This window comes from Saccopteryx bilineata, chromosome 2 (assembly GCF_036850765.1).
Source record: "Saccopteryx bilineata isolate mSacBil1 chromosome 2, mSacBil1_pri_phased_curated, whole genome shotgun sequence".
Classification (NCBI taxonomy): domain Eukaryota; kingdom Metazoa; phylum Chordata; class Mammalia; order Chiroptera; family Emballonuridae; genus Saccopteryx; species Saccopteryx bilineata.
The window spans coordinates 374,354,675-374,463,680 of record NC_089491.1 but is presented as its reverse complement, the minus strand read 5'-3'; the positions used below and the strand labels follow the sequence as shown (position 1 = coordinate 374,463,680).

Genomic DNA, 109,006 nt, shown 5'->3' with positions numbered 1-109,006 from the left:
TTTGTTCACTGTCTTGTCTCCAGTACTTAGAACAGTTCCTGGCATATAGTAGATGCTCAATAAATATTTGTCGGGTGGATGAATGAATGAAGTGGGGCAGGAGGTTACAGAGGGTGCAGATCCTTTTTGCCTCAAGATGATGAGAGCTCTGGTGGGTCCCGTGCCTCAGTTGCTTATTCTGGTGTCCTCAGGAGCGTGGGACCACTGAAGTGGCCAGTTTGGTCTGAGATCAGTAGTCAGAATATCTGGTCTTGGCTAGAAGTTAAAACTCCAAATGGATTTAACGGTAAGGTTCTCCTGCCTGCAGCTCAGCCTGACTGTGGAAGGTGAGGGGGTGAGAGGCTGTGGGGTGCTTGGTTCTTCAGTTACTTCTCCTAATCCTCTGCAGCCTCTCCCTCTCCCAGCTGCACAGCTTCTGACCCTGCAAACCCTCTAGATTGACCACCGACTGCTCACTGGTCACCCTTCCTCCTCACACTTCTCCCCTGGCCTTAACTGAGACAGGCTTGGCAGTCAGGCCTCACCTCCTCCCTTGGCTCTATTTAAGATTAGGTTCAGCTGTAGCAGCAAAACTACTAAACAAAAGATGCAAGGACATTTTTTGCTTCTAAAAGTCTCGGGAAGCTAACACGTGACCGACCTGCTTGCACGTCTTTGGTCTGCATGCCTTCCACAAGGGAGGCTGGGAAATGTAGTCTTTATTCTAGGAGGCCTTCACCCAAGAAAGGAAAGTGTAGCCCTTATTGTCACAAATCTGCTCTGGTATTGGCCCTCCGTGCTGACTAGGGGAGTCAGAGAGACACAGTCCGCCCCAAAGTCTGCCCCCAGCAGCTACTCCTGGGCAGTTTCTCCCTAAGGAAGAAGGAAGCCTTCCCAATCTTGACTGTCATCTTGTGCCCAGGCCCTTCCAAACCACTACCCCTCCAGGCCTTCCTTCCTGTGTCTCTGCCAAGTCCTGTCCCCTCTTTCTTGTTCTGGAGCTGAGAAGTCATTACTGCCAACTGGAGGCCCCCACCTCGTCTCTTTTCCCCATTTCCCCCATTTCTAGGTTGTACATGTAGCAACTTTGCTCAGAAAGGACAGGAACTGTGTGCCCTGGCCAGATAGCTCAGTTAGAGCGTTGTCTTGAAGCTAGAGGTTGCTGGTTGGGTCTCTCTCTAAAATCAACAAACAAAACAAAGTCCCTTTCACCTCCATGCAGTGCTCAATGGCCCGTCTGGAAGTGCTAGGCTGTATGAGCAGCCACTATCATGTCCTGCAGCCTTGGCTCCTTGACCTCTCAACCTTCTCTCCATCACCCCAGGGGCAGAAGCGGGATCAGATTAACCCAAGATCAACTGATGAGCACACCACGGTAACTCCTTCAAAGTAACTCTCCCTGAAAGTAATGCTCCCGGGTCCTAAGGACTGCCCTTGGCCAGGCCCTGGAAAGTTAGGTAAAGGTACTAGAGGCAAAAGACAGTCACCCTAAACCTGTGGATTGGGCTTCCTTTCTCTTACTGGTACGTCTTTCTGCACTCCTCAGGATGTACTGGGTCACCTTGAGGCCAAGGAAGATGCTGTTTTACTCAAAAGAAAGAAAACAGCAGTGAAGATGGTTCAGTGGATAGAGCATCTTCCCGGGGTCACAGATTCAATCCCCGGGCAGAGCACATACGAGAAGCAACCAATGGGTGCACAACTAAATGGAAGTTAAATAGAATGAGTTGATGCTTCTCTCTCCCCCCCCCTTTTTTTCCCTCTCTCTCAATTCAATGGAAAAATAAACAAAAAAATAATTAAAAAAAAGAAAAACAAATCTGATTCCAGAAAGTACTGAGGACAAATGTAAGGGGAATGTAAAATGATACAACTGCTTTAAAAAAGTCTGGCAGTTTCTTTTCTTTTTTTTTTTGTATTTTTCTGAAGCTGGAAACGGGAGGCAGTCAGACAGACTCCCGCATGCGCCCGACTGGGATCCACCCGGCACACCCACCAGGGGGCGATGCTCTGCCCATTCGGGGGGTTGCTCTGTCGAGACCAGAGCCACTCTAGCGCCTGGGGCAGAGGCCAAGGAGCCATTCCCAGCGCCAGGGCCATCTTTTGCTCCAATGGAGCCTTGGCAGCGGGAGGGGAAGAGAGAGACAGAGAGGAAGGAGAGGGGGAGGGGTGGAGAAGCAGATGGGCGCTTCTCCTGTGTGCCCTGACCGGGAATCGAACCCGGGACTTCCGCACGCCAGAACGACACTCTACCACTGAGCCAACCGGCCAGGGCCTGGCAGTTTCTTAAGAAGGTAAACATATACTTAACAAATAACCCAACAATTTCATGTTGAGGTATTTACCCAAGAGAAATGAGGAAATGTGTCTATGAAAACATTTCTCACTAATGTTCATAACAGCTTTGTTTATAATAGGCCCTAACTGGAAACAACCCAATGTCCATCAACAGGTGAAAAGATAAACAATTCCTGCAATGGAATAATATTCAGCAACTAAAAAAAGAGGGAACTGTTGATACACGCAATGACATGGGTGAATGTCAAAAACATAATGCCAAATGGAAGAAGCCAGACACAAAAGTATTGATATATATACTGTATAATTCCATTTATATAAAGTTCTAGAATAAGTAAAACTATAATCATATCAGTGTTTGCCTGGGGGTAGAGTTAAAGAGACATAAGAACTTTGGGGGGTGTTGGAAATATTATATTTTGTTCTGAATGTGGTGGTGGTTATGTAGGGATATATATTTGTTAAAAGTCATCAGTCTGAACCCTTAGAACGGGTACATTTTATGTAAGTTACACTTCAATCAAGTTGCTTTAAAAAGAAAAAGTAATGTTGAGCTGTACTGCAATTCTTTTGAGGAGGTAATGGAAGAGAGTAAGACTTTCTCTAAGTCATCATTATACACTTGTCTCTTTCTGCCCCCCTGGGCAAGTCTCTTTCCTTTTTTTCTTCCTTCACCGTCTTTGTTAGATAGGACAGAGGTCTCAAGGTCCGGGCCATTCTTACTGAATGCTATCCTTGCTAAATGTTCACATGTAAGCACACTATTTTGCAGACCAGCTGTAAACAGGATGAGCTTGGAAAGAAAAAGACAGGATGAGCTTGACAAGAGCTCAACCAATAAGTGTAGTCAACTGAAAAGAAGTCAACATGTGATGACTAGTGTTTTCAAGAACTTAACACCGGCTCTAGAGATGTCATCATCAGAAGTTACAACTGTCCAACTGTATGCAAATCAACAGGTGGGCTGACTTTAAATTAGCTGTGAATTTTTTTGTATCTGGAGCTGGTATATAAACAGAAAAGTTGACTATAGGGTTGGCCCTGGTTGGGTAGCTCAGTTGGTTAGTGTCGTCTTGATATGCTAGGGTTGTGGGTTCCATCCCCGGTCAAGGCACATTCAAGAGTCAACCAATGAATGCATAAATAAGTAGAATAAATCAATGTCTCTCTTCTTCTTTCTCAAAATCAGTCAAAAGATGCTTTAATAGAAATTATCATCTCTTTAGCCATTCTAATTGCACCCACTTTGATGTGGCTGACAAATATTAGGAAGGTGATTCTGGGTTGAACAGTAGCCACAGCTCAGCAATGGCAGTTTACTGGCAAACTGTTCCTATAGGTAAGTTGGCACTAATGAGAACACCTATCATAGGTCCGGTGGCAGCTGCATGAAAACTCTTTCTGCTGGTCCCCAGAAGGGGAATCGTGCTCACCAATTTTTCAGCATTTTTATTCCTTACAACTGAAGAGAAAGGCAAACTCAATAATTCCCTGCATTTATTATTTTTTATTGAATATTTTTGATGTTGTTGTAATACATCTACTTGTGGGAAGCACATCGTTGCATAAAGCTGTGCTGCAGTGCTGTCGTTTACTGCCAGGTTACTGTGTGCGCCTCTCTTCTCTAGAAGGCAGTGTAGGGATACCAATATTCCCTAGGTGTGAATGTATCTACAATCACTGGTTCACTCGTGAGCATTGCCTGAAATAGGAACCACACATTGCAAGAACCACCTTGTGACAAGGGAGTTCGATGTCTACAACTGCCAACACTATGCCAGTGAGGAACTGCTCTTTGTTCAAGTTTATCCTGGTCCAGGGCAGACACAGTGTATTAATATGACTGTGTTCTATTAGTATCTTTAGGACTAGATTGGAAAAGTTAGTTTTTCTAATGAAAGAGGATCAAGTGAATGATTCCTAAGAAAAAAGGAACTCCAAGTGAACTTATTTGCGGCATTCAGAATTGAGACTGGCATACCCACTATCCCAGGTGATCCTGGGTTCTTTACCAAAATGGACTTTGCTGTTTGTATTAGTTAGTGTTTGTCAGAAAAAGAGAACCAGTAGGACATACAGTAAGTCCTCACTTAACATTGACGATAGGTGGAGTAATTCAGCCCGAGTCTGAAGGACTGAAAACCAGGTCAGTGACATAAATCTGAGGCCCAAGGCTTTTTTTTTTTTTGGGGGGGGGGAGAGCACCGACATCCAAAGGCAGGAGATGTGTCAGCTTAGAGATAGCAAGTGCGCCTTTCCCCCACCTTTTTCTATTTAAGTCCTCAACAGAATGGCTGATGCCCACCCACCAGCATTGCCCACTTTATTTATTTATTTTAACAGACTGACTTTCTTTTTTTGCTTGTTTTTAATTTTTTTTATTTTTATTTATTCATTTTAGAGAGGAGAGGGAGGGAGAGAGAGAGAGAGAGAGAGAGAGAGAGAGAGGAGCTGGAAGCATCAACTCCCATATGTGCCTTGACCAGGCAAGCCCAGGGTTTCAAACCGGCGACCTCAGCATTTCCAGGTCGACGCTTTATCCACTGCGCCACCACAGGTCAGGCCTGCCCACTTTATTGATTCCAATGCTAATTTCTTCTGGAGACATTGTCAGACATACTTGGAAGTATTTAACCAGCTCTCGGGATGGACATCCCTTAGCCCAGTCAAGTTGACACACAGAATTAACCATCACAGAGCTTTTCAACAAGCAGGCAGACAGCCTGCTGATTTGCAGTGGTGCAGCAAACGAGTGGACGAGAAAGCACCCGAGACTGGTTCCTGGAGCTGCAGGAGGTTCAGCATTACATTAGAACAGAACCTGTGTGTTACTTCTATAACCAGAACAAAACTTATAAAATTATTTTCATTTTTAAAGAAAACATGTGCCATTTATTGTTTTGTAAACTATAGGAAAATACAAAGAAAACAAAAATCACTCAAATCTCATGACCCAGAGGGAAGCCAGGGACATTTTGCTGCAGTAAGGCCTTCCAATGCACAGCACCAGATCTTGTATTTCAGTGCGCATCAGGATTAACTGAGGTGCTTATTAAAATAAGTGCTCCTAAGAATAGTTCTGGGGTGGGCCCAATAATCTGAATTTCTACCAAGCTGTCGGGCCATGCTGACAGTGCTGGTCCAGGGCTCACATAGACACTGGGATGTAGTTTACACGTTTGCTATGGTGAGCAAGTGGCAGCAGCACTGACATCACCGAAGAACTCATTAGTAATGCTACAGTATCTGGCCCCGCCCCAGACACAATGAATCAGAATCTGCAGTTTGTGTGTGTGTGACAGAGACAGAGGGACAGACAGGAAGGAGATGAGAAGCATCAGTTCTTTGTTGCGGCATCTTAGTTGTTCACTGATTGCTTTCTCATATGTGCCTTGATTGGGGTGGGGTGGGGAGGCCTATAGCAGAGCAAGTGACCCCTTGCTCAAGCCAGTGACCTTAGGCTTCAAGCCAGCAACCTTTGGGCTCAAGTCTATGATCCTACACTCAATCCAGCGACCCTGCACTAAAGCTGATGACCTTGGGGTTTCAAATCTGGGTCCTCTGCATCCCAGTCTGATGTTCTATCCATTGCACCACCTCCTGGTCAGACAGAATCCAGTTTGACAAGATCCCTAAGGAATTTGTAAATACCAGTTTGAGGAAGCACTGGTTTATATTTGAATCTCATACTGTCTTAAAGATAGCTTTTCCTCCCTTACTTTATTATGATATAACTTACAATAAAATGCACAATTTTATAATATAATTTGAGTTTTGACAAATTATACAAGATAGCTTTGTACCCCCTGCCCCTTAACATGACTTTCCTGTGTTATTAAATGTTCTGGGAAAACATGACTTTTAAAACATGGTTAAGGATGTACTAGTTTAACCAATTTTTAAATTTTTATTTTTAAGTGAGAGGAGGTGAGAGAGAGACAGACTCCCACATGTGCCTCGACCAGGATCTACCTGGCAACCCCTATCTGGGGCTAATACTTGAATCAACCAAGCCATTCTCAGCGCCTGAGGCTAACATCCAGACCAACTGAACCATGGGCTGTGAGAGGGGAAAAGAGAGCAAGGGGAGAGGGAGAGAAGCAAATGGTCACTTTTCATGTGGGCCTTGACCAGGAATCAAACCTAGAACTTCTGCACGCTGGACTGACGCCCTATCCATTGTGCCAACTGGCCAGGGTCTAAAAAAATTTTTTAAATTAGATTTTTTTTTTTCATTTTTCTAAAGCTGGAAACAGGGAGAGATAGTCAGACAGACTCCTGCATGCGCCCGACCGGGATCCACCCGGCACTGGTGGGCGACGCTCTGCCCACCAGGGGGCGATGCTCTGCCCATCCTGGGCGTCGCCATGTTGCGACCAGAGCCACTCTAGTGCCTGAGGCAGAGGCCACAGAGCCATCCCCAGCGCCCGGGCCATCTTTGCTCCAATGGAGCCTTGGCTGCGGGAGGGGAAGAGAGAGACAGAGAGGAAAGCGTGGCGGAGGGGTGGAGAAGCAAATGGGCGCTTCTCCTGTGTGCCCTGGCCGGGAATCGAACCCGGGTCCTCTGCACGCTAGGCCGACGCTCTACCGCTGAGCCAACCCGCCAGGGCTTAAATTAGATTTTAGAGAAGAAGGGAGAGAGAGAGAAACATGAATTTGTTGTTCACTTATTTATGCATTTATTGGATGATTCTTGTATGTGCCCTGACCAGGGATGGAACTCACAACCTTGGCATGTGGGGACATCACTCTAGCATACTGAGCTACTACTGGGCCAAAGCTAGTTTAACTTTTTTGCGAAAAAAGAGAGAGAGCATCAACTCATAGTTGCATCACTTCAGTTGTTCACTGATTGATTCTGATGCGCCTTAACTGGGGGGCTCATGCTGAGCCAGTGACCTCAGAGTTTTGAACCTGGGACCTTAATGAGTACTTGGTATTCCTCATTGTACCATAACTTAAACCAATTATTTTACTAAATGTCTCCTGTTTTGAATATTTAAGTTACTTTCAATTTTATTATTCCAGAAATTTCAACAAACATGTTTATATATGGCTTTTTGGGAGATAATTATAGATTTACATATAGCTGTGAGAAATAATAGAGATCCCTTATATACTTTGTCCACTTTCCCCAATGGTAGTCTTTTGCGGAATTATAACTAAGAAATTGAGATTCTGAGTGTAGAGAAAAACTTGGTACTCATACATAAAATCCCTGAAAAAAACCTGCTCCGCCTCCATTAGATCATGGTGCCTATCTCTTAGACCCATCGCAGTGGTCGGGCTGTTGGGAGCATTAGAATCTGATCAGAATACTTCGCAAAAGGAAGTGAAGAAAAGAAAGTGTCTAACTCTTATAAAAAGAGGAAGTGAAGAGGGATATATTTTACAGTAAGAAAAAGGGTGTAGTACAGGAAGAAGGGACAATTAATTGGTTGCAATGTTTAGAATGTTTTATTGAAGTACAAAATCGTTGGAAATAAACTAAATAGAAAAACATAGTAAATATTTACAAAAACATTGATAACACCACTCAAGTCATAGACACATAAAATGCAGAAAGATGTTCAAAAAGTTTACAAGTTGGAAACTATGAAGATTTCTCCAAATAGATGTAATAGCTCACTTCTGGGTATGGCATCAATAAAATACATAAGATCTCTGAGTAAATGTCCCCACTTTTATGCAACAATGCTCCCTAGAAATTTGTCCTTTGGGAAATTCAGACTCAGAGGCAACAAGAGGAGAAAAGTCAAAAGTTGAGATAGTCACATATTTATGGTACAATTTCCTTCATCTTATTGACTGTGTTGAGGTGCTCAACAGCCAGGGTGTTTTTCTTTACCCTCTGCTGATATTCTAAAGGATATGAAGAATATGAGCAACTTCCCATTGCTTGAGAACAAAATTCAAAAATGGCTGAGTGAGGAATATATTTGTACTAGAACTATAATGTTCTATCTGATAAAAAATTAGCTATTCAATATTCAACTAAGAGAAAACAATTAATGCTGTATTTCATATTTATTAAAGTAGGAAAAAAGGTACAGTGGATACGACAATTTTATATCAAAGTACTCTAATTTTAGCTTAATGTATTATGGTCAATAAACTACATTATGATGAAGTGACCACACAACTATCTCTAGGATCCAGAAGAAATTAAACTCAAATTTTAAAGACAAAGAAAACAGACTGAAACACAGACAAGGCAGAGAAGAAAATGCCCACGAGATAGACCACCATTAGGTGGTATTTTAAAAAGATAAGGAACACTGGGGTCTACATACTTCACTTTGACATTTCTAGATTAAAACTATCTTCCCCAACTAAATTCAAAGGAAAGGAAATGAAGAGATTGAGGGAAGTATAAAACTAGTCTTGGGCTCAATAAGATCATTACTTAAAATAATCACCTCACATTTTAAAATAGATCATCTTCATCTGATTCTTCGAGGTACTTTATAGGTTTCTTTGCCCGTCCAGACTTTACCCGAGGAGCCACAGATGAGTCTAAGTCATCACTCTCCACCTTGAATTTCTAAACAAGAAAAGCCCAAATAATTTGCACATGTCAACCTGACAGCAGAATTCCAATGTAAAAAATATACCAGCAGACCTTCTAATATATATGTAGTAAGAAACAGATCTAAACTAACTCTCTCATTGACTTAAGTGGCATTACTAAATACAATAAAAGCTAATAAATTATGGGATTTAAATTTATTTTCTTAAAAAGGTGCCAAATTATAAAAGCAAAGCTTGGCTGTGTTTTAAAACACTTACAGCAAGGACTGGTTAGGATCAACACTCACCTTGCCTGTTACTGCTTTAGAAATCATTTCCTCAAAATTAGAATCAGAATCCTCAGAAGTGGATGGCTTCCTTTTACGGCGATTCTTGGTTTTGGGGGGATCAGGCTTTTGAGGGAGATCAGAATTTTTGGTTCCTTTTGGTGCAGCCCTTTTTTTGGCACCTGTAGTGGAGGTGGAAGACTGACCTGCAAGTCAACACAGGCATTCATCATGGTCACTCTTTTTTTTTTTTTTCATTTTTCTGAAGCTGGAAACAGGGAGAGACAGTCAGACAGACTCCCGCATGCGCCCGACCGGGATGCGCCCGACCGGGATCCACCCGGCACGCCCACCAGGGGCGGTGCTCTGCCCCCCAGGGGGCGATGCTCTGCCCATCCTGGGCGTCGCCATATTGCGACCAGAGCCACTCTAGCGCCTGAGGCAGAGGCCACAGAGCCATGCCCAGCGCCCGGGCCATCTTTGCTCCAATGGAGCCTTGGCTGCGGGAGGGGAAGAGAGAGACAGAGAGGAAAGCGCGGCGGAGGGGTGGAGAAGCAAATGGGCGCTTCTCCTATGTGCCCTGGCTGGGAATCGAACCTGGGTCCTCCGCACGCTAGGCCGTCGCTCTACCGCTGAGCCAACCGGCCAGGGCTCATCATGGTCACTCTTACATGAATTGTTCTCACTGTGAACTTTCTTTTGTGTGTGTGTGTGTATGACAGAGAGAGAGGGACAGACAGACAGACAGGAGGGGGAGAGATAGGAGAAGCATTAATTCTTTGTTGTGACACCTTAGTTGTTCATTGATTGCTTTCCCATAAGTGCCTTGACAGTGGGCCTTCAGCAGACTGAGTAACCCCTTGCTCAAGCCAGCGATCTTGGGTTCAAGCTGGTGAGCTTTGCTCAAACCAGATGAGCCCATGCTCAAGCTGGTGATATCAGGTTTTGAACCTGGGCCCTCTGAGTTCCAGTCTGACACTCTATCCATTGTGCCACCGCCTGGTCAGGCTCATTGTGAACTTTCTATAGCAACCTATTGTCTGGTTATATTTAACAAAGGAAAAGACAATCTAATGAAGCAGAAATGCATTAGAGAATCAGTGTTTTTAAGCATCCATTTTAAATATGAAATGAAATTGGTAGTCAGTTAATCCCAATATTATTAATCTATTTCAAAGACTTGGGCTCACTTTTTGCTGCTATCTTCTTCACTGTCACTTTCTTTTTAGAAGCAAGGTTTATAACATCGGTTTCAGCTGGGAAATCAGCAGCAGATGAGCTTGGAGGAAGTGGTACACTGTCTTTGGCACCATCAACATTGAGGTCTGTCACTTCAAATGAAAAGAAGGAAAATAGTACACATAGAGCAACACAGGAAAATCCACTTACTGCTTTAATACCAACTCTCTGACTTTTGGGGAATATTTCCAATGAAGTCTTATAACTGTGTCCTAATTTCTGGACTCTTCATTAGCAAAAACAGTTATTTTCTTTTTATGTCTAGCATCTAGCATAGCACCTAGGCAAGCACATGATACTTTTAGTATATTGAATGTAGGAGATATATATATATTCTAAACCAAACCTCACAAAAACAACATCAATGTAACGCTAATAAGAACCCACATTCATTTTCAAAGGCACGACTTGGCTACTGCAGTCTGGGTTAGGACCCAGGTGGACCCAAGCATCCCAGGAAAGCAGACGTCTCATTTTCACTATTTTCACGTATACAGACCTGATGTGGCACTCTTCTGTGGCTTCAGTTCTTTGTTTGTACGTCTAGAATAAAATTAAAAAATAATAATAATAAAAAAAATATCACATCCTGACAACCGATTCTAACTATGTCAAACAACTAAGAATATAGATAGCATCAGCTATTAAAAACAATTATGGGCCCTGGCCGGTGGCTCAGTGGTAGAGTGGCGGCCTGGCGTGCAGGAGTCCTGGGTTCGATTCTCGGCCAGGGCACACAGGAGAAGCGCCCATCTGCTTCTCCACCCCTCCCCCTCTCCTTCCTCTCTGTCTCTCTTTTCCCATCCCGCAGTCAAGGCTCCATTGGAGCAAAGTTGGCCCAGGTGCTGAGGATGGCTCCATGGCCTCTGCCTCAGGTGCTAGAATGGCTCTGGTTGCAACAGAGCATTGCCCCCTGGTGGGCGTGCTGGGTGGATCCCGGTTGGGCGCATGTGGGAGTCTGTCTGACTGCCTCCCCATTTCCAACTTCAGAAAAATACAAAAGGGAAAAGAAAGAAAAAAAAACAAAAAAACCAATTATGATAAAATCCATATTAGACAAGATACTTACTTTGGGGAAGTTTTGGTCTTAATTGGACTAGAATCTGATGGGACAAAATCTTCATCTTTACTTTTTTTATCAAAATCTGAGAAATCCTCATCTGAGTCCAAATCCATTGTGAATTTGGTTTTTGCTATTAAAAACATACAAAGAATCAAAGAGAGTAACAGAAGAAATATTTAATCTACAGATTGATATAACATTTCATAAAGATTTAAGCTTTAGTTTAATTTTAAAAAAGATGCTTTAGTTTTTAAAAAATTTAGCCCTGGCTGGATAGCTTGTTTGGTTAAAGCATCATCAGTTTGATCCCTGGTCAGGGTACATACAGATACAGAAACAGCTCGATGTTCCTGTCTCTCTTTCTATCTCCTTCCCTCCCTCTCTTGCTAAAATTAATAAAATAAATAAACAAATAAAAATTTAACATAAGTACTGCTCTAAGGTATAACAATTCTGGAGATTAAGTGCCCTGAAATATATTGGTCATTCAAATCTTTCAGCATATCTACATGTTCTTCAGTTTTTCTTACTTGCTGCCCTTCGTGGCTCTACTTCTCGTGGAGGGACATCAAAGTCACTTTCGTTACCGCTCATTTCTGATTCCGAATCAGACCAGGGGTTTCTCTTCCTTCCTTTTTTGATTGGTTTAAATGGCAAGGTACTTTGTTTCTTTGCCTTTGTACCTGGAAGGGAGATAGGAATTAACCACCTTTATAGATTCTTAGACTCACTTTTCTCCTGTCGTCCATCCTTCCTTCAAATACTTACTGAGTTCTGTGTGAGTGCTGGGAACAAAGACAATGGTGAACAGAAACAGATGTAGTCTCTCTTCTTGGGGAGCTTACAACTTGGTCAACCAATCCCATAAATAAATATGAAATGCTTATGTAGGGTATGTGGTATGTATGCTTAGGTGTATAAATATGAGGTGTCTCCAAGAAAGAGATGCTTGAGCTGAGACCTGAAGGTTACGTAAGAGTTTTAACTTGGTGAAGAGAGGTGGGTGATGATACATTCCAGTTCAGAAAATAGCCTGTGAGAAAACAGTATACATTTAGGGATCTGAAATAAATCCACGATAGCTGGAAAGTATAAGGGGGAGAGAGGATGATCTTGTTAAAGATTTTGCTTTAAACAAGAAAACAATATGACCAGATTTGCCTTGTAAATTTCTCCCAGGTTGAAGAATGGAGATCAGAGAGAAGCAAGAATGGGTACAACAGAAGGTTACTGCTGAAGTGAAGGCAAGGAGGACAATTCAAAAAGAAAAAGTAGGATGAAACCTTGAGCGGTGTTTAATGGCTGAGTGAGATGGTTTAATGTTACTAAGTCTTGTTAATTCTTTCCCCCAAATGTCTCTCATACCCATCCTTTGTTCTTTATTTTCCTCATCTTGGCCAACAAAGATTATTGTTCTGATATAGTCCATTCTTCATATTTTCATCAGTATCCTTACTGACTTTTTTTTTTACAGAGACAGAGAGTAAGTCAGAGAGAGGGATAGACAGGGACAGACAGACAGGAACAGAGAGAGATGAGAAGCATCAATCATTAGTTTTTCATTGCACATTGCAACACCTTAGTTGTTCATTGATTGCTTTCTCATATGTGCCTTGACCGTGGGCCTTCAGCAGACCGAGTAACCCCTTGCTGGAGCCAGCGACCTTGGGTTCAAGCTGGTGGGCTTTTGCTCAAACCAGATGAGCCCGCGCTCAAGCTGGTGAACTCAGGTCTCGATCCTGGGTCTTCCGCATCCCAGTCCGACGCTCTATCCACTGCACCACTGCCTGGTCAGGCCTTATTGACTTCTTATTTCCTTGTTGAATCTAATGTTATCCATCTTCCAACAATCTGGTTTTCTAGCTCTTCATTAGTGGTTTAACTACGCTCTATTTTTTCCCAATGTAACCTCCCACCTCGACTATGTTAAGGGGGTCTTATCATTGTTCCATGCACATTATATGCCTATTTTTCTTCTCCTAACCTAGAATGTCTATATTATACCTAATCTTTGAGAATCTAACCCAAGTTTTACCTCTTCCACAAAGCATCTATAATCTACATGTACCCACATAGATCTGATCTCACCTTTCTCTAAACCCCTACAATGGCTAGTATATACTGCTTTATCTTTTTTCTTGATAAAGCTCTCAAGGGTAAATGCCATGCTCTCCCACTTCTTGTGCCTGCACAACATCTGAGACAGTGATGGGAACATGAATGCTCAAAATACTTAACGGATTCATCAGTTTTATATGCTAAATGATTGCTAGTTGGGTTTAAAGTTAAATGTGTATGGCGGCATTATAAGGCCAATATATAATTCTGCACAGCACGGCACACACATTACTTTTATTACTTCTTTCTAATATTTAGATGTTTCTATTTGTTTTATTTATCTTTGCATTCCCCACAGAACTGAGCATATATTACCTATCAAAAGTAGACACTGAAGGATAGAGAGATCAACCAATGGAATAGAATTGAGAATCCATAAATAAACCTTAATAGTTTTGGTCAATTTGATTTTAGATAAGGGCAAAGACAGTTCAGTGGGGAAAGAAACTTTTTCAATGTATGGTGTTTGGACAACTAGATATCCACATGCAAAAGAATGAAGCTGGACTCCTTCCTTATACCTTACACAATAATTAATTCAAAATGGTTTAGAGAGCATTTAAAAGCTAAAACCAAAACTCTTGAAAGAAAACATAGGATCAACTTTCATGGCCTTGGATTTGGCAAAAGATTAGAAATGACACCAAAAGCACAAGCAACAGAAGAATAAAAAATAAATCAATTAGACTTTGTGAAAATAAAAAATTTGTACTTCAAAGGATACCATCAGGAATGGCAGAAAATATTTGACAATCATATATTTGAAAAGGGACAGGTACTTAGAATATAGAGAACTCATATAACTAGCTCAACCATAAAAAGACAACTCAAAAAATGGGCAAAGGATCTGACTAGACATTTCTCCAAAGAAATATAAATGGTCCATAAGCACAGGAAATGATGCTCAACATCATTAGCTAACAGGAATATGCAAACCCGAAACACAATACCACTTCATAGCCACTAGGATGGCTTGAATGAAAAAGACAATTAACTAGTGTTGGTGAGGATGTAGAGAAATTGGACCCTCACAAATTACTGGGAGGAATGTAAAATTGTGTGGTTGCTTTGAAAAACAGTGGCAGATCCTCAAAAGGATATCAAGGAAAAATCAAATGAACCAGCAATGCTACTCCTAGGTATCTACCCAAGAGAAATTAAAATATAAGTTCACACAAAAACTTACACACAAATGTTCATAGCAGCATTATTCACAATAGACAAAAGTTGAAACAACCCAAATACCTATCAACTGATGAGCAAATAACAAAATGTGGTTGGCATATCTCTACAATGAAATATTTGGCAATAAAAAATGAAGTATTGATACATGCTGCTGCATGGATGACCCTGGAAACCAATATGCTAAGTGAAAGAAGCCAGCCATAAAAGACCACATATTACATAATTTCTATTTATATGAAATGTCTAAAATAGGCAAATTTGGGACAGAAATAGATAAGTGGTTGCCTAGGGGGAGGAGTTGGGAAGAAATGGGGAGCAATCAGTAATGAATACAGTGTTTCTTTTGGGGAGCAAGAAATTGTTCTAAAACTTTTGCAAATACTAAAAGCACTGACTGATCCACTTTAAATAGGTGAATTTGGTATGTGAATATCTTTAAGAAATTAAAAGTAGATACTCAGGTAAAGACATAATGAATGGTTAATATGATTTACTGAGTATTAACTATATCCTAGGCATGATGTTAAATTCTAGGGATAATACAAACATCATTAAGATATGGTCATTGTTCTCAAGCTCTATCAATTGACATATTAGATGTTTTGGAACCTCATAACTGGCTAGAAAGTGAAATCTAATTAGCTAAATATGTTTTCTTTGGATCTCAACCAAGGAATTCAAGTTGCTAAATTTACAAAGTATTTCATTACAAAATGATCTCTACTTAGGTGAGGAAGGCCTACCTGTATCCTGGGTGAGAGTTTTTTGATGTTCTTTGGGGCTGGAGGAATCTTGAAACCATAAATCATCCATCTATGCTGAGATAATGCTCCCCCCCCAAAACCCTACAACTTCCCTAAAAATTGAATGCATTGTAGAATAGACCCATGGTGCCAAAGAGTCATGTTTGGTTAGAAGGCGATGTTCTACAAACTTTTACAGATTTCAGATACTATGGACCTATTCCATCTGAGGATGTGTCTTCTTTAAGATATGGCCTCTCGGGGGCATTTGGGGGGACACTAGAATCTATGTAAACACAATAAAAAAAAAAGAACCTATAGTTAATGAAGCACTACTTATATAAAACTATATTAATAATATCTAGACTTTCTAAAAATGATACCAAATATATATATATATATATATATATATATATATATGGCCTCGCAGTGATTTTGGATTTAAGTGATTGCCCTAAATGGCCACAGATTTTCTGATAATTAGCAAGCATTTATTCTTTTGATTTGATTATTGTCTTCTGTTCAAGTGACTTTATTATTGCCACTGAAACCATGTACTTACCAGTAAAATATTTGCTACAAACAAACAAAAAACACCCCCACACATAATATCTGTACTCAGATTAAATCCTAAGGACACTACTAGGGAGGTTCAAGAATACTTCAGACAGTTCTCCTTCATGTACACAGAGCTTATTGACTATCTATGTGGAATATACTAGGTAACAAACATAATTTTATCTCCACTCTATACCCTTTCCCTTAAAATGTTTTAATACCTGGTTCTCTTTTCTGTTTCTTCTCTAATCTTTGTTTTTGGCCTGGCTCCACACTGTCCTCTTGAGGGCTTCCTTCAGTATTTTCATTCTAAAAGATAGCAAGATGAAAATGGTCAAGTTCTGCCAACTTTTATTATTTGGAATTATAAGGTCAAACATAGAAATCTATATCTGCTTAAAGAGTGCTTTATTCTTTGGGTTCTGGTTAAGAGCTCTGAATAAAGATACAGCTGTGACTTTTTTTTTTGGTATTTTTCTGAAGTTAGAAGCTGGGAGGCAGTCAGACAGACTCCCACATTCGCCCGACCAGGATCCACCCAGCATGCCCACCAGGGGCTTTGCTCTGAACCAGAGCCATTCTAGCACCTGAGGTGGAGGCCATGGAGCCATTCTCAGCGCCTGGGCCAACCTTGCTCCAGTGGAGCCTTGGCTGCGGGAGGGGAAGAGAGAGACAGAGAGGAAGGAGAGGGGGAAGAGTGGAGAAGCAGATGAGCATTTCTCCTGTGTGCCCTGGCCGGCAATCGAACCTGGGATTTCCACACGCTGGGCTGATACTCTACCGCTGAGCCAACCAGCCAGGGCCAGCTATGACTTTTTTTAAAATTTTATTTATTTATTTATTTTTTACAGAGACAGAGAGAGAGTCAGAGAGAGGGATAGACAGGGACAGACAGACAGGAACGAAGAGAGATGAGAAGCATCAATCATTAGCTTTTCATTGAGCATTGCAACACCTTAGTTGTTCATTGATTGCTTTCTCACATGTGCCTTGACCGCGGGCCTTCAGCAGACCGAGCAACCCCTTGCTGGAACCAGCACCTTGGGTCCAAGCTGGTGAGCTTTTGCTCAAACCAGATGAGCCTGCACTCAAGCTGGCGACCTCAGGGTCTCGAACCTGGGTCCTTCTGCATCCCAGTCCGATGCTCTACCCACTGCACCACCACCTGGTCAGGCCAGCTATGACTTTTTAAAGATATTTAAACATTAAAAACAAATCAGATTCAATATAGATATAGGATAAATTCCCAACTATGGGAGTAGAAAACTTATAATTCTTTTAATTTTATGTAGAAATAAGTTTAAAGTATTTTACATATAATGTTTTCAAGAATATACCTTAATTTTCTTTTTAATTTTCTTCTCAGCCTCTGCTTTCATCTCTATGGTCACTCGGGGGATGACTCTTTTTCCACTGGGAGAGGGTAAAACTTCAGCCATTTTTGTTTTTTTACCCTTTGCTTTCCCCCCCTTTCCAGGAAGCCCTACTTGTTCATCTTGTTTTTCCTTGGCTTCAAGAGTCTAGGGATAGAAGAAAGCAAGTTTATAAGCTTACAGAAGCATTACAACACCTTTATTACATTATAGGGATAGCATAAAACTGATTTATTTGTTATATCTTAATATAAATTTGTGATAACCTGTTCTATAACTAAATATACCACAACAATGAAGATATAATTAAAATACACTTTGAACAATGTGGAGACAGAAGAATGGGTTCTACTCTTGATTTTACCAATTAATCTGAGGATAAAAAAAGCAAACTCAACTGATTGTAAGCTGGGCACCATACTGAAGCACAAAAGTATAAATCTGCATGTTATTCTTTTCAGCCTAATTTATCAAATGCTTTTTCTTATGTTATAATAATGTTGGAATACCAAATTAGTGAAATTAATAGAGAATCTTCTGAAACTACTGATCAGTTTGCCCTGAAGGTAAACTGTCTCTTTCCTTTTAGGTCGATCTGAAGGACTGGGCTAGGTGGGTCTTCTTTCACATTTCAATTCTTCTTATCTTCTTAGTCCCAATGGGTCAGAAATCATCTGCCCTTTCATCTTTGTCCAAAAACTTCGTTAGTATTTTTCCTGGCATCATTTACTTCACTCTAGTTTTAAACAATTTTTTCTTTTATGTATTATCTTGGAATATTTCCTTATGTGTCCCATATTCTTTCTATTGCCAATTGTGAAATTTCTTGATAAAGAGGTATATTGCTAGAATCTATTATATCATCAATAAAAATTGTAACATGGGCATTATAAACTACACACCTCCAGCTCTTCAATAAAAGCAGCCAAGTCTTCTTTCCACAAATCTGATGGACTTTTTCTCTTTAATGTTTCTAGCTCTTGTTCCTTAATAAGGTAGTCAAAAATTTGAGTTAATTTTTATGTGCATAAACAGCATTTTCATGACACACACATTAAGTTTTTACCTTTATGATTTAACTAAGCAACATGCACCATCCATCAACTTACTTTTTCATTTCTTAGTTTGCACAGCTCATCTTTCTTCTCTTTGGTTAGATACCAAAGTGGCATATCTAGAAGGTAGTTGAAAGTTGGTCCAGTTACAGAGTCACTCTTTTCAGTTTCCTTTTCATTATCACTCTCTTCATTTTCTTCTTCATCTTGAACCTACAGGAGGAATTAAAATGTAGTTTTAATAGAAAATGTGAAACATACACATTAGATTATACACAGTCATTAATATTATAGAAAAATGCTAACCAAGAAATTACCTTTTGCTGGGCTTCTTTCCAAGCTTTCACAGGATCTGAATCATATCCCCTCTGAATCAAAACTTTAATTAATTCTTTCTTAGGTTTATTTTCTATTAAAAAAATGTAAACAGAGGTAATGGTTGGTTTTAAGTAATAATTTAGAAAAGTAATAAGGTTTTACCATATTAATTCAAATTCAAGATTGACGCTTTATCCACTGCACCACCATAGGTCAGGCTCAATTCAAATTCAAAAAGACTAAAAGTGAAAATTAGTAAACTATCTTTGACTTGGATAAATTTGTACATCCTGGTATATTCTGTTGATCCTTGAACAATGCAGGGGGATTGGGGACCTGACCTCCTGAATAGTTAAAAATCTCCATGTAGGCCCTGGCCGGTTGGCTCAGCGGTAGAGCGTCGGCCTAGCGTGCAGAGGACCCGGGTTCGATTCCCGGCCAGGGCACATAGGAGAAGCGCCCATTTGCTTCTCCACCCCTCCGCCGCGCCTTCCTCTCTGTCTCTCTCTTCCCCTCCCGCAGCCAAGGCTCCATTGGAGCAAAGATGGCCCGGGCGCTGGGGATGGCTCTGTGGCCTCTGCCCCAGGCGCTAGAGTGGCTCGGGTCGCAACATGGCGACGCCCAGGATGGGCAGAGCGTCGCCCCCTGGTGGGCGTGCCGGGTGGATCCCGGTCGGGCACATGCGGGAGTCTGTCTGACTGTCTCTCCCTGTTTCCAGCTTCAGAAAAATGCAAAAAAAAAAAAAAGAAAAAAAAAAGAAAAAGAAAAAAAATCTCCATGTAATTTGACTACCCCAAGACTTAACTACTAATAACTTACTGTTGACTGGAAGCTTAAAAAATAACAAAATTGATTAATACATATTTTGTATATTACATCCATTATATACTATACTCTTACAATAAAGGTAAAGAAAATATTAAGAAAATCATAAGGTTTGCCTGCAAGTTTTTTCAAATTGTCACAAACCTCTGAAAATTTTTCTAAAGTATTTATTGAAAAAAACCTGTGTATAAATGGACATCCATAGTTCAAACCTGTGTTTTTAACAGACAGCTCTAATTAAATATTCTCCCCAAACCAGCAATTTTCAATCTTTTTCACCTCATGGCTCACATAAACTAATTACTAAAATTCTGAGGCACACCAAAAAATATTTTTTGCTGCTATGACAAATAAAAAAAAGGTATAATTTTGATTCATGCACACTGGATGGCTATGTTGTGTTTGCTGTTGTCATTTATTTATTTGACAGTCAAGGAAAAAGCAATCAGTGCCCCTGATTAAAATAAATTACCACAAGGGGGCAGTCAAATCATATGAGGCTATGATCTAATCATAACTCACCAAAATAAAATCCAAATCTTTATTTCTCGTGTCTACCTCAATTATATTCCCTGCTTTTTAAAAATGTTTGGTCAAGGTTTTAGTACCACCCAGACATTGATTTCTCCATGTTGCATTCATTTTTTTCTCTATAGAACCCTTCTTCTAATGTTTACAGTAGTCAATACAACCTTTACTTTTTGTTTTTGAGTCATAGCCATTACTTATTTTAGACTTGCCTTAAGTAATCATACATGTGAAATGTAGGGTTTGATATGCTAGTGTTGTTATATTTAAAAATACTCATGAAATTAAACATGTAACCGTTAAATTTAACATTTTTGTGTACCACCAGAAATTTTCCTGTGATCACCAGTAACTCATGTTGTTGAATTTTTGGGACTTGCCACTATAACTGAGTAATGAGTCAGTTGCCCAGCCTTCCTAGTTAGCCCTGGACAAAATGGAGCTCCTTTTAACCTTCCTTTTACCCCAAGCTTTAGTCAAAACAGTTTTCTTCTTGGTCACCTAAACCCTGACTTGGTTGCTTTCAAAGTCTTAAAAAATACCCTAAAACATGATTCCTTCAGGCTTAAGTACACAATTTACTTATAATAGAAGCCATTTATAATCTTACTTCCAGTCCTTTTTTTTTTCTATCAGACTTTTTTTTTTTTAATTTTATTTTTTTTAAAGACTTTATTTATTCATTTTAGAGAGGAGAGAAGGAGGGGAGAGAGAGAGAGAGAGAGAGAGGAAGGGAGGAGCAGGAAGCATCAACTCCCACATGTGCCTTGACCAGGTAATCCCAGGGTTTTTGAACCGGCGACCTCAGCATTCCAGGTCGACGCTTTAATCCACTGCGCCACCACAGGTCAGGCACCTATCAGACTTTTAATTAATCAGTTTACACAGGAACCTCTTCTAGTTCTCTGTTCTGTGTATCAACTATATCGTGACTTCTCACAATGCTTAATCTAGGAAAAGCTGTCTTTCAAACAATAAAACACCTCATTAAGTATTTCAAAGAAATGCTCATTTAAGTAGCCAGCTGAACTAAATGGGTTTTTCCTTCCCTCCCCATCATTACTCTCAACAGAAATGTTTAAAGGAAGTTTGGCATAATTATAATTTAGTACAGGCAGTTATTCCAAAAACATACCAATGATTATTTTGCCATCTATTTTCTCTAAGATAAAGCGTGCCTGATTGTTCAGTTTAGCAGATTCAGCACCAAGCATTCCTAGAAGCCATTCTTTTCTTAATCCATAATATTTAAGCCTGAGTTCATAGAAGTCTCTTAGGATATCCAGCACTGTGTCATATTTCTTCAAACAGCCTACGTGGTCAAAAAGCACCTGAAAAATAAAAACAAGAGTTGAGGCAAGAGTAGATAAATTGGCTAAGCTCTAATGGTTTTAGAGAAATGACTTTACTCTTTCAAATTATAAAAGTAGCTTATGATTCCCTTTTAATATTGATATTAATATAAATTGAAATATATGTATCTCATAAAACAAGACATACCATGGAGTTGCATGTGAGACTAGTCTGGAGTTTGAAGACTTTGTGTAGTCCAGCTCTCTCTGCCTCAGCCAGTTTCTCTTCAGTCATCTTCACAACAAACCTCACAGTAGTGTCTGTATGGTATTCCTTATAATCTGTTATGAGAGGCGGTGTCTTCTCAGTGCCATTCAGCATGGATTCTAGAACTTGTTCTTTGTATGTCTAAAGAAATAATACTTTTGTAAGTTTCTAAAACATAGGCTTCTGAATATTCAACAAGCATCAGTACAAAGTGTTTCTACTGATCACACACACATGAAACCCACAATTATATACCTGGGTCCATGTTCTGATGGGAAGTTCTGAGATTTCAATGGTTGTGGAATTAAGAATAGCCACTTCACCACTAATCACATATTGATTTGGAGCCAGCTCTTCAATAGTACCCTTGAAGTTCTTGTAACTTGGAAGCTAAATTGGTATTAAAAAAAAAAAAAAAGTTTTCTAAATGCGACACTAAAAACAGAAATCACAATAGCATTGAACAATAAATCTAACAATTAAGTGTGAAATAAATTGTATATTTATGTCCTCTTTAGCCATATAGTCTATTGAATTGAAACCAGAGGAAAACTAAGGTTCCTAATATATTCACAATAGTTACCATTGGCAAAGGTTCCTCTCCATCCATCAAACGCCTGATGTTATTCACAACTTCACGAATATCAAAGTTGGGGATTTTGCAGGACCAGCCAGTACCAATTCCTTCAGCGCCATTTATCAGCACCATCGGTATAATAGGAATGTACCATTCAGGCTCCACACGTTGGTTGTCATCATATAAGAACTTTAATGTGTGATCATCTTTTGGTGGAAATAACAACCGAGCCAAAGGACTAAAGAAAAGAATCAAAGAATGTTATTTTACAAAAATACTGGCTTTGATACTTTTTTTTAATTCAGTGAGAGGAGTAGAGCCAGAGACTCTCACATGCTCCCTGACTGGGATTCACCCAGCAAAACCACTAGAGGGCGATGCTCTGCCCATCTGGAGCACTGTTCCACTGCTCGGTAACCGAGCTCTTATTAGTGCCTGAGGTGGAGGCCATGGAGCCAATCTCAGTGCTCGGAGCCAACTCATTCCAATTGATCCATGGCTACAGGAGTGAGAGAAAGAGAGAGAGAGAGAGAGAGAGAGAGAGAGAGAGAAAAGCGAGAGGGGGAGGGGTGGAGAAGCAGATGGGCACCTCTCCTGTGTGCCCTGATCGGGAATCAAACCTGGGACATTCACATACTGGGCCGACACTCTACCACTGAGCCAACTGGCCAGGGCCTGGCTTTGATCCTTAACATTCATGAAAAGGACGTGTTTTCTCATACCTATACATGAAAATTGCATTGGCTTTATTTGCTAATGTTCACTTAATATTTATTGAGCACTTTCTATATGCCATGCATTGCAGACATAAAGTCTGAGCTTCCAAGGAGCTCACATCTAGTATAGGAAGCTAGACAACAAACTTACATTTTTCAGGTGGTGCAATAACTGCTAAGAAGAAAAATACAGTAGCTAAGAGCAATTGAAGACATGCTAAGGAATGGTATGGACTTCCTAATAGGATAATATTTAAGAGAAGTTGAGAGATTGAGCTCTGATGTTATCAGTGGAAAGAGTATTGCAAACAAGAGGGACCAGTAAGTAAAAGGCCCTGAAGAGGGAGTGTGCTTGGCATATACAGACAAAGTAACCAGGTGTGTTTGGAGCAGAAATGATATGAGATGGAATAAAAAGATATGAGTGGGCACACAGACCGTGTAAGGTCTGGTTAGCTAAACTAGAGCTTTAGATTTACTCTAAATAAAGCAGTTGGAAGGTTGTGAATAGGTGACCTATTTTTAAAAAATTAATTGGATTGCTTCTCGGCCTTTATGCTAAGATCAAGTATATATATAAAAAAAATTAATTGGCTGCCATGATAAAGAAGGATGGTAGACTAAATTATAATTGTTTAGCCTGACCAGGCGGTGGCGCAATAAATAGTGTTGGACTGGGACACAGATGACCCAGGTTCAAAACCCCAAGGTTGCTGGCTTGAGCATGGGCTCATCCGCTTGAGCATAGGGTCGCGGGCTTGAAACCCAAGGTCACTGGTTTGAGCAAGGGGTCATACACTCTGCTGTAGCCCCCTGGTCAAGGCATGTATGAGAAAGCAATCAATGAACAACTAAGGTATTCCAGCAAAGAATTGATGTTTCTCATCTTTCTCCCTTCCAGTCTGTGTGTCACTATCTGTCCAATCTCTCTCTCTGTCAAAAAAAAAAAAAATTGTTTTGATGAATGGTGTGGCTTAGTATTTTTCCACTGCCGAGCCCATAGGATTTGATGATAGAATGGATACAGGTGTGGAGAAAAGGAGTCAAAGGTGACTTCAAGGTTTTTATTCTGAAAATCAGAAGAATGGCATTCCATTTATTGAGACATGATTTTGTTTTGGATTTATGTTTGAAATACTTACTAGATATCCAAGTGGTAAATGTTAAGAGGATAGACATTTGAGTTTGGAGATCCAGGGCTGGAGTGAGGAGACTGAGTGGATGAGGTATCATCCATGGGTGGGAAGTGAGAGTAGCTAGTGGAAGTCCAGAGATCTGATGAAGGAACTTTGAGACAGGCCAATATTTAGAGGTTTGGAAGAACCCAGCAAAAAGGATAATAAGGAAGGGAACCAACAGTCTGGTGTCTTGGAGGCCAAATAAAGTTTCAGGGAGGATGGAGTGATTTCACTGTATCCAGTGCTGCTGAAAGGATAAGATGACAGGAAGAATCAAGCTCTTCTTTACTCTGACCCAAATCTTGCAGTAGGGTTTCTCAACTCGACACTATTGACATTTTGGGTCAGATAATTCTTTGTTGTGGAGGGCTGTCCTGTGCACTGCAGGGTGTTTAGTAGTATTCCTGGCCACTGCCCACTAGATGCCAGTATCATGGCTTCTCTAGTTATGACAAAAATGTCTCCAGACATTGCTACATATCATCTGGGGGGCAAAATTTATCCTGGTTTAGAACCACTCTCCCCATATAAAGAAAGAGAAGTGGTAAACACACAATACAATATACAGATGATTATAGAATTGTACACCAAAAAGCTATGTGATTTCATTAATCTATGTCATCCTAATAAACTGAGAAAAAAAGAAGGAAAATATAAGAATGGAAGTAAAAACATTTATAGTTTGGCAAGAAAAGAATACTTCTAAGGGATACAAAGGCTATGGCTATCAAACTGAAATAGAATTTTGTCTTTCCACTTATTGCAAACAGTAGTATAATTAAGCTTTAATGAGTTAGTTTATTTTTAATTAATAGTCTATGCATTTACACAAAAGTACATTGTAGAACTGATTTTATATTTTTTGTCAACTAAGTCTCACATTATTTCAAAATTGGAAATGGCAATTCAATAGAAATTGAAAGCATTACCCACCTGAGCATAGTAAAGATGTATCGAGGACTAGCAGAATCCTTACCACCATGCAGCCTAGTACCAAACTGACCAATGGGCTGCAAGAGGTTCAGATTATTGCTACCCACAAAATTCTGAGCCAAATTGATAATGGTCATCATTAGTGACATCTGGAGAAGGAAAGATTCATTCATTTGATCTGTAGACTTTTAATAATACATGCCCATTATTGTGACTAAGTCTTACTATAATCCTGTAAGGTTTTATGAGGTATAAATGCTTACTGAGTTTTCCCAGATAAACACATTGCAGAAATAGTGCTTTATTTTATTTTTTTTAAGTTTATTTATTTATTTATTCATTCATTTTAGAGAGGAGAGGGAGGGAGGGAGAGAGAGAGAGAGAGAGGAGAGACAGAGAGAGAGAGAGGAGAGACAGAGAGAGAGAAGTGGGGGAGGAGCTAGAAGCATCAACTCCCATATGTGCCTTGACCAGGCAAGCCCAGGGTTTTGAACCGGCAACCTCAGCATTTCCAGGTCGACGCTTTATCCACTGCGCCACCACAGGTCAGGCAGAAATAGTGCTTTAAACCAAGGCTTTGGGCTCCAAGTTCAAAGATCTTGCTTTCCAATAAATTTCAATCAAGTCCTTAAGGGCATAATTCCTTTCTTCATTCAAAGCAGAATGAAAGATGTTCTTTAAGTTATAACATTTTGCTCATTTTACACTAGCATATATAATTTTATTCTATAGTTATGTGTGTGTTGGCCTTCTTGATTAAACTGTGATTATATCTTGATGGTAAGAAACATATTTATCTTTGTATAACTGGTACATGGCAAGCATTCAACAAATTTTTGTTGTATGAACATTTACCAAGTGCTCATTATATTTTACTTCAAAACAAGCAAGACAATCATTACATTTAAAGTTGTAAAAACTTATAGGCAATCTAGTCCTTTAAAACATAATAAATGTGCCTGACCAGGCGCTGGCGCAGTGGATAAAGTGTTGGACTGGGATGCAGAGGACCCAGGTTTGAGACTCCGAGGTCTCCAGCTTGAGCGTGGTGGGCTCATCTGGTTTGAGCAAAAGCCCACCAGCTTGAACCCAAGGTCGCTGGCTCCAGCAAGGGGCTACTTGGTCTGCTGAAGGCCTGCCTGTGGTCAAGGCACATATGAGAAAGCAATCAATGAACAACTAAGGTGTTGCAACGCGCAATGAAAAACTAATGATTGATGCTTCTCATCTCTCTCCATTCCTGTCTGTCTGTCCCTGTCTATCCCTCTCATTGTAAAAAAATAAAATAAAAAAATAAAAAAAATTAAAACATAATGAATCCAAAAAAGCAATCAGATCACAAAATAAAAAAGTAATGTATGTTTGTGTAAAGTCAAACAATCCAGACATATATAAAAATTTGGAGCCCTGAGGAAAAAAAAAAAAATTGGAGCCTTGGTTAGAAAGCTCAGTTGGTTAGAGCATCATCCCAAAGTGCAGAGGTTATTGGTTTGATACCTGCTCAGGTACATACAGAAACAGATAGATGTTCCTGTCTCTCTCTCCCTCCCTTCCTCTTGCTAAAAATCATAAGTTAAAAAAAAAAAAAAAAGCGGGGGGAACACATCCTTTCAGATATTTTGCTTAAGTACTGTTCTGCCTGTTTTCCTCCATCTGACAAGAGAACACGGACATTCTTCAATGTTAGTACACAGATTTACTTCAGTTACATCACTGATTCCATGCATAGATATGTTATACATATAAATTTATAACAATTTTCCTATTTTTCATGTCTAAGTTAAAATGTCAAAATTAATAATAAACATCTTTCATCCTTGCAGATTTATGTGCATCTTTATAGAAATATTATTTTCAGAAATAGATTTGTTAGGTCATAGTGTAAGCACCTACCTAGTCTGATAGATTTCAGCATGTTGTTCTCTACTACACATGCACCAGCTTATAGTCTCACTAATGTTTGGAGAATGATTTTGCAGGTATTTCTGCAAACATTATAGGTTGTGTGTTTACCTCACCATGATGATAAGAGGACATCTCAGCCACTGACCCAGCTAATTGGGCAACCTTCACCTCTCGCTTGTCATTCCTTTTGAAACATGTAAACAAAACCTTTCTCTGACCTGGTTTCAAACCTTCAAAATGAAAGAAGCGCAAATATTAGTAACCTCAATTTAACCATTTATGGGCATTGATTTCCATGTTATGATAAAAACAGACTAAAAAATTGGAACTTACCATCCACCATAGATGGGATAGATCTCTCATTATCAGAATTTGAGAACAGGATAAGTTCCTTATTTATGAAGTCATTGTATGTCAGATATGTGGTAGTTTGTCCATACAAATAATCCTGAGGGACCAAAGAGATCATTATATGATCTAGTTTAAAATAATGCAACAAAGAAACCTCTTGGCACTTTTAGGATAGTTATTAAGTCCCTCAAAAATTCAGAAGTAGGCCCTGGCCGGTTGGCTCAGCGGTAGAGCATTGGCCTGGCGTGCAGGGGACCCGGGTTTGATTCCCGGCCAGGGCACATAGGAGAGGCGCCCATTTGCTTCCACCCCCCCCACCCACCCCCCGTCCTTCCTCTCTGTCTCTCTCTTCCCCTCCCGCAGCGAGGCTCCATTGGAGCAGGGATGGCCCGGGCGCTGGGGATGGCTCCTTGGCCTCTGCCCCAGGCGCTGGAGTGGCTCTGGTCGCGGCAGAGCGACACCCCAGAGGGGCAGAGCATCGCTCCTGGTGAGCAGAGCGTCACCCTTGGTGGGCGTGCCGGGTGGATCCCGGTCGGGCGCATGCGGGAGTCTGTCTGACTGTCTCTCCCCGTTTCCAGCTTCGGAAAAATACAAAAAAAAAAAAAAACAAAAAAAAAAAAACATAAGTATTTTGTTTTAAGGATAAAGCAATTTTAATTGCGGCACAATTAGAAAAATATAGTCTTTGTAATTTCATTTATGCCCAATATATTTATGCAGCAGTCTAAATAAGAGTAAGAATATTTATAAAGCTATTGATTATTACTTTTTATTGAAATAACCACTCGGTAACTTAAATTTATTGTATCAATACTAAAAGGTCAGTAAATAGTACATTTTGTGGAATATATTTAAAATTTTTACCTCAGGAAGGCCAAGTAACTTCCGTTGTCTCCTATCCTCCATGAAATGAGTTAACCATTCCTTTCGATCATCTACCTGTTTTTTGCTAAAGGCCTACAAATTAGAATATGAAGATGTCACTGGTACTAATAGATTCAAAAGTATCTCGTATAAAAACTAAAACAATAAAACCTCAGTTTTATAAAATAAAACCTGGTCCCATTCTTTGGGATATGCTTACTGAAAACATTCTTGTTTATAAAACATTCTATTGTATAAAATTTAAATGTTTCAAATGACTAGTTAAAGCAGTGATTTATAAAACCAGAATGTGTAGATGAAATACAATTTAAACTTACCAGGCTGATCGCAGCATCATCTTCAGGGCCAGAATATTTGAATTGAATACGATGTCTTTTCATATCTGCAAAGTATTCTTTAGCTTCCTTTGAGGTGCTGGTGCCCAAACCTACATGACCAAAAACACCAAGTTACTCAAGATAATCCTGTATACTGCTGTATTACAAAGTGAGAAGTCCTATGAGTTTCATTACAAACCTTTGTAATACTTGACTTTCCATTTTTTATGATTTGGTGTAGAACTCTTCCATTCTTCAAATTCAGGAAGACTATAGAATGCCATTTCTTGTTTGTTTTTAGACACCTGTGGTAAAGAACACATTTTTGTGGCTTTGCAAAGTTCTGGGTCTCCTACATACCACCATACTTCACTGGTGTTGTGTGTATATCAAGGTTTGAGAAGTAGAGCCTTATCATATCCGTTATGGTATCTTAGAAGTTACTATACCTTTACAATGGGAGTGATAAATTCCTCTAGAAAACAATGTCGCAGAAGAGAGGGCCAGTTGTGATGAATAAAATTAATCAGCAAGCCTTTAATATGGGAACCGTCTTGGTCCTAGAAATATTTGGAAGACCAAACACAGAAGAATTGTATAGAAACTAAAAAAATTATGATTGACACACCGATAATCTCTCAAAATTTTTTCTATGGGGATTAATAAAAAAAGGCTATTCAAAGATTATTCAGATACAGACTCTTAACCTATATAATGTACATGATATAAACATAATATTGAATTAGATATTGATGAGAGATAATGACTCAAGTTCCAAGTTAAGTAGTTTCCTTTCATGGCAGGAAAGCAATGTAACAATAATACATGAGTATTATGAAAAGCAAATCTGACCTGATCTGTCATAATCATTATCTTCCCATAACGAAGAGTTCTCAGTGAATCCTCATCTTCATAATTTTTCTTGTACTGAAGACCCACAATCTTTATGATATTGTTAATTTCAGAATTTTCCATTATCTGAAATGAACATATATTGCTTATAAACTTGAAAAGAGTAAATACAATGGTATATATGTTGTTTGGATTATTTTGTGCTCCTGTAATTTGAGTTATTATTAGCCTATACTTTAGTAAGTCAGAAAGATCTATTAAGACATGCTATTTATTATGTACCCAATTTCTTAAAATAACAATCTAAAAATATTTTTAAATGCCCAATGAGGGAGTGAAACACAAGCATGAAACCCTGCATTATCAAACCAGACAGAGATTTTAAAGATAATTTTATATTCTACCTGTTTATGAGAAGCTTCTCGAACATTGAGTATTTTTCCTTTAAGAGGGAAAACCCCATATTTATCTCTTCCAACCACACCAAGGCCTGAAACAGCCAAAGTTTTGGCTGAGTCTCCCTCAGTTAGAATAAGTGTACAGTCAGTAGAGTTTCGGCCCCCTAAAATAAAGATACACAAATTAATATTGGCACATTTAGTTTAATCTCAAATATTAACTTAGATATGCTGTTAATAGCTTCATAATAAAACCCAAATAATTTATAATTCATAGCAAGTTGGCTTAGCAATAAAATAGAGCTAATAAATATATATTTTAGCTAAAGTTCATATTAAATAAAAGCCTTAGTTTCTTAGGCTAATTTCTCATATTTATGCTACTGCTGAACATTCATTTGATTACACCCAGAGGAAAGGAACATTCTTGTCTTGCAGACTGAGGGACACTGAGAGAATCGGAATGAACTGGCCTGTCGAGTTTCCCCAGCTTCACTACACTTAGCTCACACTCTCTGGTTAGCATATCTTCCCATGACTTTCCACTCTTCATCAAACCTAAAAACACCTGGTTTAACTATTTCTTTGGGGCTTCATGGACTCCCATACCACATAAAATTTATATTAAATAAATCCGTATGCTTTTTCCTGTTAATCTGCCTTGGTCAGCTTAATTTTCAGACCCAGCCAGGAACCTAAGAGGGTCAGGGAAAATTTCCTCTTCTATGGATCATTATGTATACACTCTTGTACTATACCCCCCGCCCCAAATCATCTCAACATTATTTACAACAGTCAAAAACTGAAATGTCCTAAACGTTTAATAACAGGGAATCCATTAAATTTTTTTTTTTTTTTTTGTATTTTTCTGAACCTGGTAACGGGGAGAGACAGTCAGACAGACTCCCGCATGCGCCTGACCGGGATCCACCCGGCACGCCCACCAGGGGGCGACACTCTGCCCACCAGGGGGCGATGCTCTGCCCCTCCCGGGCGTTGCTCTGTTGCAACCAGAGCCACTCTAGCGCCTGGGGCAGAGGCCAAGGAGCCATCCCCAGCGCCCGGGCCATCTTTGCTCCAATGGAGCCTCGGCTGCGGGAGGGGAAGAGAAAGACAGAGAGGAAGGAGAGGGGGAGGGGTGGAGAAGCAGATGGGCACTCCTCCTGTGTGCCCTGGCCAGGAATCGAACCTGGGACTTCTGCACGCCAGGCCGACACTCCACCACTGAGCCAACCGGCCAGGGCCTCCATTAATTTTTAACAGAGTAAAATATCCTCTTGATGTTAACTGTCTAGAAAAATTCTCATGGTATGCTGTTAATGAATAAAACAAACAACAGCTATAAGATTTAAAGTTTTGGAAACATTAAATGTGTACCTGCATCATTGGCATCATCAAGTTTGGGAATTCCCTTGATTCTGTTATGTTTTACAGCTGAACACTTCTTGTTTAACTGGACTTGAGCCTTAAACTTCACCCAGTTTAGTATGCTTTCTACAATACCACAGCCAATTGCCTGAAAACGAGAAGGTTCATGTTAGGAAAGAAGAGTTCTGTCAGAAATCTTGGATACAAATAAGCTCTTATAAAAACAATTCAAAGATTGAAAAGAGATATCAATAGGATTTCTGAATAGAGGGTGGCAAACCTTCTGGTCTCAAGATATCACTAGTGAGACAGCTGGTTCCTTTGGGTTCATTCATTCAATAAATATTTACTGACTATATCCTTATATTGTGTCAGACACTAAGCTACATGTTGAAAATGTAGCAGTTAAAACAAATTTGACATGGTCCTTGTCCTCATGGAGTTTAATATACAGCAAAGAAGACAAGACAGAAATAAAATGAAAACTCACAAGTGTAAGGATAAATAAAAAATGTGCTACATACCATGGTGTATGTCCAGTGTTATACTAGAACAAACTTAATGGAGAAGGGTAGAAAACAAAGGATTTTTAATTTTTTTTTTGTATTTTTCCAAAGTTAGAAGGGGTGGGGCAGGCAGATAAGACTCCGCATGCACCTGACTGGGATCCACCTGGCATGAACACCAGGGGGCGATGCTCAGGCCGTTGCTCTGCTGCAATCAGAGCCATTCCAGTGCCTGAGGCAGAGGCCATGGAGCCATCCTCAGCGCCCGGGCCAACTTTGCTCCAATGGAGCCTTGGCTGCAAGAGGGGAAGAGAGAGGTAGAAAGAAAGGAAAGGGGGAAGGGTGGAGAAACAGATGGATGCTTCTCTGTGTGCCCTGGCCTGGAATTGAATCAGGGACTTCCACAGGCTGAGCCGACGCTCTACAGCTGAGCCCACTGGCCAGGGCAAAAGCAAAGGTTTTTTTGACATTGAAGACCTAAAGTACTTTCTCAGATTTAAAGCATTCCAGGGAGAGAGATTAGCAAGTGACAAAGTTTTAGGGATGGAAGAGTACTATGTTTATCAGTAATTTAAAAGCCAGTAGGACTGTAGATTAAATAGGAAAAGGTGGCCCTGAGATGAGGTAGGAGATGGCAGGATCTTGTAGATCAAATTAAGAAATTTGGATTTTTCCTAAGAGTGGGAAATCATTAAAAGACTTCCAAAAGAGTTTAGACAAAGTGTGTGCTTTAACACAAAAAGACTACTTAAGAGCATTACAAAGAAAGGACTGAAATTGTATGAATGTTAAGAACCTATTAAGAAAAGATAGATAATGGAAGGTTACTGAGATATCCAAGAGATGATTCTCACTAGATTAGAGAGAGGAGATAAAGAGAAGGCTCCTGCCTGACCAGGCAGTGGCACAGTGGATAGAGCGTTGGACTGGGATGCAGAAGACCCAGGTTCGAGACCCTGAGGTCACCAGCTTGAGCACGGTCTCATCTGGTTTGAGCAAAGCTCACCAGCTTGGACCCAAGGTCGCTGGCTTGAGCAAGGGGTTACTTGGTCTGCTGAAGGCCCATGGTCAAGGCACATATGAGAAAGCAATCAATGAACAACTAAGGTGCCACAACAAAAAACTGATGATTGATGCTTCTCATCTCTCTGTTCCTGTCTGTCTGTCCCTATCTATCCCTCTCTCTGACTCTCTCTCTGTCTCTGTCAAAAAAAAAAAAGAAGACTCCCAGTTTTCTTGTGCACCTTAGAGGTTGGTAGTGTCTATACTAAGATAGGAAATAGTTTTGTTTTTGGTAGGTGGGAAGAGTTCCTTTGGAGGTCAGTAAGTACAGAGAGAACTAAGTTTTGAATGTGTGACTGAGAGCAACTTTAGGCATTCAATGTTTGGTAAGCAGTTAGGTGGATCAAATTCAGAAGTAATCTAAACTGAATGGTGAAGTGAAATGGGGGAATATAGGCACATAGGTTGTAATTAAGGCTCCAGTAAGAACAGTGAGGTAAAAGCTAGTTTTTCAATTTCCTTTATAGAGTGAATAAAATATGTGGGAGGAATCAGTTCTGTAGAGCTCAGAAGGGCGATGAAAGAACAAAGCAAGGTGCTTCTATTTTTTCCCTCTAAGTACTCACAGCTTTGATGAATTTTTCACTTAATTGGCACGTTGATCCAAAGCTCTTGGCTTGTAAAGTCATGTTCTCTTTTGTCTGAGAGTCAAAGGTTGGGTTTTCAATTAAGGCATTCACAAAAATCCACATGTGATTTTTCACCTGCAGTAAAAGATATTAAATCAATAAAAACTTACCCATGCTGTATTTATAGCCTTTCTCTTCTTCTTCCCTGACTTTGGAAAAGGAAAACTGCAAAATACAATACCTGATGAGCCTTTACTGCAACACCACCCTTGTTCTTCTTCTTCACAACATCAGCAAGTTTAGTCACAATTTGATCAGCTACATAATCAACATGTCTGCCACCCTAAGGAGGAAAAATACCCAGTTGTAAAGCTCAGTCTCCTCAAAATTATAATAATCAAATTATTATATCTTATTTAGTGCTTATAGCTCTTTTTGAATTTGCCTAGTAGGTCTTCTGGTCTTTACTACAAGACCCCAAAAGAAAAAAAAAATAATTTAGCTTATTTTATACCAAGGTAGCCAAACCTCCAAGTTCATTTTATATATTAAAAACAGTAAGAACACATATGAAAAAAATATAAATCATGACGAATAATTTAAGAATAAAATTACCTTGGGCCCTTGCCGGTTGGCTCAGTGGTAGAGCGTCGGCCTGGCGTGCAGGAGTCCTGGGTACAATTCCCAGCCAGGGCACACAGGAGAAGTGTCCATCTGCTTCTCAACCCCTCCCCCTCTCCTTCCTCTCTGTCTCTCTCTTCCCTTCCCGCAGCCAAGGCTCCATTGGAGCAAAGTTGGCCCGGGTGCTGAGGATGGCTCTGTGGCCTCTGCCTCAGGCGCTAGAATGGCTCTGGTTGCAACAAAGCAACGCCCTAGACAGATAGAGCATCGCCCCCTGGTGGGCATGCCGGGTGGATCCTGGTTGGGCGCATGTGGGAGTCTGTTTGACTGCCTCAGTTTCCAGCTTCAGAAAAATACAAAAAACAAAACAAAACAAAACAAAAAAAGAATAAAATTACCTTGGAAGTAGCAATGCTGTTGACAAAGCTGATTTGCTGAAAGCCTTTTTCACTCATTGTTAAACACACTTCCCACCTGTGGTTTACTTGTTCATGGATAACTTTCAATGGATTGCCAGTTTCATCTACCTTATCCTTCAGATACATGTCCACGTAGCTACGGAATCCTTTCACCTGTACAGGAATTAAAATGGTATAAAAAAGTTATAAAAAGTATATTCAATAATAGACTATAAAGGTTTTTCAAAACTAATGAAATGGTTGTTCAATGAGAGGCATAAAAGAATAGCCAATAAAGGGCACAAAAGGATTATTTAGGTGTTTCTTTTTTGGAAAGAAATTTCCTTTTGTAAGTTTAAAATGAGCTGATTATAAGGTGTGGTATACAGTTTTCTTTTCAGGATCATACCCTGAGAAGTGTTAAGAAAACATATAAGAGGCCCTGGCCGGTTGGCTCAGCGGTAGAGCGTCGGCCTGGCGTGTGGGGGACCCGGGTTCGATTCCCGGCCAGGGCACACAGGAGAGGCGCCCATTTGCTTCTCCACCCCCCCCTTCCCCTCCTTCCTCTGTCTCTCTCTTCCCCTCCCGCAGCCAGGGCTCCATTGGAGCGGGGATGGCCCGGGCGCTGGGGATGGCTCCTTGGCCTCTGGTGGGCGTGCCGGGTGGATCCCGGTTGGGCGCATGCGGGAGTCTGTCTGACTGTCTCTCCCCGTTTCCAGCTTCAGAAAAAATAAGAAAAAAGAAAACAAACAAAAAAAAGAAAACATATAAGAGAAAAGAAAATTAATTCTTTCTTTCACAATTATTACAAATTCCCTCTAACAGAAAGTACTTACTGGAAGCTTAGTTCCATTGAGAAAGACTTTGACATCTTTAGTGGATCCAGCAATATCATATGCTCTTCTAAACATTAGTGCAACAATATCTTTGTCTAGGCTTTGCATTTTAAACTTTGACAAATCAGGGTGGAAGGTAATACAGGTATAATCTTCTCCATTAAAGGGCTTGAGTTCCATCTCACCAGCTCTCCCCATGTTATCCATCCATGTCTATGGCAGTAAAGAACAGGAAAGACAAAAAATTCAAGTCATCTTACAAACTAGAACTAAATAACACAGATTATTGTCTTAAAAAATAACCAAATACATGCACATGAATAGTTTTCCATGTTTTAATAGATTATAAATCATGTTAAGTTAACCATTAATGCCATTATAAATTGCTATAGTACAATTTATAATCGAGGTACAAGATACTGCTTTACTTGCCTGTTTGAACATTTTCTTGTATTCTCTACTGGCTGTTTCCACAGTAAATTTGGTACTGAATATGTTACACAGTTTGGCTCCATAGCCATTTCGACCACCTGGGCAAAGAAGTATAGAATACTATTTAATTGTTATCTCATGAACAGCTTTATTTCTTTATCACTGGCAAAGTGATATAATTATAAAGATTTTAAAACTTGGCCCTGGCCTGTTAGCTCAGTTGGTTAGAGTGTCGTCTGGCAACACCAAAGTTGAGGGTTTGATCCCTGGTCAGGGCATATATGGGAAGTGACCAATGAATGCAAAAATAAATGGAACAACAAATTAATGCTTCCTTCCCCTCCATTTCTCTAAAATCAATTGAAAATAATAATAAAAAACATTTAAAACTTTATACCACATATGTTCGAGAGATATATTAAAAAAAAATTTTTTTTGCCCTGGCGGGTTGGCTCAGTGGTAGAGCATCGGCCTGGCGTGCAGAAGTCCCAGGTTCAATTTCCTGGCCAGGGCACACAGGAGAAGCGTCCATCTGCTTCTCCACCCATCCCCCTCTCCTTCTCTGTCTCTTTCTTCCCCTCCTGCAGCTGAGGCTCCATTGGAGCAAAGATGGCCCGGGCACTGGGGATGGCTCCTTGGCCTCTGCCCCAGGCGCTAGAGTGGCTCTGGTCGCAACAGAGCGACGCCAAGGAGGGGCAGAGCGTCACCCCCTGGTGGGCATGCCGGGTGGATCCTGGTCGGGCGCATGCGGGAGTCTGTCTGACTGTCTCTCCCCATTTCCAGCTTCAGAAAAATACAACAACAAAAAAAAAGAAAAAAAGAAAATTTTTTTTTTTTAAATTTCCCATTGCTTTAAGATAGAGAAGAGTGAAGAAAAGAAAATGAGAAGCATCAACCTGTTGTTCCACTTAGTTGTGTACTCATTGATTTACTTCTTGTACCTGCCCTGACCAGGGATCAAATCTGTGACCTTGGAGTGCTGGGATGATGCTTTTGCCACTGAGCCACCTGACCAGGGCTGTGGGTTTGTGTGTCGTCCCCCCCCCCCCCCCCGGCAACAATATGTTCTTTATTTTCCTCAATACACTACCTGTCACTTTCTTTTCATCGTCATCATAGTTACTAGAAGTTAGGAGCTGTCCAAAGATGAGAGCTGGGACATACATCTTCTCGACTTTGTGCTCAACAACAGGAATACCTTTACCATTATTCCATATACTAATTAAATTGTTCTCCCTAAGAAAAGAAGATTGAAATTTCACTGTTAAACTAGTGCTTAAATATGTTTTATATTTAAAACATTATTTCTAAAATATGTAAATCCACAGTCTTAATTTCTTTATGGCTCTTTTTCATATATTTCTTGAGAAATTCAGCATGAACTACCTTTCCCTGCCATGCTTAGTTCCTGATACTCCTGAAATAGGAGCCAAGAGGAAAAAAAAATTAAACCTGTTCCACCACCTGGGCAGACATTGATAATGTAGGGGGAAAAAAATACAAAAATTAAAAAATGTTTAGGATAAACAAAGGGAAATCACTTATGCCCAGTGGAAAGATAAGAACAAAATTTGGAAAGAGTATTATTATACTGCTTTTTAGAGGATCATCTGTATTGTTCTAGCTTTCTCACCCAACAAAATTCATTGCAAAACAAATATAAAAGGGAAAAACTCATTATCATAAACTGTAAACTTCCTTGCTTGCCAATGAAATGCTAAAAATTTATTTGGACTTTGATTAGGCTAATAAAAAGGTGAAAAAAACATCCTGACCACCTACAATGGGACACCCAAGCATTTATAAACAGAAATATTAGATGTCTATCACCACCTGCTGGTTTACTATTTAAACAGCATTTGAAAAAGAAAAAGCTCAAAAGCTCTGGACTCCAGAATACTTCAAGCAATTACTGGAGATGCTTATTGAAATATTTAGGGATGAAGTGTCATAATGTCTGTAATTTATTTTAAAATGCTTCAGAAAAAATATAGATGAAACAAATATTGAAAAGTGTTGATTACTGCTGGAGCCTGGTGGTAGGTATCACAGATTGTTCATTTTACCATTCTGCCTGTTTTTGCAGACCTTCATCGAAAAAAGCCAACTTTTCTATAAAACCAAGAAAATGCAATGAACAGTATCAATGACTATTTCAAACCAAAAGACTAAGCAAGAGACTTACGGGTCAATTGTGACTCTAATACAAGACATTTTTGGGTCCCTTTGTTTGTTGTCTGCAGCATTCACTGAAAGAAAACAAAACACACATTGTAAAAAATGAAGTATTTAAAAAAAATCTTTAACTATACAATATAGAAAGAAAAAGTCTCAGACACAGGATAGCATCAACAAGGTGTTCTTTCAGCAATTTTTATTCATAGTATTATTTCTAGGAAAGAATTCAATTGCATTGCCTCATCTCTGTCAACAATTGTTTGAAATGATAGCTCTGGTTAAAGAGGGTTTGCTAGGAATTATAATTCTTATAAAAAATTTGACCAATGGATCTTTATACGAAAGAATTTACTCACCTAGAATCTCATCAAAGATTTTGTACAAACCAGGAACAAAAGTGACTTCCCTATAGTTAATGCCAATATCTTCATCGTAAACCCACATTTGCTAGAAATAAGGCAAAGAGATAGTTATTTTTACCCTATATTTATTCTGTTTTATCATCATGATTACTGTAAAAGTCTTCTGCATTAAATACTAATATACATATATAAATAGCTTAGGCTAGTCCTAGTGACACTCAAAGTACATGAAGTACAGAAAATTAACCAGGAAAAGTGCACATTTTAACTACTTAGTAATTGCATTTAACTAGCTTGGTTTTTACCTGGGTCACTAATTCCACCGAGCCAATGTAGGTGTCTGGACGGAGCAAAATATGTTCCAACTGCGTCTTCTTTTGATAGATTCTTTCAATCGACAGTCTCTTCTTAGCATCTTCATTTTTCTTTGTTTTGTTGATTTGCATATTTTCATTTACAGGCTGGCAATTTAAAATTTTTTGAGGAAAAGTTTAATCTTAGGTTTATCAGAAGCTATAAGCAAAAAACATCTACCATAATGAGATCCTTAAACCCGCCATAACAAAACCACAATCTTCCAAGTCGGCATTGGTGGGGTTTACATCTTTTTTTTTGTACAAACACGGCTGTTTAAGTTAATCGCAGCCAGCCCTGGCCGGTTGGCTCAGTGGTAGAGCATCGGCCTGGCGTGCAAGGGGTCCCAGGTTCGATTCCCAGCCAAGGCACACAGGAGAGGCGCCCATTTGCTTCTCCACCCCTCCCCCTCTCCTTCCTCTCTGTCTCTCTCTTCCCCTCCCGCAGCCAAGGCTCCATTGGAGCAAAGATGGCCCGGGCGCTGGGGATGGCTCCTTGGCCTCTGCCCTAGGCGCTAGAGTGGCTCTGGTCGCCACGGAGCGACGCCCCGGAAGGGCAGAGCATCGCCCCCTGGTGGGCGTGCCGGGTGGATCCCCGTCGGGTGCATGCGGGAGTCTGTCTGTCTCTCCCCGTTTCCAGCTTCGGAAAAATACAAAAAAAAAAGAAAAAAAAAGAAAAGAAAAGAAAAAAAAGTTAACCACAGCCGGGTTCCTAGGTGTCCGTTTCAGTAGACAGAATCCGTGAATCTGACATGGAAATGGTTTCCACGTTTTCAATAAATTACACCCACTCCTTTCATCTGCTCCACAAATACTGAGGGCCTACTACGTGCCCGGACCGCCCCGGACGCTGGTGCAGCCGCAGCCGTTTGGGAGGCTAGCCACCGGCCACGTTATAACCTGTGGCCACAGGAAGGACATATTCCGAGCAACTCGGGCCTGCCGGCTCCTCCACGGGAACACTGCACTGCTCTGCACCCTTCTGGGTCAGGGTCTTTCGATCCCGTTTTCGGTCGGAGAGCAAAGCAGCAGCAGTCCTGTTTTTAAAGCCACAAGCTTTGCCCCCTGGCCGGGTCGCTCCGTTGGTGAGCGCACCCGCCTGACCCGCCGGGATCCCGGGTCATCGACCAGTGAACGCACAGATGGGAGGAACAACAAATCACTGTTTGGTTTCTCTCTCTCTCTCTCTCAATAAATAAATAAGTCACGAGCGGGCCAGTATAACACAGATATACTCTAGGACCGATCGCGTCCCTTTTCCCAGAAACAGTAAAACCTAGAAGCCGCTTTAGCGGCTAACACTGCAATATCCGCACCATAAAGGGTTTCATTCACCCTCTTCTCGATCACGCGGAGCCCAGGAGACCCGCGTTCACACGGAATACAGATTCCCAGCCCGCCGCGGGTGAGACCACAGCCCAGGAGCCTCAACCCTCACCCGTCACCGGCAGCTAGGGAGATACCGGGTCGCGCTCCGGGCTCCACAGCCCGCCTTTCCCACGAGCTGTACCTGCAGTGGTGACACCTCCATGGTGACGGTCGTGAAAGAGCTCGAGGACCTGGCAAGCTACTAAAACCGGCCGGACACACGAGACCACCACAGAGCAGGCCGCCGCTCCACAGACGCCGCTCGGTGAGGAGCGCGACTCCAGCTCGATTTGAAATTTTCTCTAGCCCGCCAAACCAGATAAGCCAATCTCTGACCCGCTCTCACCAGTTCCGTCCTGAAGAACCAATCGTAGCTGGTGTTTCATATCTACCAATGAAGGGCTGAGTTGGCCGGGGCCTGTTCGAATGAACCAATAGAAAATGGAGGCGGGACTAGAGAGCCTTCCAAAGGCACCGCTGTGAGATGTAGCGAAAACACAGACAGGAAATCTGACCAATGAGGAGGACTCATTTGCTCGCTCCCGTGCAGAAAACCCTGAGGAGTCACGCGGTGGAAGCGGATTTTCTGAGGTGCAGACCAGCGTGAAGAGAAGGAAGGAGAATATTCATTCCTTAGGAGCGGGGCACTTATTGGGTGAAAAGAAGCAACAAATATATATTCATTCCTTAGGAGCGGGGCACTTATTTCAGATCCCTGAAATCTGAAAACTGTCCTCTGTCCTGAGGCTTTTTCGCAAGAGGGCAAAAATCCGAGCTCCATTTTCCTGAGGAAACTTGCCTCATTTTCATGAGGAGGCTGAGTGCAGCTCTTTGGACAGGCAGCCTGGCGGTTTGATTAACCAGCCCAGTTTGCCTCAGCCTCCCCTACAAGCACTTATTTGCAAAAAACCCCAAAAGCGCTACAGTTTTGGTTTTTCTGAAATAGAAGGGTGTAGCGAGGCCACGCGAAATACAGTGTGTCGGTAAAGTCATGGTGCACTTTTGACCGGTCACAGGAAAGCAACAAAAGACGATAGAAATGTGAAATCTGCACCAAATAAAAGGAAAACTCTCCCAGTTTCATACCTATTCAGTGCAGTTCAATGTGGGCTCACGCACAGTTTTTTTAGGGCTCCTTAGCTAGCTATCCCGTATAGCCTCTACAGACTCGTCACTGACTGATGGCCTACCAGAACGGGGTTTCTTCACCAAACTGCCGGTTTCCTTCAACTGCTTATCCCGCCAAGTAATGTTATTCCTATGTGGTGGCGCTTCGTTATAAATGCGCCGATATTCACGTTGCACTTTGGTCAGGGATTCGAATTTAGTGAGCCACAGAACACACTGAACTTTCCTCTGTACCATCCACATCTCGACTGGCATGGCCATGGGCTGCTCCGCTGTATACACGGTGTTATGTCATCATCTGCGCATGCGCACATGCTGCCACATCATCCTACAGAAACTGGGAGGGTTTTCCTTTTTATTTGGAGCAGATTTCACATTTCTATCGTCTTTTGTTGCTTTCCTGTGACCGGTCAAAAGTGCACCATGACTTTAGGGACACACTGTATAGATAGCAGCATTGGGCCGCAACTGGTTGTTCAAAAGGAATAATTTACAGTTATCTCCTCAGAGGCTGAGGATAGCATAGGGGCCATTTGAGGGCTGTTCTTTTTTTAATTTTTGTTATTTTTTTATTTCTCAGACTGCCAGTAGGATGCCGTACTGCTTGCTTGCTTGTGACGTTTGCTGTCCTCTGTGTCAAGTTCCCTGGATGCTGTGTCCAGAACAGCTATTCAGATTTGATAAGGAATGTCAAAGACCAGAGGTTTTTTTTATTATTATTATTGATGTGGAAATGTTTGAGTGGATTTCTTCTTTCCTTGTCAAGCCACAATGCAAAAAGTGCAAAAAGTGCAAAAAAAAAAAAAGGGGGGGGGGAAACAGTTGTTGCCCTTACAAAAGGCTCCAGAGAGCCCTTCTCATTTTAAGATGTTATGATTTTACCTAGATGTTTACATTTCTGTAAATCGTGCTCTAGATTTTAAGCCTATTCAAACACAGTCCTGTTTAACACTTGTGTGTTACTAGTTTAACAAAGAGTGAAAGCCTCAAGAGCAAAAATACTGAGGTTTCCCAGGAAAGAAAGGATTTTGCCTCAGGACTGTAATATAGAAATCCTGCAAGTGTCTCTAGCCTATGGGTCTGCCCTCCAGAGTGCAGGCTTGCCAGCCCCACAACCAGAGCCAATTCCTTTATATATATGTAGAAATTTTTGAGTGCCAATTATGCACTAGACACTATGATAAACACTTCATGTAATGTTCCCCCTAATCTTTATAACAACTCTTTAAACTTGAGACAACTGAGACTTGGAGGTGTTAGCTAATTTCCTCAAGATTGCATATTCCTACTTTTAAGACTCAGATTCAATGTCACCTCCCTTTGAAGTTCTTAACCACTCAGGGCTCCTCTCAGTTTTCTTGGCACGCAGAGCCTTTCTCTCTATTCCATAGCACTGGTCATGGGGTGTTTACCCGCAGGCCTCCCTCTTCAGACCACAAGCTCTTCTGAAAGCATGGGTTTGCCTGCTCCTTCTGGAACCCTCAGCACCTCGTACAATGCCCCCTCTCCATGAGTCCTTCGGTGGGTGGTACTATCAGTGCTAGTGTTGTCCTGCTGGGGCAGCAATCCCAGCGGCAGATCCCCTTGTGCAGGAGTGCATTGACTGGGAGGAAGAGCCCAGCACAGTCAGACCCCACAGTGAAGGGAAAGGTCCACACGTGCCTCTCTGCCTGTGTCCTCCTGGAAGCTGGGGCCCACTGTACCGACAGTTGGCTCCATCTGGGGATTCCGTAGAAGGCTCAGTACCCATTGCTGACATTGGCAGGGCTGCCCTTGGGGACACTGAGGTTATCCCTGAGCATCTGTGCCTTGAACTCAAAGACCCAGTGAGGCAGCTGCAGGCATGAAAACCCAGAGAGGGCAGAAGGGATCAGCTTCAAAGGTCTCAGGAGACATTTCCTGAGTAAGGTTGCATCCCCATGATGTGAAAGGGGGAGGAGGAAAATTCTCCACTAGGGCAAGTGAACCCTGCTCCTAACTGGAAGCGGGTAAAAGAATCAGCATCCCCAGCAATCTCATCCACAAGCCCCTTTTATTCTACCCTTCTCTCAAATGTGCTCTTTCCAGATCACTTCTAAGGATGAGGTGAGGTGGGGGTAAAGAGGGGTGCTCCCCCATCCATGTGCCTCACCTAGCTCGGCAGAAAGGTGGGGACCAGGTAAAGTCTGTTTTCTAGGAGCAGAAACAAGGCAGTCACAGAGTGCCTCTAAAGACACTCTCCCACTTCTCTTACTGCAGCCACCTGGAGGCAGAAGATACGTGTTGCGGGTGATGATGTTGGCCTTCCAGGAGGTCCAGTTCCATCCTGCACCTGGAAAGAGAGGCAGGAGGGGGGGAGGTGAACAAGGGAAGTTGGGGGGTGTATTTGGGGGAGGGGACTCTTGCAGGGAAAGGCAGTGGGGCCAAGTCAGGAGCCTTGATGGGAATAGAATGTGTGCGTTCAGTGCCCATGGCCCTGAGATCACTTCAGGAAATTGAAGATGGTCCAGAGCATGGGGCATTAATTGAGTTATCCACAGAATTGTCAATTGACTATTGGGTTCCAGGTCCTATTAGAGTAATTGAGTATAAATACAGAAACTGCCTCAGGAGGAATCTGGGTTTTTAGTTTGAGACTCCTGTTGCCACCTCTGGTTCAGAGGACCCTCAACTACTCGTCTACCCAAAGAATGCTAACACCCATCATTTGCCCATTCATCCACCCAAATTTAGTTACCACCCACCTCCCACCAACCACACACGGTCCATCCCTCACCTCTGGTCTGACTGCTTCTTTCAAAGGCGAGGCTGGTGTGCTGACCGGCCAGGGATCCCTGGGTCTCCTGGGATCCCCATGAGCACCTTCACACCAGGAAAGCCAGGGCTCAGTTCTAGGCTACTCTTGCCTTGTTCTCCCTGTTGGAGCAGAGTACGCAGTAGAGATACAAGCAGGGACAGGAGGGCTTTCTGTTTAAATCCAACTCTAATCTTCTTTCAGTTCCCCTGCCCCCGCCCCGTTCCCACTGCAACCCCAGAGGGTCCCAGAGTCCCTGAAATCTCACCGGAATAGCGTTTAACTGACATTCAGGGGCCCAGCAGTGCAGGCAGACCCAGTGTGTCAGGAGCAGGGTTGGATTGATTGCTATGGAAGAGAGAAGATTAGAAGTAGGCTGGCTCTTGGATCATTAGGTCCAACCTCCTCATTGTACAGATGGGGAAACAGAGGCCCAGAGAGAGAGGTGTGTAATTGCAGGTGGCTGCAGCAGTGGGACTTCGAGCTGGTCTGGGAGATGGAGTGAGAAAACCAGTTATGTCTCCTACTGTGGTGTGAGGAATGGGGTCACCTGACCTGTCACTTTCTCCCCAGCTCTGAAATTGGCAGAAATCCCAGATAAGGTCCTTGGGAGCTGAGATACTGTGATTTATAATAAGAAACATATTTGGTATTCTTCCACATTTCTGGCACAGCACTCCTAAAATCCTTGGAATTTCCTATGTGGTGAAAACAATGAAGGTGTCTTTTGTTATGTTAATGAGGTGGATTTTGGAAAGCCTCTAGATAATTAAGGATGAGGGGCATTGCCAGGGGAACCAATCAAGAGATTAGAGGATTGGAACTTTGGCTTTATCCACCAACTTCCTGGGAAGGGAGAAGAGCTGAAGATTGTATTCAATCACCAATGGCCAATGACTGAATCAATCACACCTATGTACTGAAGCCCCATAAAAAGGACAGGTCCTTAAAAGGACAGGCTCGCAAGTGCTGGGAGAGAGGTTCACTAGGAAAGAGCATGGAAGCTGCACCCTTTCCCCAGACCCTGCCTTATGCCACTCTTGCATCTGGCCGTTCCTGAGTTACATCCTTTTATAACAAACCAGAAATATAGTAAGTAAAATGTTTCTCCCAGTTCTGTGAGCCCCTCTAGCAAGTTAATTGAACCCAAGGAGGGGGTCGCTAGCACCTCCGCTCTATAGCAGGTCGGCCAGAAGGGGGGACAGTCTTGTAGGACTAAGCCCTTAACCTGTGGGATCTGATGCTAAATCCAGGTAGATAGTGTCAAAATTGAGTTAAATTATAGGACACCCAGCTGGTGTTGGAAAACCAGTATGTCAGAAGTGGTGTCAGAATTGAAGGAAGCATTAGGATGGGTCCCAGAAAGAAAGGAATAGTATGGAGTGGGATGCTGTGTGCTTCTATCTGCAACCATCCATTTCCCTGGTGATCTCAGCTTTTTGGGCTCTAGCCCCTTCCCTTCCTCACTCTACATTTGCTCACTTGTTTGCTGGTGGAGAGAGCCTAGTAGAGCTGCATGCATATCTGTGTGATCTGATAGAGCCTGGGGGAGAGCTCCCACTCCTTAATGAGAATCCCAGTGGGAGCAGGGGAGGGACTGGCATTCCTGGTAGCTAACTGCTCCTCCCAGCTCTGATTTTGGCCTGTGAACGCAGGGTTGATTTGAGGAAGAAGATACCTGAAACTGCAGAGTCACATACTCCATCCAGTCCATCACCTTCAGAGGGCCCTTGGATGTTGCTGGGACAGGTCTGGTGGGTAGATGCAGGTCCTGAGACCTGGTCCAGCTTGTCAGCTACTGCCTCATTTCTTCCTCAAAAAATGAGACCTGTGGTGGCACAGTGGGTAGAGTGTCGACCGGCATGCTGAGATCATTGGTTTGAAACACCGGGCTTGCCCTGTCAAGGCACATATGACAACCAATGAACAACTAAAGTGAAGCAACTATGAGTTGATACTTCTTGCCTCTTCCTCCCCTCCAGTAAAATCAATCAATAAATAAAATGTTTTGTTTTTGTTTTTGTTTTTTTTTAGCCAGGGTTAGGGGACAGGCAGGGACAGACAGAAAGGGAGAGAGATGAGAAGCATCAACTTGTTGCAGCACTTTAGTTGTTAATTGATTGCTTGCTTATACATGCCTTGACTGGGGAGCTTCAGCTGAGCCAGTGACCCCTTGCTCAAGCCAGTGACCATGGGGTCATGTCTATGATCCCATGCTCAAGCCAGCGACCCCTGTGCTTAAACTGGTGAAACTGCACTCAAGCTGGATGAGCCCGTGCTCAAGTGGGTAACCTTAGGGCTTTGAACCTGGGTCCTCAGCATCCCAGGTCAATGCTCTATCCACTGCACCACCACCTGGTCAGGCCAATAAATAAAATCTTAAAAAAAAAAAAAGAATAAGTGAATGAATGAATGTATAGGGAGAATCTGGACTGGGATCTTTAGTTTCATATCTGTGTATAAATCTCTTCCATCTTTCAAGTTCTTTGTTTCATCTCCTCTTCCTTTCCATTTCTCTGTCCTGTTCCATGTTTGTTTCTCCCTTTCCTGTCCTTCCCCTTGCTAAGTGCCTTCTCCCCTTCTCTCTATCCTTCCACCTCAAAGCACCATAGAATTTTAGAGTCAAAAAAGGTCATCGTAACGATGCCACTCATTTGTAACCTGCTTTCCAGGATATATGTCCTTTCACCTATATGGTCTCATTCGATCTTCCTTAATGGACTTACAGAGTGAAGTAGGGACTGGCATCCCATTTTTTATTTTATTTTATTTTTATTTTTTTAATTTTTTTTTTCTTTTTCATTTTTCTGAAGCTGGAAACAGGGAGAGACAGTCAGACAGACTCCCGCATGCGCCTGACCAGGATCCACCCGGCACGCCCACCAGGAGCGACGCTCTGCCCACCAGGGGGCGATGCTCTGCCCATCCTGGGCGTCGCCATGTTGCGACCAGAGCCACTCTAGCGCCTGAGGCAGGGGCCACAGAGCCATCCCCAGCGCCCGGGCCATCTTTGCTCCAATGGAGCCTTGGCTGCGGGAGGGGAAGAGAGAGACAGAGAGGAAAGCGTGGCGGAGGGGTGGAGAAGCAAATGGGCGCTTCTCCTGTGTGCCCTGGCCGGGAATCGAACCCGGGTCCTCCGCACGCTAGGCCGACGCTCTACCGCTGAGCCAACCGGCCAGGGCGGCATCCCATTTTTTAGATGAGGAAACTGAGTTCCATCATGGTAAAGACACAAGCCCACAGAGCATGATTAATCAGGGCAGAACTGGGATTTGAATCCCTAGCTCTGACTGCAAGAGCACTCTGCCCCACAGCCTATGAACCCCAACCTGAAGGTAAAAAGCTCTTCCCATTTGTAGGCTGTCTGGCTTGGGGCAAGCTTCTGCTGCTCTCTCATCATGATTGGGTGGGAGCTGAGGAACAGACAGCACACAGATCTTAAGGATTACTGGCTCCAAGTACCAAGCTTCTGGAAACCACAGGGCTGAGGGGTGAGGATGGGAGGAGGAATCCAGGCTTCAGGAGAGACAAGGATGAGGGCAATGTGGATTAGGGGGTCTAGGTAGTATGAGCCTTGTTTCTGGGCGCACTCAGTCCTGTCTCTTTGCCCTCAAATTCCCCCCAGCCCTCACCAGCCATCTTTAGGACTGTCTATACTTCTTAGGACAAGGACAGCAGCATAAGAGGTCCCTGGCATGAAGAGCCTTGTGGGGCGCTGTGGTTTCTCTCTGAGACCCTCTCTTTGCACATAGAGCTGGGCAGGCAGGGAAGGCACAACAGCCTCTTCATACACAGCCTTGTAGGAGGAAGATGTGCTGTTCGGGTTTGGGCAAAACTCTCCAAGACTGTGATGCTTCCGGGTTGCAGTGGGGGTGCCAGCTGGAGCCCAGGCACAAGATCTGTGTCATCCCACAAGTGGGTTTAAGTTTTTTGATTTTTGAGAGGGAGAGAGAAAGTGATAAACATTGATTTGTTCTCTCACTTATTTATGCATTCATTGGTTGCTCCTCCTGTATAGCGACCAGAGATCAAACCTGCATCCTTGGCATGTCAGGACAAAACTCTAACCAACTGAGCTACGTGACCAGGGTCCACAAATAGGTTTAAATCACAGCTGCTTGTAACCTGAAGCCAGTCTTTTTACTACCTGGAGGCCCATCTAAAAATGTGTTTATAGAGTCACCATGGTGATCAGTAATAATGGCTAACGTGTACTGAGGCTTACTCGGTGCCAGGCACAGTGCTGAGTGCTTTACACATATTGTCTCTGTAGTTTCTTACACAGCCCTATCAGGCAGAGCTGGCATTATTCTTCTTTTACCACTGAGGGCATTTAAGGATAAGAGGAAGGATGTCACTTGGCCAAAATCACAGAACTAGTAAATGGCAAATCCAGAATTCAGTACAGGCATTTTGGCTTCAGGCCCTTAATTTCACTTGGCTGATCATGGCTAATAACTAACACTCACTGGAAACTTAATATGTAGCAGACATCACTGTAAGCATTTTACACAGATTTATTCGTTTAATCATTATGGGCAGCCTATATAATAGTCACTTAAATGAAAGATGAGGACACGCAGGCACAGAGTATGCTAACTTGTCCTAAACTTACTGCCAGGAATCCAATTCAGGCAGGCTGACTTGAGGGCCAGCACTCTTTAAAAAAAATATAAAAGTTTTTCTTAAAAAAATTAAAGTATAACATACACACATAAAAGTGTAAAAATAAGACCTCTTTGTACCCCATAAGACTTCTTTCAGTAATGACTCCCACTCTTTTCCCCAAAAGTAACCTCTTTTCTGACTTCTAAAACCATAAATTAGTTTTGCCTGTTTTTAAAAAATTTATTGATTTTTAGAGAGAGGAAGGGAGACAGAGAGAGAAAGAGAGAAACATTGATTTGTTGTTCCACTTATTCATGCCATCATTGGTTGATTCTTGTATATGCCCTGAGCAGGGATCGAACCCGCAACCTCAGCATGTTGGGATGATGCTCTAGCCAACTGAACTATCTGGCCAGGGCCAGTTTTTGAATTTTATATAAATAGAATCATATAGCAGTAATTGTTAGTTCAACCTGTGATTCATCTATGTTGCTGGATATAGCAATAGTTTATTCAACTATTATATCAATAGATTGATTTATTCTAATATTGACCCTAATGTTTGGCTGAATAATGCTGCTATAAGCACTCTTATACATGTGTTTTGGAATACACACACACACACACACACACACACACGCTCGTGCGTACACACACCCATTTCTATTTGGTGTACAGGAGGTCCTTGGATTACCAGTCTTGACATATGATGTTTTGAGTTTATGACGCTTGCTCCCATAAAAACTTTTAAAAATTGAGATGTATTTCAGCTTACGTTGTTAGTGTTGTACTTATGGACTATGTGGGCTGCAGAAGAATACACAGTAACTAGGCATATGAGTGAGGGAGTTGGTGTCCCTCAGTATGCTTATCTATGCCATTTTGGACTGTTAAAAGTGCAAGTGTTCCATTTGTGTTAGGCTAGGGTGGATTTTGACTTACACCAAAATTCAGATTACATCACTGTCATAGGAATGGAACTGTGTCATAACCTGAGGACTCCCTGTATATCTGGAGATGGAATTATTGGTTGCTTCCAAGTGGTTGTGTAAGTTTGTTTTCTGTATGAGAGTCTCCCTACTCCATATGTTGGTATTGTCAGTGTTTAAAATATTACTAATCTGGTGGCTATGTAGTAGTATCCCATTATGTTTTTCCATATATATTTATTAAGTGAGGTATAACTAGAAGCAAGCACTCTTAACAACCACTTTGTATAGCTTTTCATAGCAATTCTATGTGGTAGATGTGGTTATCACCCCTATTTTGCAGATGAGGAAGTGGAAGGCCATACTCCCTTTCCCTTTCTTCTCTTGAAGTTCACTTACCTTTCCTGGGGATCCCTCCCCATACTTCCCCAGTGGGGCTGGGATGTCTGTTTACCACCAAGCTTGGGAGGCCCCTCAGGCCAGGATGTTCTCCTAGGTAGGGAGAAGAAGAAGGCTGGGGTGAAGAGAATGGATGAAGGATAAAGGCTGGTGTGAAGAACCAGAGATCCAAGCTCTGGGCATGGATGAGGCAGAGAGATCTGGGACTAAACAGAAGGCAAGACTGTGGCTATTTGTGAACTAGTACTGGTGGGGAAGGGGGAGGCATTTAGTCAGGGAATGAGAACCCCTGTGTGTGTGGGTGTTGGAGATTTCTCTGGATCCCAGGCCCTCTTTCTGGAGTTTTCCTGAGTCTGAGGAGTCTGTAGGGTCTCTAATCCTAGAGCTTTGTTGGGCGAGGGGTCCCTCTGGGTTCAGACATCTCTTGGTGGAGTCTCTGTGGGTGCTATACTCTGTTTTCCAGGGCCAGGGGAGTAGGAGGCAGGGCCAAGAGGCACTCCAGGGAGTATAGGCAAAGGACTTGGGGTCTGCTCTGATTCTGGCCTTCTGATCTGTCAGACCAAGGGGCACCTGGCAAGGAAGCACCATGTTCTTTGACTTTACAGGTGTCAGGAGAGGCAGGGCAAGTGATTTTCCCACTGTAACATTTGTCTCTCTCTGCTCAGAGGCCCCTCTGTGCCTCTACTTTTTCAAGTGTCCTCTGCATAGACTGTCCCACCCCTACCTTCCCTGGTAACACAGGCAGCATGGCACAGGGGGCTAAGTCCATAGTGGGCAGTAAACCTCCTCATTTTAAGTTACACTGAGTGAGCCCCATTACTTCTCTGGGTGGCAACAGAGCTTTCACAGGGCCCAGCATCATCCACTTGGCTCATTTCCTGCACAGGCTTTGGGTACTGAGAAACAGATTCTGTAGCAACGGAATAGACTCCGTACCAATCGGCCCGGAAACAGTGCCAGCTCTGGAGGGTTGGGAGCCATGCCAGTATTGGGCCTAGGACCATGCAAAGGACTCCAGAAGATCTAGATTCCTAAACTGCCCGAGCTGGAAGGGCCTTTACAGTTTGCTGAGGTCCCCTCCCCCATTTTACAGATGGTAAAACTGAAGCTGAGGAAGGGAAGTGGCTGCAAAGTTGGCAAGCAGAGCTGGCTGGACTGGAGATATGAAACTGGATCCTGGTCAGCCCAACTGCAGATGGACTCTCCTCTCCCCACCCCTTCCCCTGCCTGGGTGTTCACTTCTTGGGCCAAATGTCCTAAGGGAAGGACTCAGACTCTGTCCTCTGGACCAGACCGCCTCTATGGGTCTCTGTGGACATCTGGTCTTTCTAAGAGTGGGGCCCTGCTGGGCACGGAGGCAGCTGTACTAATGAGCCACTGCTCAGGCCGCACACCTGGGGTGACTGCAGAATGCCATACCTGAGGCCTGGACATCAGCTGACACGGAGGGAGGCTGAGCTCCCTACTCAGTGTGGGCACAGTGGGAAGTCCGGGGAAGCCAGGGAGGGGCTGGGAAGCCAAAGTTATGGGGAGGTCTGGGGCCCAGTCCCATGCCAATGCGACTTCTGCTCTGATCCCCTACAACCAGCTTGCACTCTGTACCATAGTCTTTGTCCTCGGCATTTGTTTAGAATGCTTATGACAGCTGTTTTGGAAGGCAGTGAAACATAAAGGTTAATTGTGCAGATTCTGCCTAGGTTCACATCTCTGTTCTTCCACTTACTTGCCATGTGACCCTGAGTAACTTAGATACTTCTCTGTTTCAGTTTCCTAATCTTTTTATTTTATTTTATTTTATTTTATTTTATTTTTTAAGTGAGAAGAGGGGAGACAGAGAAACAGACTTCCGCATGCGCCCTGACTGGGATCCACCCAGCAACCCTGGGAATCAACCAACGCATCCTTTGCGCCTAAGGCTGACACTGGGATCAACTGAGCTAACCTCAGCGTCCGCACCTTGGGCCAACGTGAGCCACTGGCTGCGAGAAGGGAAGAGAGAGAGAGAGAGAGAGAGAGAGAGAGAGAGAGAGAGAGGGGGAGGAGAGGGAGTGGAAGAGAAGCAGATGGTTGCTTCTCATGTGTGTCCCGACTAGAGATGGAACCTGGGACTTCTGCACGCTGGGCCAAGCCTCTATCCACTGAGTCAACCGGCCAGGACCTCGGTTTCTCAATCTTAAAAGGAGGATAATGCTAGTACTTCATGAGGTTGTTGTGAAGTGCATATGAGTGAAGCCCTTAGAATCATGTCCAGCATATGCAACTTGAACCCAGGTCCTGCAACTCCAGATCTCATGCCCTGTATACAGCCTCCCCCAGACACCAGCAGGCTTAGGCTGACATTAAACAGTTCTCTGGGAAACTGTAGTCCAGTGGGGGAGACATAGGTCCTGATACCTGGGGTTCTCCAGCATGTGAAGAAGTTAGAGTTTGCAGGAGGAAGGAGCAGACACTCAGTGCCTACTGTGTGCTGGGCACTTGGCAGACCACTATTTCTTCCCCTCCTCACCATTCTACCTCTTTTACCGCAAAGTCCCATTTTCCAGGCAAGGACTATAAAGCTCAGAGAGCTTGAATAACTTGTTTCAGGTTCCCTGGAGAGTTCAAAGCAAAGCTGAGATGGGAATCCAGGTCAGCCTGATGCCAATATGGAAGACTATGTAACATTGGCTTAAGGTTCACCTCCTCCATAAAGTCTTTCCATGTTCTGGATGTAGAACTGACCACTTGTGCCTCTGGGTCCCCATTGTCCCCCATATAAATACCCCTCAGGGCACCTGCACACTTCTTATTTTATTTCTATGGCTGTCTTCCCTCACTAGGCAGTGAGCTCCTTGAGGGCAGAGAGTGATCTGGCCATCGCTGTATCCCCTGTATGTCACACAAAGCCTGTGCACAATGGGTGTTCCGTTAAATGTGTGTTGCTTGAATGGTGGGAGGTGATTGGAAGACCTCTTTATGTCCATTTTCCTGCTGCCTTGGAATTATCCCAGACAGTGGTGATGGTGCTGGGGGCACCAGAGGACAAACTGAAGGGTGGTGCTGGGGTAGAGATTTGAACATCTGTCTCGTCTAGAAACCTTTCCAGGTTTCCCACGCTCACCTACACTCATGCTTCATCCCCAGGCATTTCTCTTGGCTCCATTCCAGTCTCTCTGGCACTCCTTCCTCCATGTTCAGCAGCTTTGTCCCTCCTAGCACCTTTGCTGTCTAGGAGACAAGTCTGGCATTGGTAAAACAGAACCATCCTTTCTGGTCCCATTTTATACTCACAAGAGCTTAAGAGGTTAAGTGGAGATGGCCTACCTTCATTTTACAGTTAGGGACATTCAAGCTCCAAGGGATGGTGCCCAGGTCCACACAGTAAGTTGATGGCAGAACTGGGTCCAGTATGATAAGGGAAGGGGGAAGAGGGCTTGCGGCAATTTCTGAAGCAGAAACAGGCAGGGCTTCCCCCTGGGCCTTGAGGAACCCAGCTCTGGGACAGAAGAGACCTCAGCTGGTCTGTGAGATGGCATGGAGAGAAATCCTAGAATCTTTTTTTTTATATTACAGTTGAGAATCCTAGTCTCTTCCCTGGCTGGAACTCTCCAGCCCTTCTGCAGTCTTGATGGTTGCCAGTAGGGGCCGTCAGTTTGCAACTTTTCGTTTTGTCCCAACAGGTCCAGCTTCTAGTCTAGTCCCTCTTTTCCTTCTAGCACCTGGACAGTATGCACATGCAGAAAGCAGGAGAGGGCCCAATCTCTGTGAGACGGAAAGACCCCTGCCCTTTGAGACCAAAAGACTCCTGCGCCGGAAGACAGAGAAATAGGGTCTCTGATCTGCACTTCAGCTTGGCTGCCCTGCAGCTTTCTAGATAAAGCCAAAAATAAAATCCACAGTAGGTCACTGATTATGCCTGGACAGGCGCCTTACCCTGAAGCCAGCACAGTGGGGGAGGATGGGTGAGTACTAGAGGGCCTGAGAGACAATCTAGGAGATGGATCCCTACTCCAAATGTCACCCTACCGGCCCTCCCAATCAGCAGGATTGAAGGAAGGGTGGGAGGGAGATCCAGGCACTACCAATAGGATCTCATGGAGGGCCTACCCAACCCCAAAGAGCAACACTGGGTAAATTAGAAAAAAGGCATACCTTCCTCCAAACCCGTGACTACCATCTGCTGGAAAAATGTCACACTGCTATACAAATCTACAATGACTACAAGAGAAATGGTTGCCCCATGGAGTTGTGTAATGAACAATTTGCACACTGAGAGTGGCAATCTCCCCAACCAATATCCCTCCCACCCCAGGTGTTGGTTTGGCCAGTAAAAGCAAATATCCAGGAAAGAGGAAGAGGCTGGGCACCTCCCTCACCAGGAGTTTAGTGATTCCAAACCGCGGAAGGCAGAGTGGCCCAGGACCCACCTGAACCCTGGGGAGACTGGGGGTGGAAGAAGTTTGGAAAGGGCAAGTGTGAAGAGAACCCACTAACATCATAGGGCCACGAGGCCCTTTAACGCCCCTCACTTGGTGCCTGTACCTCTTCTCCCTCACCTAACTGGTTGTGACTGGAAGCACTAGGGTAGGGTGGAAAGGACTGGCCAGGGAAACTGAATCCGCGGAGCCAGAAGTCCGGATTCAGAGGGTGCACTCTCGGTGGAGGCTGGGGGTGCCTTTGTGGGTCGGTGATGATGAATCCGCCACGGTCCGGGAAGGGGGCCAAGGAGTAGCCTCTTCGCTTCCCCATCTCCCTTCTCTCCCCTCCCGGGCTCTAGTTTAGAAGCGCTTTCGGCGCCTATCAGGGTTTCCAAACTACGCCGCTTCCTTCTTGGGCAGAAAAGGACTTTCAGATGTTGTAGCCGCCGCCGCGGCGGCGACTCAGGACAGCGCCCCCTGCTCCTCCTAGCTGCGGCGTCTCCTTCTCCCCCTCGCGCTCCACCACCCTCCCCCGCTCCCCCACCTCTGGGAAGGCGCTGGGGGTGTGGCCAGGGGCCGGCATAAAGTCCGGGGGAGCGGGTCCGGCTGCCGCTCAGCCCCCTTACCTCCTGCCGCCTGCTGCCTGCGCCCGGCCGAGGATGCGACGCAGCGCCTCGGTGGCCAGGCTTGCTCCCTTCCAGCCCGCTTGCTAACTTCCCTGGCTCGGTCTCTGTCCGCCAGCCGGGCCGCCCCGTCTCCCCGCGCTCTCCCGGTCGGGTCCTTCAGGCGCCCTGGGCGCTGCTTCTGTGTGCCCCCTGCTGCCAGCCCGCGCTCCCCGCCCGCACCCTGCGCCAGCGCTCTGTCCTCGCGGGATCATGTTGTCCCTCTGCCTCGTGGCCGCGCTGCTGCTGGCCGCCGGGCCCGGGCCGAGCCTGGGAGACGAAGCCATCCACTGCCCGCCCTGCTCCGAGGAGAAGCTGGCGCGCTGCCGCCCCCCCGTGGGCTGTGAGGAGCTGGTGCGGGAGCCCGGCTGCGGCTGTTGCGCCACTTGTGCCCTGGGCAAGGGGATGCCCTGCGGAGTGTATACCCCCCGCTGTGGCTCGGGCCTGCGCTGCTACCCGCCCCGGGGGGTGGAGAAGCCCCTGCACACGCTGATGCACGGGCAAGGCGTGTGCATGGAGCTGGCGGAGATCGAGGCCATTCAGGAAAGCCTGCAGCCCTCTGGTAAGGTGCCTCTGCCCTTGCATGCCCTCCCTGGTGCCCCCCCCCCCCGAAATCCCCTTTCCCAATCGGGCTGGCCTGGAAGGCCTTTGAAAATCCACTGTGAGTTGAGGAGAAGGCAGGTACGTGGCAGGGCCCTACTGCTTCGGGCAGGCTCAGCCAAGGAAAGTGCTATGGAGTCCCTAACAGCCTGTTGCCACCATCAAGGAAGACTCTTTCCCATCTCTCAATCTCCAATCTCCTAAATATGCCTACTGGGGAAGAGTAGTCTTGGCTGCTGGTGCAAGAGTGGAAAATTAAGTCACCTGGGCCAACTCATAGCCTGCAAGTGAGCCAGATAACTGGAGGATGGGGATGGTAGTGGTGGTGGTGATGGGGCTTTCTGCTCCTGATCCAGGGACCTCCCCTCACCCTGGCCAGGGGTGAAACCCCAGGGTCTGAGAAGCCAGGGCTTGGACTTCTGACACTGAGGTGAGTGGAGTGGGACATGCAGATTAAAGGGGCTTTGGCGGTGAGGGGCATCAGAGTTGCCCTTCCCCAAAGCCCTAGGCCAGCTCACCTAGCTGTTTGAGAGGTACTGGGAAGAGAGGGGTCTGTCTCTCTGCTAGGCCTGAACACATCCTTCTGTCCTGGTACACAGGCATCCAGCTTTTTTTCTCTTGGCAGGTGCCATTTGAGGTGGCAGAAAGAAGCAAGTCTGGGCTCCTAGCCCAGAGCTGCAGAAACCTAACGGGTGTGGGGTGGGGAGTGAAGAAGAGAGAGAGACAGACAGGGAGCTGGACTTAGAAGGAAGGCCCTTTGCCCTCAACTACTTCTTACACTTTCTCTTTTCCCATTTCTCAGTGAGCCTCTCAGTGGCTCTTTCTAATCTTTCTCAGTCTTTCCTTTTTTGTCTCTTATTCTTTGTTCTTTCCTGCTGTGTCTTTCAACCTCTAGTTTCACTAACAACATTCTCGGTTCCTCGCTATCTTCCACCCATTATCAATTTCTTTCTCTGTCTTTTCCTCTTTTTCTGTTTCTGCTGCCCTGCTTCTCTCACTTTCATCTCGGTTTCTTTCTGTGGCTTTTTCTCTCTGTGTGTCGCCTTTTCCCTGTCATTGTTCCTGTCTTTCTGTTACTTTTGGAAGTCTTGCTCTCTGCCTGCCCCTCTTTATGTCTGCCTCTGTTTCTTGTTCCCTCTCTGACTCTGTTTTGCTTTCCCTGCACCTCTTTGTCTGTCTCTTTTCCTGGTGCTTGAAGCTTCCATTGTTACAGTCCGGATGCTGGGACTCTGGCCCCAAGCTTCCTGCCCTGGGTCCCAGACCGCTCCACTTCCTCAATCCTCTGCAGCTTGTTAGCTGGAGGAGGGCAGGATGCAGGGAAAACAGGAAGGAGGTGGACCCCAGGGGTCTGGGCTCAGGCCTCTCAGCCCTTCCTGCCTCTGGGCAAGGAGAGATGGGTCAGCAGAAAACATTCTAAAGAAATGCCAGCCTGGCATCCAGCACATCTGGGAGAGGGGGTTCTCGGGGATTAAGTCACCCATCCTGGGGGCAAAAGTGCCAGTGCCAGTGGGAGAGGAGGGGTATTGGTACTGGACCAGACCGGGAGTGAGGGCTGAACCCTTGGGCTCCCTGTGTATAACAGGACCACATTCTCTTTGTATCTCTCTCCTCCACCTGCCAGCGGGTATCTGACACCAGATTAGGATGGCTGGTAGCCATCTCCTCCTCTCACCAATTTGAACATGGGGCAGAAGAGTGCTCAGAGAGTCTTGGGCACCCATTTTTCCTTGGCTGGGTAGGAGCACCCCATCCTGTAGTGGAGAAATATCTATTTCCCTAGGAGCTTTTGGGGAGCATGAACAGTTTGTGATTGTCCCATGGATATCATGCAAACCAGCCTCCAGAGGCAGCATGAGGTCCCCTTTGGATGACAGGGCCCTGGTCTCTAATGCCTCTTACCCTTCCTTCTTTGCCTTATCCTCTACCATGCAGTGCGCACATTATCTGGAGAGCGGAAGGCTAAGACTGGAGGAGCCTGGGGAAACTAGGTACCATCTTGGCAAGCTGTGTCCCTGCCCTCTTACCTTCCAGTTATCACAGAAGCGCCCCCTGCCACAGCCTGGGCTATATTACAACACCTGAAAGATACCGCCTGGGGTTGTGCATCAGCCCTGCAAAATCTCTAGTGAGACAGGGTGTCCAGGCCTTGGCCCCATCTTCGCTATTCTGTTTAGCCTCCCATTGTCATAGGTCATTGTCCCTCCTAGGTCCCAAGGCTTAAGGACCTAACCCTTTTGCTGCCTTTTCCTCTTGCGGCTGAGCTTCAGCAGGTGACAGGAAGGACAGCCACTTGGTGTGCCCCCTACCCTGAACCGCTGTGGTCCAGCTTCCCACTGTTTGCCCCAGGGGCAGGTGTTCCCCTTCCATCTCCAGATCCCCTGCCTTCCTGCCCCAACCTGCTGAGCCAGAGCAGGTTGTGGATTAACACCACACAGGCCACCAGAGGGGCTGGGTTGGGACATAACACGTCAGAAGTCCACAACTCTGCATAAGTGTACTGACCCTTGATTCATGGAATGTGGGGGTGTGGAAAGTGGCATCAGCATTGGACTGGAGAGTTCCTAAACTGTGCTCTGGGTCCCTCTGGGACAGGGTTAGGGAACATGCAGGCCGGGTTAATTTTTAGTCAACACAGCAAATACTGTCCCCCTCTACTTCAGTACTGGGAATCCAGTCCTATCATAGGAACAGGGCCTTCCCAGAAATCCTGTGCCTTGGGGGTGGCAAGAAGGAGCAGCCTAACTGCTTAACATTTTTTCCTTAGTACTGGCAAAGCCAGAATCATTGGTGCCTCTGCTATCGGGAGTCTTTCCATTTAAAGATATAGGAACTGCAGAGACAAAATCTCTTCTTCCCCTCCATCCAGTCTGTAAAAAAGGGGAGGTGACAATAGGACCTGCCTCACAGGGTTGGGGTGTCTGGCTTACAGTAAGGGCTCAGTGAATTGGAGCAGTGATGAGGATGGTGAAGAAGAGGAATCTTAATGGATTCAACTTAAAGCTTAAATCCTCCTCTGTTGTTGGGATTTGGGGCGACAGTAGGGCAAGTGAACAAAACTGGGGGACTTTCAGGGGAGTTGGGAGGGGCAGGGAAGACTTTGGAGCCTTTTGCTGGGGAGAACAGACCAGCTGTCGTGCTGTCTGACTCTTGAAGCCGGTGGTATGTCACAACAGCGAGGGGGGCACCGCTTGAGCCAGAACTCAAACAAAGGGCCTGGCACCCGAAACGGTGGTTTTGATTTCTCCAGCTAGAGTCCAGGGAAAGAAGGAAAATACCCTTCTTTCTGGGCAGGTGGGTGACCCTCCACGTCATGCCTGAAACCCACCGGCTTCGCAGCCTCACCCTAAGTGTCTTGAGTGGGGAAGGGGCTGGAGTTGAGGAAAATCATGGGGATGAAATCCAGCAGCGAGGAAGAGGAAATCCGCTAGCTTTGACCATGAACTTTGCAGCTAGTAGTGCCAAAGCTGGGAAGCCTCCTCTTTCTCCGGTTGTCTCCCCTTCCTCTGTAGCTAGAACAAAGACCAGTTTCCCCTGGGCTGCAAGCTATTGCCTAGCTTCAAGCAGGGGCTGGAGGAGAGGACCTAGCCTGCCTTGGAAGCCCCGCCTCCCAAGCAAGCTTTTTGGAATTCAGGAGGTCAGACCTTTCAGGGGGCGAGGACTGACTTCAGCTCCCTTCAGAAGGGAACCTACCAGGATTGGGGGTTTCCAGAGGACACCCCCAGGTGGCTGGGTGAGCACTACCAGGTGGCTGGAATTCCTGCATGAGCAGGGAGATAGCAGTATTTAGCCAGTTTTGAAGATGGGAAGGTAAACATTTTCTAGAGACTCAGGGCTACAACCCTCACCCTTCCAAACCCAGTGCCCTGTGGTGGATCCTGGATGGGTCCTCAGTGTGCTGGTAAACTAGGCTGGGCAAGGAGAAGTTACAGATTAAATGGAAAGTCAACAAGCTAGGGCACAGCCAGTGTGCCTTGCCCCACGTCTGTCTCTGCCCAGGGCCCGGTCAGAGTGCCCGAGTGCATGTGGGTGTACACGTGTGGACGAGTGTGTGTCTGGACACGTGATTGTTTGTCTGTGTTTGTGATTCTTGAATCCAGGCCTCTCTCTGTCTGAGTGGGCAGATACGGATACAGTCTGTGTGCCTGTGTCCACATGAGAGTCAGTAAGGAGCTACTCCCCCTGTCTTAGTGTGTTCTTCTCTAAGCTTACACACAAGCCAGGCCTATGTGTGCTGGGTGCTGGAGAAACCCAGAAGGGGGAGAACAGGCATGCTGCCTGCTCGTCTGCCCCAGATCACCCCTCTGTGTGAGGGACGGCCCTACCAACATAAGAATGTAAGCGATGCCTCCTGGCTCCCCGTGGCCCCAGGTTTCAGTGAGCGGACCCAGTTGTTCTCCTTAATGGTACCTCCTAAATTAAAGGATAAACCTATAAACATTTCAAACATCCCTCAAGCATTAGTCATGGGTGGACTTCGACTCATAGAAATTCAACACCAGGAAGCCTGGTTGCCGTTGAACTTCTACTCCAGATCTCCTTAGATTCTTCAGGCCTCATCCCCCTCCCCCAGGAGCTCTGCACCTCCAGGCCATGGGACTCTCTACCTCCAGAGGCAGCCCCATTCATTAGAATAGAAAACTCTTCCTTACTCTCCGAACCTAAGGACATCCTGTCCATTTACCAAGAGGAAGGAGTAAGTGTCCCTGCAAAGTAGCTCTTTCCTTTATGGTCATGAAGAGAAAGCACACTCAAAAGGAAAGGCAATAAAACCTTTCCGCGATTGGAGGGCGCTCCTAGAGCCGGTGTTACAAAATGAGTCCCTGTGGTCCCTTTCAGCCTCCCCAGTTGAAGAGGCGGTGCCTTTGCTGCCATCTCAGCCCAGCCGCTGCTGTTCCAAGATTGGGCTCTACCCTATGGTCTTTCCTATACTCTTTCTCTTCATTCTCCAGTTCTAGCCTATACTCCTGAAACACTTTGATCCCATCTACAAGTTTCATGACTTTGTGCAAGGAGGACTTGGAGGGCTGGATACTGGCCAGCCTGGGCCTTTTTGGCCAGAAGGGCTCCTTGGGAGGGTCTTCAAGGAAGAGCCTGGGGATCTGAGATCTTTTTTCTGGTTCCTGATTGAAGGCTCAGAGTTTATCTTCCTGTGGCCCCCCTGGCCACAATCCTGCTCTTCTGAAATACATACTCCCCTTCTTTTGCCGCCCCCATTGGTTGGGAGGTCTTGCTATTGTATATTCTCCTTGGTTGACCTTCGGGAACTTGATGTCATCTTTGAGTCAGGAGTCCCCTCTGGACCATCCTTCTTGGGATGTTAAATATGTAGGAGGATGGGGTCTGTCTCTCTGCTCTGTTTATTCCTCCCCTTTGATTTCTCTTTCTAAGCCAGCCCTCCACTTGTGACAAAGCCTTTTCCAATTCTTGGTGACTTGATTTTATAAGTAACCTTCGGTGTGGAATCTTGACAAAGGCTTTTTGAGGGTCTCAATTCTTCCTTGCCTGGTTTTCTTTTATCCACATGCTTCCTCCCCACCCCATCAGGACTAGGAGAATAAAAAGAGAACTAGCCGCTCCCCCCCAGCTCTCTTCGGCTAAGCAGAAAAATACCATTTGACCCAGAGGCAGCTCTGGGACCGCTGCCATGCTTGGAGGAACCTGCTAACTCCTCAGGAAAAAAAAATCCTGACGCAAACCAGATGTAACCTTTGTCTGGCTGCCAACATCTGGAATGCTGGCAGAGGCTTTGCACTGAGGCCGGCAGCGAGCTGCCAAGCCCAGGCGTTTCAGAGGTGGCTGTGATCTGCGGAGAGGTCTTGCAACCTCTTGCTCCAGCTCAGCCCTGTATTCTGGACTTGGCTGCCTGGAGGGAGAAACAGCAATTGGGTTTTTCTGAGTTCAGATGGAGTCTTCATGAGATCCCAGGGAGGGGGTGCAGGTCCAGCCTTACCACCCCCATCTCCAGATTCCTAGTGCCCTGGCTCTGAGCAATACACATGGACTTTGGATGGGGTCTGAAGTCTAAGGGTAGGGGACTGAAAAAATGTGGAAGGTATTCTCTTGGGTCTGGGGCCATACAGAGCATTACACAAGTGTGTGTACACACACACACACACACACACTGTCAATCTCACTTTTCTCCTGTCTAGCCAGTGAGGAGTGCCTGTTGGGTGGGCTTTCTCTTCACTCATGGAAACTTTGATTCTGACCGTTTGCAAGAGGATTACAGAGCTAACAGCCCCGGGGGGTCCCCTGGCTGCCTCAGCCAGACGTTGAAAAGAGCAGGAAAGGAGACAGGGAGAGAGAGCAGACGGAGAGGGGGATGGTGGGCGCAGCCAAATGGAGGGAGACAAGATCCGGTAGGGGGCCCCCCTGCCTGCCTCAGACCTCCCTGCAGGGCCCAGGGGACCCTCCTGCTTCTGGGCAGCTGTAGCTGGTGACTCATCTGAGGGCTGGACTGGGTGGGTGAGGGACAAGTCAAGGACTTCAAGGGGAATATTCTCCTGAGGAGATCCAGGGAAGAGGGAAGGTTGCAGCGGTGCGGCTTTTACTTTTTTGCCCCTAAACCCCCCTCTTCCCCAGGGCCAGGCTGGAGAACCCCCAAGGAGAAGGAAGCAGGTGGGAGGCTGGGTTGGAGAGCTGCCCTGTCCTTTCCCTGTGTTGACCTCTCCCCATCTTGGCCTGACTGCAGACAAGGATGAAGGTGACCACCCCAACAACAGCTTCAGCCCCTGCAGTGCCCATGACCGCAGGTGCCTGCAGAAGCACTTCGCCAAAATTCGAGACCGGAGCAACAGTGGGGGCAAGATGAAGGTCATCGGGGTGTCCCGGGAGGAAGCCCGGCCTATGGTGAGAGCCTCTGATCTCAAGTGCACATGTCTACAGGCACACACACCTCACTCACCACCAGCAGCACCACCACATCTGGGCTGTGTTTATTCAGTAAACATTCTTTGGATGCTTCTGGTGTGCAAGATGCACCAAGTATACATCATCAGGACCCAGAAAGTCCTCATTCCTTTCCTTACAATTCCGTCCCTGCTCAGTAGTTCTCTCTATTGGTACAGCTGAAGTGATTGTTAAATACTGAAACACTTCTGTACTGGTTGGTAAGTCATGGCTGCCCTAAGCCTCCTGATGTTTCTTGGCCTTTCTCTTGGATTCCCCTCCCCAGACCTTCTAAGTATCTAAAGGGTTAATGCTGGCCATTGCAGGGGGCCTTGGGACCCTGCTGCAGGGTCTGGCAAATGTCCTTTCTGATGGGTGGTTCTGATGGCTCTGTGCCTGGGTCTTACAAGTTGTTGATAGTATGATTTTATTCACCCCTCCTGCATAGAAATCACCCCCTTCCCCATAGATTTCCACAGCTCGTTCCCACAGGATCCCTTCACTCCACACCTCTCCTTTTTAGAAGCTCTTTGACCCAAGAGCCTGTCTTCAGTGTCCCTCTGCTCTCCCACCAGTGTCCCTGGAACTGAAGCTATGCCCTTCACCTCATTGGGTCCTGCCCAGCCCCCAGGCCTTGACCCTCCTTTCAAGGCCTTCAGTGCTGAGATGACCCCCAGCCCTCATTCTCCTGCCCCTCTGCCCTTCTGCTGAGCAGTCCCACCCTCCCTCTTCTCCAGCCGCAGGGCTCCTGCCAGAGCGAGCTGCACCGGGCGCTGGAGCGGCTGGCCGCCTCCCAGAGCCGCACCCACGAGGACCTCTACATCATCCCCATCCCCAACTGTGACCGCAACGGCAACTTCCACCCCAAGCAGGTTGGTCTCCCTCCCTCCTGCTTGGACCTGGCCTCTCAGCTCCAGGGGCATTCGACAGCGTCACCCAGGACAGAGCGCTCAGGAAGGGGGGCTCCCCAACTCACACTCAACCCCTAGAACCCTCCCAAACCATCCCCCCCAGCCTTAGGGCCTCAGCTTATTTTGCTCACCTCACTCATTTGGAGATGAGGAAACTGAGGCTCAAAGTCACCGTGAGTCAATGGCAGACCAACTCTCCCAACTCCCCATCCGGGACTTTTCATCACCTCTTAATTCACCATCTGTAACGTTTGCCTAGTATTCCCGCCAGCCCGGCCTCCCAGCCTTTCTCATTCACCCTGCTCCCGTCCTGTGTGTAGTTCTCCCGTGTCACGGAGTGTCTGTCTCACCTGGAAACAGAGGGATTAAGTCCTGAGGGGTTTAGGAGGAAACAGCCTGCCCCTCACCCCAAGCTGAGCAGCCAAACCACCTGCAGGGCACCCAGGACAGAGGTGGCCCGGATCTGACAGGCGGAGACAGGGGCTCTGGGTGGCAGCAGAGGACGGGGGTGGGCGGGAGAGAAGACGTGAATGTAGAAACCCCTGTGCCCCCTCACACCCTCCGAACCTGGGTTCCTCTGACAAGCCCTTGGAAAGCTGGACATTCAGGAAGGCTGGCCTGCTCCGGCCCCATCTCTGGCCTGTCAGAGTAGGGTCCACGTGGAAGGGTGGCATGTCTGGGTGGGGGACTGGGGTGCCTTGTGTTGGGTGTTCCCTGGGGAGCCCTGGTCTGGATCTTCTCCAGCTTCTGTGGGCATAGACGTACGCATTCTCCCACTTCACACTCTGTAGACTAATTCACAAAGTGCGCCGCCACTGTGCCAGCAGAGGCCGAGCTGGGAGAAGGGCTGCCCCTGAGCCTGTACCTCCCAGCGTGGCGTGAGGATGTTACAAGTGGTGTGCAATGAGTTAGGGATTGGCGAGCCCCCCCAAACAATGCCAAACCTATTTCCAACCTTTATCCTAACACCAATTTTATTTTTGTCCCAATTTTTAAAACTTCTTTTTCCTCTAACTGAAAAATAATTAAGAGACTTTGTTAGAGAAGTTTTAGGTTTACAGAAAATTGAGCAGGAAGTACAGATTCTCATCTATGCTCCCCCCACCCCCCTAGTTTTCCCTATTAAGGTCTTGTATTAGTATAGTACGTTATAATTAAGGAATATTGATGCATCATTATTAACTAAAGTCCATAGTTTACATTAGCGTTCACTCTTTTTTGTTTTTAAATGTTATTTTTTCAGAGATTTTATTTATTGATTGTAGAGAGAGAGGGAGGGAGAGAAAGAGAGAATGAGATCATAGTTGCTTCACTTTAGTTGTTCATTGATTGCTTCTTGTATGTGCCTTGACTGAGCAAGCCTGGGGTTTTGAACCAGCAACCTCAGCGTTCCAGGCTGATGCTCTATCCACTGCGCCACCACAGGTCAAGCTAGGGTTCACTCTTAGTGTTGAACAGTTCTATAGGTGTTTTTCCAACACTTGATCCCCAGACCACTTCTGACCCTTGAGACAACCTTCACTCCAACCTCCAACTCTGATCCTGACTCTGGAATACTTTACCTTTGTCCCCTGCCCTCCCCCCGCCCCCTGTCTAACCCCGACCCAAACCTTGAGTCAAATACTGTAGTTGTTCTGACTTTGACCTTTATCTTTATCCTGATACTACTATTTCTGACCTGGGCTCTAAGCCTCACCCATCTCAAGTTTTAGTTGTAATTCTCAATTCAACTGCAGTTCTCACCCTGATGCTACCCTTAACTTCAGCTTGGATCCTGCTATGAACTGTAATCCTGTAAGTCCCAACCCAATGAGACTACAAAACACCTCCAACCTGCACCTTAGCCTTTCAAGTATATCTTCACCTCTAAATGCTGTGGATCCAGCCCTCCAGGTGGGCTACAGAACTTCCTCAGGGCCCTGCCTTTTAAAACTCTCTGGACCTTTCCTTCTTGGCCAAGTTCTCTACTCCACTGACTAAGAAGATTTGTGCTCATGAAAGAACCTCTGTGCTCAGAGGCCGTCTTGGAGCAATTGTCTGACTTGTGGGCTGGGCTGAGACTGGGGCTGGCTGCCTGGTAGCTGACCTCTCGTGCCTTTTTTTTAACAGTGCCACCCAGCCCTGGATGGGCAACGCGGCAAGTGCTGGTGTGTGGACCGGAAGACAGGGGTGAAGCTTCCGGGGGGCCTGGAGCCGAAGGGGGAGCTGGACTGTCACCAGTTGGCTGACAGCTTCCGCGAGTGAGCCCTCCCGGCAGGCAGGGGGCTCAGTGCCCTCTGCTACCCCTTCCCCTGGCGGCTGCAGAGCTGACCAGGACCCTGGGTCCGAGTCCTTGCTCTGCCTCTGGCCCAGAAGTTTCCCTCGGGGTGTGTTGTGTATGTGTATGTATGTGTTTATGAGCATGGGCGGCGTGCCCTTGGGGTGAGCCGGAGCCTAGGGATGACCTTTTTGGGCTTATTTGGGAGGTCTGAGAGTGGCAACGGGGAGCCCTGGTGTGTTTCCAAATTGATCGCAGATTCATTCATTCATTCAGCCATCTAAAAAACATATACTGACTATATATTATGTGCCAGCTCTAGTTTTCAGCCCTTGGGGCTCTTATTCTGACTTCCTCTGATTAGGACACGTGGGGCCATGTCCTGTAAGGTAAACACAGTCTGGGAGAAGAGAAGTCCCATTCCTATAATCAGAGGAGGAAAGTAGACATGTACCTTGACCATTGTCCCTCTCCTCAATCTAGTCGTAGAGTGGAGGCCATAGGGAAGGTGTAGAGTAGCAGATGGCTCAGTGGGCAGGAGACCGGACCCACTCCCAGAGCTAAGGGCTGCCAGGCTCCTCTTCTCTTCCTCCCCAGGTTCCTCCAGGGGAAGGACCTGCAGAGACAAGCCTAGATTTGGGTTGGGTGTGGTGCCATCTGCTTGACTGTCTGGCAGCTGATCAGAGGAAGGGCTGCAGGACAGACGGCTGGGGCCTGTGTCTGAGCAGTGGGGCGGGAGGAAAGAGTGCATGATCAGACTGCATGTGCGTGATGGAGAAAAGGACCAGCATGGGGGTGGAGGGGCTTGCCTGGGGTCCTGCTTCCTTCCATTTGTGATCAGGGCCATGACATCACCAGGATGACTCCATCCTTCAGTGGCTCACAGCCTGTGGCTCTGCCTCCTGCTCCACACCTCCCTCCCTTACACCACCAGCCCCCACACCTCCCTCCCCTACACCCTGCCTCCTGGGCATTTTCTGGCTGGACTGGTTGGAAGGAGACTTAGGGACCTACCAGTTGGCCTGATTTCTTGTCTTTTTTTTTTTTTTTTTTTAACAAAACAAAACAAAAAACTCTGGACAATTGTGTTTCATTGGTTTATTTACAATTAAAGACAGAGATGGGGAATGTACTGGGGTGGGGAGGCCTGTTCTACACGGTAAAAAAATATCTAAGAATCCCACCCTCCTTTCCCTGCAGCTGCTTCCAAGGGGCCTTCCTGCCCCCAGAGTCTGTGCTGCCTGTGTTCAGACTCCTGGTGGGGAAACTGGTTTCTGAAGGGAAGGAGCCAGGACGGCCCTGCTGGGCCAGAGCTATTTCTGGGATCAGCTGGTGTGTGAGGCTGGGGCATTCCCTCAGGCATCAGGCAGACTGAGTTTGCGTCTGGATCTGATTTATTTAGTGTGTGTGTGTGGGGGGGAGGCACTGCCCTGAAGCTGGGGAAAGGGGGTAAACTTTCCACCACATCCCGTAGCTCTGCCTGCCTGGTTCCTGATTGGGGGTTGGGGTTGTGCTGAGACCTGATTCTGAGGGGTTGGGAGTGTGGGCATCTTTGACCTTGCTGTCCTGGGCACACCAGGCCATGAGCTTTTGGTGGAAGCCCCAAAATTTGTGATTACGTGGTATGATTGAATTCCCAGTCGTTTCTCAATGTCCCTCTACCACCTCTGTGCTAGGCAGTGCTTTCTTGGGTGGGGACCCCTTTTCGATCTCGGGCAGCCTGGAGACACTGTGCACAGAGCTGCTGCACTCTGGGGGAGCGCCCCCCTGTCTGGCAGTCCCCTGGGTTCCCAGCCCCTCCCCAGTCCAGAGCTCCTTGCAGGCCTCTCCGTTTCATGGCCTCTCGTGCTGGTGGGCACCTGTGCTGTCTGAAGTTTGAGTTTGGGGCTGCAATCTCACTCCTCTCTCTAGCTCAGCCATCTAGTCTCCCCGAGGCACTGTGGGCATGGGCCTGCGGCCAGCGTAGGAGATAAGGAACAAAGTGATGAGAAGGGTTGGTCTCTCAGCCCCCTCCCCACTTCAGAGAACCCCCTATTTCTGGGGTCAAGGCCAAGGCATGTTGGGGTAGGAGGTGGGTGTTGGTTGCAGATTAAGTTTTAGGTCCCTACGCCAAATTCTGGAAAAGGATCTTTTTAGCTCCCTAAAGCATCTCTTGAAATGCTCAAGCATCGCACCCTTGGCAGTGGGCGGTAGGAGTTCCTTGTCCTTTTGTGGACATCCCAAAAAGGGTCTGCTGGGGAAGTAGCTGCACATATGGCCTGGGACATGCCTTTGTAACATACGTATGTTTATGGTGTGTGCTTGCACGCATGTGTGTGAATATAGCAAAGGGGTACCTGAAATGTGAGTGTGGGCTTTTACAGGGCACCTATACCAGGCCTGGGTGTGTGTAGATGAGTACATTTGTGTGGTGTGTCTGTGGGCTGGATTAATCTGACTGAATGTGTGTGAGGTGAGGAGAGGGAATAAGAAATACAGAGTATATACTTCCCTCCTGGCTATGAATGAGTGACTGTCACTCATTAGGTGTCCCCCACGGAGTTTGTGAGGGAGCTGTCTAGCATCAGAGAATAGAGAATGTGCTGTTGGTGGGGAGTTCCATATCCCACAGAAACTGCCTCCCACCCCTGGCACGTGCCCCACTGATCCAGGAGCCACATCCTAGGTGTCAAAAAAGAAGGCAAGGCCCTGGCTGGTTGGCTCAGTGGTAGAGCGTCGGCCTGGCGTGCAGGAGTCCCAGGTTCGATTCCCGGCCAGGGCACACAGGAGAAGCGCCCATCTGCTTCTCCACCCCTCCCCCTCTCCTTCCTCTCTGTCTCTCTCTTCCCCTCCCGCAGCCAAGGCTCCATTGGAGCAAGGTTGGCCCGGGCACTGAGGATAGCTCCATGGCCTCTGCCTCAGGCGCTAGAATGGCTCTGGTTGCAACAGAGCAACGCCCCAGATGGGCAGAGCATCGTCCCCTGGTGGGCATGCCGGGTGGATCTCGGTTGGGCGCATGCGGGAGTCTGTCTGACTGCCTCCCCATTTTCAACTTCAGAAAAATACAAAAAAAAAAAAAAAAAAAAAAGCAGTAAAAGCAGCTCAGTGTCCCTGTGGACACTCCTGGGCAAAATGACCTGTCTTGGGCAGTGTCATAATAGGGAGGATCAGGCTCCAGAGAGGACTTGTGCCTACTTTGTCCCTAGGCCCTCCCACCCCATCCTCCAAATACCCTTTAAATGGTCATTCTGATGTCACAAGGACATCAGCATCTCTGGCAGAGGTAGAAAGGAGGTGGCAAGGACCAAACTCTTGTCCTGGTGGGGCCACCATACCTGGGTGCCCTTCAAACCACAGCCTTGAGTGCTCTGCCAGACCTCCCCCAGAAAGTGTTATTTCCCTTGCCAGGGATTGGAGCAGGGGGATGGGGCACCCCGCCAGGATCTCCCGGTCCATTGGTGCCAATCCACATCAGGCATTTGGTTTCCATTTCCCAGCTCATTACTGTAGATCAAGCCCTGATGTCGGCTGAGAGTTGGGGGCTGGGTTTTCCATTGGCAAGAAGTCAGGGTGGGAGTAGAGAGGGAAAAATGGAGACTTGGACTGACTCTAGTGTTGGATTCAGGTGTGAGGATCTCTGGGGAGCTGGCCAAGCCTCTGGCCCTCCCTCCTATCCGGCCATCGCTTCAACTCCTTCCAGGAAAGGGTTGCCGTTCCAACCTCTCAGCCCTCTGGACCAGGTTTCCCCAAGTTGCTCCAGGAATGCTGTGAAGCATGCAGGACTTGGGGCGCCTTCCTGGGAGGCAAATGGCTGTGTGGTAAACAACCCTGAAATATTCCCAGCTGGAGAAGCTCTCCCTGCATTCTGGATCCCTATGGCAATGTCACCTCTGACCTTGAGAAAGTCAGGACAATGTGGTTGGACTGAGCTGGGAGACAGGCTGGCAGCTGGAATGTTGGGTGGTCACGGGGAGAGGGGAGGAGAGGGGCCGGTTATGAGTTATGGGAGAGGGTCAAGGGGGAGGGGGTGTTAATGGAAACAGTAAGTGGAGGAGAGGCAGTGGGCACCATTGGGCACAGCCACGGGGGAGCAGACACCACTCCAGCCAGCCAAGGGTCTAATTAGATCCTCACTGTCAGACTGACCTATCCCTTCTATGTCTGAGGACCCAGGGGTTGGGGAGGGCTGGGGTCAGGGAGTAGGAGTAGAAGTGGGGGAGCTGTAGATAATTAGTAACAGGCTCTACTGAGTGAGCAGGCACCACCAGGACCGCCTCTCTCCCTGCCACCTCCCTGTTTACCCGGGGTCTCCAATTCCCTTCCCCACTACCCAGATGATTCCAGCCAGACTAGGGGAGGGGCTGATGGAGCCTGGGAGCAGAAACCCGGTGGGATTGGCTTCCTGGGCTCTTACACGCTCTCTAAAGTGCAAACAACATAGTTTCGCCATGCAGTGGTATTTAATTACACATAAAAACAGAGCCATTAAAGTGAAATTAAACCATTGTTGGAATCACTTAATTCAGGGCATGACAAATTGCTTTCAGTGGAGGCGGCAGTGAAGTCCCCCCAGGCAGAGATGGAGATTAGCAGCTTCCTCAGCTGGCTGGGTCCCTGTTCTCTTGGCCCCCCTACCAGCTCTGCATTCTAAAATTGGGGTCAGAACCTTCTTTCTCAAGACCACCCAAGCCAAAGGGAAGCCTAGAGGTTTGTTTAGGATAAAAATGGGGGGTTGGGTAATCACAGATGCACTATCCAATCCACTTTTAGACAACCTCGTCCATTTTCTCAATGGGGAGGTTGAGGCCCAGATGCCAAAGTCATCCACATCCAGGATCAGAATTCTGGTACTAAGCCATGACTGAGGGAGGCATTTTTTTTTAAATTTTCTTTTTCTTCTCAGGTTTGTGTTCTTTTACCCTGGGCCTGGAGACAGAGACAGAGGTCGGGGCTAGAACAGTGAGGGTTGGGAAACTGCAGCAGGGCCTGGCCAGGGAGAGTAGATTTCTCCAGAACTGGGTTTCACCTGGTCCAAGCCTGGAGACAGCAGGGAAGGGAGAGGGGTGGCCGTGGGTGTGAGCTGCTGAGGCGCCTTGACTTCCCAGAGGGCTGCCTGGTGCGTGGGCTCTGGAGTCAGACCCGGCCGCACACCAGCTAGGTGAGGCTGGGTAGGTAAGACTTTCAGTCCTGGGAGCCTCAGTTTTCCCAACTGTCCAGTGGGGATAAATTCCTATCGACAGAGCATCCGTGAAGACCAGTGGACAGAACGCAGGAACAGGGCTTGAGCGGGTTCAGTGAGTGATGCTATCAGGCTTCCTTCTCAGGACCTTTGGTTCTCCATTTGGAACACGGTCCAGCTGGGGCCAGGTGGTTTCTAGGGCCTTTGCTCTGACTCTGCAGCCCTTTCTTCTCCCTCCACGTTCCTTGTTTCCTTCCATTTCCCTTCTCTCCTCTGTGGTCTGGGCATCTCACTGTGAACGGAGGCTTGGGGTCTATGCTCAGACTACTGGGTAAGAAAAGGCAGACCCTTGCCCTCTAAGGTTTCCCGGCCTCACCTAGCCTTCTGATGGCTGTGTGTGAGGTCCATGTGGGAGGTGAAAGGTGACCGAATAAGACAGGGGCCACACTCTGGGGAGGGCTGCTGGGGGGCACCGTGAGGCTGTGGCCTCCCTCCCCCATGTGCCCTCCATGGTGGGGGAACCTGTTCTCCTGATTGGAACCAGATGGGCCTGCTGTGTTAGGAGGGCTGTCTCAGCAGTCCACTCGCTCAAAGTCCTTCCCCAGAAGGGGAGAGGGGGCACAGACTGAGGGGAAGTGGACGACGGGGGCTCTTCACTGGGGCCGGCACAGAGTTATTTCTCTTCTCCCTACTCTCCCTGCTATTGGCCAGGAAACTCTCCTTTTAACCACGGAGGGTAGTGGTGTGGCGACTAGCTGAGGACAAGTCTTTCACTGAGGCTTAGCTGGGCAGTCCTTGACCCTAAGACAACCTCCTCATTCCCCGGAGGGAAGCTCAGGTGCAGGTTGCCAAGTAGGGGCTAACTGTGCCTGTTCTCTGTCTCCTGGAGTGGCCTCGAGGTCATCCCCCTCACCCCTGGCCGCCTTGGTCTTGGTAGACAGAGAGGTTATTGCGCTGGGGGCGGGGCCGGGGTGGGGGTAGAAGGGCTGGGTCTGGCGGGAGCCCAGCAGAGGCCCAGGGTTCCCCTCTTCTCGGACCTGGCAGCTCGGGGCTCCGGGCCGGCCTCAGAGGGCTCCCGCGGCAGCCTGGCGGCCAGCAACATGCTTTACAGCTGTGCCTCTCCCTATCAGCTTGCCCCGCAGAGCGCAGAGAGGGGAGCTGGGGCCCGGGGACTCAGGGGCATGCAGGGAAAGCTGGGGTGGGCGGGAGACGGGCCAAAACAGCCGGTTGCTGAGTGAGAAGGACAAGGAAACTTGAAGGTCCTGAACAAATTTCCCCCGACACACAGGGCTGGGAGTGGTCGCTTCCTGAGGGAGGGCTGTGTGGAGGTGGGGTGCTGCGGGCAGTGTCAGGGCTCAGGGTCGAATCTCTGAGTCCCGCAGTGGGGAGCGGAGCTCGGCTTTGCCCCCCCCCCCCAGGGGAAACTGGACAAGACTGCTCAGGAAACAAATTCAGTTTTCCAGCATCATGGAAGGTTAGTTGAACAATAGAGGGGTTTTTTTCCGAGAAAAAAAAAACAAAACCATAATGAAAAAAAAAAGCCCTTTGCTTTTGGCTGAGTTGTTTCCCAACTTCATTTCTCAGCCTCAGTTCAAGGCTTCTCATTCAAAGTGACATGTGACTGCTCCGTGACCCCTGGCCTGATCACAGCCTGAGGGTCAGGCCAGGCCAGCCCGAACTGTGCTCCCAGGATCTGTGACTACCCCCACTCTCAGGATCTGTGACCACCCCCACTTCCAAAGGCCCAAAGCAGGCCCAGCCCCATGCCATCACGAGGAGGGGCTGTGGTGAAAACAAAAACCTTCTCCAAAAGAGATTTCGCATTTAGGGGTGGGTGAGTCCTAAATCCCAGGCAACAGGCCCAGAAGGGTTTATATGTAAGTGAACCTTAAAAGTTTTGAAAAACTTTTGGGTAAGGAAAGTTGCCTTTAAAATACAAACGGGCCTTGTAAACCCCTGCAAGAGACGTTCTTGGGGTTCTAATGAGGGAAGATGGCCCTACAGACAGGGGAAGGGCAGCCTCCAGTTGTGTTATTTGCAGATGGTGGCCTGGGAGGGGGGGCTCTGGGCTATGCAGAGGAAGGGGGGGTCAGCAGAATCTGAAGTAGGAGGAAGACCCAGAGTGGGGGAAGAGCAGAGGCTGCCAGGAGAAAGATTCTGAATTTCTGGGGTTGGGAGGTAGGAGGAAGGAAAGACCACACAGGAAGCTTTGGGGAGAGCAGGGCAGTATCTTGGCGGGAGGAGGAGACTGTATATGTATATGTGTGTGTGTGTGGAGGAGAGGAGAAGGGGTAGAAGGGGTGGAGAGAAAGAGGGGATGGCTTTAGCCTGGTAGTTGGAAAAGGTTACTCCCAAGAAGACCAGGGCTGAGAGTAGCCTTCAAAACCTTCTCCAGCTCACCCACTATACAGATGGGAATTGAGGCCTAGATGAGTTTGTGGCTTGCTTGCCTGAAGGCATAAACAAGCTGGTGGTAGAAGCGGATTAGAATTCAGGGCAATATTCTTTTTATATCATCTTTCAGTGGGGGTCAAAGAGGGGGGTCTTTAGCACCCAAATGGAATGGGACTCTTCAGGCACAGAAAGGGGAAACTAAGTAATAACAAGGATCGTCTGGGAGGAAAGAAGGCGGTCCTAATGGAAGATTGTGGGTGGAAGATGACAAAGGAAGATGTGCCACCTTCCAGGCAGAAAGGGAGGGGATGATTTTGTCAACATCCTAAGCAGCTTGAGGCTGGGGACCAGGGGGCCTAATACTTTTTTTTTTTTTTTTTTTTTTATATTTTTCTGAAGCTGGAAACGGGGAGAGACAGTCAGACAGACTCCCGCATGCGCCCGACTGGGATCCACCCGGCACGCCCACCAGGGGCGATGCTCTGCCCACCAGGGGGCGATGCTCTGCCCCTCTGGGGGGTCGCTCTTTCCCGACCAGAGCCACTCTAGCGCCTGGGGCAGAGGCCAAGGAGCCATCCCCAGCACCCAGGCCGTCTTTGTTCCAATGGAGCCTTGGCTGTGGGAGGGGAAGGGAGAGACAGAGAGGAAGGAGGGGGGGGTGGTGGAGAAGCAAATGGGCGCTTCTCCTATGTGTCCTGGCCAGGAATCGAACCCGGGTCCCCCGCATGCCAGGCCGACACTCTACTGCTGAGCCAACCGGCCAGGGCCCTAATTCTTGATGGGAAAACCCTGTCCTGGGGTACATGGAAGAACAGGGAATTGGATTTGATGACCTCTGGCTTAATAAGCTCCAAATATCATCATCATTATCATCATCTTCATGGGTTTGGGGCCAGATTGTCTGGGTTTAAATCTCACTCCATCATTAGTTATGGTTGGAACCTGGGAAAATGACTTAATCGCCTAACCCACAGTTCCATATCCATCAAACCAGGATAAATAATAGTACTTATGTAGTGCGTTGTCAAGATGAAATGAGATATAACATATGGCAAAGCTTCTAACAAATACGTACCACAGGCCTGATGTGTGCCAGGCGCTGTTTGAGGGGCTGGGGGTTCAGTGGTGAGGAAGACGAGTTGTTTTCGCGAGGGGCTCCTGTCCTAGGCGCATGGTGCTTGGCGTGTACATTAGGTGCTCAGTGAAAGGTTGACAGTAGTGCTATCTTTCGCGTAACAAATATTTGTACTATGTAGGCCACAAAATGCTTTCATGTCCAGTGTGTCTATTTTTAATTTATTGATTTTTAGAAAGAGAAAGGAAGAAGAGAGAGAGAGAGAGATCAATTTGTTGTTCCACTTATTCCTGCATTTACTGGTTGATTCTTTTTTTTATTAATTTTAATGGGGTAACATTGATCAATCAGGGTGCATAGGTTCAGAGGAAACATCTTCAGGTTATTTTGACATTTGATTATATTGCATACCCATCACCCAAAGTCATATAGTCTTCCATCACCTTCTATCTGGTTTTCTTTGCTCCCCACCTCTCCCCCCACCCCCCATAACCACCACACTCTTGTCCATGTCCAAGTCTCATTTTTATGTCCCACCTATGTATGGAATCATATAGTTCTTAGTTTTTTCTGATTTACTTATTTCGCTCAGTATAATGTTATCAAGGTCCATCCATGTTGTTGTAAATGATCGATGTTATCATTTCTTATGATTGGTTGATTCTTGTATATGCCCTGACCAGAGATCAAACTTACCCTTGGTGTATTGGGACAATGCTCTAACCAACTGTGCTACCTGGCCGGGGTCCATCCATGTCCAGTGTGCCTCCAGGCTTCCCAAACCTTAGTTTTATGGGATGGGTATTGCAATTGAGAAAGCTGAGGCTGAATGTCCAGAGAAGTGAGTTGCCTTAAATCATACAGCTAGTCAATGGCTCAGGGACCTGCTACCCAGATCTGCCTGATTACCTACGCTTCTCATTCTTGATATAGAAGAGGGCAGTAGTGTGTGTGTGTGTGTGTGTGTGTGTGTGCGCGCGCGCACGCGTGTGCGCGCGCATGCACATGCATGCAAGTAGGAGTGAGGTGAACTATGGATATGTCCCATCTCAATGTTCACCAGGTGTCTAATCTGAAGCTGTGCAGGAGGGAACATCTCGTCTCTCTTAGGGCACTTGTGACCTCTCTCCCACCTTCTGGCCAACCCTGGTGTGCCTCATCCATTGTTCACATGGGAGGTCAGCACATATTTGGTGAATGAATGAATGAGCAAGGGGGTGACACTCCCTTCTCCTCCCCTTCCTCATTTTCCTCTCTGGAGACAGGCTGGTCCCCTCCTCCCGGCCTGTCTCCTGTCCCCAGCGGCCTGCTCCAGGCCGAACCCGACTTGCCCTCCTTGGCAAGATTCAGCTGGAGAGAGAGGAGAGAGGGAAAGGCTGAGCTGCTTTCCAGAAAACAGTCAGAATACAGTCCCTGGCTGGTTCCAAGGGCCCAGAGTCAGGAAGAAGGTTTGCTTTGCTGGGGCCGAGGGCCCAGCCTGGCCAGCAGTGGGGCACCTGTGGGGGTGGCAACATGGCTGGGGCAGGGAGACAAGCCAGAAGGGGGTACGCTATGGATTGAACCGTGTCCTCCAGATCCACATGTTGAAGCCCTACCCCAGTGGGGTGTATTTGGAGACAGGGCTTTTGGAGGTAATTAAGGTTAACAGAGGTCCTAATCTGATAGGATTGGTGGCTTTATAAGGAGAGATCACTCTCTCCAGGACAAACCTTGAGGGAGTGCCCTGTGACCAGCGAGAAGATGGCCATCTGCAAGCCAAGGAAAAAGCTCTGACCAGAATCCAGCCATGCTGGCTTCTTGGCCTTCGGGCTCCAGAACTGTGGGAAAATAAATGTCTGCTGTTCAAGCCCCCGAGTCTATGGTATTTGGTTATAGCAGCCTGAGTAGACTGATGCATGGGGGATGGGGCGCCCTGGTCCTGCCCTTTCCCACACAGTCCTGCCAAGTTCAGAGAGAACCAAGCACCCAGGCTCAGACCAAGTAAGCTCCTGCCGCCAATGGTCTCGGGATAAGGAGCCCCTCTCGTTAGGCTCTTCTCCCTTCCTTGGCCTGAACTACAGCTGCTCATGGCTTCCACTTCCCATCATGCTTCTCCCCGACCCTACCTCCTGCTCCCACAGTTAGATTTCTGAAGCACAAATCTGGTTGCTTACTCCCTAGTTGAAAGCCTCTGATGTCTCTCCTTCATCTACAAGAATCAGGGGTCCCCAAACTTTTTACACAGGAGGCCAGTTCACTGTCTCTCAGACTGTTGGAGGGCCGCCACATACAGTGCTCCTTTCACTGACCACCAATAAAAGAGGTGCCCCTTCCGGAAGTGCGGCAGGGGCCGGATAAATGGCCTCAGGGGGCCGCATGTGGCCCGTGGGCCGTAGTTTGGGGACTCCTGTACAAGATGAAGTCCAAGCAGGTGACCATATATGATTGTGCCACCTGTACAACTGTATACAGTGGTTCTGAGTCCAGTATCATTCACTAATTCATTCACTGAGCAAGTACTTATTCCCTAGACAGTCTCAGTTTAACATCCAAAGCTATTTATTTATTTATTCAATTTTAGAGAGAGAGGAAAGAGAGAGAGAGAGAAGGAGGGAAGAGCAGGAAGCATCAACTCCCATATGTGCCTTGACCAGGCAAGCCCAGGGTTTCGAACCGACAACCTCAGTGTTCCAGGTTGACGCTTTATCCACTGCGCCACCACAGGTCAGGCAACACCTGAGGCTCTTGATGGTCGGGCTCCTGCTTCTGTCCTCTGCTTCCTTTCTCACCTAGGTCTTTGGGTATCATGGACTTGGGCCTCACGAAACATGATACCTTTTCATACCTGTGCGCTTCACACACAAGTTTCCCTGCTTGCTTGTCTGGGGTTGCTGAGGAAGTAGAGCGGGCACAGACTTGGAATCCTCTTTCTCTACCATTTCCTAGCTGGCTGAATGTGGGCAAGTTAACCCTATGAACCTTTGTCTTCCAATCTGTAAAATGGGATTAAACATATACGATGTGTCTCACATTGCACTTGGTACAGAGGACCCGCCAATAAAAGTTGGTTTCTCCCTTTCTTTGTATACTAAACCCCTATTCATTCTTAAAGACCCAACTCACATGTCTCCTTGGTAACAGAGCCTTCATTTTTTCCAAATGGGTAAAATCTATCTTCCTCGTTTCTACCCTGTCTGCCAGCCCTGCATGGCACTTACGAACTTTTAACACTGTTGTATTTACTGTATGTGTTTTCCTGGCTCACATTAACAAAGCATGCAGCCAAAAAACATTTGTTACAGAATCAAGGTACCAATTGCTGAGTTGGAAGCCCTTAACCCCCAGCCCTGCCCTAGTTCTGAGCCCTGAGCCGCTTGGATGGCACCAGAGTTAAGGACAGGAGTGAGGAGGAAACAGCAGGGTGAGCAGCCTTGGCCCACCGTGAGAGATGACCGTGGGGAGGGAGGCAGTCAGGGGGCAGGGGTGAGGGTGTTTCAGCCTTCTGGGAGGTCACTCTGTAGCCAGAGAGGAGGCAGGGTGCAGGGGTCAGGGGGATCTGAGTCTTGAAAAATGGTTGGGCGTGCAGGAGGCTGCCACCCTCTCTTCCCATCAATCAACTCCAGCAGCGGCTGGGCTTTGTTGGGAGTCCAGTTACTTGGGACAAAGAGAGGAGGGAATTAAATGGGAAAAGAGTGAGAGGCAAGGACGGGGTTTTCTGTAAAGAGGGAGAGGATGGGTTTCATGGTGGGTGGGTGGGTGGGGAAGGAATGAAGAGGAGAAAGGTGAGGAGGGAGGGAGAAACTAGTAGAGGGGAAGTGAAGGGGGGCGGTGGGCAGTTTCTGTGTACGTGTAGAGATAGATGGAGAAGGGGTGGGAAGGTGGGAGAAGTGATGTTGGAGGGGGTACTCAGGAGGGGGGCTTAAGAACAAGGGCTACAAGGCCTGGAACCTTCTAGAGAGAAAACTCCGTGGCGTCTGTGTATGGGTGTAAAGAGCCCCCCACCCCCGTTCCTGGTTCCATGGCAGCCTTCCCTCCCCTCAGCCCTCCAACGCCCCCATCCTCGCTGGGCGGCTGCTCTGCCCCCCAGCAAAGGTTCAAGTCAAATTCTGTGTTAGTCTTTCCTGGAGGAAAGATGAACTCAGGCAAATGCAGCAGAGATTATGAGCTTCTGCAGACTGTCCATGGCCAGGAGGAGGAGGGACAGGCGGGGGGCTGGAACTGCAGTTTGGTCATGGGAGGGGAGACAGGGGCTATTCAAGGCCTTTGGAGGGTCTCTTTACGCGCCTTCCAGGGCAGCCCCTGCCACTGGGTCCCACTCCTCAGTCTGAACAGAAACAGCAGCTCTCCTTCCTAAGGCTCTTCAGGAAAGTGGGTGCTCCCTGCAGCCCCCTCCGGTACCACTTGGCAAGACTTGGACCACCAGCAACAGAAGCCGGGGTAGAACCACCCAGGCCTAGGGTGGGATGACGGGGCTACTGTCTGGTTCTCTAGGGTTGAGCTGGTAGCTTGGGGCTCATCTCAGTTCAAGGACTTTTCTGATCTTCTCTTGAGCTGCTCATGTCCCACTCACCTCTCTCTGCCCCTCAGGGAACCCGAGTGAGACCTTGGCACCAGTCAGTCATCTTTGGCCCTAGGACGCAGGGAGCACCCCAACTCGCTGTCTTCCTGACAGAGTGGCAGGGGAGGGATCAGGAAGGACTGGAGTGTCAGGCCTGTGGAGGACACAGCATGGTTTAGTAATGGTTTGTGAGTGGAAGCCAGCGGAGACCGTACTGCTGTGGCCAGGGGTGTGGGAGGGAGTGTGGCACAGGTGGTCTACTCTAAGACACAGCCGCCACCTGCCAGCTCAGGTCCCTTTCTCTGTTCAAGGCTCCATCTCTGACGGGACAGTCCAGAATGCCTTAGAACCAACTGTTGTGCAAAGACAGACACTTTATTTTCCACGTTGGAAACTCTACAGGCACCCATGGGTATATGGAGGCTCTCTGCCAATCACCAGGCTGTGACCTTTGAGAACTTTGTCTAGCATTCTGCGGTCTCCGGGGATGGGGCAGTGCCTGACCGCAGGCTGGGTGGGCTGGTCTCAGCAGGTCCTGCCAGCCCAGGGCTGCTTCAGTCCGGTTTGGTTTCCTGGGCTGAAATCATAATCTGACAGGCCCTACTTGGGCCAAAGATAATGATGCTCGGGCAGGCCCCCAGCTGGGAGGGTCTGGGAGGGGGCAGGTACTTGTTCCTCATAGAGCAAAAGCGGTCTGCTTCTCTGAGCCTCCCTTTCCACCCTCATAGCGTGGATTCTTTAGGACCCCACACCTGCGATACAAACTATCCCAGCTTCTGGAGGGCTGGGTGGGCGTGGGGGTGGGGCGGGGAAAGACCACCCAGCTTCTCGAAGTCTCTTGGAGTGGCTGCCTGTTTGCATTCCTGACTCTCTGCTGCCCCCGTGTGGCTCGGGAGAGCAGGGACCTTGCTGTCCCCACCCCATGTGTGGGTTACACAAGCAACACTAGGGGATCTGTGACACTAGAAGGACACTTGCTTATCAAAAAATTAAAAGAAAAGATGGGGCTTTGACCCTCATTTGCAATAGAGGAGATTAGACATCAAAAATGTGAGGACAGTTGGGTTGGCTCTAACCATGGGGGCAAGTTCCCCCTTGCTAAGCTGCTTCAACACCCATGGCCACTTGGCCTGAAGAACTCAGGGCAGGGGATTCAGCTTTGTCCCGGGAACAGCTGTCCAAGAAGCCGTTAGGGAAGTGGGGAAAGGAACAGATATGGAGGGAAAGAGAGCCAGTCCATCCCTCCCTTTGTCCTCAATCTTTGCATCCATCTGCTCCCAGGCCAGCCTCTGAGCTGGGGGGGGGGGGGGGGATGCGGTCCAGTCTGACTGGCTCCGGTCCGACTGGCTCCTGCTGTTTGCGTGAAACAGGGTCAGAGTCTCTAGCTTAGGCGGCTGGGTCAGTAGTGTCCAGGCTGATGGAGTCACGTGTCCTCAGAGGTTGTTTTCATGTGGGGGTCCTCAGAGTGAGTGTGCCTTAGAATTACAGGGAACTCGTCCAGATGCCCACCAAAGTCTGAGAAGAACAGCTGATCCTGTCTCTTGGCCTCCTTTCCTGGGTGAGGAAACTGAGGCCCAGGTGGGTCTGGACGAAGGTCACTGCTGAAAGTCATAGTAGGTTCAGGGGTTTCAACTTAGTCCCATTCTCCTTCAGTCTAACACGTTGGTCCTTCAGTGTGGCTACGGCCGCTTGCTTGTTCAGGGGGTGGAGGGGATTTCTGAGCGAGCCCTTTGGGATATGGGGGAACACGGCAGGGAGCTCCCCTCTACATCCTCTCTGTGTCCTGCAGCAGAGCGGTCACCAGGTCTATGACCTGTGAGGTTGGCTGGACCGGGTCATACTCTGCGAAGAGGTGGCACACGTTCTCCTGGGATTCGGTCTGGCTTTTGGCCACAAACCCAAAGACCCTGGTGGGAGAGGGCAGTCTGAGTGAGGAGGCGAGGCCCAGGGGAGCACCTGGCGGGGAGGGGGAACTCAGCCCACACTGGTCCTCCCTGCCCCCTCCTTAGCCAAGTGGCCCGGCTCCTCATTACAATGGGAGCTCTCTGAGAGGGGTGTGTGTCTCCCTGTCAGACTGGGAGATCCCTGAGTTCAAGATCTGGGTTTTCCTAATTTTGAAATGGGGCTCCCTGGGGACAGGGACCTATGTATTCCCCATCAGAACGGGGAGGGTAAGGGTGTGTCTTGGCCATCAGACAGGACCTTCCCTACAGATGGAGGCTCCCTGAGGTTGGAGCCTGTGCCTTCTCCATCACACTGGAGGCTCCCTGAGGGCCAGGGCCTGTGCTGACCCCATCAAAGCCACGGGCTCTTAACCCTTTGAGTGGCACGAACGTTCATGTACGTCCTCGTGCCTCCTGACCATTCAGAGTACGATGTGAAAGGCAACATTAAAAATAAGGCAAATGTAAGATCTTCTTGTTTCTATAAATTGGTTATCAGAAAAACGTGATTTTAAGTTAATAAAACTGTAACTGGAACTAATTTCATTTTTTGAAAAAAAAAAATCAAACACCTCACTCCTGGGGGTCAGCGAGAAGGAAAAAAAACTCACTACACAAAGGGTTAAGGTCAGGACGGGGCCTCCCCCCTTCCCTAATTCCCTCCCCATGTTGGGTTGGGGGCCCTGCCACCCGGAGACTCTATGGTGACCGGCTGAGTGGACAGGAAGGCCTTACCAGGTAGGCTTGCAGTACTTCTGCCACCTGTGGGGAGGAATGCAGACAGTAGTGAGTACTGAGGCTTTGCTCCTGCCATGGACTCCAGAGCAGGGGGCAGACGGCCAGCTGTGTCCCCACCCCCACCGCGCCTCGCCTTCCCCTCTTTCTGTTGTTCCTGGCCCATGAGGTTCACAGGCTCTGTCTGGGATCCCAATCCCAGAGCTGGATGGAAACTTCAGCGGGCGGCTTGGCCCTGGGCGGCCGTCTTCATTTGGCCCAGCCTTGAACTTACTTCTGCTGCTCGGGGTCCATGCCACAGAAGCGCAGGGTGGTGAGGGGGTAATGGCGCCTGAAAAACAGCCTGGGAAGAGGCAGGAGGGAAGGGCAGCTGGTGAGAACCCGTCCCAGGGTCTTGAGTGCTTCCATCGTCTCCAGCTCCCTGTCTTCTAAGAAGCCTCCCATCTGGACTCCTGACAGCCTGCTCTGATCTTTCTCACCACTGGGCCCTGGGGCACATGTTGGTGCTTCTCTCCTTTCATGGAGGGCTTCTGCTCTGTTTTTGTCCGACATACTGGGGCTTTCTGGCTCCTTTCTGCTCCCGACCCACCATGCCCTTTAACTATTTGAGGATGGGAATTACATCTTGGACATCTCATGTGTCTTCACCCAGGACTAGGTTCCTGTTAGACTAAATCCCTGCACCCAGGGACGAAGTGACCACATCCCACTGTGTCCCAGCAGTCAGCCAGAGTCTGGCTGGCAGATGTTCTATCAATGCTCAATGACTGCTGGTTGATCCCATCTCATCAGCCGCAGTGAAGGGGGCTTTGGCAGGAGGTCATTGGAGTGAGGCTTAATGAAGGCAGAGAACTTGCCTGGAGTCACTCGGCATGTCACTGACCCCGTTGGGTCCAGGACACTACACTCTGCTTTCATCACTGATCCATAACCATCTTGGCCACCCCCTCCATCTCACCCTGCCCAGCCCTGCAGCCCCAGGGTAAGGGAAGTTCCTTACTTCCTCTGGACGTCGGTCAGGGTGATGCCTTGCTGAGTAACTTTGATATGGACCACGGTAGGTGTGGGGAGGACGTCCCTCTCCAAGGTGGTGGAGATGGCCTTCCGCACGGCTAGGGCTCCGGTTAGGGTCTCCACACTGACAGAGCTCAGGTACAGGGCATGGCAGCCTGTGGGATGCAGATACTGTCCTGGGATCCTGCCAGGATCCACGGGTTGGGCGGAGGTCACCCAGCCCTGGTCCTTCCTCTGGCCAGAGCCAGGGGACGGGGTGGTTGTCTTTCTTCTTCAGAAACCCACTAGGACTCCTCTTTGAGCCACCAGGCAGACAGATGGAGACTGTGTGTGTGACTAATTTCTGATCAACCCCAGAGGACTCTGGGATTATTTGTTGCTTTGCATTGGCCTTAGCCCTGGCCCTCCAGGGCGGGCAAGGGTGGGAACGTTGCCCTGTCTGTGTATAGGGTGTTCAGGCAAATGGTTTGTCTGTCCAGATCCATGGTTGGTGCTGCCTCCAACCTCACCTACCCTTTGGAGCCCTTGTTCATTGTTGAGAGAAGGGGGAGAAGACAAGAATGGGGAGAGAGCCATTGTGTTTTCAGAGGCATATAGAGCAGGTGCTGTCACTCAGACAAGTGCTGCTCTGTGACTGGTCTCTGGATGTGAGGAGGAGGGACTTTTTCCCTGTGGAAATCTCCAGGACCCTAGAGAAGATCTCAGACCCAGAGACCACCTCCAGAGCAGGTACTGTAGATCCAAAGAGACCCCAGCACGTCTGCCTGTGCCCATGTGTGTGCAGGATGGGGTGTGAGCCTCGTCACCTCCCCACTTCCTGCCCCTCTTCCCTCTGGCCCACTGCCTGCCTGCAGCCTCTCATCTCCTGGTTTACAGGGAGGGGGAGGAATGTGGCACCTTGTTAAAGATGAAAAAATAAAACTGTGAAGGGAAACACGTGTGGACATGCATGTGTGCGTGTATGCAGGGCTGGGAGGTGCCCTCCAGGGACACAGCCAAGCCTGGAACCTCCCACGTACCACTCACCCGCAGATTTCTTTAGGCAGGAGGCCCGGCCGTCTGTAGAGGGGTCTGAAGCTCCGTCTCCACCTCCCAATTCTGAGCCAAAGTAAAGGAACAGGCCCCGAGGGACCGGGGGTGGAGTGAATGGACCCCGCTTGTAGGAACAGGCCTCATTAATCCCTTTGAACATCTCCACCTCGGCCCACGCCTTCAGGAAGTGACTGGGCTGAGAAGCCAGGTGTGATTACTGAAACCAGGCAAATGAGGCCGCTTTGGACTCCCCGACACCCGGCCCACAAGCCTTTTGATCCCTTCTTCCCCTCCTCACTCCTCCAGCCCTGGACAGCTGCAGTGAGTGACCTCATCCTCAGAGGGCCCTGACCCCCTCACTTCTTTCTGATCCACACCAAACCCAGGCCTTTCTTTGCTGAAAGTAGGGAGACTGTCAGCATCACCCCACCAGGGGCTCCCCCTGTCCTCGCCTCCTCTTCCAGAACCCCCCTCGCTGTAACTCCTGCACGCCCAGATGATCCGCTCCACCTGGGGGTGTGGCTGGGCTGTATACACTCTGGAGGCGCTTCCAATCCGGCCTGGAGTTCTGACCCTTTGTGCCTTCAAGTGAGTTACTTAACGCCTCAAGCCCTACTTTTCTCATCTGTGAAATGGGGATAATCCTAATATGTACCTCCCAGGGTTGTAGTGAGGTATGAATGGGTGAGCGAGCACCCAATACATGTTAGACCTGGAAGAAAAACTCCAACCTCCCCCAAATGGCTGATATATGCTCCTTTTATCCTCTCAAAGCAGGTGAGTATTTATCAAACTCAGGCTAAGAGCCTTGCCTGAGTTATCTCATTTAATCCCCACACCATCCGATAAGCAGGTATGGTGATGGCTGTCCCTATTTCACAGGTGAGGAAACTGAGGCTTAGAGAGATGAACATTCTCAAGTCCTCACAGCTAGGAAGTGGAGCAGTTGACAAACTCTCTAGAGCAGGCCTTCCCAAACTACGGCCCGCGGGCCGCATGCGGCCCCCTGAGGCCATTTATCCGCCCCCCACCCCCGCACTTCCAGAAGGAGCACCTCTTTCATTGGTGGTCAGTGAGAGGAGCACTGTATGTGGCGGCCCTCCAACGGTCTGAGGGACAGTGAACTGGCTCCTTGTGTAAAAAGTTTGGGGACCCCTGCTCTAGAGCATATACTTTTCACGGTGACACTGAAGTAATCTGTGAGTAAGGGGAGACGTGGCCTGTAGGAGCCTTTCTAGTGAGAACAGACTTCCGGTGCCCTGACGCTGCCTCCCTGGGGCCCAGACCCACCTTTCTGCGGGATGGTGAGTTTGCAAGGCAGGGCCAGGGCCATGATGGAGTGCTGGCACACAAAGGCAGAGAGGCTCCCTGCAAGGAAGCAGGCGGCCCGGCATGAGAAGGCCTTCCCCGGACCACCCCCCAGCCCAGGACGGCCGGGCCCAGCCCGGGGCCTGCCGGCTCACCGAAGTAGGGCTCCTCATCTGCTCCTTTGAGATGCACCCCTTTGGCAGAAGACTCAATGAGGAAGTGGCGGATAAGGTCACTGCTGTCCTCCCCTGGACAAAGAAAGAAGAAAGCATGTATGTGGATGAGAGATCAGAGCCCCGCGTTAGCCACGCCTGCCCTGGCCCATCCAGAGGTGGGCTTGCTCGTCCTCTCGCCTCTGGGACTGCAGGTAGCAGTCCCACCTCTAAGCTTCTCACAAAGGAGGTGCCAACACTTCTGCTCAGAGGTTTCTGCATCCAGCAGTTCTCCCATCAGCAGACCTTTCTCTTGTCTCCAGACCTCTCAGGGATGGTTTCCGGTGACTATTTAGATCAAATCTCAACTCTGCAGCTTAGTCTCCCCCCCCCCTCCCCCCCCCCCGTACCTCCCAGGCACTATTACCCACCATCAGATGCTCCCTTCTGGAGCCAAGCTGGCCTGGGAGGGTGAACAGTGCCTTCTGCTCGTCTCTGTCAGCCCCCAGCTTCCTCCTCTCTTTGGGCTCATTGGCAAGGCTTCCTGATAACCAACACCACCCCACTTTCTTATTTAGACTGAGAGGCGTAGGGTAGAGAAATTTTGGTTGAGTTTTCACTCTAACTTGCTGGGGTGTGTGTGTGTGTGTGTGTGTGTGTGTGTGTGTGTGTGTCCCTGGCTAACTCTCAGTGCCTCAGTTACTTAGTCTCTTTGTTGAATGAGAACTACAATCATGGGGTGTCGGGAGAGGCAGTGACCAGATACCCCACACTGTAATGACCTGCTTTCAATCTCTTCCCCCAGTGAGATTCCCTGGTGCCCTCCACAGTGCCCGGGGCGGTGCAGATGCCCCGCGGATGTGACCACAAGGAAGCACATGGTCAGCTGTCACACACGTGTTTTCACATTAGGTCCCCTCCTGATAAATCCGGTCAGGAGGGAGGTGGGCACCTCCAAGAGAGCAGCCTGGAGAGGGGCTGGGACTATCCTTCTCTTCCCACCCTGAGATTAAAGCAGGGACTCCGGGGCCTCAAGGAGGGGGAGGGGAGGGAGGAAGGCAGCGCTGTGAGGAGCTCCCAGAGCCTAGGTGCTGGAGGGCAGCTGGGAGAGTGTGGAGGCGGACCCCCCTCCCAGGAGTCATTATAGGCCTGGCCCCAGGGCCCCCTACAGCCTGGCAGCAGAGCTGGGACTAGAACCCACCACTCCTTGTTGCCTCTGAGAGGCCTTGAGGAAAGACCGAGACAGGCGCATACCTGATAGGTTCTGGGCGGGTGCTGGGGCCTCCTGCACCTTCAAGGCAAGGCCGAAGGAGCCTCGGTATGAAGAACTGTCCCTCACGACGAAAGTCCCTGGTGCCTCCTTTCTTAGCAGCTCGAATGCTAGAACAATCCTTGGGTCAGAGACAGTTACCACCCCGCCTGGACACCCTCTGTCCCCCGGCCCCATAGAGTCTTCAGAGAGCAGATGTTACAGGATCACCCTTTGTTCCCAGGAAGTCCTTTCTATTGTCTAACATCCACCATTGCTGCTGCAGTCCCTATTTCCTTAGGTCATGAGGTCTGCAGGACAACCCCCTCCTTCCCTGGACCTGCTATGGGCCATTTCCTCCTCTGCCATGACCCAGGGCCCCAACTGCAGGACCCAGACCTGATTCTTGAGTCACTCATTCCCTGAAACACTATGCTTTCTTTTACCTTGCTCTCGGGTGATGCTTGGCTTAAACCAGTATTTAGAGGTGTCCATCACAAACTTCATGGTGGGTTGCATGTCCCTGGTGGGACCTAGTGACAGACAGAGAAGGGGAACCCTGTCAGCTGGACAGAGGAGAGCTGAGGGACCTTCCCCCACACCCTGCCCAGCGGTCCCATTCAACCCACCCTCTCCTACCCCAAACCCATTGTATCTATCTCCAACTGCCTGAAGAGGCAAAATCCAGCAGAAGAATTTCAGGTCTTGGCACATCTAGGATTTAGAGGTCTTCCCTCGTATCCTTGGTAATCAATCAAAAACAAATAGATAAAATAAATCTCAGTTTAATGAGAAACAGTTTCCCAAGTCTAGTGTTCCCTGCTGGGGACTGAAATAAGGGATAAATGAGGGATTCTGAGATGCATAATCTGTTTGCTTTCACACTCTCCTCCCCCTTAGTAACCCTACAAGTTCCTCAGGGATATATTCAGTTTGGAAAAGAAAATGAAAGAAAAGGGGGAAGGAAAGGAAAACAGCAGATTTGGGTCTAGAGATGGGATTCCTGACTGATTTCCCTCCAAAAGCCCAGAGGGGACTGAGTGATCTCAAAACCTCTGAGCGTCTCTTATGCTCCCATAGCCTAGGAAGTTATAGTGAATTTTGTTGTGAGAATATTTTGCAGAATCTGATAAGATCCCAGGATATAATCAGTGATATCTTCAGGCATCACCAAACCAGGATGGGGCTCTCACCACACTAAGTAAACGTGCTCTTTGAGATGCCAAAGTGCCCATTTTCCGGGTCCCAAAGGCAGAGAACAGTAGTTCTTAATTTTAGGTATGTGAAGCCTGCTGAGAGTAATTCACAAAAACTGGACTAAAATCTGAAATGGCTAGTTCTAGAAAAAATGGTCAGAGCAGATTCAAAGGCATATGTGCTTGCGTTGACACGGCTTCGGGAGTGGACTGAGCCGGCCAGGGGTCAGCATTGCATTGCCCTCCCACCTGGAGTCACCTTGGTGCCTGTCCTGTGGCCGAGGGAGGGCCGAGAAGCAAGCCTGGGGAGGAGACGGCTGAGTGGGGAGGGCCGGAGTCCCTGGGGCTTTGCCCATGGGAAGGGAGCATGGGAGGTGGGAAGGCTTAGCCTTCGTGTTTGCTGCGTTGGGTTCTGGTTGGTTTTGCTCTTTTGGATGCCTGCAGTCCCTGACTCCGGGAAGGAGAGTGTTTGCTGCTTTGTGGTTTTCGCTGTCTGAACTGGAACGCATTGTTGCCCTTTACCCGGTCCCCCCCGCCCTGCCTGTCATCCACCAACGTCAGAGCTACGACTGACTGACTCTCCCTCACCCTCTCATGGCTTAGTCATTGAGCCTGCTGCTTCCATATCCCAAGGGTCTCCTGGCTCTGTCCCTTCTCTGTCACCTCCCTGCCCGGCCTTGTTTAGGCTCCGTTTGGGCTTGTCCGGACCATTTCATGATAAAATCCCAAATGGAACCGAATAGAAACTGCGCTCCCTGCCCAGGCCAGCCTCTGAGATTCATCTGCCATGCGAGGTGCGCCCCTGACCCTGCGGCTCTCCTGTTTGAGACCCTCTGATGCCCCCCCCCCCATTACCTTAAGGGTAAAATCTACACTTGAGCTTGGTGTTCAAAGCCTTTTACAGTCTGGTCTCAGGTTACTCTCAATGACCTCACCCCACACCCAACCTTCCAGTCATTTCCTAAGCATGCATGTGCCCCGCACCTGCATGATTGTGGCCCCTGTCCCCTCTGCTGGGAACGCCTTCCTCTCCTGCTCTGGTCACAGACTTTTCTGATCTACATTGCAGACCCAGCGAAGATGTCACTTTCTCTGAGGAACCTTTCCAGTTCTCCAGACTAAAAAGGATCACTCCTCCCTCTGTGGCCCCATAAGACTCAGAACATTTCTTTACCCCTGTGTTTACCCTTGGTTTCCATCTCTCTTCCTAGACTGTTTTCATTTCTATATCTCCGCTACTTGGCACAGAGCTAGGCGCGCAGCAAGTACTCAATGTTTTGACTGGCTATTGCAGAAACCCACTGGTACTTTGTCTGTTCCCCCAACCAAACCTTATAGGGCTTGTGTCGGCTGACAACGTACCCTCTGGGCATGCAGTGGGAGAGGCTTCTGGCAGGGCCTGGCTGTGGCTCATGGTGGCTGGACAACGGTTGCTGGCAGAAGCAGACCCGAGTCGGACAAAGTCCTGCTGTCCTGGGGTCTGTTGGGATGGGGGAGACCCTGGTTCTGGGCAGCCGTTGACTAGCACGATGGGTATGTCCACCATGGAGTTGGCGATGGATGGGGGGCAGCTGCTGGCATGCTCCTTGGCCCCTGGTGGGGAATAGGTTGCTCTGGGCTGGCCCATGCTTGGGGCGGTATTGCTGGAGACCTGGATGTCACTGGCTCTCGGACACAGGGACACGGGGCCAAGGCTGTGGAGGCTGGAGGAAGAGCTGGCTGGGCTTTCCAAGGACCTAGAAGATGACTGTTGGCTGGAGATGCTGGAGCGGAGGAGGGGCGGGCAGCTGCAAGGAGAGAGAGCGCCGGGTAGGCACATTGTTCGGGTGTTGAGCGGACAGAGCCAGGCTCTGTCATTTAGTGACCTGGGTGCCTAAGGCTTCGGTCAATAAAATACTGAAGAATCCACTCCCTATTGCCCAGAGCAAAAGGCATGCCTACCTGATCCCCAAGCAGTGCTGAAGGATACAGAAAGGTCCTTGCCCTGAAGAGTCTTTGGGCAGCTAAAGTAACCAAATGCCCTGTGTGCCCTCCCCAGCGCACAGGGGTTAGGCTTGATAGATTCTCTCTGCTTTTCCAGCAAGGCAGGTCTGACTGAGCTGTCGCACCAGACTCCCTATCACCCCATCACTCCCAAGAGCCCTGCACACAGGCGGGACCTGGGCCGGAGCATGTCTGCTCCTAATGCAGAGGGAACTCCCCGGCTGGGGGAGGGGGAGGAAGCCAGCTCTGCATGCAGCCAGACTGTTCCCGGAGCTCAGAGCCCCATGCCAGTGGGCACGGCTGTGGGAGCCCTTTCTCCTGGCCAGAGATCGCCTTGGCACAGTGGCTTTGGGATTGGCACGGAAGACAGAGGTCCTGTGGTTTGGTCTTCCTGGGCAGGATGGGTGTATGTGCAGCTATCCTGCGAGGCCTGCAGAGAGAACTGGGCCAGAGATTTTAAGTAATGCCAGGCAGGTTTGCCTCCCTCCTGCTGGGCTTTGCCAGCAACAAAGAGGAAGAGGCTCTTCTTTCGTAAATGGTTCATCCCAGGCCCCCCAACTCTATTTACATCCCTGGTTTTTGAAGTTAAGAAAAAACACAACCCTGCCTGGCCTGTGGTGGTGCAGTGGATACAGCATCTATCGGGAATGTCGGGAATGTGGAGGTCGCAGGCTTGAAACCCTGGGCTTGCCTGGTTAAGGCACATATGAGGAGCAACTGCTATGAGTTGAAGCTTCCCATTCTGTGGCCCCCTGCCCCTTTCTCTCTCTCTCCTCTCTCTAAAATCAATAAATAAAATCTTAAAAACAAAAATGAACAAAAACACCTTCCTTCAGATGGGTTGTATGAGGGCTGGAATGGATAAAGGTGGGTCTCATTAATATAACAGTCCTTTTCCCAAGAGATAGGTGTAAGTCAAGAATTTTGTGTATTGAATCATATTCTAAACGGAAGGCTTGCAATCTGAATGGCTGTGATGGCATAAAAGAGAACAGCCACTCTTTTATTTTCGATGTATGCCCAGATTTTGCTCAGACAGAGCAGGGTGTCTCTATGATTTTAGGATCTGTGTGTGTGTGTGTGTGTGTGTGTGTGTGTGTGTGGTGGAGGTAACGTTAGAAACTACAGTGACCTACCTTCCAAACACATAGCTGACATCAGACGCTGGGCTGGCTGACGGCACAGAGACCCTGCTGCCTCGCTGTGTGGCCAGGCCTCCTAGCCCCTTCTCCAAGCCTGGAGAAGCCACCAGTGGGGAGCCCAAGCCATGGGGTCCCGAGGCCTTGCTCCTCATGCAAGGGATGGAGATGGTAGGAGACGGTGGGGGATGAGAGGACAAAACCCCTGGTGGGGGAGGAGGGCGCTGGTGCCCCCTGCCTTGGTTCCCAGAAAAGATGAGGCTTTCACTGCTGCTTCGAGTCTCTCGGGGAGCGTCTCTGGAAATTAGGAGGCCGCCACTGCGTGGGGAGCCAAAAGGCGGGGTGACAGATGGGCTGGAGCAGCACTGGGGGCCATCGTGGCACCTTGATCTGGTGGACGTCACTTCGATGTACTTTATATCTTTGGGGAGAGAAGCAGAGCATTGGTGAAACCCGGGAGCCTGGACTCTTAGAACAGGAATGCTGGCAGGGTCCTGAAGACCCTCTGGTCCCCCTTCTTTTATATAAATGAGAAAACTGAGGCTCAGAGAGAAGAAACTCATTGGAATCAGAATTAACATTCAGCTCCAACTTCAGCGCCCATTGCCAAAGTCACTGTCATCCTTTGGGTGGGAGACGCAGTAGGATGAATAGGCCTGGAGTCAGACAGATCCCGGTTTCTGATCTGGCTCTGCCATTCACTACCAGAGAGCTTGGCCTAGGGCTTCATGCCCTAGAGCAGGGGTCGGGAACCTATGGCTCGAGAGCCAGATGTGGCTCTTTTAATGGCTGCATCTGGCTCGCAGACAAATCTTTAATAAAAAATAATAATAAAGTTAAAAATATAAAATATTCTCATGTATTACAATCCATTCATTTCCTACCGCTCATGTTTATGGTTGCGGGTGGCTGGAGCCAATCACAGCTGTCCTCCAGGACAACATCAAATTTTTATTGAATAATGTGTAACGTACACAGGTTGTTGTATGGCTCTCACGGAATTACATTTTAAAATATGTGGCGTTCATGGGCCCTGGCCGGTTGGCTCAGTGGTAGAGCGTCGGCCTGGCGTGCAGAAGTCCTGGGTTTGATTCCCAGCCAGGGCACACAGGAGAAGCGCCCATCTGCTTCTCCACCCCCCCCTCCTTCCTCTCTGTCTCTCTCTTCCCCTCCCACAGCCAAGGCTCCATTGGAGCAAAGATGGCCCGGGTGCTGAGGATGGCTCTGTGGCCTCTGCCTCAGGCGCTAGAATGGCTCTGGATACGACAGAGCGACACCCCAGAGGGGCAGAGCATCGCCCCCTGGTGGGCATGCCGGGTGGATCCCGGTTGGGCGCATGCAGGAGTCTGTCTGACTGCCTCCCCGTTTCCAGCTTTGGAAAAATTAAAAAAAAAAAAAAAGAAAAAAAAATGTGGCGTTCATGGCTCTCTCGGCCAAAAAGGTTCCCGACCCCTGCCCTAGAGGCTCAGTTTCCACACTTGTAAAATGGGGCGACTATATCGAACCTCTTGATGTTATAGTACAGATGAATGAGATGAATGCAGGGGGCCCAGCTCTGCACCTGGCACATAGTAAGCCCTTTGTGTGTGCCCCACTCTCCAGGCTGAAATGAGTGCTTAGCAGAGTGTGCCAGTCATGTCTTCTGATGCAGGGCATGTGAAAGCTGTTTCTACCTCTGTACCCTACCATGCAGGCTTGGTTGCACCTAGAGTCACCCAGTGAGCTTCTAAAGGTCCTAATGCCCAGGCTCCATCTTGCTCCAATTAGACCAGCATCTCTGGGTGGGCTCAGGCCTCGGGGTGTTTGCTTAGTTCCCCAGTGGCTCCAGCCTACACTGAGCATCACCACTGCGGTCCGGCCCAGCAGCGCATTACGCCTGGGAGGTGATCTGATGAGCAGAATCTCAGGCCCCATGCCAGGCCAATTGGATCAGAATCTGCAATTTTAGCAGGAACCCGGGGCTCCGGGCCCACTTTAGAGTTTGAGAACTCTGCTTTATAGCAGCAGCTCTCTGAGGGTAGGGCTTGTGGCGTTCCGAGCTGTGGAATTCTGCAGGCCAGGGCCCACGCTGGTAACCGGCACACAGCGATTGGTTATCAGGTTTGGCCCACGCTGCTGACTCACTCCAAAGCTCTTTTCATTCCCCAGTGGGGGCACCCAGGACGGACTCTTGTCCCCAGACCTTGTTCCTCCCTGGAGTGGGGTGCCCTATGGTTCTCCTCGTGATGAGGATAAACGTCCCTCTTCTTGGCCTGGGGGAGGGGAGCTGTCCCTGTGCCCTGCCGTGCTGTGCTGTTCCAGCAAAGATGGTGGGGGTGGGGGTTACTGAGCTGTCTCTGGAGGGCTGTGAGTCTTGCTGCTGGCTTCCCAGGATGGAAACTGAAGCAGAGTCGGCGGGAAACTGCACCCTCAGCTCCCATCTGCCAGCTTCCCACCCACTTGGGCTCTGGCACATGCGCCCGCCAGCTGTGACTGTGGGGCCCCTGCCTGCCCCAGCCCGCTCTGGGGCAGGGCCTTCTGGCTCTGCTCACCGTTACTGCCTCTGTCTGAGCCTGCTTGGGCCAGGGTTGGGGTGGCAGATTGCATCAGATGAGGGGGGCTGGCAGGCTGGCCTGGCCTTGCTGCTCCAGGGATGGGGACAGAGGCCTGGGTTTGTCGTCAGACGAACCTGGGTGTGAGTCCTGGCTTTTCTACTTTCCTGCCAAGAGGCAGCGGGTCCTATCCTAACCACTCCGAACCTCAGTTTCCTCATCTGCAAAGTGGGGAATCTAGAGCCCGTGTCCATAGCTGCGAAGAGGATAAAATACACAGCTGAATGGAGCCTGGAGTCTGGCCCATGGTGGGTTTCAAGGAGCATCTCCTACCTGCCTGCTTTTGGGGGCAGTACTGGCCAGACAACTAACACTCTGGCTAAGGCATAGGTGCTGCTGGTAAAGGCAGGAGGAGAATATTTGGCACAATGTACTGTGGGCTCTGAAAAAAAAAAAATGAGGTCTTGGAAAGGGGTGGATTCTTCTGGAAGGTTGGCAAGCACAGCTTGTATTTTTATAGGACTTTATAATGCTTACACCCATACTCCTTTCAAGTTCATAACAGCCCGGATGCCCAATGCCAGCAGGCACTGCTTTTCTAGAGGAGCTAACATTCATTGCACAATGTTTAATAAAGGCTGGTATTTACTAAGTGCTCTGTGCCCGCACTGTTACCGACACGTTACCTGCGTTCGTTTATTCAGTCCTCATGGTAACTGTGCCGAAGTCGGACATACTAACTCCATATAACAGATGGGAAATCAAGGCACAGAAAGGGTCAGTGAGTTATCCGGTGTCACATGGCCAGGGAGTAGCAGGGGTCCCCAAACTTTTTACACAGGGGGCCAGTTCACTGTCCCTCAGACTGTTGGAGGGCCGCTACATACAGTGCTCCTCTCACTGACCACCAATGAAAGAGGTGCCCCTTCTGGAAGTGCGGCGGGGGGGCTGGATAAATGGCCTGAGGGGGCTGCATGTGGCCCGCGGGCCGTAGTTTGGGGATGCCTGGTAGAGGAACCCGGCTCCTGCTCCTGTGCTCTGACTGGGGCCCCTTCCTGGAGGAGGGGTTCCTCTCCCAAGGCCTTGTCCTGGCTGCTTTGGGGAGGGTCTTGATCTGGGGAAGCTCTGGGCCCTTCCTCACTGGGTCACCCAAACACTACCAAAGGCCTCGCTCAGGGGGAGAGTGCAGGAGTCCTGGGGCTGTGAGTCACCTCCTGCTGCTGCCCTGGGTGAATGTAGCAGGGGGGGGGGCACAGGGGGCGCCCCACCCTGTGCCCTGGTGCAGTCACTGTTTACAGGCCCAGGGAGCAAGTCTGAGCAGTGCCCAGTGGATGCAGGCACCCCACCAGGCCAGTGGGTGGGTGGGGTCACAGTTATTAGACACCTTTCCCTTAGGATTGGCAGACAGACTTGTCTGGCAGAAATTGCTGGAAAAATAAAAAGTGGGGACCTGTTCCAAAGATGGGAAGGGGGGGAGAGAGGATAAAGAAGGGAATATGGTGTTTGCTTCTAGAAGCCACATCCCCTGTGGCATGGGGACCCTCCCCCCACCCAGGGCAAGCCTGGAGGAAACTAAGTGAGGCAGGGGCAGGAAAGCTGGGGGCAGATTCGGAGCACGGGGGAGGTGGGGTCTCAGAAGAGGGCCCCCAGCTGCCTCCAGATAGATTTATTCTGTGAAGCCCTGGAGGGTGAGATACCAGCTCCAAGCAAGAGAGAAAGGCAAGGTCATGGGCATTAGAGCCCGGAAGCCTGGGCTTTGAGGCCTGACCTATACCTATGTGACAGTGGGCCGTCACTTCCCTGTGCTGTGCGCAGCTGTAAAACGAGGTAATCACTGTTTCCTCCACAGGGCAGATGCTGGGATCATGCGTTACCAAAATCTTTCTGTGTGTACAGGGGAGGCAAGAGTAGGTTTACAGTCGTGAGGACATGAAGCACAGCTTATTCTTGTATTAATTATTGTATTCTTTTCCATACGAACAATTGTAAACCTATTTTTGCCCCACCCTGTATTTGGGGGAGGGACCAACATGGGATCGCCAATATTTAATTTTTAATTTTGCCAAGCTGGGAAGGAAGGAGAAATGGTGAACATCTGCCAGTACCACAATTATGGGATGTCTTCCCTTCGACACCCCAAAAGTTGGAAAAATGAGAGTGCAAACGAAGGAGGTGTGTGTGGTTATCTGCATGAACTATGTGTAGTTGGATGAAAACTCACCATGGTGCCCAGAATTAGCTACATAGCCCTGGGCCAGGGGGAGCTTGCCTTGTCACCAGTAGTAATGGTCTGAGGGGAGGGGTGTGGGGGGGTCACGACGCACAAGAAAGTACAGCTCAGCACAGTGACACACAGGTGCTTGCACAGAACTTTCTAACAGGGAGCTGACTGGGAATCAGGAGGTAGTGAGCTCCCAGACATTCCAGGTATCCAAGTGCAGGTTAGAGGAGAGGATTAAAAAAATCTCACCAGAAGGAGCTAGAACAGAGGAGGAATCTTCTTTGGGACTCTGACCACTGCTGCCTTCCTAGCACCCAAGTGAGGTGGACACATCCTTATGATGGCAGGTCACACCCAGGGCACCTGAGAACAGACTACGACCCATGTGTTCCTTGGAGGAAGGGCCCAGTTGTCAACATCCCTTCCCCATGCATGTGGATGCTCCCCAGAGACTGGTCTCAGCCCCGCTGACCTCGAGTGTGTGGAACTCCTGCCTTGGGGCAGGAACATTAAAGCCCCAGGTTTGCTCCTGCCAATGGTAATTAGGCCCAAACCACGGACTTTGCAGGGGCATGCCCAGAGCTGGCCTTAAGCAGCAGGAAGACTCCTGAGAGCTGGAGGCAGTTTTTTTTAACAAGCCTGGCAGGCAGTACTCGGTGGGAGGAACAGAAGGCGGGTCAGGAGCCCAGGCGCCAGAGGACCTGTGTGCTGGGCTCCCTCTTACCCCACACCCTGACCCTGTCCTGAGGCTGGTCCTAAACGCAACCCTAGTGTTTAATAAAGCAGGCACCATTTATAATGACTCACTGTGTGCCAGGATTAGTGATAAATACCCAACAAGTGTTATTTCTTTTAATCTCTACAACGCCCTTTGAGGTAAGAACTCATTTATATTTTATGGACAAGGAAGCTGAGACACAAAGAAGCGAAGTAAACAGCTTGTGTGAGGTTTGTCCCCCACCCCAGAGGTGACTCCAGAGGTGAGACTAGGTTAGGTCTTTATTCAAGTCTATCAACCTCTGTTTTCTCAACTGTAAAATGGGAATAAAATAGTAATCTCATGGAGGTGAATTGGGAAGATTAAAGGTACTACTATAAAGTGTTCAGCACAGTGCCTGGGTATAAGTGCTCAATAAGTAGAAATGCTCATGGATCCTATCTCTAATCCTAACCATGCCCAAGCTGACTATTGAAATCCCCGGAAGGCTCAGTCTCCCAGCTTGTCTAATGGGGCTGCTGCTCTTTGATCTTCATTTTTCAAAACATACTTAAAAATCTTTGGGAAACTAAAGCCAGATGTAGGGCTTTCTAGATCTCCTGGGCTTCAGTGGCGTAATGGAGATGGCTAATAACTTGGGAGAGCTAATTGTTAATTTTCAGGATTTTGTCCAGGTGGTTGCTAAGCTCAGCCACTATTAAAAATTAAACGAGGCCCTGGCTGGTTGGCTCAGTGGTAGAGCGTCGGCCTGGTGTGCAGGAGTACCGGGTTTGATTCCCGGACAGGGCACACAGGAGAAGCGCCCATCTGCTTCTCCACCCCTCCCCCTCTCCTTCCTCTCTGTCTCTCTCTTCCCCTCCCGCAGCCAAGGCTCCATTGGAGCAAAGTTGGCCCGGGGCTGAGGATGGCTCCATGGCCTCTGCCTCAGGCGCTAGAATGGCCCTGGTTGCAACAGAGCGATGCCCTAGATGGGCAGAGCATCTCCCCCTGGTGGGCATGCCTGGTGGATCCCGGTCGGGCGCATGCAGAAGTCTATCTGACTGCCTCCCCGTTTCCAGCTTCAGAAAAATACACACACACAAAAAAATTAAATGATAGCCTGACCAGTCGGTGGTGCAGTGGATAGAGCATCGGACTGGGATATGGAGGACTCAGGTTCAAGACCCCGAGGTCGCTAGCTTGAGCATGGGCTCATCGGGTTTGTGCAAGGCTCACCAGCTTGAGCCCAAGGTCACTGGCTCGAGCAAGGGGTCACTCGGTCTACTGTAGCCCCCCAGTCAAGGCACATATGAGAAATCAATCAATGAACAACTAAGGAACCGCAATGAAGAATTGATGTTTCTCATCTCTCTCCCTTCCTGTCTATCTGTCCCTATCTGTGCCTCTCTCTGACTTTCTCTGTTTCTCCCACAAGAAAAAAAAATTAAATGATATATAATTACAATGAAATAACATATATTACAAACAGAAGTAATGAATGCTCAAAATTCACTATATCCTAATGATTTTACTATTTATACCTGCTGTATTAGTCCGCTACTGTGAATCTCTTTCCAGTGCCACATTCAGTGACTTCATGATGGTAGCTTGAAGTTGGCCAGGGTGGAAGGGTTACACCATGGAAACTGGTAAATGCTTCATATCAGGGCTCTCCCCTACCCCACAGGAAGCCAGTTGTTAAACATTTATTAGCACACTACTGCTTAAACACAACAGGGTTACCGCCCTACACGGATTGAAATCTATGTCTCTCCAACCCCACTACTTCCAGCTTGGGCCTCTCCGGAGTAACACTCCCCTAAACAGGGACAGGGGTTCAGATAGAAAGCCTAAAGAAATTTTAAGGGGCCCAGGTTAAGACTTAAGGAGAGATACCATAGGATATTGAGGTTCAGGGACCCCACATTTATTGAGCTCTTATTTATAATGTATGGCATTGTATACCTAATATATACATATGCTATATATGTATAGCATATATATACCTAATATATATATGCTATATATAATGTGCATATATTATATATGTATTTATATATAATTTAAATCCTCTGAAAAGCCACATAAAACAGGTATCCATCACTTTCCAAACTCGGAAGCCAAACAGAAGTGGATAGTAAGGGAAACTTGCATTTATCCCTTTTGTACAGCAGGGAAAACAGAGAAGTTAAGTAAATTGTGTAAGGCTGCATGTCATCTTCCAACAGGACACTGCTGCCTGCCCCTCTGATTCTGTAGAAAAGTCCCTCTGCATGAGGTCTGGTCCCCACGCCCCACCCTGCCCTTGTGCCCCTGTCCTTACCCAAGGCTTCGGGTTCTTCTTTCTTTTTCCTTGAGGTAGTGTTCTGGGTGGGCTCCGCCCATGGGCCGCCAGGTCCTGGGGGGAGCAGCTGGAAGGTGGGGTCCAGTTCCAGAATCATCTGGTTGAGGCTCTCCAGTGAGAAGTCGATGTAGGAGTCAAGGTCCTCCAGGGCCCCTGAGTGCTCTTCAGGGGACCGCAGGAGGCAGCTGGCTTTGGCTTCAGCTTGTGGGGCCTGCTGGAGCCTGTTGGGAGGCTCTTTGCAGGGCATGGGGGCCAGCAGGGCCTGGGCCCCCCAGCTTTCTGTGGTATAGTAAGGGCACTGGGGTGGCAGGCTGGGGCTGGGTGCTGGGTGCAGGGCCCTCCTTGGTTCCTCACAGGGAGCCAGGTGGGCCACATGGCCTCCTACCAGCAGGGGGCTGGACATCACCTGCGACATGGTGGGGGCAGTGACCCGGCTGTTTACCTCTGGCTTCCAACTAGCCTCACTTATATCCCAGAGATGTCACTTGCCAACCAGGAGCTCCAGGACCTGAAAGAGGCCAGGGGTGGGAGCTTAAGTGACTTTTGTAGCTGAAGCCCCCGCCTCCTCTCCCCCCAGACATTCATCATTGAAAAGCATGGATGCTGGAGCCAGACTGCCTGGGTTTGCTTCCTGGCTCCACCTCTTACTAGCTGTATAACATTGGGCAGGTTAATTAACTTCTCTGTGCCTCTGTTTCTTTATCTATGAAACGAGTTATATTTGTCACATGCTTAGAATAGCGCCTGGCACATACTAAGTATCTACACATTATTGTTAAATAAAATAACTTCAATAGAAGTTTATTAAATTTCTGCTATGACCCAGCTAGTATTTGTTGAGTAATTGCTGTGTGCAATAGGCACTGGTGTTTATACACAAAGTCTTTTAAAATCTTCATAACAACCCTATGGGGTAATACTATAATTATTACCATATTACAGTGTGAGAATGGAAACAGAGAGGTAAGTAACTTGCTCAAGGGTGAATGGCCAACAAGTGTTGGAACAGGACTGGATCCCAGGCTGCCTGATGTCAGAGTTCCTGTCTTTAACTGCTACGCTACATGGGTCAGTGTGTGAAACAGACAAGTAAGCAGGTGAGCAATCAAAAACAGTATCACTAGGAAGGAGAGGAAGCACAGGGGACTCTGTAGGCACTGGTGGGGAAGTCAGGGAGGACTTCCTGGAGGAAGAAACATATAAAGGGAAACAAGAAGGAATAGCAGGAGCTAGCTGGCCAGGCAGGTGGGGGTGAGAAAGCAGGTGTGTTCAGAGGCCTCACAGATAGGGGAGATCAGTAGGCATTATTGAGACCCCAGGAAACAGGGAGCGCCTAAGGTAGATGGAGGGAAAGATGGGTTGGGGGAGGCAGGCTGGCCAGACCTTGCAGAGCTTTGCAGGCTGGGCTCAGTAGTGCTATCTCAACCCTGAGGACAAGGGGGAGCTACAGAATGGTTTGGAGCTATGAAGTGACATCATCAGATGATATTCACTCCCTGGGGCGGGGGGCTCATTGAGGAAAGAAATGTCTCAAGTGCCTCATTTCCTTTACCGTGGAAAGTTCTTCTTATTGTCTAACCTTAATATCCCAAGTTAGTACATTCCTACAGGTGAGGCTGGGGTGGAGGTAAGAGGTTCTGGTACTGAGGCTGCCAAGAAAACTATAAGGAGCTGAGACATGCTGGTCACACTGTCACTGCCTGCCCTGAGCCTCACCACTTGGCCCCTGAAAGTCCCCAGCTCTATTTTTCCCTTTTCTCAAAATGTTTCTGTCACATCCTGCTTTGGAGTCAGACCCCCAGTGCTGGGAATGGCATTGGGACCAGCCACTGGCACATGAAAAAAATGTGGACTCGAGTCCAAAGATTCAGATTCGATTTTGAAGTCTGAAGATTCAGATTCGATTCCTAGCTCAAACAGTTCCTTAAGGTGTAATCTGATCCTTAGTTTCCTCATCTGTGAGATGGACAGAAGAATTCCTGCCCTGCACCCTCCCAGAGAGTGACATGGAGCCAATGAGGCTCTGCTGGGGAAAGCAGTTGGACAACTCTGAATACTCCTTAGAAATAAGGGCTTGTCTAGAGTATAACAACTCCCTAAGAATAAACAATAGTAGCTCCCACTCACGAGCATTCACCATGTGTCAGGTACTGATCTCTGTGTATTACGGATAATAACTCTTCCTCTCTCACAATCCTAGGAAGTACTGCTCCCCTAGTACCAGCCCATTTTACAGACGAAGATACTGAGACTCAGAGGGGTTAAGAAATCTGCATGGGCTGCTCACCCAGAAAAGTGATTATAGCTGGGATTCAAACCCAGGCTGTGGGACTTTGGACTCTTAACTCCTGTACCACATTGAGTTCAAATGCAGAGGGACATCTGAGGTCCAGCAAGGGTATACGATTTGCCCAAGTCACACAGTAAGTTAATGAGAAAAGCCAGGCCCCTCTTCTCCTCCCCGGCTCCTGAAGGCCCCTGCCAGACTTCTCCTTGGCCGGGTCCTGGAGGGCTTGGCGCCTCCCAGGCTCCTGAAGCCATGTCTATAAATGGCAGTGGAAGGGAATCGGCCTCTGAGCTCCTTCCTGGGGGCAGCTGAGGACACCAGGCTGTGGCTTTTTCCTCACATGCTCTGAGAGGCCTGGGTTTGCTGGGGCAGGATCCCGGCATACCCTGCAGGGTTTTTGTCTGGGGCTCACAGAGAAGGCTGGGCTTGTCGACTTTATGGAGTACACTGGGGCCTGGTTCTCCCCCCAGGATTAGGACCCAGGATGTCTGCCTACTGATTTGGGAACTGCTTTTTGTACCACTCTGGGCAGGTGTCCTTTCCTCTCTGCACTTCAGCTGTCCCATCTATATAATGGGGCCGTTATAATAACATAGTGAAAACGTACTCACTTCATTTTCTCAACGGTGCTGTGAGGAGAGTACCCTTACTGTGGGACTAGAGGGGGTCAAGGGATTTCCTCAAGGTCACACAACCCATAGAACCCAGTGGTGGGATTGGGATTTGAACCCGGGTGGTCGAGGCTCTCACACCTATACCTCTGCTTCATAGATTTAAGACCCCTTTCACTTCTTCCCCTCCTGGGACTCTGTAATCCATGGCACAGGCTGGGAGGGCTCTTTAACAGTCCCTGGATCACCCTGGACCTCCCTGGGCAGGGGCTGGGCTCCCTCCTCTATTCCTGGACATGCTGCCCCACCAGTGCACTTTGCTGGCTCTTTTGCTCCTGTTCTAAGGGGGAGGGGAGGGTCCCTGGAGCTCAGGACTCTGTGTGTGTGTGTGTGTGTGTGTGTGTGCGCGCGCCCGCGGGCGCAAACAGGAGGTGGGGTGGGGGTGTATAGTGGGCAGGGAAGGCTCCAGCTAGCTCAGCCCTGTTTATGAATCCCTCCCACCCACAGCCCGTTCAGATTTGTATATAAATCTCTTTGTTTCCGAGGGCTCTGGAGGCAGGGGATCATGCTACCTTGGCAAATCTTTTCTGCTTCATTGCCAACCTGCTCTCCTTCCTACAAGCCCAGGTCAACAAAAGAAGACAGTGGAAGGGAGTAAGGCCTGAGTCCCCCCAAAAGTCCCCTGCCTTAATACCCAGTGTCCACTCAACCCCTGTCCTGGAAGAGTGGCCTCTTATTGTCCCATCCCCTCCTCTCAGACCGAGGGACAACCGAGACTTGCAGGACCAGTTGAAGGCCATGGTCCCCACCTCTGGGGCTCAGGGCCAGGCTGGGAGGCAGGAGGCCTGGTTCAGTGCCCATTCCCTTCTCAAGTCTCTATGAACTTGGGCAAACCTCTTCCCCTCCCTACACCCTGGTTCTTTCATCTGTACACCAAGGGGTACAGATCGACGCCCTCGAAGTGCTGAGCCCTGGGCCTGCGCTTCTGAAGCCCCCTCGCTCTCATCCACAGCCTCTTCCCCATTTCTGTCCACCTTCCCTCTGAGCCCAGCGCCCCAGAAGTGGAGAAGCAGAGGGCAAAGGGTTAAATGAGTCGGGCTGGGAAGGTGCCCAGTCTCTCCTGCTCCTTAAAGAATAAGGCACCTACCTGGTGTCCAGGGTGGGCAGGAGCTACGTTCACTCCTGGCTCTTGGGATCAAGACAGCTCAGAGACCAGGTGAGGAGTCAGGGGAGGTGCAGTTCACCGCAGTCCCGCCTTAAGAGCACCCGCTATCCTGCCCTCCCTCCTCCCCTGAGGGCCCTACACGTGGCTGCACAGCCGGCAGGCCCCACCCCTCCCCGTGTCCAGACGGCTCAGGTGGGGCTGGCCCAGGCACAAGGAAGGGACACATTGGTGGTGGCCTGGCCTGAGGAGGGCTGGGGCTCCCAAACCCCCCTGCTTCACCGCCACCCCCTGCTTTGCCCGCCCCCCCCCCCATGTACACCACAAGCTCAGGGGAGCCCTGCTTGGTTGGGCAGGGACTTGTTACAACCAAGGTGTGCTGGCTGTGGGCATTCCTCTCACCACACGCCAGCCAGGGAGAGACCGAGGGTTGGCAAAGCTGGCAGAGTGAAGGCTTTGACCTTGGGAAAGCAGGATGCCAGTGGGCAGGAAACCCTTCCCACAACCCCCTCCTGCGTTGTCTGGGCTGGGTCACCCTGTGGAGCACGGGTGAGGGCTCACTGGAATTAAGGCTGGGCACAGGCCTTGTCTTTTCTTCTTTTTCTTCTCAGTCTGGGGGGTGGGGCTTCTGACTCAAAGTGGGGAAGGCTTTGAGAGGGGGATTGCGGCCATGCTTTGCTTCATTCATTCGTGCAGGGCTAGCCCTTGCGTGGTCTGGTCTGTGCCCCAGGGTGGAAGTCCACATGGGAGTGATGGCAAGAAGTCTGGAAGTCCAGGCATTCCCTCTCCCTGGCTCCAACTCCCTCCTATTTTGTGCCAGGGACCCAAAATATTGTGAGGGGGCATCCAACTGGGCAAGTTGGTCTGAAGTGAGGGAGCTGGCAGCTCCCTCATGGGGATCCCAGCAGGGGTTAATCTCAGGGTGGGTGGGCTGCCCAGTGCCCGATTATGCTCAGCGGGAGGACTTCTGGCCTTACAGTTGGTGATGCCTCGTGGCCTCTAGGAGGCATGATGACGCAGTGTCATGGGAGGCCATTAAGCAAAGCTGTGCAAAGTTAGAAAAAGGTGCTCCTTCCTGATAGTGGCATCAGAAGGTGGGTGTCCCTGCAGCCCAGGTGGCACATAGCTTGGTGAGCAGTTGTGCTTTGAATGAAGAAAAGAGTGTCCCTGCCTTAGAGTGGGTGCAGGTGCCAGCTGGGGTGCACTGCATGTAGCAAGGGTTGGGGGGACAGCTGTTGAGTTTCTTGGGTGGAAGGGGCTGGTTCCAGGGAGGCAAAGTATGGGGCCAGGATTGTGGAGGTTTTGGCATCAGCTCTGGCTGCCTCCCTGGGGGTTGACGCCCAGAGTGATCTTTCCAGCAATTCTTGAGAGTGAGGGGTGGGTGGGCCCCTGGGCTTATGACCCTGTGCCTGAGGGTTACAGTCTGTCTTGGCAGGCTTAGCCTTTTTGGCCCACATGTGGCCACTTCTTCCACCTTAAGCTGGTCCCAGGAACATTGATTCCAGCCTCAGCCACTTCACAGAGCCTGCCTGCCCACCCCCTCCCCACCCTGCCTCTCTCCTCCCCTCCCTCTACTTTTCCCTTCTCCCCTTCCCTCCACCTGACATGATCAGCTTCCCTGAGGGGTGGGGTAGCATTTCTTTATGCTTTTTCTTCTTTAGCTTGTTGCTGTGATGGAATACATGTACATGAATTGATTTCTAATGTTGAAATCTAATGTGGTATACCCGAGATAAATTCCACTTGGTTGTGGTGTATCACTTTTTATACATTGCTGGACTCCATTTGCTAATATTTGATGAAAATTCCCATATCTATGCTTCTGAGAGGTATTGGTCTGTAGTTTTCTTGTAATGTCTTAGGTTTCGGTAATTGGGCAACACTGGCTTCATAGAACGAATGAGAGAGTGCTCTCTGCTTCTGTCATCTGAAGGAGACAGTGGGGAATGGGTACACTTTCATCCTTAAACATTTGGTAGAATTCACCAGTGAACCCATCTGGGCCTGGTGCTTTCTGTTTTGGAAGGTTATTAATTATTGACTGAACTTCTTTAATAGATATAGGCCCATTTGAAGCATTTCTTTCTATCTTCAAAATATACCATTTCCCTGGCTCATGGAGTCACCTTGACCTCCATCCACACCCTCCCAAGAGAAGAGATCCCAAGGGGACGTTTTTCTTTTTACCCCAGCCTATATTTTGATGTATCTCACACTTCTCTCACTAAAGAGGAGGTAAAATCAATCAAACAACAACAAATATAGTTTCTGACAGTCTTTTCCTTGTGGAGAACCCCATTACTCATTTATTCAAAGTACGTTTATTGAGTATCACTATGCGTAGGTCCTAAGATACAGAGATGAATGTTACAAGGTTCCTGCCCTCAAGGAGCACACTGTCTGTGGGGGAGGATGACTCAGAGGCCAACAAGCCCCCTGATGCCAGGCTGGTGCTAGGCTGGAGGCCTACTGAGTGTTGGAACCGTGCCATCCCACCTGGTAGCCATTTGTCACACGTGGCGAGTCTGCATTGAGATGTGTTATAGGTATAAAAGGTAAATCAGATTTGTAAAACTTAGTATGAAAAAAGAATGTAAGATTGTCATTAATAATGTTTATATTAATTACATGTTGAAATTAATCATACTTTATTTTTTTTCACTTTTTGAAATGTGTTTTCTTAGGTTCCTTCAGGCTGCTGTAACAAACGACCAGAAAGCTGGTGGCTTCAGACAACAAACATTTATTCTTGTCTCCCTGGAAGCCTGAGGTTGGACTGCAAGGAGGAGCAGTTCCCTGCCTCGTCCACCCTCTGGTGGCTGCCCTGGAGTTCCTGGGCTCATGGCCACATCACTCCAGTCTCTGCCTCCTCTTTGCTTTGCCTCCTCCTGTGTTACCTCCTTTTGCTTCTCTCTCGTAATGACATGTGTGATGGCATGTAGGACATACCTGGATAATCTACGGCAGGGGTCCCCAAACTACGGCCCACGGGCCACATGCGGCCCCCTGAGGCCATTTATCCGGCCCCCACCGCACTTCCGGAAGGGGCACCTCTTTCATTGGTGGTCAGTGAGAGGAGCATAGTTCCCATTGAAATACTGGTCAGTTTGTTGATTTAAATTTACTTGTTCTTTATTTTAAATATTGTATTCATTACCATTTTGTTTTTTTACTTTAAAATAAGATATGTGCAGTGTGCATAGTGATTTGTTCATAGTTTTTTTTAGTCCGGCCCTCCAATGGTCTGAGGGACAGTGAACTGGCCCCCTGTGTAAAAAGTTTGGGGACCCCTGATCTACGGTAACCTCACCTTGAAACCTCTAACTTAACTACATCTGCACTGGTCCTTTCCCCAAATCAGGTAAAGTGAACAAGTTAGAGGGGCTAGGATCTGATATTTTGGGGTGGCCATGATTCAACCTACTGCAGGTAGCTACTAGGTAATTTACAATGACATAGGTGACTTGTACTGTATTTCTTTGGAGAGCTTCGGGCTGCAGTAAACCCTGCCTGAGGGAGCCAGAGAAAGTATCTCAGATTCATGAAGGACATTCGAAGTGGAGGGGGTGGTGGTGACCAGCATGGGGAAGATCAGAGAGGTGAGAAAGAGCCTGGGGTGCCTGGAGAGATGACCCCAGCCTTGGAGAGGTCTCTGTAGCTGGAACCCAGGGTGACCGGGCGGAGAAGAACACTGGGAGAAGAATTTGGAAAGACAATGTGCGTGTAGCTTCTCCTCCACCCCATCTTCCCCTAGGGAGTCTTCCTGAGTACTGTATTCCTCATACTCCCTTACTGCTAGAATTCTGGCTAGGCAACAGGTCTGTCCACCGGATGGTCTGGGCAGGTGGCTTGTTGCTGCTGGTCTGCAGGGTTGTGGAGACACTGGTTTTTTTGGGGGCAGCTGCCTTCTGGCTTCTAGTGTCCAGCTTAGAGGGTGTGGCGAAGTTGTTGTTGAAATGGCTTCCTGACCCTTGTGTTACTTAAGTGGTGGTTGTTGAAGGCCTGGGTGGCTCCCGATCCCTTATCTTCTTGATGATGCCAGAGGGGGCGGTTCCAAGGTGGGTCCCGTGTCTCTCTGGATTCCTGTAGGTGCAGCAGGTTCATGTAAGCCCTTCCAGTGATTTTGTAATTACTGAATTACCTGCATCGAATTCCTTTCTGCTTAAATTAGCTGGTGTGGTTTCCGTTTCCTGTGACTGATGCAGGTGGGCTGGGCCAGGGGGTGAAGGACATGGGAGTTGGCCCGAGCAGCCTGGCTTTTCTGCTGTGAGCAGTGGAGATACAGAGGAAACTTAGAAAATTAAAAAGAAATTTATTTCACTTTTTTAAAATAATTTTTTATTTTTTAAATTACAGTTAACATATAATATAATTTCAGGTGTACAACATAGTGATTAGACACTTATAGACCTTACAGAGTGATCACCCCTGTAAGTCTAGTTCCCATCTGACACTATATATAGTACAGTTATTACAATATTATTGACTATATTCTCTATGCCAGTGGTTCTCAAAGTGTGTGCCAGGGTGCACCGGTGCACCCTAGGAGATTTCCAGGTGCGCCCTATGGTATTCCAGAGAAATATGTGCCTGTTGGGGACCAAAACACCAACAAGGTTTTTGGAGTTTAGATTTTTGGGGGAGAGAGGTGTGGGGAATTGGCTGTATGCTGACAGTCTGCCCAAACTCCCACCTCACTTGCCTGATTAGGTTGCAAAAGGCAGTTAAGCTGTGGTGCTGGATTGTTTACACTACCTCCCATGTTCCCTGGAAAGACTGGAGGCAAGTTTCTTCTATCCTTTGTTTGGTGTAAAGTTAGGATGTCTGTATGGTGGGGGTTTTGGATTGATGATTAAATATAAGGAATTGTCTCTTGAAGCCTTTTGGATTTCTATAAAAGAAGAATATGTAGCAATATCTAAAAAGCTTTGAACATTTTACAACAATTTTCAACATTTTATTTATGTGAATTAGGATTTTCTACCCTCAACACAATTAAGAGTAAAAAGAGAGGAATTGTTCAATGTATTGATGAGGAAATGAGACTTTTCCTTTCAAATAGATGCCCAAACATTGAAGAAATTGCTAGGACACATCAGGCTCATGTTTCTCATAAACACAAGAATGAAAAAGCTTAACACATTCACACTGGGACCTGCTGGATTTACTAAATCTTACTAAGAATGTATCTATATATATAAAAAGATAACTTTTTGTCTTTTTTTAAAATTTTTTAACCCCGTTTTTACAAATTCTAAAAAATATAACTAAAAAAATGTAACATAAAATGTTTTTTAATGTCAGAATAAATTTAATTTTGTCATATTTAGTTTGTTCAATTACCATAAAAGCACGCTTGGGCTTTATATATTTTTTCTTTAATATTTGACTTAATTATTATAACAAATTTCTCAGAAATTTGTAGCATTTTAAAATTTTATTTATTTATTCATTTTAGAGAGGAGGGAGGGAGGGGGGGAGAGAGAGAGAGAAAGAGAGAGAGAGAGAGAAAGAGAAAGGGGGGAGGAGCAGGAAGCATCAACTCCCATATATGTCTTGACCAGACAAGTACATGGTTTTGAACCGGCAACCTCAGTGTTCCCAGGTCGACGCTTTATCCACTGCACCACCAGAGGTCAAGGCATTTTGTAGGATTTTAAATGTGCCCCGACTTCAAAAAGTTTGAGAACCACTGCCCTATGCTGTTCTTCACCCCCCCACCCTTGTGACTGTTTTAATAACTGGCAATTTGCACATCTTAATCCTTTCCCCCCTTTCCCCCGCCTCCCTAACTCCCCTCCCATCTGGCAACCATCAAAGTGTTCTGTGTATCTGTGAGTCTGTTTCTGCCTTGTTTGTTCGTTTATTTTGTTTTGTAGATTCCACATCTAAGTGAAATCATATGGTATTTGCCTTACACTATATGACTTATTTCACTAGCATAATGCCCTACAGAGGAAGTTTCCAAGCAGAGCAGAGCGAGGCCGGGGGAGGGAAACAACACGAACATGTTTGGGCCATAGAGAAATTACTCCGTTTGGGGCAGAGGATGAGCCCCCCTAAGGAGGAAGCAGAGGTACAGGCCTTACTTTTTTTTCTGGGACTCTCTTTTTGAGGGTTAGGAAAGATGTAAAAGGCTGGGGAGGGATGTTCCTTGCTACAATAAGGCAGAGAACTGACATGGGCGGTTAGCCTCCAGACCTTTCTAGGCTCTGTTTGTAGCACGTAAGACTAAAGTTAATAGCGGGCAGGGATTCCCAGCAGAGAGGAGAATGAGAGTTTTGGTAACTGAAAACCAGGCTCTGCATCAAGGTGCAGAGAGAGCAAAGCAGGGACAAGGCCAGACTGCACTCTGGATGCCTGAATTTGCACTGGTTCTCTGTTGCCAGTTTGCTGTGATGTTCCAGAAGGACCGTTTCAGGGCCTGCGGACTCCCTCTGAGCAGGAGGGAAGTCTTGTTATCCTCCTGTTGCAGCGAGAGGGTTGAGGAAGAGGAATGAGGTCCTTCTTATCCCAGGGGAGAGGATCCTGGTCTTTATGATGGGGGTGCCCTTGGGAGGTGCAGCAAAGTTTTGGGTCTGACTCTTCTGCACCTGATGTCTTAGCTATAAAATGTGAATGCCTGAAACTCCACCTGCATTTTCCCACTGATCGAGAGAACATGAGAGGAAGGGAGAGAGAGATGGAGGGGTGGGGGAGAGAGAGACACACACATACACATCAAATCATTGATCCATTTAGTTGTTCCATTTAGTTGTGCATTCATTGATCGCTTCTCATATGTGCCTTGACCGGGGATCAAACCCATGACTTTGGTATGCTGGAATGATGCTCTACCCACTGGTACAATCCAACCAGGGCCTGGAACATCTTTCTTATGAA

At 47.7% G+C, this 109,006-nt stretch overlaps 3 protein-coding genes, 2 long non-coding RNA genes and 1 other non-coding gene across 6 annotated transcripts; 2 read left to right on the top strand and 4 right to left on the bottom strand.

Moving 5' to 3' along the window:
- Positions 1-7,719: 7,719 nt before the first annotated feature.
- On the bottom strand, positions 7,720-40,097 carry TOP2A (DNA topoisomerase II alpha). Its single transcript, XM_066263681.1, has 35 exons — positions 39,947-40,097; positions 38,389-38,544; positions 38,078-38,168; positions 37,729-37,792; positions 36,634-36,779; positions 35,544-35,641; positions 35,112-35,324; positions 34,276-34,449; positions 33,498-33,599; positions 33,254-33,391; positions 31,129-31,267; positions 29,758-29,915; positions 29,354-29,479; positions 28,951-29,061; positions 28,701-28,806; positions 28,502-28,611; positions 28,164-28,256; positions 27,282-27,396; positions 27,057-27,178; positions 25,044-25,192; positions 22,223-22,454; positions 21,895-22,029; positions 21,580-21,780; positions 21,215-21,410; positions 18,726-18,817; positions 18,463-18,621; positions 18,256-18,339; positions 17,318-17,500; positions 16,202-16,289; positions 11,907-12,059; positions 11,383-11,506; positions 10,813-10,856; positions 10,265-10,405; positions 9,096-9,280; positions 7,720-8,821 (listed from the first exon to the last, which is right to left on the bottom strand). Exons 1-35 carry the CDS (start codon positions 39,965-39,967, stop codon positions 8,705-8,707), a joined length of 4,566 nt encoding a protein of 1,521 aa, XP_066119778.1. The 5' UTR covers positions 39,968-40,097; the 3' UTR covers positions 7,720-8,704.
- Positions 33,674-33,736, top strand: LOC136327406 (U7 small nuclear RNA). Its single transcript, XR_010729628.1, has one exon. It is a non-coding gene; the product is annotated as a U7 small nuclear RNA (small nuclear RNA).
- Positions 40,098-43,073: 2,976 nt separating the features above from the next.
- LOC136327010 (uncharacterized) lies at positions 43,074-44,408 on the bottom strand. Its single transcript, XR_010729544.1, has 3 exons — positions 43,974-44,408; positions 43,688-43,827; positions 43,074-43,243 (listed from the first exon to the last, which is right to left on the bottom strand). It is a non-coding gene; the product is annotated as an uncharacterized lncRNA (long non-coding RNA).
- A 1,023-nt stretch (positions 44,409-45,431) lies between these two features.
- LOC136327009 (uncharacterized) lies at positions 45,432-54,040 on the bottom strand. Its single transcript, XR_010729543.1, has 4 exons — positions 52,945-54,040; positions 52,742-52,848; positions 49,642-49,734; positions 45,432-45,533 (listed from the first exon to the last, which is right to left on the bottom strand). It is a non-coding gene; the product is annotated as an uncharacterized lncRNA (long non-coding RNA).
- Positions 54,041-54,628: 588 nt separating this feature from the next.
- Positions 54,629-66,439, top strand: IGFBP4 (insulin like growth factor binding protein 4). The gene is made up of 4 exons (XM_066263699.1): positions 54,629-55,262; positions 61,992-62,149; positions 62,926-63,060; positions 65,209-66,439. The coding sequence occupies exons 1-4, from the start codon at positions 54,914-54,916 to the stop codon at positions 65,341-65,343; spliced, it is 777 nt and encodes a 258-aa protein (XP_066119796.1). The 5' UTR covers positions 54,629-54,913; the 3' UTR covers positions 65,344-66,439.
- A 12,441-nt stretch (positions 66,440-78,880) lies between these two features.
- TNS4 (tensin 4) lies at positions 78,881-102,242 on the bottom strand. Its single transcript, XM_066263678.1, has 13 exons — positions 102,110-102,242; positions 98,044-98,572; positions 90,269-90,692; positions 88,512-88,936; positions 86,400-86,486; positions 85,959-86,084; positions 84,708-84,800; positions 84,535-84,612; positions 83,239-83,310; positions 82,199-82,367; positions 81,473-81,541; positions 81,199-81,225; positions 78,881-80,427 (listed from the first exon to the last, which is right to left on the bottom strand). Exons 2-13 carry the CDS (start codon positions 98,477-98,479, stop codon positions 80,286-80,288), a joined length of 2,148 nt encoding a protein of 715 aa, XP_066119775.1. The 5' UTR covers positions 98,480-98,572; positions 102,110-102,242; the 3' UTR covers positions 78,881-80,285.
- Positions 102,243-109,006: the final 6,764 nt, after the last annotated feature.

What these genes read in the sequence shown, in the direction of transcription:
- TOP2A (XM_066263681.1), bottom strand. Translation starts at nt 39,967, where the DNA reads ATGGAGGTGTCACCACTGCAG. An exon ending in TATCCCATCTATGGTGGATG is followed by an intron (nt 27,179 to 27,281) that starts GTAAGTTCCAAT and finishes TTCATTTTGAAG; the next exon opens with GTTTGAAACCAGGTCAGAGA. An exon ending in ACAGAAGAGTGCCACATCAG is followed by an intron (nt 10,406 to 10,812) that starts GTCTGTATACGT and finishes TTTCATTTGAAG; the next exon opens with TGACAGACCTCAATGTTGAT.
- IGFBP4 (XM_066263699.1), top strand. Translation starts at nt 54,914, where the DNA reads ATGTTGTCCCTCTGCCTCGTGGCCGCGCTGCTGCTGGCCGCCGGGCCC. An exon ending in GGGAGGAAGCCCGGCCTATG is followed by an intron (nt 62,150 to 62,925) that starts GTGAGAGCCTCT and finishes CCTCTTCTCCAG; the next exon opens with CCGCAGGGCTCCTGCCAGAG. An exon ending in GCAACTTCCACCCCAAGCAG is followed by an intron (nt 63,061 to 65,208) that starts GTTGGTCTCCCT and finishes TTTTTTTAACAG; the next exon opens with TGCCACCCAGCCCTGGATGG.
- TNS4 (XM_066263678.1), bottom strand. Translation starts at nt 98,479, where the DNA reads ATGTCGCAGGTGATGTCCAGCCCCCTGCTGGTAGGAGGCCATGTGGCC. An exon ending in ACCCGCCCAGAACCTATCAG is followed by an intron (nt 84,801 to 85,958) that starts GTATGCGCCTGT and finishes TTCTTTGTCCAG; the next exon opens with GGGAGGACAGCAGTGACCTT. An exon ending in CTGCCTAAAGAAATCTGCGG is followed by an intron (nt 82,368 to 83,238) that starts GTGAGTGGTACG and finishes TGCATCCCACAG; the next exon opens with GCTGCCATGCCCTGTACCTG.